Genomic DNA, 138,954 nt, shown 5'->3' with positions numbered 1-138,954 from the left:
AGGCGCTTGGGGGACCATATGGGATGCCGGAAGTCACACCCAGGTCAGCCACAGGTAAGGCAAGTGCCTTACCCGTTACTTGCTGTACTATCATTCCTGCCCCAATATGATGTTTCTTAAGTGACTGACACATGACCAACCAAGATCCAAACAGGAGCTCCTTTGTGTGTGTGTGTGTGTGTGTGTGTGTGTGTGTGTGTGTGTGTGTGGTTTTGCTTTTTGAAACACACCTGGCAGTGCTCGGGGCTTATTCCTGCTCTGTGCTCAGGAATCACTCTTGGAGGGGCTTGGGGGACCCTATAGGGTTCCAGAGATTGATGGCACTTCATGAGTGCAAGCCAAGTGATGTCCCCACTGTGCTATCTTTCTGGCCCAGCAAAAACTTCAGTTAGAAAAGAGAGAGAGAGAGAGAGAGAGAGAGAGAGAGAGAGAGAGAGAGAGAGAGAGTCCACATTGCAGGTGTGACCAATGCAGGCAGCAGGAATTGTACCCCAAGGAGAAGCCACATTCTCAGGGCCACCAGCCACGGGCAGCAGCACTGGGCTTAGTCCTCTGCAGGGGATGAGGGGAAGGGAGAGGCAGGAGCAGCCCGGAGAACTGCCAGGAGCCTCCCCTAGAGGCTAAGCCTAGAGGCCAGAGAGACGGCACAGGGGGGAAGGGCATTTGCCTTGCCTACAGCCAACCCAGGTTTGATCCCCAGCACCCTACCTGGTCCCCACATCCTGCCAACAGTGATTCCAGAGTGCAGAGCCAGGAGGAAGCCCAGAGCACCACCAGGTCTGGCCCCCAAAACACAAACCCAAAGAAGGAGGCTAAGTCTACAGCTGGGCTGAAAGGATTGTGGGGAGCTTTGCTGTGTGTCTTGGGGAAAGGTGCTGCACCTTTCTGTTTCTCCGCCTGAAAGGTGGCTGCCAGCCTGGCGTCGAGCAAGAGCTCCTCTGAGGAACTGAGGAAAGGAAGAGCCTCACAAGAGCAGGTGTGGCCTCACTAGCATTGCAGGGTCATGAATAACCTAGAAGGTGAGAAGCAGCAAGTCTGAGAGCTGACCTTTCCCCCACATTCCCAGCGAGCCAGGAGGGGCTCTTCCGATCTGGGCTGGGCGCCTCTAGGATGCTCCTGTCCACTAGCCCGGAGGCCTACCAAAGGACTCACTTCTGGGTGAGCGTGTGGGGGAGAGTGGGATGGGGGGGAGTGTTTGAGTCACACTTGGCAGTGACTGGGGTCAACTCCTCCTGACCCTGTTCCTGGGGAAGGCTCCTAGCTCTGTGCTCGAGAGAGCCTATATGGTGTTGGGGATCGAACCCGGGTGAGCAGCATGCAAGGCAGGTGCCGTAGCCCTCACGGTTCCCATTTTGCAGATCGGAAAGTGGAGGCTTGGGAAGATAGAAAGGTGGCTTCTGTGCCCAACGGGGGTGGGTAGGACACTGCTTCAGAGGGTCACATCAGGGCCTGGGGGACAGCTCGGTGGCTAAGTTGCTGGCTGGCCTGGCAAGCACAAGGTGGTGAGATCAGACCCCTGGTGCCACCACTGGTGCTGAGGTGATCGGGACTCTCCTGCCGTTTGTCAACCCTGGAGGTGGGAGAGAGAACTGAGGGGACACCTTGGGCCCTGGAGCTAGGTCAAAGGGCTGGACCTCATGCTTTCCATGGGCCCCCAAGCACCCAGAAACGCACCTAGGCACTGCTGGGTGTGGCCCTTTCAGCCCCAAACTGGGGGGGGGGGGGCTACTGTCTTTGTAAAGTGCCTGATTAAACTATGACTCCGCAGGGGGGGGGCACAGAACCCTGACTGAGATGCCTCAGGCCCGCTCTAGCCTGTATGGTCCCCAGGTGCTCCGAGAGAAGCCACATGGACTCACAGTTGGAGCCCTCGGCCCCAGGGCCTCAAGCCTGCCCTTCTCCCAGCCCGCAGCAGGGGCCAGGGTGAGGCACTGCCAATGTGGGAACAAAGGGCAGAGGTGGCTGGAATGTGGGGAGAGCAGCCTGTGCCTGCAGGGCCAGGACCCCAGTTCTCAGCAATCAGGCGCTAAGTGAGAGGCCAGAGATGCCCCCTAGGCAAGGCATTTGCCTTGCACACTGCAGACCAGAGTTTGATCCCTGGCACCCCATAGGGACCCCGGAACATGGCCAGGAGGGATCCCTGAGCAGAGTCAGGAGTAAGCCCTGAGCACAGAGTCAGGAGCAAGCCCTGAGCACAGAGTCAGGAGTAAGCCCTGAGCACAGAGTCAGGAGCAAGCCCTGAGCACAGAGTCAGGAGTAAGTCCTGAGCACAAAGTCACATGTAAGCCCTCAACACAGAGTGAGGCCTAAGTCCTGAGCACAGTGTCAGGAGTAAGCCCTGAGCACAGAATGAGGTCTAAGTCCTGACCACAGAGCCAGGTATAAGCCCTGAGCACTGGGGGAGTGTGTCCCAAACAAAACTAAATACCAAAACCAAAATCAAAATACCACCTTCCAACCACCCCACCCCCACCCTCTCCAAGAAAAAGACAAATACCAAAGCCCAAAACAAAAATGCCAAAAGCCAAAGCAGCATCAGAACCAGACAGATGCCAAGTGGGCGGCAGAGATAGGTCCCAGGCTGGGAGGTCACCTGGGTCTCCACCAGCCCTGGTGCCCGGTGGCCCTGGGAAAGCCGCTCCCGAGTCTGCTCTTGCGGTCACTCCACTCTCCATCCTCCACTTCCTGTCCCTCCGGCCCAGTCCCTTCCTTCCTCCTCAGCGCCAGCTGCTTCCTGATTCGGCCCCCTCTGCCCTCTGACTGGGCAGTCCTGACCTTTGCCATGGAAGAAGTGACCTGGGAGGTTCTGGCCCCTGACCTGCTCTGACCTTGGGTGCCGTTCCCCGATCCTGCTCTTCCACTGCGCACACACACACACACACACACACACACACACACACACACACACCTGTCCCCAGCCCTTTGGCGACCAGGAGCTGTGAGGGACCTGATTTGGGGGGGGGCGGGGGGCAGCGGAACCATCGCAGAGGGGGACAGCCCACCCTCACCCCTCGCTCTGCAGTTACCACCCAGGTGGGTGTCTCTCCATATTTCATGCCACCAGAGTTCCTCCACTCAGTTCTATCTTACTGTTGTTGTTGTTGTTTTGAGGGGGACTATACTTGGAAGTGCTCAGGGTTCACTTACTCCTGTTTTTTTGTATGTTTGTTTATTTTTAGGAAAGCCCGGCAAGCTACCGAGAGTATCTTGCCCACACGGCAGAGCCTGGCAAGCCACCCGTGATGTATTGGATATGCCAAACACAGTAACAACAAAGTCTCCAATGGAGACGTTACTGGGCCTGCTCGAGCAAATCGACGATTGGCCTTTCGAGCAAAAAATTTTTTTTTTATCACTGTGAGGTACAGTTACAGACTTACAAACTTCCGTGCTTGTGTTTCAGTCATACAATGCTCGAGTACCCATCCCTCCACCAGTGCCATTCTCCACCACCAATGATCCCAGTATCCCTCCCTCCCCGTCCCCCATCCCACCTCTGTGGCAGGGGCATTCTCTTTTGTTCAATCACTCCTTTTGAGTATTGTAGTTTGCAGTAGAGGTATTGAGTGGCCATCGTGTTTACTTATTCCTGGTTTTGTGCTCAGAGATCACTCCTGGTGGGGCTCAGGGGTCCATATAGGATGCCAGGGATTGAACCAGGGTCAGCCGTGTGCAAGGCAAGTGCCATATCTGCTATATTATTGCTCCACCCCAGATCGTCTCATCGTGTGTTGTTGGATAACACTGGGTTGTCCTTGCTCCTCCCTCAGGGGGCTTTGGTTTATTGAGTTACTCCCACAACAGTGCTCCCGAGGCACACCCAATTCCATCAGGCACTATAATCCTATGTTGCTTTGCTCTTTCCTTTATGTCATTTGCAATTGTCCTTTTTGTATAGACACAGGAAGACAGTTGATGCTATGCTCTTGTAACATGGGAGTTAATTGACTCCAAAGAATATTTACTCCCGGGCATCCATCATATTTACCTGACTTAAGCCTCAGTTGCCCTTAGTTCCTAGCACTCCAAAAGCAGGGTCCCGACAAGGGACCTGACAGACCCAGGGCAAGCTATAAGCCACCCTGGTGTCGAAAGGGAACAAGCTAAGCACCATAAGTATAATAACTTAAGAGCGTGGTCGTGGGACAAACTCTGTCATGACCCAAAAAGAAGGAACCGAGTAAGGACCCTGCTGGGGTTAGGAAAGACTAACCTGGTCTGAGGACTGCGGTCTGGGGTATATAGCGAGATGCCCCAGGAAGCGCCAACCTTTAGGCTTAATATATCTCTTACTGTGTTCCTAGAAAATGACTAGAAATAGTATAAGAAGTAAATTTACTATGATTGGTTAAATGGATTTCTAGCTGGGGAAAGGAGAAAGCAACACACCCTGGAAGGAATCCTGCCCTTGGGCAGATCCCCTCATAATCTGGAGTGCAGAACCCTCAGATGACATTTTGTCCTTGGGTTAATCTCCCAGAACTTCCCCTGAAGGAGTGGCTTTACCTCTGTTTGTCATTATGACAAACTCAACCCCACCTATGTGTACCCCACCCTTCACGATTTCCATATAACTGTGCTGTCAGGGGAAAGAGGGAACAAGAAAATAGAGGACTCTGAGGTCTACAAGGAGGCGAGGGTGATGGAATTATGATGACCGGGACTACGACCAGAACTATGACTACGATTGTGCAGTAAGGGAGAGACGGGACTGCGCTGGGGAGGAGAGAGAAATAAACTGAAATAAACTGAGCACCAACAAACCTGGGGCCCTGTTCCTCTCTCGGTTCCCTGGGTCCTTCGCCTGTCTGTCACAGGGGAACAGTTGTCAGCCACCCAATGCTTGCACCTGCCCACGCGCCTTTTCTTTTGAAGCTCACAAGAGAAAACTCACAAAAGTATGTGTGCATGTGTGTGTGGTGGGGGGGGGGTTGCTAAAGGCTCAGTGGTTGCCACCAAGGTCATTCCTCCTGCTCCAGGGACAGGGACATCGCCCCTTCCTCAGCAGGTGTCTTAACAGGGGTGGGTCTTTGGTCTGGCATCGACTACATCTGGGTGAGGGCACAGGCTCAGACCCCACCCTGTCCTGTGCAGTACTGGATAAGAACACCCCTGCCGGCCCTGATGCACTAGTCCTGGATGTGTGCTGGGGAGCCTGGGAGAACCATGTACACCCAGGAAAGAACCCAGGCCTCCTGCATGCAAAGCCAGTGCCCGCATTGTTCTCTGAGCTGTCTCCTGGCTCTCTACTATTCCGTTTCATTGCCTCCAGGCCCTGCTCTTTTTTTTTTTTTTTGGTTTTTGGGTCACACCCGGTGATGCACAGGGGTTACTCCTGGCAGTGGTCAGGGGACCATATGGGATGCTGGGAATCGAACCCGGGCCGGCCGCGTGCAAGGCAAACGCCCTACCCGCTGTGCTATCTCTGCAGCCCCACCCAGGCCCTGCTCTTTACTCTTCCATTTCATTTACAAAATTTTGTGTCTGGGGTCTAGAGATACAGTACAAGACAGGACAGCAAGTAATGCAATGGGCCCGGGGGTCGATTCTTGGCATCCCCTCTGATCCCCTGAGCATTGCCAGGAGTAGTGCCTGAGTGCAGGACGAGGAGTAACCCCTGGGCACTGCAGAGTGTGGCCCCCAGACTGACCCACGAAAAAAACACATCGTGGGACACACCTGGCGGTGCTCGGAGCACTTTCTCCTTGCGTTAGTCTTTCTTTCTCCGGGCTCTGCACACGGGGATCACCCCCGGCGGTGCGAGACAGAACGCGGCGGCCAGCCCAGCCGTGTGCCAGGCAAGCGCCCTCCCTCCCGGCTGTGCCCCCTGGCTCTCCCGGAGCCCCCTCCTGCGTCCACGCCACCTCCTCTGAGCCTCTCCACGCACCCGCTACGAGGGAGACTCCGGGCCAAGTTTAAAAAAAGGGAAAAAAAAAAGCCCACGCAGCCCACCGGAGCTCAGCGCGGGCAAGTGCCCGGCCCGCGGGCTGGAAGGCGGCGACGCGCGGGGGCCCGGGGGGCGCGGGCAGCGGCGGGCGCGGGCCGGGCCGGCCCCGGGCCCCCGGGGAGCGCCGGCTCCAGCCGCGCGGCCGCCCCGCCCCCGGCCCGCCCCCGGCCCGCCCCGCCCGGCCGCAGACGGCGCCCGGCGGCGGCGCGAACGGCTGCGGGGCGGGCGGCTCCGGCCTCGGTGCTCCGCGCGCTTCCCCGCCGGGGCGCGGCGGGCGGGACCCGCGGCCAGGGGCCCGCCGGACCATGCGGCCGCGGCTGGACGCGGCGCTCGGGGGTCGGGCGCCCTGCAGGTAGGGGCTGGCGGCGCGGAAACTTGGGCCGAGTTGGCGGACGGCGGGCGCGCTGCCCCCGGGCGCCCCTGCTGGCCGCGGGGGCCGAGGGGCCGGCGCGCGCGTGGACGGCCCGGGCGGGGGGCTGGGCGCGCCCCGCGGCGTCCCCGCCGCGGCCGGACTCGGCCGCTGGCCGCAGCCCGGGCTGGCGGGGTCGCCGCGGGCACTCGGAGGCCCGGCCGCCCCCCGCCTGCGTGTCCACGCGCGCAGACCCGCGAGTGCGTGCCCGGTGCACGTGCGTCGCCGCGCCGCGGGGCAGGGCAGGGCGTGGGCACGCCCGGAAGCCCGCGCCGGGGGCCGGGGCCCGCAGCCCGGTGGGGTGAGCGACTGGCCGGGCCGGTGGGCGCTGCCTCCGCGGGGGGCGGGCTGAGCACGGGGACCCGGGTCCGAGCACACGCCGGCCGCTGCCGGGCACAGGTCGCCCTCTTCCTGGTCCGGCCCGGCCCGGCCCGGGAGGGCTGCGTCCCGTGCCCCACCCGGAGGTGGTCCCAGGACCCGCACCCTGCCCGCATCCGGCCTCTCCGCCCGCTCCCGAAAACCCTCCTGGGGCTCGGGCCCTGCAGCATCTCGGGGTCCCGCTCGGCTCCAAGCACGTGCCGGTCCCTCCTCCCCCCCAGGATGCGCCCTCACCTGGGCCCCTGCCTTGCCCAGCCGAGGGGCCTGGCTGGGGGGAGTCCAGCGCTCCATCACCCGCTGGCCGGGCGTCAGGTCGCCCCATCCCCTTCATAGCCCGCTGCGGGCCCCCCCAGCACCTCCCCCTCCCCACCCCCAGACTCCCGAGGTTCCCAGGTGGCCTCGCCTCCGTGGGCTGAGCTCCTGGGGGAGGGGGTGCCTCGGAAAGTCTCCAGGGCAAAGGGCACGCAATGGGCAGAGCCCAGGAGAGCAGGGCCCCCGGGACCGGGGTGGGGCTGAAGCAGGCCCTGAGGAATGGGGAAAGGGGGGTGACACTGAGCTTGCACTTAATTAATCCAGAACTCCCCAGGGAGGGCAGGGGCCTTGCACCCCCCCCCCCCCAAGCCCTATAACCTTTCCTGGCAGAGTTGCTGGGGCTTTCTGGCTGGCTGCAGGGCCCTGTGGGTGCCCAGTACTCAGCAACTGTTGCCCCGCGCTCCCTCTGGCCTCCATGGGAGCTTCCCTGCCCCAGACTGGCCCCAGCGTCTGTTTCTGGCCAAGAGATTAGTGTCCTGACTTCTTGGAGTCCAGCAGGCTGCCGGCCGTGGTGCAGGGACGCTGAGGTGGCCGGGAGTGGTTCCCATGACTTCCCTTGGTGTTTCCCATCCCCAAGGTGTCCCCGTGGAACTCGGAGCCCCTCGTGTCTGTCGCTGGCCACCAGCCAGAGGGAGGGGAGGACCGGGAGGGGTGTGCTGGTCTTAGCTTGTTGGTGACACCTGGCTTGCCTATTCATAGCAAGATGGAACTGATTCATCTTTCTCAGCCACCTGAGGGTTTCAGGAAGGGGGGAGCAGGGCGCTGGGGGAGGGGAAGCAGGTCAGTGGGTGCCTGGAGGGGAGGCCTCTCTGGGCCTGGGTCCCTGAGCCCCGGGGGCCTCGCCCAGGGACTTTCTCAGCTGTTTCATCAGTATAGCTAGTGCTGGAGCCCCTGGGAACAGGCCTTCCGCACCCCCTGGCTCCCCAGCATCCCACGCTGGTGCTGTGCTGCCCCCGCGCGCCCAGAGCAGACATCTTATCACTCTTGCTCAGGGCTGGGGGTGGACGGCCCTCCTCCCCTGCACTGCCCAGGGGCTCCTTCCTGCTGGCGCCACAGCACCACCTGCTGGACACCCAGGCTCTGCTGGGGGGGCTGATCCCCCAAACCAAGTCCAGATGCTGTGCCTTTGGAGACTTGGAGGGGAAGTTTAGAGGGGATTACAGGGACTGAGTCCATTTGGGCCGTTGGAAATCTCTGGTGTTTGGCATAGGAACTAGCCCGCTGTCTTCCTTCCTTCCTTCCTTCCTTCCTTCCTTCCTTCCTTCCTTCCTTTTTCTGTTTTGTTGTTTTTTTTTGGGGGGGGGGCACATCTGGCGATGCACAGGGATTACTCCTGGCGGTGCTTGGGGGACCATATGGGATGCTGGGAATTGAACCTGGGTCGGCCGCGTGCAAGGCAAAGGCCCTACCCGCTGTGCTATCGCTCCAGCCCCTTTTTTCTCTTTTTCTTTTCTTTCCTTTATTTTTCTTTCTTTCTCCCTTCCCTTCTTACTCTCTCTCTCTCTCTTTGGGACCACACCCTGTGGTGCTCTGGGGCCTGTTTCTGACTTTGTGCTCAAGAGTGACCGCTGAAACAGAAAGATAGTACAGCGGGTAGGGGGTTGGGCGTTTGCCTTGCCCACTGTCAACTCGAATTTGATCCCCACATTCCATATGGTTCTCAGGGACCCCCAGGAGTAATTCCTGAGCGTAGAGCCAGGAGTAAGTCCTGAGCACAACCTCAAAAGCAAGACTGACCCCTGACGGACTCAGAGGATCATATAAGGTGTGGGAGATTTCACTGGGATCACCTTAACCCCTGCACTGTCTGGCCCGTGGCTCTCTTTCATCAGTGTCTGTGACCCTGAATGGGTCCCCTACTGGGGGTGCAGTGGGGGTGGGGGTGCTGACCAAGGAAAATGGTCTTCTCTGCACCCTGCAAAGTCAGACACCAGAGGGGGCTCCTGAAGCGGGCATGGGGGGTTCTGTAAAAATTCAATAAACAAAGGCTCCTGCAGCTTAGAAAATTAAGTCCAAGGTGGGGGTGGGTAGGGAGATAGTTGAAGTGGCAGAGCACATGCATGCCTAGAAGGTGTGAGGTGAGGTTTGTGCTCAGTGCTGGCCTCACCCCCAGCAGGGCTGGCCCTGGACTCCCCAGCATTGCTAGGAACGTCCCTGTTAAAAGAAATTAAAATAGTAGCGGAGAGATCATGGGGCATGTAGCCAGCAGATTCGATCCCTGGTGCTGTGTGTCCAGGAGTAAGCCCTGAGCACGGCTGGGTGTGGCCCCAAAACATTAGAAGACATTAAAATAAACTGGGCTGGGGGGCTGGAGCGATAGCACAGTGGGTAGGGTGTTTGCTTTGCACTCGGCCAATCCAGATTCGACTCCCAGCATCCCGTGTGGTCCCCTGAGCACCGCCAGGGGTGATTCCTGAGTGCGGAGCCAAAAGTAACCCCGGTGCATTGCCAGGTGTGACCCAAAAACCAAAAATAAAGTAAAATGGGCTGGAGAGCTAGCACAGCAGTAAGGCACTTGGCTTGCATGAGCCACCCCAGATTGTAGCTCCCGGGTGCCGCGTTTGGTCCCTCCAGCCTTGTGAGCAGTGATGCCTGAGCACAGAGCCAGGAGTAACCCTTGAGCAGAGCCGGGTATGGCCACAGAATCCAAACAAGACAGAAACAAAAAGGAACTTATTTATTTTTTTGCTTTTTGCGATGCACAGGGGTTAATCCTGGCTCTGCACTCAGGAATTACCCCTGGTGGTGCTCAGGGGACCACATGGGATGCTGGGAATCGAACCCGGGTCGGCTGCATGCAAGGCAAATGCCCTGCCTGCTGTGCTCTATCTCTCCGGCCCTAACAGAAAGGAACTTAAAGTCAGGACTCCGCAGAGTATATCGCTCACACTGGTTCATTCATTCCCGTGTGGTCTTTATTGCACGTCTGCTGTGGTCACTGTGGTGTGACCCTGTGAGCTGGGTGGCGTGACCGCCGACTTGCTGCATATTCTGACCCCCTGCCTCTCTCCCCCCGCTAGGTCAGCAGTGGAGTAGCGGGAGCCCCAGAGGGCTTGAAGCCTTGACCGTGATGGCCGAGAAGCGACCGCTGGGCACCTTGGGGCCCGTGATGTACGGCAAGCTGCCCCGCCTGGAGGCCAGCTCGGGGCCTGGTCACAGCCTGCCCCCCTCGGTTGGGAGCCAGGAGCCCTGCAGCTACAAGGGGGCCTACTTCTCCTGCCCCATGGGGGGGCCGCCCAAGGCTGGGTCGGAGCGCTTAACTTCCTGGACCCCGTATCCACCTTTGTACCCTAACGGTGTGGCTGGACCCCCTCTGCGAACGGACAACCTGCTGACCGGCTGCCTGCTGTACCGCTCGCCCCCAGATGCCTCGGACAAGAGCCAGGATCCGGGCCCCATGGAGCTCCTCCCCTTCGGCCCGCAGCCTTCGTCCTACCCGGGCCCCCAGCTGGCGGCCCCCAAGCCTGTTTACCGCAGCCCCCTCTGTTACGGGCTCTCGACTTGTCTGGGCGAAGGGGCAGCGAAGAGGCCGCTGGATGTTGACTGGACGCTGGTGACGGGGCCCCTGTTGCCCCCCGCCGACCCCCCTTGCTCTCTGACCCCGGCTCCTGGCAAGGGCCAGTCCCTGGATGGCAGCTTCTTGCGGGGACTGCCCACAGGCACACCGGGCAAAGACCCCTCCTCGGTGGGCTTCCCCTCGTGCCAGGCCTTCCTGGACAAGTATCACAGCCTCCAGAGCAGCGCCAGCCTTCTCGCTTCCAAGTGTGCCGCGCCATACCCTGTGGACCCCAAGCAGCTGCTTTCTGAGGGGCCCCCCAGTCCGTGGACCCAGCTGGCCTCACCCCTGGGGCCCGCCTGCCAGGATGTCCTGCCGGCCCACTACCCCCCGCCCCACCCTGCACAGGCCCTCCCGTACCCCACGGCCTGCCGCCACCCCGATCGGGGGAGTGGCTGTAGCCCTGCTCTCCCTCTGCAGCCTCTCGGGGGCCACAAAGGGTCGGGGTACCAGGCCTCTGGGCTGGGCGGCCCCTACCTGAGGCCACAGGCACCTCAGACCCCCTACCTGCCTCCCCTGGGACTGGACTCCTACTCCTACTCCTCCGTCCCCTTCCCCTCCCCGTCCCCAGGACTCAAGCTGGAGCCGCCTCTTGCTCCGCGGTGCTCCCTGGACTTGGCCCCCCAGACGCTGGGCTTTCCCTATGCCCGGGATGACCTCTCTCTCTACAGCGCGTCCCCGGGGCTCGTGGGGACCTCCCCGTCCCAGAACAGTGTACCAGCAGCACCTCAATCCAGCGCCTTCCAGCGGGCGGGCCCGGAGCCCCCGAGGCCGGTGGAGAAGCGGCGCCCTGGAGTAGCACCGGAGCGAGAGACGCCGTGGCTGCCCAGCTGCGGGAGAGAGCCGCGCCCGGCCCCCGCCGATGAACACCCGGGGGCGCCCATCGTCATCCGCGACAGCCCCCTCCCGCGCACCCCGCCAGCCCTTGCGCCCTGCGCGCAGGCCCAGGGGCGCCCGGCCCCGCCACCGCCGCCCCCCAGCTCGCCGCCCATGCCCATCATCGACAACGTCTTCAGCCTGGCTCCCTACCGGGACTACCTGGACGTGCAGGCCCCGGAGGGCCCCGCCGAGCCCGGCCCAGCGCCCAGGGAGGACCAGGCCGGGGACTCTGGGGACTGCCTGACCAGCGACGAGACCCCCTCGCGGCCGGCCTGTGCGCTCAAGGAGGAGGGGGCCCTGGATCTGAGCGTGAAGAAGCCCCCCGTGGAGACGCCGGACCTCAAGGCACCGAGCCCCCACGTGCACGTCAAGCCCCCCGAGGCCATAGACGTGCCCGGCGTGGACAGCATGATGGCACCAGAGCTGCCCGACCTGAAGAAGATAAGCCCAGAGGCCTCCCGGGGGCCAGGGACCTCCGAGGCCACCCCCAGGACCAACTTCCACAGCTCCGTGGCCTTCATGTTCCGAAAATTCAAGATCCTCCGGCCAGCGCCGGGACCGGGAGCCCCGGTGCCAGACCCGTCCGGGTCCACGCAGACCCCTGGGCCCCCGCAGCCCGCCCCACCCGTCACAGCGGCGCCCCTGGGGCTGCCGGTGCTCACCCAGCCCTTGCCGGTGACCTGCTTCAATCTGGCTGTGCCCAGCCCCCCGACCCTGGCAGTGACTGCTCCGGCAGTGATCGCGGCCCCGGCCCCCGCCCCAGCCCCGGCCCCAGCCCCAGCCCCGACCCCCGCGCCACCCCCCTCCACGCCCCCCTCCAGCATCTCCCCCGAGCAGCGCTTCACCGGGCTGCACGCCTCCCTGTGCGATGCCATCTCGGGCTCCGTGGCCCACTCCCCGCCCGAGAAGCTGCGCGAGTGGCTGGACTCGGCGGGGCCCTGGGGCCGGGCGGCGTGGCAGGACGGCCAGGGCGTGCAGGGGCTGCTGGGCAAGCTGCTCTCGCAGCTGCAGAGCTTCCTGTGCACCCAGTGGTGCCCGTTCCCGCACGTGGTGCGCGCCGGGGCGATCTTCGTGCCCATCCACCTGGTGAAGGAGCGCCTGTTCCCGCGCCTGGCGCCCGCCTCCGTGGACCACGTGCTGCAGGAGCACCGCGTGGAGCTGCGGCCCACGACGCTGTCGGAGGAGCGCGCGCTGCGGGAGCGCGCCCTGCACGGCTGCACCTCGCGCATGCTGAAGCTGCTGGCCCTGCGCCAGCTGCCGGACATCTACCCCGACCTGCTGGGCCTGCAGTGGCGGGACTGCGTGCGCCGCCAGCTGGGTGAGCATGGGGCGGCGCCCGTGGCCGCCGCAGCCGTGAGAGCCAGGGACAGGTGTGTGATGCGGGGCGGCCTCCGCGGGGCGGGGGGCGGGGACGGGTCAGCTGGGCTGGAAGCCGCCGTCGCCTGGACTCTCGCCTTCTGCCCTCTGCATCTCGCGCCTGCCTTCTGGGGCCACGCTGGATGGTATCTGGGTGCTTGGGGGGGTGGTTGCAGCCCTGCCCCCCGCTCCCCCAGTCCTGGAGTTCTCCCACCTTCCGGGATCACCCCTCTGGGTGTCCGTCCACTGCTCCCCATAGCCTCCTCCCTCCTTGGGGCCCTGCCTGGACTGGCAGAGGGACTCTGCTGGGCCCGTCTATACACTGGCCTCATTTTGCTTTTGGTTTTTTGTGGTGCTCGGGGCTTCCTCCTGGCTCTGCGCTCAAGGGTCACGCCCGGCGGGGCTCAGGGGGACCGTGTGTGGTGCGGAGGCATAGAACACAGGTTGGCCGCCTGCGAAGCAAACACCCTACTGGCTGTGCTCTGTTGGCCCCGAGTAGGCTTTTGAGCCAGGCCAGCGGGTTTTTTTGGTGGGGAATGTGCCGTGCTCTCCCCCCTCCTCATGCCCATGCTGCTGTTCTTTCCTGTCCATTGTGGGGGTCATGCTGTGACTGGAACCCAGGACCGGGCACTATCCCTTGGACCACACCTGGGCCCTCAGCATTTGGGGGTGCTTGCATTAGGTGGCTTCAGCGGGGAGTAGCGCCCCCTTTTGTCTGCGGGTCTGCCTTCTGACTGTATGCTCTTTCTTTAGGTGACATGGAGCCTGAGACGGGGCCCGTGACCCCGCCAGGGCCCAAAGTGGCCAGAGAGGAGCCAGAGAGCCTGGCTTGGAAGTCACCGGTCCCCAAGGCCAAGAAACCCAGCCGGAAACTACCAACCCCAGTCCCCAAGAAACTGGCAGGGGCTTCCCAAGGCACCTCCCCACCCCCCACCAGCAGCCCACCCGCCCCGACGCTGAAGGCCCGCTTCCGAAGCCTGCTGGAAACCGCCTGGCTCAATGGCCTGGCACTGCCCACGTGGGGCCACAAGACCCAAGGGCCAGACCGGACTGCTCCCCGTGCTCCCCTGCTGGGCAGCCAGGGTCATCCTTTGTAGCCCGGGATGCTGGTGCTGTTCCACAGCTGACTGTCGGAGTCATTGTACCCCACCCTGGCCTGCCCAGCTCTCCCAGGATTGGAGGTGGATCTCCAACTTGCTTGTGTCCACAGCAGAGCTGAAAGTCCCGGAGCTTCGGGCCTGCGGTCCTTGGTGGCTGGGGCTCCATCCTCGTCTTGAAGCAGAACATACGGGCCCAAGAGCACCATGGACGTGGATGCTGGCTCTGTGTCCCGCTGCGTGGCTGGGCCAGTGTCCCATCCCCCCAGCTCAGGCCCTTTTGTAAGATAAGGACAACACAGCCTACCTCAAGGGTGGGGGTGCCGCCCAACACCCCGCTACGGTTTGCTCGCCACACCCGCCCCAGGCCGGCCTGGGTCTCGGCCGGGGCCTGTAGCTTCTAGAAAGTGTGTGCTAGTACTGGTTGGCTTCGTGGGGCTTGGGGTGCAGAGCGTGGCTGGTCCTTGTCAAGGGCCGTGCTTCACATTCCTGGCACTTGGGGCTCTGCCCCACCTGGAGCTCCCTGGAGAAGCCTGCCACGTCGGGATCGCCCCTGTACGGCCCAGAAGGACTTCGTTGTGGCCCTCAGCTGCCTGTCCCCCCACTGCATTCGGCCAAGAGAGCTGCACTTGCAGAAGACCAGCAGGGACGGCAGGGTGGGGCCACAGCCCCATCTTGGAAGACTCTCGGATCTACGGACCAGGGACCCTGGCAGAGCCCGGGACTGAGCCAGAGGCTGCCCAGCTGGGCCCCAGCCGGTTGGAGGCCGTAGCATTAAAGCTTGTAGGTGGTTTTGCATCTGGATCTTTGGTGTCTGTTTGTGGGTGCCAGGGACCCAGGCCCACAGGCTGCTCCCCAAGATCCCAACCAAGAGCGTGTGTGGGCCCCCTTCCCGGCCCAGGAACCGCCCCTCCATTCTAAGGCCCTTTGGTTCTTCCTGTTGATGGCCTAGGTCTCCCCTGCAAGTTGCACCCCCCCCACACTCTTACCTGTACTGTGCTCTCTTGAGCACCCCCCCCCACCCCACCCCCAGTCTGCAGGCCCACCAGGCTCTTTGTATTTGAGTTACGCCTGGCAGTGCTTGGGGTTATTCCTGACTCTGCACTCCCGGGATCACTTCTGGCTGAGTTGTGGGGAGTATGTGGAATGATGTGGATTGAACCCAGGTCAGCCACGTGCAAGGCGAGCACCCTACCCGCTGTGCCGCCTTCTCTCCAGCCTAAAGGGATGAATTACTCTCCTCAGACAAAGGGAAATCAGTCTTTGACCTGTCCGTCTTGGGAGACGAGCCTCAAAGGAGGAAAGTCTTCTTGGGAAGCCAGAGGGGAGGAATCTTCCTGGAGCTCCGGGACAGGCCATGTGGGGAGCTGCCGTGGCCTTGGGTTATTGCACAGGTAGGGGTTGACTGGGCTTTTCCTGGGGCAAGCACTAACTTCTGTTGTCCTTCGTCCTGTAGTTCGCAGAGCCTCGGTCCATGGGGTCCAGACAGTGCTCCTGGGGTTCTGTCTGGCCAGGCTTCCACCTCTGATGAGGCCTGTGTCTCCCAGCCCTCTGAGCCAGGCTTTCTGGTTTCTTCCTGACACGGCGTATTTGTTTCAATACCTGGCCCTGCCTCCCTGCCGGCTTTCCAAGCATCAGCACTTATGACCAGCGGTGCTTTCACACTGACTTTTCTCAAGGGAACGCTCTCGGGTCCTGGCAGAACTGCCACCTGCAGCCCCCCGCCCCAGTCCAGGAGGCTGTGGAGAGCATGGCTCTAAGCCACCTTTGATGCAGAAGCCCAGATCTGGGCCTGCTGGTTCTCCCACAGTTTGGGGAAACCTTGAAGGCATGTGAGTCCCCCTGCCTTCCTGGCTGGGTCCAGAGATCATTCCCTGAGGGGCCAGAGAGAGAGCACAGTGGGTGGAGCACTATGCCTTGCACGTGGTCTAGCCCAGTTCAATCCTTGGCATCTCCCATGACTCCCTGAGCACTGCCCAGGAGTGATTCCAAAGTGCAGAGCCAGGAGTAAGCCCTGAACACTGCCTGGTGTGGCCCCAAAACAAACAAGCCCAGAGAACAAAAAGATCAAAGATCATGTGCTGCCAAAGATTTTTTTTTTTGGGAAGGTGCCAGGGACAGATGCCACCTCTCGGGCCCAAGCCCCTGGCTCTTGCCTCTCAGTGGGTCCAGAAGCTGTTAGAGTTTGGAGCTATCCTCAGGAGAACAGCAAAGCTGTCGAGGGTCTGTCGGGGTCTGCCTGGCTCCCAGGTCTCAGCCTCAAGCTAGTCCCAGTCCTGGTTGGTCTCAGGGGTCCCACACGTTGGCAGAGCCCAGGTGCCCAGGGTCCAGGGTTTGCCTGGTTCAGCCCTCAGGAGGCACATTTCCGTGCCAGAGGCTGGGCCAGAGCCTGGCTCACGCCGAGACCCCCATGCACCCTTGACCTCCTCTTCTGCTTCCACCTGTTCATCCCTGAGCCCCCTCGGATTCTGTTCGGACCCCTTAATTTGGTGATGGTGGAATTGCTTCAGCCTACTCTGTGCAGGCCAGCTCTCCACAGTTCGTCACCTGTGGTCCCCTGGGGTCCGCTGGGGTCTGAAAAAAAGGAGCACGAAGACCAAGACCATGCCCACAGTCCTTTATTCCGGCGGCTGCTGGCCTTGATCCCTCAGCCAAGAGCAAATTCCTCCTGGGGCTGATTTAGGGGAGACTTGATCCCGGGTCAGGACTGGCCCTGTCCACGTCAGGCATGCACGGGGCTCTTAGGAGGAGGGTCCCTTTAGGAGGACGGTGGGGGGACTGTTGTACTGCCTGGGGCGGGGGGAAGGGCAGGGTTTGGAAACAGTTGTTTCTCTTGTGGTGCAAGGCTGCGCTTCCAAGCCACATCCTGGGGGCCCTCAGCAGCGTGTGGCGGACTGCAGCTTGTCACCTGGCTTCCTGTTGCTCCCTCCCTGGGCTTCTGCAGCCCCCCGCCCCCCAGTGCCAGGTTTCCTCTTAAGGTGATGACTCCCCGCCACACCAGGCCAGGAGCGTGATGCTCCTGTCCCCCACAAACCCTAGCCCTGGGCTCCAATGAGGAAACAGAACCAGGTCCCCAGGGAGGCCCCCTTCGAGGTGTGGCTGGCGGTGCTGCTGACCCCCGGGGAGAGGGAGGTGGGGGAGGCGGGCTTCGGTCTCAGGGCCCCCACAGCCCTTCTGGGAGTGGGTGGGGTCGGTGGGCCCCTGCTAGGAGCCACGCACACACACTGGGAATGATCCACTCTGAGCTGGGGCGGGGGCAGACGTTCCGGGGTGGGGGGTGGAGCACGGGGCAGCAAACAGGATGCTGTACCTGTGAGCGTCCCCTTGCTGTCTGTAGCCACTCTGGGGGGTGGCTTCGGGCCCCCCAGGCAGCGGCAGGCTGGGAGGTAGCCCCTCCCCTGCAGGACCTGGGCACAAAAGTGGGGGCTGAGGCCCAGCCCCTCCCAGCCAGCCCCGAGGAGGAGGAGGATGGGGACAGGACACTCACGAGGATGAGGATGATGACACAGAGCAGGAGTCCCAGGACAAGCAGGGCCACGGCGTAGCCAGGGAAGGCAGGGCGGGGCTGGGACGAGGCTCTGGAGGGGCGGGGGCCTGGGCCTGGGGGACGGGTCACAGTCACAGACCACTCGGAGGCCGTGCCGGGCCTGCAAAGAGCTGGCCCAGGAGGCTCCACAGGGAAGGAACAGGGACCCCGGAAGGCCCCCAGGAGGAGGCAGCCTGGGTCCCAGAGGAGGGAGGGTTGCAGGGACCCGAGGCCACTCCTCAGAGGAGGCAACAGGTGGACGGGGGAGCAGGCGGGCACTGACCGGGGCCCAGAGCTGCCATCTCTACCACCAGGCCCCGGGCCTTCTGCAGGGAGCACAGTGCCTGGAGCACGCCTTGTCGCACCAGTGCGGGGGCCGGGGCGGCCCTGAAGAAGGTGACCGTCACCCGCACCCTCAGGGACTCTGACCTGGCAGGAGCAGCAGCACAGATATCAGAGCCCCAGGGATCCCAGGGATCGTTTCCTCCTGTCCCCCAGGGTTCAGCCAGAGTGGGGACCCCCACGCCCCAACCTCCTCACTCACTGGAACTCCTCCACCACCACCTGGGCGAGGTGCTGCAGATGTCTGAGGGCGGCGGTCAACTGGGGGCCGGGAGGGCGCCATGGGGTCACCATGCCTGCTCCCCAGCCCGAGGGCCCCTCCCTCCCGGCACCCCACTGCTTCACCGCACTGCTCAGCGTCCCCTGAAGCTCCTGGGCCTCAGGGCTGGTCTTGTCCTTCAGGGCACCGCGGAAGGCCTGGTCCCGGATCTGCAGCCACACCTCGCAGGGCACCAGTGCAGCCTTCTCCCCTAGGGCCATGGGCACCGTCAAGCCCGCCCCTCTCCCGACGCGCCACCAGCCCCCAGGAGCCCGCTGTCTACCTGCCAGGTGGGGCTGGAGCCGAGACTGGGGGGCTGAGCATGGCAAACATTTGCCTACCAGACATCAATCAGGGTGTAGAGCATACACCCTCCCTAGCACCCCTCCTCCCGCTCCATCTCCATCCCTGCTGGGAGCGGGCCCCCAAACAGTGGGGGTCATTGTGAAGGGCATATGAAGGTCATGGACACGTGATTTTCTGTCCCACTGCGATGGAGCCATCCAGGGGTTGTGACAGAGGCTTAGCGGGCCTGGGGAGTCCCAAGTAGCCCAGGTGACCTCTCTGCAAAGTGCTGACCAGGCGGGGAGAGGGCTGACGGGCTGCTGAGGGTCCTGTGCCCAGCGCCATGCTGTCCCAGAGCCCTGAGTATGACCTCCAAGCTGGAAGCCGCCCCATAACCCCCCTCCAAAAAAAAAGCATGCTATCCTCTGCTCTAACCCCTCGAATGGATACTGTGTACCATGTGTGCTTTGGGGTTCTAGTTTTCCGTTGTGCTGCTGAGCTGGGAGCTGTGTGGTGGGTTGCGGCAGGGGCTTGTGAAGAGAACCACATCCCGCCTTAAGAGAGTGGGGCGGGGGTGGCCTGGGGCCCAGAGTGGACACTGACCCACCTCACAACTGCTGGGGTCAATTTTTTTTCTTTTTGGGTCACTCCCGGCGATGCTCAGGGATAACTCCTGGCTCTGCACTCGGGAATTATTCCTGATGATGCTTGGGGGACCACATGGGATGGTGGGGATTGAACCCAGGTCAGCCGCGTACAAGGCAAAGGCCCGACCCTCTGTGCTATCACTCCAGCCCCAAGTACTGGGGTCAAACCCCATCATAGCATCAGAGAAAAGAAGACGGCAGGTGGGAAGCCCTGGCATCAGCAAGAAGTGGGTGCTAGGCTTTTCGAGGCAGGGCTGAGCCCCTCCAGCGGCTGCAGACCTGGGGTTGGGAGCCAGCAGCCTCAAGGGCACACCTGCTAACTGCAGCAAAACACTCTTTTGGTTTGTTTGTTTATTTGGAGGTCATACCCAGCGATGCTCAGGGTTCCTCCTGGCTCTGCACTCAGGAATCACTCCTGGCGGTGCTTGGGGGACCATATGGGATGCTGGGAATCAAACCCGGGTTGGCTGAGTGCAAGGCAGGGGCCCGACCTGCTGTGCTATCAGTCTGGCTCCCAGCAGCACACTCCTGACTGGGTGCTGAACTTTTGCCCTTTTGGGGTGGCATCGGGGGCCCCCAAGAGAAGACCCTGAGCTTCCTGTGGATCTGGCTCAAGGTGACCCTTTCTGACTCACTGAGGCAGATCTTGGCGCTGATGTGAGTGAGGGGGGCTGCCCCCGACTCCAGCTTCTCTACCCCACTGCCCGTCCAAGTCTTTGCTTCTGCTTCCTGGGGACCCAGGACCTGGAGAGGGGTCCCGGTCTGAACTGGTTGGCCGCCCACGAATGATGCAGATGTCCCCCTTTTTCCTTGGAGAGGGTCTGGGCCACATCTGGCGGCTCTCAGGGGCTACTGCTGGCTCGGTGCTCAGGGATCACTCCCCGTGGGGCGCAGGGGATCCTATGCAGTGCCAGGGATTAAATTAGGATAGGGATGTGCAAGGCGCGTGCCTGGCCCACTGTACTCTCTCTCTGGATCCAATGAGGGGATGTTTCATTTGAAGAGCTCTAGAGGTAGATTTGCTTTGCTTTGGTTTGGTTTGTGGTCACACCCGGTGATGCTCGGGGGTTACTCTCAAGACTCTGCACTCAGCAGTTACTCTTGGCAGAACTCCAGGGACCAGCTGTGATGCTGAGGATTGAATCCGGGTTGGCCTGGTGCATGGCAAGCGTCTTACCCACTGTTCTGTCTCTCCTTCCCCCTAAAGAGCTCTGGAGGGAAAGAGGTTAGATCCTGGGTACTGCTTTTTCTTTCTTCCTTCCTTCCTTCCTTCCTTCCTTCCTTTTTTTTTTTTTTTTTTTGCTTTTTGGGTCACACCTGGCGATGCACAGGGGTTACTCCTGGCTCTGCACTCAGGAGTTACTCCTGGCGGTGCTCAGGGGACCATATGGGATGCTGGGAATCGAACCCAGGTCGGCCGCGTGCAAGGCAAACGCCCTACCCACTCTGCTATCGCTCCAGCTCCTAAAACTTTTTTTTTTTTTGCTTTTATTTGGGTCACACCCGGCGATGCTCAGGGGTTACTCCTGGCTCTGCACTCAGGAATTACTCCTGGCGGTGCTCAGGGGACCATATGGGATGCTGGGGATCGAACCTGGGTCAGCCGCGTGCAAGGCAAACGCCCTACCGCTGTGCTATCGCTCCAGCCCCCCTGCCTTTTCTTTTGTTTTTGTTTTGGGGCCAGACTCACAGGGTTCCCCACTCTCTCGCTTGGGGGGGGGGCTTCCTGGCACCACCAAGGGAGCAAGCAGTGCCAGGTACAGACCAGCTCAGCCCACTGAGCTCTCTTGCCAGCCCATACACAAATTTTTTGTTTTATTTTTCTTCTGGGGCCACGCCCAGCAGTGCTCAGGCCTTAGTCTTGGCTCTGCACTCAGGAGATCGCTCCTAGTGGGGCTCAGATCAGAAGTGCCGGGGACTGAACCTGTCAGTGACATGCAGGACAAGTGCCCTACCTGCTGTGCCATCTCTGATTTTTTAAAAAAGAATCCATGGTTGGAGCTGAAGCGAGTAGGGCGTTTGCCTTGCACGCGGCCGACCCGGGTTCGATTCCCAGCATCCCATATGGTCCCCCGAGCACCGCCAGGAGTAATTCCTGAGTGCAAAACCGGGAGTAACCCCATGTGCATCGCTGAGTGTGCCCAAAAAGCAAAAAATAAATAAAAAAAATTTAAAAAGAAAAAAAAGAATCCATGGTTTTCCCATTTGCCAATTCAACCAGGTTAGAAGGTGAAACGTGGGGCCTGGAGCATCTGTAGATTTTGGTGTCTGCAGAGACTCTGAAACGAAGGCCTGCAGATACCAAGGGGCTAGTCTACATTCGGGGGCGTCCGGTGTGACCAGCATGGGGGTGGGTGCCCTGAAATGTCGGTGGAGCCCATCCATGGGGCAGCAGGTGCCACAGCCATAGGCCACGGCACGCAGACCCTGACTCACCATTTGCCATGATGCTGGATCTCTGCAGGGCGGGGTCCGTTATGTTCCAGGCCAGGTGGTCAGCCAGGCCGGGGAGGCGGGGGAGCCAGGGGGCGTGGAAGCTGTACTCAAGGTGGACGCCCACCCACCGGTCTGCATCACTAGAACAAGCACACGGGAACGGGGTTTCTAGGTACCCAGCCCCTGGCACATGTTCAACGGGGGCTCCCCTAGGATCGAGCCACGCCACCCAAATCCTCCCCTGTGTGTCCTCACTCGGGCTCAGGAGGGACCCTGACCCACCTGAAGAGCAGCAGGGGCTCCCCCAGGGGCTGAAGCTGGTAGAAGGCTGACACCAGGGGCGTGACCTGTGTGGGCGACAGTGGCAAGCGGGCATGAGGATGGGCACCGCTGAGGACAAGAGTCTCCTCACGGGGACTATCTGGTCTAGGGCCTGGCCATGTGTCCCTCAGACAAAGCTCTGACAACCCACTCAGACAGCCCCTCCCTCAGACAGCCCCTCTGTCAGACAATCCCCTCAAGACAAAACCTTCCCTGAGATAGTCGCCTCTACAGCTTCTCCCTTAGACAGCCCCTCCCTCAGAGAGCCCCCTCAGACAGTCCCCTCAGACAGCCCCTCTGTCAGACAACCCCCTCCCTCAGACAGTCGCCTCAGACAACCCTCTCAAGACAAACTCCTCCTTGAGACAGTCCCCTCAGACAGCCCCTACCTCAGACAGCCCCCTCAGACAGTCCCCTCAGACAGCCCTCTGTCAGACAACCCCCTACCTCAGACAGTCCCCTCATACAAACCCCTCAAGACAAACCCCTCCCTGAGACAGTCCCCTCAGACAGTCCCTCTGTCAGACAACCCCCTCCCTCAGACAGTCCCCTCAGACAACCCTCTCAAGACAAACCCCTCCTTGAGACAGTCCCCTCAGACAGCCCCTACCTCAGACAGCCCCCTCAGACAGTCCCCTCAGACAGTCCCTCTGTCAGACAACCCCCTCCCTCAGACAGTCCCCTCAGACAACCCTCTCAAGACAAACCCCTCCTTGAGACAGTCCCCTCAGACAGCCCCTCCCTCAGACAGCCCCCTCAGACAGTCCCCTCAGACAGCCCCTCTGTCAGACAACCCTCTCCCTCAGACAGTCTCCTCAGACAACCCCCTTAGACACCACCCTCCCTCAGACACCCCCACTCAGGCAGTGCGTCCCCCCTCATCTGAGAGGAGCTACAGTGCCTGTCTGTCCAAGGGTCCATCGGCAGCCCCGGTCTTCAGGGTGCAGGCACCACTCACCTGTCGGAGCACCTTCCCCTGCAGCAGCGTGAAGGGGCCCGAGCCAGGCTCGCCCAGCTGGGGCAGGAAGGGCAACATGACTGTGAAGCGGATGTGGATGGTCACCAGGGCCAGGTCGGCCAGGCTGGACCCTGCAGGAGGCGGGTCAGACCTCAGGAGCCCTTCATCTGGGCTGCAGACACTCTCTCCCCACGGCCACCAAGGAAGAGAGGCAGGCCGGGTCCTCACCATCAGAGGCCAGGCTGCTCTTGTCCACGCACAGGAATCCCCACCTCCGGCCTGCGGCCTTCACCTTCCGGTACAGGGCCCAGAGGACTTCCCGTGCAGAGGGGCCTGGGGTAGGACCCCCAAACATCAAGGATGCAGAAACAGTGACGGCGGCCGGCCTGTGGGCAGAGGCCTGTCCTCAGCAGGGTCTGGCTGGGCCAGGGGTGGCCTGAGCGAGGACAGGTACTGGGGAGGTCATATTGAGACCCCCATCCCGGGTGAGTGAGGGATTGTGACCCCTCTGCGACTCTTGACAAAATGGGGTGAGGGTGCTGGAGAGAATGCAGCAGGGCGGGCATTTGCTTTGCACGTGGCCGACCCAAGTTCGATCCCCGGCATCCTGTCTGGTCCCCTGAGCACTGCCAGGAGTGATCCCTGAGTGCAGAGCCCTGAGTCAGCCCTGAGTACTGCGAGGTGTGGCTCAAAACCAAAAATGAAAAATGAAATAAAATGGGGGTGAGGACCCCTTCCCTGTGGGCTGTCAGGACTAACGATACAGCCCTGGAGGGGAGGGACTGGGGGGGGGGGGCGCTGGGAGCAGGCAGGAAGTCAACCTGGGCAGAGCAGGAACATCCCTGACTGTATCTCAAGGAGCAGGCACCGGAGGCAGGAGAGGTGACAGAGCTCTGGTATCTCTGCCAGCCTGAGGAGATGAGCCCGTTGGCCACACCCTGGGGGGACGGCCTGACGGGATTTCTGGGAGGAGACCCGGAAACTAGCAGCATCTGGACCTGGAATCACACTTCGCATCCTGTGCCCGAGTACCTGGCTGGTGCTCTGTGATTCCTGTGTGAGAGACAAAACTTCTCTTCAGATCTAGGGCAAGGAAGAAATAGAGGCCAAAAGGGGAGACTTTCTAACCAACTGGGAGTGGGACCTAGAGAGGATGAGAGTGAGCTCCCCGTCCTGGGAGTAATCAAGTCACTATATTCCTGCACTGGGAGAAACTTACTTACAGGACCCAAGTGTGACTCAGACCTTCTCTACCTTCCTCATGCTCCTGTCTTCTAGGACATCTGGTACCCTGGACCTCCTGCAGCTTGAATTGGGCTCAGAGACAGCAAGGAGGTTACCTAAGGCCACACAGCACTGCCTGTAGCAGAATCAGAGGCTCCTTTTGTCCTCCTCCCTCACTTACTCCTGTATTGGGGGCATGCGTAGCCTGGAGAGACACACTCCTGGCTGAGAAGCGGACAGAGGCCCCCAGGGCTGCGCTCACGCACCTGGAAAGCCGGATGCTGACTCCCCGGAAGCTGGAGAAGGCCTCGTGGAAGGTGCTCTGGAGCTGAGGACAGAGGAGCACTGAGGGCCGTGCTGGCACCCGGCCTTCTGCATCCTCCCCCTGAGCCCTGCTCCTGGATGCCTCGTCGACCTCTGACCTGCCCCTGCCTTCTCCTACCCTGACCTCCCCACCCCACCCAGTCATCCTCGTTGAAACCATGGTCACCCAGGGTCCGAGCAAGTGTCCTGCTGCCCTGCCCCCACCCTCAGGGGCCTCGTCCCTCCCTCTCCTCCCACCCCCGCCCCTCCCTCCCACTACAGCTCCTATATCAGGAGTGTAGCGATGGGCAGTGCCTGTCTCCCCTCCCCCCCACCCCTCTGCCGCATCTCTGATAATTCCTGACCCTGGACTTGGGGCCCTCCCAGGACAGACCCTGGGGTGGTCTTGGTCATCCACAGCCTCACATAGGACAGCCCTGCCCAGCGGGACTCCTCCCGCCGCAGGGGTAATGAAGTGGCTGATTGGAGGGGATTGACGCCAGGCATGAACCGGCGCTCTTAGGCCTGTTCCCCACCGGGGCAGGCGGCTTTGTGGGACAGACTCAGGCCTCATCCAGCTCCCTGGGGTGAGATGCCTGGGAGATGCCCGGATAGGGACAAGGCCTTCCCGGCACCCTCTCCGGGAAGTGTCCCTGGCAGGCTTCTTTCCTGCCGCAGTGACCCAAGGGACAGGCCTCTGCTTTCTGCTTCCAAGTTCCCCCGGCCACCTGCCTCCACTCCCCACACCCAGGGAGAGGACAGGGTGGGTGTCCGTTCATACACGCGCTCACTCACTCACTGACTGATTCTTTCACTCAGTCCTCACCCACTCATTCATTCTCCTGCCCACTTGCCTGTTCATCCCTTCTCTCACTCACACACTCATTCGTTCAGTCTCCGTGTGCCCCAGCGAGCCTGGCCTGTGTCCCTGGTTGGCGTGTCGGCTGGGCAGGACAGGACTGCAGGAAAGCGCCCTGAGGGTGGCCCCCAAAGGAGGCAGAAGGGGCTGCACACGCCAAGCTTGGAGGGAGTGGGCGTGGGTGCCCCAGAGCCGGGGCGGGCATCTGGAGGGGTGCACACCGCACCTGCCATCGGACGTTGTCGCTCAGCAGCTGCTGCCCCCAGGCGGCAGCGGAGAAGGCGTCACTGGTGACGGTGAAGGTCACGGAACGGACGGTGTGGCAGCACGGTCCCTGGGGGGCGGACCCCCAGTCTGGCCAGGACACTGCCAGGCTGGGAGGAGGCCGGGAAGCGGGGGCTGGGGCAGCACCCTCAGACACACTTAGGGGGCCAGAGGGAAGAGGGGGGGTGTGCCTGAGGGTGAGGGTGGTGGACGAGGCCAGGCTGGTGGGCACCCCTGGGCGGGGTGAGGCTGTGGCTGCCGCTACAGGGTGTAGGCTGGACGTGTGGCTGAGCTGGGCTGCGATTGCCAGTGGGGCATCGGACACAGAGGGGTCAGCAGTGGGTATGGCTGCAGGGGTGAAGGAGGCCAGGCCAGGCCAGGGTGCCGGGGAGGAAGGTGCCGAGGATGGAGGCGTGGACCCCGGGGAGCTGGGTGGGGAGTCCGGCGACTGTGGCCAGGAAGGGGGTGCTGCTGAGGGCACTGTCCACACAGAAGCATCACTGCGTGCAGGGTCCAGGCTGGACCCCTTGGCACCACGGGGTGACACAGGGAGGACAAAGGAGACCACGTCCAGCCCTGACTGCGCAGAGGATGCAGGTGGAGGAGACCCTGTGGTGGCTGCCGTGTTTGCCATCGAGAGGGACCCTGCTGGGCCCTGGGGTGCTGAGGACTCAGTCCTCTCTGGAGGCCATGGAGCCCCGGAAAGAGGCCGGGAGGTCCTCAGCCCCCAGTTGCCATCCCCCGAGGCAGACCAGCCCCCTAGGAGGTCCGTGTGCCTGCCTGGAAGTGGCCGTGGGGCTGCAGATGGGGCTGCAGGGGTCACCGAGCCGGGGGATGTTGCGGCTGGCTGCCAGGCTGGCCCTGAGGTGACCAAGGCCCTCGGGACCGCAGGTGCAGTGGTGAGGACTGTCATGCGCCAGCCAGGAGCTTCACTGGTGTTGGGCCCAACCCCGTAAGGATCTGGTCCCAGCGCTGTGTGCACGCCCCCTGCAGGTCTGGGGACCCAGGGCCTGCCTGCCCCCGGGGACCAGGGCTGGACACCTGGGGCCATCCGTGGGGCTGGTACCAGGATGGGCCTCACACTGGCCCCAGAGATTTCCCAGGGAGCAGGCTGGGACTGGTGGGAACCCCTGTGCAAAGGTGAGGTAAGGGAGGCCTCCTGCTCCCCGGGAGCCCTCGGGTCGCTCGGCTGGCCTAGAAGGAGCTCGTCCAGCAGGGAGGTCAGGGGCAGCTTCTGGCCCAGCGGGGCTGCATCTCCAAGGGTAGGCAGAGGACGCCAGGCCGGAGCCCAGAGCAGCAGGCCGGCTGCAGACAGGAAGGGCTAATCTGATCACCTACCCCACGCCCCTCACCCCTCCCTCACCCTCACTCGAGGGGACTGAGGAGGGATTGGCCCCAAACCATGGTCCCAGCCCCGAGGCAGGGTAGCGGGAGGGCAGCCCACAGTCCAAGGGCCCTCTCCCCTCCCATTGCGGGGTCCCGTGGGCCCGGGACAGCCACACCTGCCTGTGCAGGGCGGGCCTGAATACTGAGGGAGCCTGAAACCAGAGGGGAGGTGCCATCCCGGTGGCTGCTGGTGTGGACAGAGCCCCCCCAGGATCCTGCAGGTGGGTCCCCTGGGTACCTCAGAGAGCCCCAGGCTGGAGGCTAAGGAAGGACTCTGGGATCTGTGTCAGAAACCCCCCACTCCAGGGGGCTGAAACTGGATGAGTGGGACTGGGAAAATGGGGTCCAGTGTGGAAGAGGGCCCCAGCCTGCAGGCGAGCGGTGCCCAGATGGCCCCTGTCCTGCCCCTTACCTGCCAGGAGGATCTGAGTCGTGGGCCGCCGCCACCTCGCCATGCTGGAGCCCGGGTCCTGCTGTAGGGGAGCTGCGATTAGTGCCCGCCTCAGCGGCCCCCCTGCCCCTGCCGTCTCCACCAGAACCCCGGGGCCCCTGGCTTGGGTCCTGAGGCTGGATGGGGGGCAGCGGAGCGGCAGTGCTGGCCAAGGGGCTAACATGGGGGCTCTGGGGCCGGAGAGCACAGTGGGGAGGGCGCCTGCCTCGCACACAGCGGCAACCCCAGGTTTGATCCCTGGCACCCCGTATGGTCCCCTGAGTCCTGCCTAGAGTAATCCCTGAGCACAGAGCCAGGAGTCAGCCCTGAGCACTGCTGGGTGTGGCCCCACAAGCCTGGGTGTGGGGAATATCTGTACCCGCGTGGGTGGTGGGATGGGGCTGGGGACCGTGGCAACACCAGTCAGCCCCGCTCCTGCTTCGGGTCCTGCTCCCTTGCTTCTAAGGCCGGGCCTGGGGTCTGCTCCCTGCCTGCCCACCCAGGCCGCCTGCTCAGAAGCCCTGACTCATGGTGCTGCGTGTGGAGTTGCTGGCCCCAGGGTTGCTTCCTGGGTCCCGCCCTGCCAAGAGGGAGCCAAACTGGATGGCGGGGGCTCACTCAGGCCCCCCCTTTCCCATCCACTCCAGCTTTCTGCTCACCCTCCCCCACCCGCCCAGCCCCCAGGCCCAAAAGGGCTGAGTCAGCATTAAGAAGCTTCCAGCACCCCAGGGGTAAAGCACAGGCCTATGGGCCGGACCCTGAGGTGCCCCCACATCCCCGGTTGTGCCCTAGCACTGCCTCTGCCCTGACCACTGTAGAATGGAAGCTTCCAGATGCAGAAGGCAGGCCAGGGCACAGGGTACCGCCTGGACTCTCCAGCTCTGAGCTCCGTCTGGGGCAGGAGTCACCTCTGGGCTCCCAGGCTCCCCCAGCTCCCGATTGCAGGAACTTGCCCCAGGGCAGGGCAGGCTGCAGAAACGCAGAAATGGGACCCCAAAGAGCAGCTGCAGGTGCAGGGGGGTGGGGGGGGGAGGGGGAGGGGGAGGGGGGGAGAAGCAAACTGAAAAAGCACAGCCGGTAGGGAGTTTGCCTTGCACATGGCCGACCCGGGTTTGATTGATCCCCGGCGCCCAGTATGGTCCCCCGAGCACCACCAGGAGTGATTCCTGAGCACAGATCCAGGAGTAACCCCTGAGCACTGCTGGATGAACCCCCTTCCCCCCCCCCAAAAAAACAGCAGCTGCAGGACCCCCACCCTTTATACCCCCTCAGTGTCTATCTGATTTCTGCACCCACCCCCGCTTTCTGTGGGAAGAGCCCTTCTATCCACAGATGTGCCCGGGATGGCGCCCACACACCCAAGCTGCCCTCTTCCCCAGCTGCCCCTCCTGGGTGCTGGGCTCAGGGTCCTGCCAGCCTGGGCAGCCGTGGCGGGTGGGACTCAGCCTTGCCTCCTTCTGCATCCAGTCCCAGTTCACTGTCTGGGTCCTCCCCCAGACCCCCCAACCCCACTGTAGGCTCTGATCTCCCCAGGCTAACCTGCTCTCCCTGGCACCCTGCTGCCAGCCCCTCGTTGGGCCCCCAGGATGCCCAAGGCTCACCTGGCTCACCTGGAGAGGCCGGACAGGCTCTGTCAGCAGCTGGCGGGCTGGTGTCTCACAGTGGAGGGATGAGTCTTGTCAGCCCCTGGCCTGTCCAGCAGGACACTCCCTTTCTGGTGAGTGTGACCTGGCAGAGTCACACTGAGCAGAGCACGTGGGGCTCCTGCCCCCTGCTGCAAGGCTGCGCCCCCGACCCCCTAACCCCGGGCACAGTGGTCAAAGCAGGGTTCCCGGGGCAGAATGCAGGCGGGGGCCAGACTACACCCCCCGGCTGCAGGTTCTGGCTCTAGCTCTCTCCCATTTTCTCCAGGGAACAACGCCACCCAGGGTGGCTGAAGAGCAAGCCCAGCGCTTCAGACGCTGGCCCTGCGTGCAGCTGGTCTGCATGTGACCCCCAGCACCCCCTCTGATCCCCGGAGCTCCACCAAGAGTGACCCCTGTGCACAGAGACAAGAGTAAGCCCTGGCATCACCAGGTGTGACCCCCCTCAAATGAACTAACAGGAAGAACATTGAGCAGGGCAGTTTCCCTGGGGGAACTGGGGGGTTCGGGGACTTTGAGCGGCACTGGCGTCTGACCTGGGGGAGCTGCGGTGCCGCCACCTGGGAGGCCTGGTGGGGAGCGTGGGCTCAGGCCAAGAAGGGCTTCAGCAAAGGAACGCCGGCACTTTCACTGTTGCGGCAGAAGGACCCTGCAGTGGGACCCCCGGGCCGTCCAGGCCTCCTTCCACCCAGCTCCCCAGGGACAGGGGCCGGAGGGGGTGCTGTCCTGGTCTCACTTTGGACTCCTGGATGAACTGGAGGAGAGAGTGTGGGGCCCTGTGCATCCTGGGGGCGGAGACAGAGGACAGATGGCGTGTCCGGTAACCCACAGACATTTGCCTAGACACACAGGCCGGGCCAGCGGATGCTCCTCTTTGCCTAGTGCTGGGACAGGCGTCTCCAGGGCCTGCCCCTCGGGCTCTGCCCTGATGCTGGAGGAAGGTCCCTGGCTCCCTCCTCCTGACCTCAGGCACCAGCCTGGCCCGGTGCTCCCTGAGAGAAACAGGGGGAGGACTCTGAACACTCGACAGGGGTCTGCCCAAAATTGGACAGTTTTTTTTTTTAATTTTCTTTTTGAGCAACACCTGGTGATGCTCAGGAGTTGCTCCTGGCTCCACACTCGGGAATTGCTCCTGGCTGTGCTTGGGGGACCATAGCAGATGCTGGGATCAATCCTGTGTCAGCCATGTGTAAGGCAAACATGCTACCTGCTGTACTCTGGCCTAGAAGAGATTTCAAAACAACACAACTGGAAAGAAAAATAAACCCAACATATTTGAAAAAAATTCTAAATAGATAAGTACAGTAATTAATAGCACCATAGATATCATTCATGATCAATGAAGAGAGAATTGGTGGTGAACTGGAATATAGGTCAGAAGAAAATACTCAAAGTTAAACATAATAAAAGACAAAATCATAAAGTGGCACCAAAGAGAGGGCTCCAGGGCTGGAGTGCTGCCCGCTTCGCCTGTGAGGCCCAGGCTTGATGCCCAGTCCTGCATGGTTCCCAGAGCTCTAAGCTGGCCATCCTCTCAGGCTCCACCAGGCATGGCCCCAAAACCGACATTTAAAAATAAATTAATAAAACATACAGAGGAGAGATTAATAGATACAGAAGATCATGCACCTCATATACCTTTTTGGGAATGCTTATTTTTTTGGAAGGACACACCCAGTAGTGCTGGAGGTAGGGTTTACACCCAGCTCTATGCTTGAGGAGTTCCAGCCCGTAATGCTCAGGGGACCGGTGTGGTGACACAGATGTAACCCAGGCCTCCTGCATGCAAAGCATGTGTTCAGCCTCTGGAGCTATTTCCCCAGCCCCTCAATATATATTTCATTATTTTAAATTGTTATTGTTTTTGGAGGACCATGCTCAAAGATATTCAGGGCTTACTCCTGTCTCTGTGCTCAGAGATCGCTCCTGGCAGGGCTCAGGGGACCATATTACATGGCAGGAATAAACTCAGGTCAGCAAGACTCTATCCACTGTACTATCTTTCTGGCCCCATTTAATTGTTTAAAAATTTTTTTTCCCTAGTCCAAAGTCAGCTGTGCAGGAGTCTTCCTCTTGGCTCTGTGCTCAGGGATCATTCTTTTTTTTTTTTTTTTTTTTGCTTTTTGGGTCACACCCGGCGATGCACAGGGGTTACTCCTGGCTCTGCACTCAGGAGTTACTCCTGGCGGTGCTCAGGGGACCATATGGGATGCTGGGAATCGAACCCGGGAGGCTGCGTGCAAGGCAAACGCCCTACCCACTGTGCTATCTCTCCAGCCCCTCAGGGATCACTCTTGGGTGGTTACACCAGCACTGAGATCAGGAATCTTTTCTCTGTAGCTGGCTGCATGCATATGCTCCATTTTTGTTTTGTTTTGGTTTTGTCTTGGGGCCACACTGCTGATGCTCAAGGGTTACTTCTGACAGTGCTCAGGGGACCACATGCAATACCGGGAATCGAACCTAGGTTGGCCACATTGAAGGTAAGAGCCCCTGCCTACTGTGCTCTCTCTCCAGCTCCAGCTCATGCTCTTAGAAGCTTTCTCCTTGCAGGTAAGCTGCCTACCAGGCTCTGTCAGCCTCCTTGGGGCTGCTCTCACGTTGGCAAGGTTGGCAGGCCAGGCCTGGGCAGCTCCACCTGTGTCCGCCTCTTGTGAGGTGGGCAGGACCAGGAGAAGTGGGTTCTCACCTGTGGGCCTTTGAGCCATGCACCCAATGGGTCTGCTGCCCACCTGGTGCTCCACAGTCCCCTGCATTCCCACATGCTTCTCAGATGTCCCGGATGGAAAATAATAAACAAGCACTGGGGCCAGAGAGATAGTGCAGTGAATAGGGCACTTGCCTTGTACATGCCAACCCAGATTCAATCCCTCTCACCCCATCTGATTCCCCAAGCCCAACCACGAGTGATTCCTGCGGACAGAACCAGGAACAACCTTGGGTATGACCCAAAAACAAGACAAAAGAATAAATTAGTATCTGCAGATGTCGAACAGATGCTAATGACCATCCCAGAACAGTTCCGTTTCTCACCAGCTGCACTGGCTTATCAGCGTTCTGGTTAGATCTGAGCACTGAGATCAGGAATTCTTTGCTACCATGACTGTCCCGGAGTTATAGGATATCAAGAATGACCCGAGGGGGCAGACAGAGGGCACAAGAGCTAAGGCACTTACTTTGTAGCTGCCAGCCTCTGTTCAGTCCCTGGCATGGTCGTGGCCGACCTGGGTTTGATTCTCAGTATCCCATATGGTCCCCCAAGCACTGCCAGGAGTGACCTCTGAGCACAGGGCCAAGCATAAGCCTTGAGCACCACCAGGTATGGCCACCCCCACCCCAACAAAAACCAGGACAAAGCAAACCAAAAAACAGCATTTTGAAGTTTTGCTACAGATAAAACTTAAGAGTTTTGTCGACCATGTGCAAGGCAAATGCCCTACTCACTGTACTATCGCTCTGGCCCAGAAGAGATTTTATTTTATTTTATTTTATTTATTTATTTTGCTTTTTGGGTCACACCCAGCGATGCATCGGGGTTACTCCTGGCTCATGCGCTCAGGAATTACTCCTGGCGGGGCTCGGGGGACCACATGGAATGCCGAGAATTGAACCCAGGTTGGCCACGTGCAAGGCAAACACCCCACCCGCTGTGCTTTCTCTCCAGTCCCTCAGAAGAGATTTTAAAACAGCACAACTGGAAAGAAAAATAAGCCCAACATATTAAAAAATTAATCCTAAATAGAAAAGTACAGTAATTAATAGCACCATAGATATCAAGGTTTGGAGCCACAGCTGAAGTGCGCAGGGGTGACTCCTGGCTCTGTGCTCAAAGGGTAATAATACGATGTTCCGCTTTGCTATAGAACCGATTCGCACAGCTTCTCCAGGCTTTTCCCGTCCTAGAGATCTGCAATCCCCACAAGGGAAGCCCAGGGTCCCTGGGAACTCACTGGTCAGCCCCTCTAATTAGGAATTGGGGGGAGGGGCCCAGCACACTCTCACCAGCCCTGTCAGAGTGATGCACTCTAAACTGCTCTAACTAGCCAAATAATCTCTATTTGTGAAACAAATGCAGAGAGAGGACATCCCCCCACCCACTGGGCCTGTTTCCACAGTTAAATCATTTGTCTGCCTGACCTTAGCTTAGCTTCTAGCTGTTTTGTTTCTCAAATTCACTATCAACAGTTTCCATCATTCAGAATTTTGGGGGCAGGGGCCACACCTGGCAGTGCTCAGGGCTTATTCCCGGATCTTTTGCTCAGGGATCACACCTGGTGGTACTTGGGGGACTACATGGGGTTCTGGGTATTAAACCCAAGTGGGTCTCTCGTAAGGCAAGCCCCTTACCTGCTATACCACCGATGCGGGTGAGGTAGCAGCAGGTCTCTGTTTGAGATTCCCAGGTACTTCAATATTTTCCTTTTTTTAATCTTCAAAGTGTATGCTTATTATTAAAGACAGTCTTAGTTTACAGTGAAGAAAAACCTATGTTTTATAGATTGATATAAAAATTTTTTCAAAATATATATTATTAAAGACAGTCTTATGGGGCTGGAGTGATAGCACAGCGAGTAGGGCGTTTGCCTTGCACGCAGCCAACCCAGGTTCGATTCCCAGCATCCCATGTGGTCCCCTGAGCATCACCAGGAGCAATACCTGAGTGCATGAACTAGGAGAAACCCCTGTGCATCGCTGGGTGTGACCAAAAAGAAAAAAAAAAAGACAGTCTTGGTTTATAATCAAGAAAAACCTATGTTTTATAGATTAACATAAAATTTTCTGTGAAATATATATGATCGAAACAGTCTCAGTTTACAGTGAAAAACCAAGAATATGTTGTATTTGAAACACAAATATTTTATTATAACTTTTTTGTGTGTTTGTCTTTTTTTAATTTTATTTTTGTTCACAATAATGGATTACATTTAATATTTCGACTCCATTCCCACCATCATGACACCTTCCCACCACCTTTATTTTGAATTTTCCCACACCATTCAAACCTGCTGAACAGGTAGATGTTAGATAATTTATTTTGTATTGTTTGTTATGAATAGCATAAGATGCTCCTAGAATTCTAAAATTTTAGATAATTAGGGTCTGGAGAATTATCTGCAGTGAGCTGCTCAGTTCCGAGATTCTTTTGTGTGTCTCTGGATCACAGCTGTTAATGAACTTAAATAGCATCTGGAGGCAGTTTGTGGGTGTTGACATCCAGAGTCCCATAAGGATGGGCAGATGAGGGGGACCAGCCTTCTCCTACCCCTGGAAGTCTGGAGTTTGCAGTCACTGCTCCCGCGTACCTGGGCTATTCATTTGGGTTTCTGAAAGTTGGCGGCTGCCGGGATTCTTAGGGGGCAGGTTGAGGGATGCTTGCCCCCATCTGAGGCACCCTGATGAAATGGGCCTGCAGCGAGCTGCTCCAGTTTCGAGATCCTCTTGTGTGTCTGTGTGTTTGTCTTTGTAGAAGACTCTAAATAGCAAGAATGTCTGATCCATAAAGGGCTTCCAAATAAGCAAAACTAAAAATTCCTAGAGAAAACGCAGCCCTGACCTGTTTTGCACATGTAATCAAACCAAATGTTAACTTCGAAGTGGTGTTTTGTTATACAATCTGAAAACATGCTGAAATAGGTACTACTTTGAATATCTTTTGTCCAAAAACATATTTTTGTTTATTTGACTCTCCTACCTGATCTTCAATATTTTTGAGAATAAAAATATTGAATAATAAAAATACTCAGACTCATAGTTCGAAAGCAGAAAAAAATTTTTTGGAAAGTAGAAGAGAAACTCCCCAAGTGATGAGGAACTTAGTATAAGACTAAATTAAAAGGGAGTTTTGTGTGTGCCTTTGTAAGGGCTCCTTGCATCTCTTATCAGTTGGCAAGTGTTTGCAGAAGATGCCAGAAAAGCAGAAGGATTCTAGCTGGTCTAAATCTTTCTGGGCATTCTTGCCCCTTACTTAGTCTCCCTGACAGCCTAGGCTCCAGAACAGAGTTTTATGGTCCTGGAAATCTCTAGGAATGCTGGGGCAGGACTTTGGGAATGAAATGTGTGTCAGGTTGATGGGGGAAAGTTGTCAGGAGGAAACTGTGGCTTCCTTCTTCATAGGCAAGGGGAAACAATTTTTCCAGGCCTAATTGCCAATTAACTTCGTTTCTCGTCAACCCAGACTCCAGGATTGCCCGTTATCTTAGTTTCCTGTCAGTCTAGACTCCAGGACAGAGTTTTATGTTCCTGGGAAGCCCTAGGAATGCTAAGACAGAACCTTGGGGCTGGAATGTGTGACAGATTGATGGGGGAGAGATGGAACATCTGGACAGAGGAAACTGTGGCTTTCTCTCTCCCTGGCAAGGGGAAACTGAGGCTTCCTTTTTTTTACTATTTCTCTAACCTCCATGATTCATAATTTTAAATTGTTCTCCTTCTTAACCCAAAATTTTCAAAATCTGTCTTCCCTCTCTAACCTATTGATATGAGGCTCTATAGGTGAATTGCTCTTTCTCATTTTTCCTTTGACATTATATTATTATTATTATTATTATTATTATTATTATTGTTTTTGCTTCTAGTTTGCACCCAGAAGTTGTTGGGGTTACTTCTGGCTGGATGTTTGGGGGTCACACTCTTAGACATTCTTAGGGAACATGCAGGAGTCAAATGTGGGGCTCCCGCATGCAAAGTATGTGCTGTTGCCGGCCCTTTGCGCCATCTCCCTGTCCCCTGCGGTATTAAACACAGTGAACTTCAATATGTAGGAATCTATGTTTGTTTTCCTATTTTCCTTTTTTTTTGGGGGGGGGGGTCACACACACAAGAAGGAATGAAGGAAACCATCCATTTGCAACTGCATCCAAAGGACTGAAACATGGACGAATACATTTATCAGAGGGGATGAGGAACAGCGAAAATGACAGGACACTATCAGAAGACAGACCGGCCCGGAGAGATTGCTCCACGAGCTGGGCATAGGCTTTGCTGGCTAGCCCCCCAAGCACTGCCAGGAGTGACCCCTGATGACTGAGTTGAGAGCAGTTCCTCATTATCACTGGGTCCCTCAAAACCAAAACCACAAAACAAAATTGGGCAGAAGCATTGAGTGAATGTGTCTCTGAAGAAGAGGACAGACAGATGGCCAAGAGGCATATAAAAAAACGTTTATCGTCACTGATCATCAGGGAAATGAAAATTAAGACGACTATGAGTTACCACCTCACAACTGTGGGGATATCTGACCTCAACAGCAGATGGGGGGAGTGGGGAGTGTGTGAGAAGAAAGGAGCCCTTGAGAGCTGTTTGGTGAGAATAAAAAATGGCACAACCATTTTGTTTTGGGGGGCCACACCTGAAGTGCTCAGGGGTAACTCCTGGCTCTGTGCTCAGGAATTACTCCTGGCAGGCTGGGGGCACTTTATGGGATACCCGTAAGGACGCCAGGGACCGAACCTGGGTCAGCCATATGCAAGGCAAGCACCCTATCTGCTGTCCTCCTCTTCAGCCTCAGGGCACAACCACTTTGGAAAAGGCTATGGAGTATCTGCAGCACCAAACCCCCAGCTATCCTACTTTTGAATGTCCATCCAAAGTATGAAAACATTAACACAAAAATTTGTATCACTTCAATGTTCAATGCAGAACTATTTATAAGAACTAAGTTATGGAGGCAACCAAAATGTCTGTCCATAGATGGGTAGATAAAGGTGGGATATTCCACTGACAGCAGGGACTACCAACTAGTCAGGTGTTTAAAAAGATACAAGTGGGTAGGGCATTTGCCTTGCACATGGCTGACCCAGGTTTAATTCCCAGCATCCCATGTGGTCCCCTGAGCCATACCAGAATGATCCCTGAGTACTGATCCAGGACTAGCCCCTGAGCATTATTGGGTATGCCCGCTATAAAATAAAAGCCCCACAAAAAGCAAAACAAACTTTAAAATGTGATCTAAAAAGAATTTCTGCGGTAGCCCACAGTCCCAGACTGAAGGTGCCAGCTCAGACCCTAGGCCAGGACTCAGGGAGACCCCTCAAGGGATCTTAGCAGGAACAAATGCCCTGCTAAACTGAAGAACCCCACCAGTTCCACAACACACCCTAGGAATGGACTCTTACCAGCACAGAATGCCAAACTAGGACATTGATAGAAGGTTGGTGAAAACAGCTTTACAAAAGCAGACAGGGGAAAGGGTGCAGTCCATCTTGAGGTCCCCTATACCACTCTACTCTGGGTGTGCCACTTTCCCCTTCATTTAAGACACACATGCCACTGTAGGGTTGCCCACATCCCAATTTGGGTTATATAATTGGGGGGTAGGGATCATACACATCAGTACTCAGGACTCACTCCTGGCTCTATGCTCAGAGGGCAACACTAGGAAGGGGCCTGAGGGACTATAAACAGTGCCAGGATGAGTCGGCTGGGTGCAAGACAAACACTTTACTTGAGGTACTATTTTCCGCCTGTATTTGTCTAATACTTGACAACGTCCTCTTTTCTTACCGGCCTCTTGTTTCCTACATAAAGCTCTTTCATGACATTGTCTGAGGATAGAAAAGGAAACTATGAAGCCAGGTGGAGTCAAATCTTTACTGTCCCAGCCATGTATCAGCCCATGACACGTTCCTGGCACCATGGCCTGTGGTGAGCGGAGCAGGAGTGTGGGCAATGCACACTTTCTTTCGATTTTAGGGGGTGGGAGGTACGTCTGAGGATGCTCAGGAGTTACACCTGGCTTCATGCTCAGGAATTGCTCCTAGTGGAGCTCGGGGGACCGTATGGGACGTGGGGAATCGAACTCGGGTAGCCAAGTGCAAGGCCAGGGCCCCAACCGCAGTACTATGGTTAGGGCCCTGCACATTTTCCAGAAGTCCCTTCCTAGACACGTGGGGCTCCCCAAGCTCTCCACTTGCAACAAAAGCTTGCCATTCTGGGCAGAATGGAAGGGGTCTCAAGGGAATCATGGGCAGCAAAGTAAGTACGCGGAGGGGGGGGGGGGGGGGGAAGGCAGGAATCGGGAGATTTCACCAGTCTGTGCAATCCGAGGATATACAATTGGAGACTCAATAAAATAAGCAGACCCATCGAGGGGCACTGACAGCAGAACTAAGGTGGCCGAGGGGGCGGGGGAAGACAGGTGGGGGCGCTGAGAAACTGGTAGCGGGTTTCATTTGTGCTGCAGAGCTTTTGCACAAGTGCTCAGCTGAAATCAAGGCCCGCTGGAGGAAGGGAGGGAGCACTAGGCGCCTCTTGGAAGGGGATCACTCTCGACGCCAGACGCCCCCGCCGCAGCTCCTGCGGCCTCCCTCGCTCTACGGCTTCGCTCCTCCGCTCTTTTTTTTTCTTTCTGGGTCACACCCGGCGATGCTCAGGGGTTCCTCCTGGCTCTGCACTCAGGAGTTACTCCTGGCGGTGCCCGGGGGACCGTGTGGGATGCTGGGGACCGAACCCGGGCGGACCGGGTGGGATGCTGGGGACCGAACCCGGGCGGACCGTGTGGGATGCTGGGGACCGAACCCGGGCGGACCGTGTGGGATGCTGGGGACCGAACCCGGGCGGACCGTGTGGGATGCTGGGGACCGAACCCGGGCGGACCGTGTGGGATGCTGGGGACCGAACCCGGGCGGACCGTGTGGGATGCTGGGGACCGAACCCGGGCGGACCGTGTGGGATGCTGGGGACCGAACCCGGGCGGACCGTGTGGGATGCTGGGGACCGAACCCGGGCGAGCCGTGTGGGATGCTGGGGACCGAACCCGGGCGAGCCGTGTGGGATGCTGGGGACCGAACCCGGGCGGACCGTGTGGGATGCTGGGGACCGAACCCGGGCGGACCGTGTGGGATGCTGGGGACCGAACCCGGGCGGACCGTGTGGGATGCTGGGGACCGAACCCGGGCGGACCGTGTGGGATGCGGGGGACCGAACCCGGGTGGACCGTGTGGGATGCGGGGGACCGAACCCGGGTGGACCGTGTGGGATGCGGGGGACCGAACCCGGGTGGACCGTGTGGGATGCTGGGGACCGAACCCGGGTGGACCGTGTGGGATGCGGGGGACCGAACCCGGGCGGACCGTGTGGGATGCGGGGGACCGAACCCGGGCGGACCGTGTGGGATGCGGGGGACCGAACCCGGGCGGACCGTGTGGGATGCGGGGGACCGAACCCGGGCGGACCGTGTGGGATGCTGGGGACCGAACCCGGGCGGACCGGGTGGGATGCTGGGGACCGAACCCGGGTGAGCCGTGTGGGATGCTGGGGACCGAACCCGGGCGAGCCGTGTGGGATGCTGGGGACCGAACCCGGGCGGACCGTGTGGGATGCTGGGGACCGAACCCGGGCGGACCGTGTGGGATGCTGGGGACCGAACCCGGGCGGACCGTGTGGGATGCGGGGGACCGAACCCGGGCGGACCGTGTGGGATGCGGGGGACCGAACCCGGGCGGACCGTGTGGGATGCGGGGGACCGAACCCGGGCGGACCGTGTGGGATGCGGGGGACCGAACCCGGGTGGACCGTGTGGGATGCGGGGGACCGAACCCGGGTGGACCGTGTGGGATGCGGGGGACCGAACCCGGGTGGACCGTGTGGGATGCGGGGGACCGAACCCGGGTGGACCGTGTGGGATGCTGGGAATCGAACCCGGGGGACCGTATGGGTTGCTGGGAATCGAACCCGGGTCGGCCAACCCGGGCCGGCCTGGTGCAAGGCAAGCGCCCTAACCGCCGAGCTTCTCGGCCCTTTCGATCAAGGCGCGTCGCAGGCGGCTCCGGGGAGGCTCGGGCTGGACCCAGCAGCGCGTCCCGCCTCTCCCCGGGCCGGAGGCGCCGCGGCGTCACGTGACCGCGCGGTCAGCTGACCCGGCGCGGGCGGAAGACGCGGCTCCCGGCGGCGGCGCCCGGCACAATGGTGAGCGCTGAGCCGGGGCGCGAGGCGGGCGGGCGCGTGGCGGGCCGCGGCCCCGAGACCGCAGTGTCCAGCGCGGCCGGGCAGCTGGGCAGGCCCGCGGCTCGGCGTCTGGCCGCTTCCCGGGCGCGAGGGCAAAGGGCGCCCGAGCCCCGTGGCCGACACCGGGCCTTGATCCCCGGCGCCCCGAGACGACCCCCGCCCCCCCCCCCCCCAGCTGCCCTTTCTCGGCCTCCGGGGCCACTTGGAGACCCGGCCCGGAATTCCACCCAGCTGGCCCTTCGCGGTGCGCCCGGGCCTGGCCGGGAACCGTTTGCCCACTGCCTCTCCCTCCTCCGCTCCAGGGGGTCCCGCGGCCGCACGCGCCACGTGCCCCGGGGGGACTTGAGCTGGCGGGGCGGGGGGGGGGCGGAATCGGGGCACGTGACCTAAGATCGCTGGGAGTGAAGGTGCTTGTCTTGCACCCCCCGCCCGAGTTCAGACCCCCACGTGGCACACAGTGCTCCCGACCCCGCCAGGAGTGAGCCCTGAGCACCACTGGGCGTGGCCCCCAAACAAAAACAACGAGCCCCGCGGGGCCCCCCAGGAGAAAAGGAAAGAATATCGCCTTAGTACGGTTGATTGCACTTCTTTTTTTTTTGGTTTTTGGGTCACACCCGGCGATGCTCAGGGGTTACTCCTGGCTCATGCACGCAGGAATTGCTCCTGGCGGTGCTCGGGGGACCATATGGGGTGCTGGGAATCGAACCTGTGTTGGTCATGTTGGCTGCGTGCAAGGCAAACGCCCTACCCGCTATGCTATCGGTCCAGCCCTGATTGCACTTCTGACTTTGTCAGTAGCAGATACGAGAGGAGCTTGAGCAGCTCAGCTCTGGAGAGATTGCACGACAAGTAGAGGGCTTGCCCTGCCACGGGGCCACCCGGGTTTAATCCCCAGAGCCATAGCACAGCAGTAGGGCGTTCGCCTTGCACAGCTGGCCCTGAGCCGGGTTCGAGTCTTCCGCCCCTCTCCGAGAGCCTGGCAAGCTCCCCTTGTCGTATTCGATATGCCAAACACAGTAACAACGAATCTCACAATGGGGACGTTACTGGGCCCCCTGGAGCAAATCGATGAGCAACGGGAGGGCAGTGCTGCAGTGCTACCACTTGCACCCTTGTGCCCCAGCAGGCGCCATTCTTGAGCACAAGTGTCAGGAGTCTAAACCCTGAGCACTGCCAGTTGTGGCCTCCCAGCAAATGAAGACAAGCGAAGTATCTGGACGATGGTGGGGGCAAGCTCAGCGTATCGCTGCTTTATTGAAATAGAAGTGCACAGTCGATTACATGCAGAGCGTACAGTTGTTTTGGTATGCACAGACTTGCCAAAATAAAATTATGTGCACACCCACTAGCGCCCGAAATGGTAGGAAGGTCACTGTAGAAAGTGGGTTCAGGAGACCCATTGCCAAGGCAGTGTTTGAAAGGCCCAAGCAATAGTACAGTGGGTACAGAGTTTCCCTGGCATGCTACCCACCTGGGTTCAATCCCCAGCATCCCATATGGCCCCTTGCGTACCACCAGGAGTAATTCCTGCATGCGAAGCCGGGAGTAACCCCTGAGCATTGGTGGATGTGGCCCCCAAACCAAAAATAAAATAAAAAGTTAAAACAAAACACCCGAAGGACCTACTTGAGCAGAGACCAGGAGGGAGGGAGTGGCCAGGCTGCACCAAGGGGACAGGAGACCGAGGGGAGGATGGGCCTGGGGTCACAGCAACAGTGGGGCCAGTGTGGCCCGAGCAGGGTGGGGACTTTGGCCTGTGTTCTGGGGTCCGTCACACAAAGTGCTCTCCAGTATTTGTGGGGAAGGTGAAGGCCCATCAGAACAAGGAAGAGCGGCCCAGGGGGTATCCTCATCTTGGACAGGGGAGAAACGAGCCCCCTAAGCCCTCCCACCTGACTGAGCACCTCTCTCTCCCTGTCTCTCAGAGGTTCCGGTTCTGTGGTGACCTGGACTGTCCGGACTGGGTCCTGGCGGAGATCAGCACGCTGGCCAAGATTGTTGAGTGCCTGGGGTCCCGGGATGGGGTGGGGGCGGGGTGAGGCCCTTGGGGTTGGGGCCGTGCGCTGCCCTCCTCCCTCCTTGTGGCAGCCCCTGCTCAGGGGCATGGCCAGTGGGGTGAGGTGAGCCTCCCTGCACCCCCAGTCCTCCGTGAAGCTGCGGCTGCTGTGTGGCCAGGTGCTGAAGGAGCTGCTGGGACAGGGGCTCGACGTGAGTAATGCCAGTGCTCCCTGCCTGGAAGGTGGCCCTGGGAACCACCTTCTGGTGGGCGTGGGGCTGGGGAGATGGGAGCGGCACCCACTGAGCGCCCCCTTTTCCCATAGTACGAGAAGATCCAGAAACTCACTGCTGATGCCAAGTTCGGTGAGTCCCCCCCAACCCCCCGACTTTGGCAACCTCGGGGACTTGAGTCCCAGCTTCTGTGTCCACCCCAGGCCATGCCCTCTGCCAGCTTCCGGTCGGCAGGCCAGTGCTCGTGGCTCAGGGAGCAGTGAGTAAAGGTCACAGGCAGCAGGAGGTGACTGGTGTGCCCACCCACTTCTCCCGGCAGAGTCGGGCGATGTGAAGGCCACGGTGGCCGTTCTCAGCTTCATCCTCTCCAGCGCCGCCAAACACAGTGTGGACGGCGAGTCCCTGTCCAGTGAGCTGCAGCAGCTGGGACTCCCCAAAGGTACCAAGCTGAGGGCCTGGGGGGGCCCTGGGGAGTGTCGGTGTCCGTGTCTCTCACGGAGGGTGGACTGGGTGCTGATACCTGCCACCTCAGCAGCTGTTTGACCCTCAGAGCACGCCACGGGCCTGTGCCGCTGCTACGAGGAGCAGCGAAGCCCCTTGCAGGAGCACCTGCGGACCTGCAGCCTACGCAGTGAGTCGGGGCACAGGGGTGTGGTGGGGGAGTCTTACCTCTGTTCTAGAACATTCTAGAAGGTGCCGCAGCATGCCGGGTGCTGCCCTCAGAGGACATCGAGGGTCAGATGATGACTCTAAGGCTGGAAAGAGAGTACAGCCGGGAGGGCTGTATTTGATGCAGCAGCTAGCCCGGGTGCAACCCCCGGCATCTCATATGGTCCCCTGCACCCGCCAGGAGTGACCCTCGAGCACAGAGCTGCCCTGAGCACTGCCGGGTGGTGTCCCCCAAACAAAGAAATCAAAAGATGACTCAAAGGGCAGCAGTACCTGCTTTGCATCGGGGAGCCTGGCTTCCACCCGTACCCCTGTGTAATCTCCGGAGCCCAGAAAACAAACCTGAGAGAGGAGGCCGAGGACATGGCTCCCCAGGGGCACAGGCTCTGCACGCGGGCATTTGCAGCCATCGTCCAGGGCCCTCAGGGGGAGTACCAGGCTCCCCTGCCCCCCCATTCCCCAGCAGTACAGTTGTGGTCCCCCGACAAACACCGGCCCAGAGAGGAGGGCCGAGTCGCAGTCAGGCCCCCGACGCCAGCCTGCCAGCCACTGGGTAATCTCCCGCCTCGGGTACAGGACGTGCGCTGCTCCTGGGACAGCGTCTGAAGCCTGAGGAGCTAGGGGGTGTGGGCTGAGGCCTCGCAGTCTTTGCCCTGAGACCCTCCTCCCTTCCCCCCACCCCCCCAGTTAACCGGCTGGTGGGTGTGAGCTGGCGCGTGGATTACACCCTCAACTCCAGCCTGCTACAGACCGTGGAGGCGCCCATGCTGCACCTGAGACTGCAGCTGGCAGACGCCCCCGGCGAGCCCGCCCAGCCTGTGACTATGGCCCTCACGGTGAACAAGTTCCAGGTCCTCCTGGCAGGTAAGGAGGACTCGACCCGGCTGCACCTGGAGGGGTGAGGACGCCGACCCCCCAGCTCCTGACCGCGGCCCCCTCTCCCCACGCAGAGCTGAGACAGGCCCACGCCCTGATGGGCTCCCTGGGCTGAGGAGCCTCAGGACCCCAGGCTGAGTCTCTGCCCTCTGGACCCCTCCGCGGGCGCCTGGCAACATGGTTCCCTTTGGAGGGCTGTGAGCCGCGCGGTGGTCATCCTCCTGGACACAGGTTGTCTGCAGAGGTGACATGTGTGCAGGAGACGCCGGGCTTGATCCTGTGTCATTGCACCACACGTGCACACATGACAAGAACACACGCATTCCTCACTCCTCCCCCCAGCTCCTGACAACCAAAGTAAATAAATGCATCCAAGCTACAGCATGTGTGAACCGGCTTCTTGGGTTCTTCGGGTCAGAGGTCTTGGCGGGAGAGACCAGTGACATACACATCTTAGCCCAACGCTCACTTTTTTTGTGTGGGCCGCACTTGGCAGTGCTCAGGGCTCACTCCAGGTGGTCTTGGGGGACCATACAGAGTGCTAAGGATAGAATCCGGGTCAGCCACTTGGAAGGGAAGCACCCTGCACGTATTTCTATTGCTTCACTGCTGTCCCCCCACCCCATATATTTTTAATTTTAGTTTTTAGCTTGGGGGTTGCACCCTCAGGCCTCACTACTGGCTCTGCGCTCAGGAATTACTCTGGGCAGTGCTGGGGATCGAAGCTGGTTGGCCGTGTGCAAGGCAGACACCCTCCCTGCTGTGCTATTGATCTGGCCCGTGGATTTTATTTTTTGAGAAAACCTCCAAAGCAGTGTTCAGGGGGCCAAGGACAGCTGTCTGCTCGGCGAGTAGGGTGCTGTGGTCCACCAGAGCCATCCTCAGAAGAGCTTGGGGGCCATACAGTGCAGCCCCGAGTACCTCCCCACCCCTCCCTGCCCCCCCCCCCCCCCCCCCCCCCCCCCGCCCCCAGTCCTCTTCCCTCTCTTCCCAGTTTTGGCGCTTGTTTCAGAGAGATGCAAGCTCAGTTTAAGGGGGTGTTTTGATGTGCAACGATTTAAAATAGCTCCCCCAAAATAAATGCAGAGAAAAGGAGGGAGGCAAAATTACTGGAAGGGGGCAAGCTGGGGCTTCCGGTTCAGGCCCCTGAGCCGCTCCGCCTGGGTGAGATGCAAACTGCCCCCAGGCCCCCGCCCGGGGCTTTGTCCCAGTCCGCGCGCCTCCCGCTGCGTCCGGCCGTTGCACTGGGCCCCGCCAGGTGACCGGCCCGGGAACTACAGCTCCCAGCAGCCCCAGCTGTCCGGGCTAGCCCCGCCGCCGCGCGGCCGAGGGTGGGACCCTTGGGCTCCCTGGGCTCCCTGGGCTCCCTGGGCTGGCCGCGCCGCCCAGCGCCTGCCGTGCGCCGTTTTGGGTCCCCGAACGAGCCTTTGGGCGCCGCTGCACACACGCAGGTGGGTAAAGGGCCCGGCCGGCCGCTTCCCCCTTTCGGCCCGGCGCGCGGCAGCCCTGGCGCCTCCGCCCGGGCGCGGGGAGTCGCGGGGCAGGGTGAGGGGCTGGCGTGGCCCCCGGACCCCGATCGCGCCCGCAAGCTGCCCACTGCCCTGCACCTCGGCGCCTGGGGACCGCGGGCGCGGCCGGAGCCCCCGCCCCGACCTCACCCGACCCTCCGGGCGGGCGGCCGCTGACGCTCCCGGCCCTGGGGCTGTAACGGGGAGCAGAAGCGTGGGCCCCGGGTGGGCGCGGGGGGCCAGGGGCGCGGAGCCTCAGATCGGGGCAGGGGCGGAGGCCCTGAAGGCGCGTCCGCGCTGGGCTTGGAGCTCCGCGGGAGGACAGTGCGCCTGCAGCCGGCGAGGGAGGGGCGCCTGCGAGGTGGGCTGTGGAGTGGACTCGACCCTCGGAGCACCTGGACGGAGCACCTGGACTGGCTCCGGGGGCGGCCGCTGGGGCGCATCCTCCAGGCCGGCCCCCCGGGGCCTGCGTTTCCCAGCGCAGTGCCCGCGGCCCGCTCCCCGGCTCCCCACCAAGGCGGGCGGCCCCTGCGCAGTGCCCACTGGTGCCCCCTCCCGCAGGATGCCCGAGGGCCCCGAGCTGCACCTGGCCAGCGCCTTTGTGAACCGGGTCTGCAGCGGGCTGGTGTTCGGCGGGCGCGTGGACAAGTCGCCGGTCAGCCGCAACCCCGAGGTGCCCTTCGAGAGCAGCGCGTACCGCATCTCGGCCACGGCGCGGGGCAAGGAGCTGCGCCTGACCCTGCGCCCCCTGCCCGGGGCCCAGCCCCCCCAGGAGCCGCTGGCCCTGGTCTTCCGCTTCGGCATGTCCGGCTCCTTCCAGCTGGCGCCCCGCGACGCGCTGCCCCGTCATGCCCACCTGCGCTTTTACACGGCGCCCCCGGGGCCCCCGCAGGCCCTCTGCTTCGTGGACATCCGTCGCTTCGGCCACTGGGACCTCGGTGGCCAGTGGCAGCCTGGCCGAGGGCCGTGTGTCCTGGCGGAATACGAGCAGTTCAGGTAGGGCCAGGGCTCGGTGGGGGCTCTGGCGGTGCCTCGAGGCCGGGGAGGCGGCAGGGGAGCCCCCCGTGTCTCAGCCCTCTGCCTTTGGTCTTGTGGGGGCTCCCCGGCAGGACTCAGGGGCCCCGGCAGCCACTTCTGGCAACGCTCAACCAACCAGTGAGAACCGCCAGGACTGCCCCAGCAGGGCTGGGGGACACACCGTTATCTGGTGGAGCACTCTCAGGATACATGGGAGACCAGCAGTGGCCCAGAGACTGACTTCCCCAGCACCCTGGTGCTGCTGGGTGCCCCCTCAGGCTTCAGGGCTTTCAGGACGAGAAAAGCGAGCCCCAACAGTTGTTTCAGGCTGCGGGAGAGGACCGCTAATGGCATGGTTTCACAGCCTGGTTTTTGTGGTCTGCCACTATCTGGCTGCCCACTGGTCTGTGTCTCTGGTCTCCCCTGGGACTGTCCCCTCTAACTGCAACCCAGGATGTGATGCAGGCCACAGAAGGTGGCGAGTTGCTAGCCACTTTCTGTCCCTGCAAAGGAAACAGGTCTGGTTCCAGGCCTTCATCAGCTCTAGGGGTACAGTAGAGGCGATGGATGTGCTCCCTGTCCCCAGAGAGACAAACTTGGGGTGGGGTGGGGGAGGAGGGAAGCACAGGGGAACCTGGTTGACAGAGCCTGAAGCTGAGGCGGTAGGGGGGAGGGAGGTGCAAGGGGAGGGGTGCTGCAGGAAAGCCCAGGCTGTCACAGGGGGAGACTCTGACTGCTGAATACTCAGTAGTGCCCAGGGATCATTCCTAAGTGGGGCTTGGGGCACTATATGGGATGCCAGGGTTCAAATATTGGGTGCATGCAAGCCAAGTGCCCTACCTGCTGTGCTACTGCTCCAGCCCCAAGCCTGTGGCACTCACCCTTCCTCAGTGTCACACACCTCACTTAGGAGACGCAGTTGCCCGAGTGGGTGGGGCATCGCTGGACAGAGAGGGCAGCAAAGTCCTGTCCCCAGGTGCCTTCTTGGGGAGGCGTTTGTCTCTGTGGAGCTGAGACCCTCCTAAGGCTTCTCTCCCAAGTCAACTCTACTGCTTCGAAGCCTCGTGCTGAGCCCCCAACAGCTGTTCTTGGGGATCTGCTCCTCTCCAAGGAGGCCGCCGCCCAGGCTGACCCTCTACCCCCATACTGTCTGTTCTCTGTACCGTGCACACCTTCTTCATGCCCTGCCTGTGGCCGAATCAGTACTGTCCTGACCGCCTGCTGATGGTGTCCTCTGGCAGTGAGCCTCAGGGCTGCTCAGTAGCCAGGCTAAGTTCCAGCTGCTCCTATACAGAGCCAGGCCCTGCCTCAACGTTCAGGGGCTCCGGGGCCAGAGCAGTGGCACAGTGGACTTACACGCGACTGACCCGGACTCCATCCCCAGCACCTCATATGGTCCCCCAGTGCCCCACCAGGAGTGGCCCCTGACTGCAGAGCCAGAAGTAAGCCCAGGTGTGGCCCCCAAATGAAACAAAACAGGATGTCACGCGTGCTTTGCATACAGGAGTCTACTTGTCATTCACAGTCCCCTGAGCACTGCCCCCAAAGCACAGCCGCAGTCCCTGAGCACCCACCACAAGATGCGGACCCCAAAGTCTTAGTGTTTTGGCTGGAGACTATGTTCCGTGGGTTCTCAGGAACTTCTGCAGGGTGCTCCTTGAGGACTGCTCCCAGTGGTACACAGACTCCACCCTCTGAGCTGTCTTTGGCTCCTCCCTGACCCTGTTTTCACTTTGTTTACTTAGCTTTGCACTGCCGGGGATTCACACATGCGCACACACACAGAGCCCGGGGAATGGAGGCCTCGTGGTGATCTGCATAGGACAGACACAGACGCGTTTGTATCCCCAAACGTGTTGCTGATTGGCGTTTTTGACTTCTGGTAGCACTGTCCTCCCATAGTTCATCGATCTGCTTGAGCGGGCACCAGTAACGTCTCACAACACATTGTGAGACTTCTTGTTACTGTGTTTGGCATATCGAATACGTCACGGGGAGCTTGCCAGGCTCTGCCGTGCGGGCGAGATACTCTCGGCAGCTTGCCGGGCTCTCCGAGAGGGGCGGAGGAATCGAACTCGGGTCGGCCATGTTGGCTGCGTGCAAGGCAAACGCCCTACCGCTGTGCTATCGCTCCAGCCCTAGGGCTTGGAGAGAGATCGCAGCAGGCTGAGTGCGTGCTTTGCATGCAGGGGGTGCAAGTCTGATCCCCAGGAGCAGCCCAGTGCACAGTGTGACTCCAACACAATGGCTGCTCAGGGCTTACTCCTGGCTCCGTGCTCAGGGATCATGCCAGGTGGGGCTTAGTGGACCATAGGGGTGCCTTGGATTGAACCTGGACCGGCCGTGTGCAAGGCGAGCGCCTTACCCTCCTCACTGTACTCTCGCCCCAGGCCAGACAGTCCTATAAGGTTTCCACTGGACAGACAGGAAAACAGGTGTCTGCTGCCCCCAGCCTGGGGAAAGAGACCTGGTCTCTGTTCCCTCCCTCCAGCCCCTGCCGCCCAGTACCCGGGGAGGGCCAGGGGTGTGAGGTGCCCAGGCTGTGTTCCTCCAGGGACAATGTGTTACGAAACCTGGCGGACAAGGCCTTTGACCGGCCCATCTGCGAGGCCCTCTTGGACCAGAGGTTCTTCAATGGCATTGGCAACTACCTGCGGGCAGAGATCCTGCACCGGTCAGTGGCAGGCCGTGGGCACTGGGGCTGGCGCGGGCCGTGTGCACCCTCGCTGCCCCCTGCAGAGCGTGGCCTCCTCTCTCCCCCTCTGCAGGCTGAGGATCCCCCCTTTTGAGAAGGCCCGCACGGTCCTGGAGGCGCTCCAGCAGCGCAGGCCGGTGAGGGGGGGAGGGGGGCGGGGACGGGCCACAGATGCCGGCAGGCATGGCAGCGGAGGCTCACGCACCTTTGGGCCTCATTCTCCCTTTCTCTCTGGAGGGGTGCTGGATGAACCTTCCAGAGTCCTGCAGAGCTCGGGAAGGGCTCTTTCCCGGAGGGGGGTGGGGCTGCTGCCCACGCTGACCATCCCGCCTCACCCCCGCCCCTCCCCAGAGCCCAGAGCTGACCCTGAGCCAGAAGATCAAGGCCAAGCTGCAGAACCCGGACCTGCTGGAGCTGTGCCACTCAGTGCCCAAGGAGGTGGTGGAGATGGGTGAGCCTGGGGACACAGGCGGCCGCCCAGCTGCCCCGGCTCTGGCCGACTGTAGCCTGGGGCAGTGGCTGTCCCTGCTCAGGAGCGACCCTCCCTCCCGGCCGATGGAAAATGGACAGTGTCTTCCGAGCGGCCCACAGGGCAGACAGGGCAGGAACCTGAGCCCGACTCCTGGATGCAAAGGCCACGACCCAGAGGGGGGGAGACTCCTGCAGCCACACAGCTGGAGGGGGGCTTGCTCCCCGCCGCCACCCCCCGCTCTCCGTCCATCTGCCCATCAGCACCTGCAGCGGCGGTCAGAGCTAGGCCTAGCCGGGCTCCCCACTTCTACCCGAGTCCGCCCCGACCTCCACCTGTCCCTCTGTTCCACAGGGGGCAAGGGGTACGGGCAGGAGCTGGGGGACGAAGACTTCGCCGCCTTCCGCGCCTGGCTGCGCTGCTACGGGGCGTCGGGCATGAGCTCCCTGCGGGACCGGCACGGCCGCACCATCTGGTTCCAGGTTCGCCCTCCGGTGGGGAGCCCACCAGGCTGGGTGTGGGGGGATGCCCAGGGGGCCAGTAAGGCAGCGCTGACGTGCAGGGATGTGGTGCTCAGAAACCCCCAGGGGACAGTGATCTCAAAGGACGGACGCAAGCTTTTTCTTCGGGGGGGAAACTGACTGACTTCCGGCCCAATTCAGGCTGGCACCTCGATTTTCCTCATTCCGTTTTAGGGGGATCCTGGACCCCTGGCACCCAAAGGTAAGCAACTCCTCGGGTGACCGGTGAGGGGCGGAGAGGACAGCTCGCCAGCCGTCCCCACTCCTATTCTCGGTGTGTGTGTGGGGGGGGTGTCTGTGACAAGGGGCCAAGACTACAGAACCCTTAGCCCCAGGATCGATGTCCTGCAGGGGGCAAGTCCCGCAAGAGAAAAACCAAAGGAGCACAGAGGGGGCCCGAGGACAGAGTGGAGGTAGGTGCCCCCCCAAGCTGGACACACTCCCACACAGGCTGCTGGGAGCCGCAGGGGTGCAGGGTCCCAAACCCCCCTTCTCTGCCCTCTGTCTGCCTCAGGGGCCCCCGTCTCCTCCACCGCCTGACGGTCCCACCAAGACCCCTGCCAGGCCACGCAGGCCACGCAGAGGCCGTCCTGAGCGCAGCACAGCGCAGCAGCCCGTGGCGGCCAGCCCCCCGCAGGTGCCTGCAGCCCCCGAGAAAGGGAAAAGGCGGAGGCGGCCTCCCTCTGCGCCGCCCTCGAAGGCCCTCAGTGCAGGTGGGTGGGGGGGTGGATCCCAGGGAGGGGTGCTGTCCTCCCGCTGGGCCCTCACTTGTCCTTCCACAGGGCGACGAAGGCCCCGGAAGATCAAAGTTGACACCTCATCCCCGGAGCCGGAGCCGGAGCCAGAAGGGAGCCCGGCCTCTTAGCAGGTGCTCTCCGGCCCCCGCTGCTGCCTGCACCGCTCAGGAAGCCCCAGCCCTGCGCTCTGTACCTGAACCCCTGCCCTACCCCTCACACCCACGCGGAAAGCGCTTTATTTTTATAAACATAAACTTGGATTTTTGGGCACTTTCTGGCATGGATGCATGGTTGCAGGGCTGGCTGATCTGGGGGTGGGGCCGCCCAGTGCCCAGACCCCCCATCTCTACTGCTCTCCGCCCCTGGGCCGCTCCCCAGCCAGGGCCCACCCCTCACCCCCCAGGGCTGCTCTCAGGACCCCTTGCTGTGGCCCAGGCCCAGGCACCCACCACCTTGGAGCTTCCGCAGGAATCCGGAGCAGGGCTTTATTGTTCCAGAGGAGAGGGAGCCCGCTTCAGGCTGGGGGTGCGGGGCCCTCGCCCAGCCCGCCCGCCTCACTTCAGTGGGGGCTGCAGCAGGAGCAAGAGGGACTGCACTTGGAAGGGAGAGAAGCTGAGCTTCAGGCCGCTGTCCTGCATGGGCAGGTGTCCCTCGGCGTCGTACTGCTCCAGGAGGTCACAGCTGAGGAGAGGAGGGGCTGTGAGGCGGGACCAGGGCAGGTCCTGCACCCTCCCCCGACCCCACAGGAAAGCGGAGGGGGGGCGCACCCGCACCCCCACGCACAGGGACGCCCGGCCCGCCCCCAAGCCAGGGTCCACGCCCCACGCACAGGAAAGCCTTCTGGACCCGCAGCTCCGTGTGCAGCCAGCAGTCCACGTGGCTGCCGTGGGCCTCGTACAGCCGGAGCACCAGCGCGCGGCCGTCGGCCTCCTCGGCCTGCGGAGGGAAGTGGACATGGGCGCCGGGAGTGGGCTGGCCCGGGCTGGGCGCCGCCCTGGGGAGCCCCCCGACCTGCTTGACGGTCTCCAGCACCACGGCGGGCGATGACACCCAGAAGGCGCTCCAGGCGGTGGCGGGCGCCGGCCCTGGCGCGGGCAGCGCCAGCAGCGGGAAGTTGAGGTTGTAGGCGGCCTGGATGACGCCGGCGTCCTGGAAGGTGCCTAGACGGGGACCGGGGACCGGAGCCGGTGTCGTGCAAAACAGGAGCCCGGGGAGGGCGCTCCCGCGACCCCCGAACCCCCGCACTCACCCTTGTGGGGCATCAGCGCGTAGGTGAACTCGTGGCGCCCCATGTCGGCCGTGGTGTCGGGGGCCTTGGGCGCCCGCAAGCTGAGGCGGGGGATGTGGGATGGGCCGGGCTGCAGCAGCCCTGAGCCCCCGCGCCCCTCCACCCCGCGCCCCCCGGGAGGGCAGCACTTACAGAGAGAGGCTCAGCACCCCGCCGTGCACCGAGGCCCCGTATTTGCAGTCGTTGAGCAGCGCCAGCCCGAAGTTGTGCTCGGACAGATCCACCCAGCGGTGCGCCCATCCCTGGGGGGGTGGGGGGGGACAGACAGCGCTCCAGGGGCCGCCATGCAGTGGCCACTGCCTGGCCCACCCGGCCTGTCTACCTGGCCTGCTCCTGGCAGTCCCCAATCCACTACACCCGGCGAGCGAGCTGGGCCAGGAGCGTGTTCCTCCCCCCACACCCCACAGCCATCCCTCGCTGCCTGGCTCGGAGGACCCTGTACCAGCACCCCACACCCTCCCGTGTCAGACCTCAAATCGGGCCCAGTCCCAGGACGTGTTGTAGTGAGTGGGCCGCTGCAGGTGCCCAAACTGGACCTCATAGGTGGCCTGTGGGCTCCGCACCCGGGCCGGGAACTCCACCTTCAGGAACTTGTGGGACTCGTGCCAGTGTACCTGGGGGGGAGGGTGCGGAGCAGAGGGAGAGGGGAGAGGCATGGACCTGGGTGACCCTGCTCATCAGCTGGGGGGAAAGGCTCCCCCCAGCTCCCAGTCCCCCTGGCCCCCCGCTACCTCGGTATGGAAGCGGACGTAGGGGCAGCCGACGTCCAGCACCACCTCCTGGCTGAGCCGACTGTTGGGGCTGAGCTGCAGCATGAACCAGGCGCTGCCCCGCACCCCGCCCTCGGCACCCACTGCCAGGGTCCCCGGCTGGCCCAGCACCGGCTTCCTGTGGACAGCAGGGAGAGCGCAGAGCGCGCTTGGGGGCAGGGGCGCCCGGCAGCCCGTGTCCCCCTGCCCCCGAGCCCCGCACACTCGCACCGTGTCTCCAAGTGGTAATCCATGACATCCCACGCATCCCAGTACAGGGGGACATCGTCGAACAGCACAAACTGGTTCCCCACGGCGCCCTCAGCAATGGCCTCTCTGGAAGGACAAGGCGAGTGAGGCTGTCCAGTGGTCCCGCCCCGCCGTCCGCCACACAGGCAGGCGGTGGATCCAGAGGGCCCCTCTCCCAGCCTGCCCTACTCTGTGTGTGTGTGTGTGTGTGTGCGCGTGCGTGTGCAGTGGGTACAAGGGACCCCTCTCCCAGCCTGCCCTACTCCTGCGTGGGTCCAGTTAAAAGCACTTGGTGTGTGTGTATGTATAGGGGGGTGGTGGCTGTGTACATGTGTGCGTGTCTGTATGAGGGGGTAGCTCTGTATGTGTGTGTGTGTGGTGTGTGCGCACGTGTGTGTGTAATGGGGTGTGGTGGCTGTGGCCAGGGGATGAAGGGAGTGGGGTCCAGCTGCTGAGCCTGGGGTGAAGACAGGGAGGGTTTGGCACCTGCCGGAGGCCACCAGCACCAAGGACATCAGGCAGCCTGTTGGGTCCAGCCTCACCCGGAGGATACCGTTGTCCAGCGTCACGGAACCGTCGGTCTTGGTGGGAGGGTCCTTGAGGCTCAATCTGCAGGGGGCTTCCCCACTCCCCCCAATCCCGCTTCACTCATGCCCCCCCCACCCCCCAAACACACTGGGACAGACCTGCCCTCACCTCTTGCAGCACGAACACAGGTTGCTGGGGTGCTGGGGATGGCAGGGAGGTGAGGGCAGGTGCGGGCGCGTAGCCCATGCTGGGCACTGTCACCAGGGCTGGGGAGGACCTGGGTGTCAGGGCTCTGCTCAGGGGCCAGGGGGGCCTGCCTCTGGCTGGCCTGGCCCTCGGGCGCATACCTAGGCTGGGGGCCCCGCCGGCCCGGGGCAGGGCCAGCACTTCCGTGCGCGTCCAGGGCAGCGTGTTGATGAGAAGGAGTCCCTCGGGGCCCGGCTCCCCGGCACAGAGGGCAGCGGCTGCAGCGCTCAGCAGCTCACTGCCTTGAGCGCGGATGTCTGCAGGGAGACGTGAGGTCCTGGGTCACCAAGGGCGGGGCAGGGGCACCGGCTGGGCCTGGCCTCACCGCCTCACCTTCGTAGTGGCCCATGGCCTCCTCGGCCACCAGCTGGATGCAGCTTCCAGTCACCACGTCATGGAACTGGTTTAAGAGTAGGAGCCTGTGGGGGGCCAGGGCGGGGAGGGATGAGGCTGGGGGAACAGGTGCCCAGGAGGGGTCGGGGGTGAGGCCGGCAGCGGGCTGACCTCCAGAGGCGCTGCAGCTGGGCAGCAGGGTACAGGAACTGGGTGCTGCGGGCCAGGGCCAGGCTGCTGACCAGCTCCACGTCGTGCAGGATGCGCTCGCAGTCCCGGTTCCCCTTCTTGATCTGAGCAGGGGGCAGGGGCTCAGCCGGGTCTGCTTGAGGGTCTCGGCACCCTTCCCAGCTCCCCCCTCCCCCGCCTATTACCCTCCACGGGGCCTGACTGGCTTGCCAGGTGCTCCCCCATCTCAGCACCTGCCTGTGCACCAGCCCCCCCAACTCCCGGACCTGCGCGTGGGTGGTATAGGTGCCATTGTGCAGCTCCAGGAAGAGCTCCCCGACCCAGGTGCACAGCTGCTCCGACTGGCTCTGCAGCGCCGAGAAGAGCCGCTCGGGAGAAGAGAACTGCACCCTGCAGGGAGGCACCGACTGCAGCCCGGCCCCCAGAGCAGAGGGAAGCAGCGGCCCGGGTGGGGGACGCTCCCTGAGAAGCAGAGGCCGCGTGGGGGGAGCGGGCCCAGGCCTGACCTGGGCAGCCCGTCCGTGTTGCTCATCCGCTTCAAGCGGTCCAGCATGGTCTGCGTGGGGCCACCGCCGCCATCGCCAAAGCCAAAGAGGAAGGCGCTGTGATTGGTCCTGCCCTTGTCCCGGTTGTTGGTCACAGTCTTCAGCACCTGCGGGAGTGGCAGGTTGGCGCGGGGTGGCCCAGGCCAGAAGCCAGTCCCTGCCCGCCTCCTCTCCCCGGCCTCACCTCCTCCACGCTGCCCTGCATGCCGTAGGAGTCCCCGGGGGGAAAGTGGGCCAGCACACGGGAGCCGTCCAGGCCTTCCCAGAGGAAGGTGTGGTGCTGTGGAAGAGCAAGCCAAGTTGGGTGGGCCGTGCCTGGGGGTCCTGGGGAGCTCTTCCAGGACCCTGGCCAGCCCGTGTCCCGTCCCTGCCCCCAGCTCACCGGGAAGGCGTTCACGAGGTTCCAGCTGAGTTTCTGGGTCAGGAAGTACTTGATGCCGCAGCCGAGCATGATCTGGGGGAGCTGTGCCGAGTAGCCAAATGTGTCTGGCAGCCAGAACTGGGGAGCGAAAGGGCCTCCGGGGTCAGGAAGCGGGGTCCTGGCAGAGCAGCCCCGCCCCGCGCCTCCAAGGGGGTCGGCACAGTGCGCGTCGCCTACCTCTGAGCACATCTTCCCGAACTCCTGCAGGAAGAACTTCTGGCCCTGCAGAAACTGCCTCACCATGGCCTCTCCGCCGGGCAGGTTCCCATCCTAGAAAACCCATGCAGGGGGCGGGGAGTGCCGGGGGTAGGGGGTCTGGGCCGCTGCCCCAGGCAGGAGAAGTGGGGCCCTCTGACATGCGCCTTCAGTCTCTGGGCGAGAGAGATCACCCGGGGGCCCAGGACAGGTCCCCACAGACGCCCGCCCCAGAGCCTGTGGCCTTGGGGGCTGGAGGAGAAGTGTGACCTTGGGGGTGTGGGGTATGAGCGTCCGCAAACAGTCCCGGCAAAGCCCCGGAGCTGACCGACTTACCATCTCCACCCAGGTGCCCCCCACGGGAACAAACTGGCCCTGGCAGGCAAAGTCCTGGAGGCGGGCATACAGCCCTGGGTACTGGCTCCTCACCCAGTCCAGCTGCTGGGCCTGGGGGACAGGTGGGCAGAGCTGTGGCAGGGGCCAACCATCAGGTCCGAGCAGCCCCCCGGCCCCCTCGCCCACTGCTGCACCTGACCTGAGAGCAGGCAAAGATGAAGTCGGGGTTCCGCTCCATGAGCTGCACGGCTGTCACCCAGCTCCGTGCACATTTGCGCACCGTCTCCTTGAAGGGCCACAGCCAGGCTAGAGTCAGAGGGGACAGCGGGGAGAGAGCGTTTAAGAGCCCCGGTTCGCCCCTTACTGTGCCCCAGCAGGCCCGGGCCTGGCCTCAGGAGGGTGACAGAAGCCTCCTGTCCCAGCTGTCACTCTGAATCACTCTGCTGGTGGAGGGAAGAAGGGGGACTGTTGGATGATTCTCTCAGGGGGGGAAATGCAGGGGGCAGGCAACAGCCTGGCCGTGCCCAGGATCCTGGGAGACAGAGGGCACGGCTCCCCCATCCCGAGTCCTCCTCCGGGGGGTGGCTTCAGTTCCTTCCTCCGAGGGCTCCATGACCCTGCCACATCTGGGCCCAGCAGAGCAAGTCTTTGTCTGTGGTTCAGAAACTGCAGCTGCACCAGAATCCTCACCCTTGGGGAGCTTGTTATAAGCGTGAACATCCCCTAAGACCTTGCATTCACCAGGTTCAGATCTGAACTTCTGATCCTCCCCAGGAAACCTCCCCCGCCACCCCAGGGTGCCAGCCCCCTTCCCCATGACTTTCCCGTCATTCCTCTCCCAGGACCTGGGAACTCTAGTCAAACTCATAACTCATTCCCAGTGTCAAAGGTCTTCTCCTCCAGGAAGCCTCTCTTGAATTCCCCCAACCCAGCGAGGCTTCCCAGTCCCCACAAATCCATCAGGGCACCAACAGTGCTGGATTCTCGCCAGTCCCTGCGATCCTCCCGCCATGGTCCAGCAGGGGTCACAGGAGGCAGCACAGCTACCAGAACCCACACACCAGTCCCCGTGGCTTGGTCTAAAGGTGAGAGGAAGTCAAAGGCCCAAGAGTGGCACAAACTGAGGCCAGAGCGATAGCACAGTGGGTAGGGTGTTTGCCTTGCATGTGCCTGACCCGGATTCGATCCCTGGCATCCCATATGGCCCCCCTGAGCCCCGCCAGAAGTGATCCCTGGGTGCACAGCCCGGAGTAAGCCCCAAGTGTGACCCAAACACCAAACCGGGTGGAGTTCATGCACAATTCAATCAGCCTAATCAGTGGCTGAATAAATCGTAGTACTCCTACATTAAAAAAAAAAAAACAACAAAAACCAAAACCAAAAACCAAACCGAAACGAAAGGGAGTGGAGAAAGCTTGCTGAGGCTCACAGGGCTTCCTGGATGCTCACTGCCCCCTACCTGTGTCAATGTGGCAGTGGCCCATGGCATGGAGGGTGTGCTGACTTTCACCCCCGCATTGGGCAAAGAACCTGGAGGCCAGGGCCTGGGCTTCTGGGAAGGTGTCAGGCTGGGCAGGGTCACACACATTCACGATCTGGTTGGCTGTGTGCAGGGCCTGGAAGCTTCGCTGGTTGTCCTCGCCCAGAGCCTGCAGCAGAGTCTGCCCTCAGAGCCCCGTGGGGTGACCCCCTCCCGCTCAGCCCTGGACCCGTGCCCCCCCGCCACACGCACAGGGACATCCTCTCACACGCAGGCACGGACCCTGTCTTAGATGCCCGGACCCCAGGCTCTCACCCCGGAGACGGCTGTGTCTGTGGAGCTCGAGAGTGTGAGGGAGAGCTGGGGGGTCAGTACCTTGGCGATGCCCAGCAGCAGCTCCAGATCCACCAGGAGCCTGTGGACGTCCTGGCGGAACACGGCCAGCTCTGCTCGGCTCACCTGGAACGTCTTCTCGGGGTCTGGGGCTGCGATCAGGCTGCCCTTCCCGGCCCCCAGGAGCCCGTTGCAGGCGACTTCCACATAGAGGGTGAGGCTACAAAGGAGAGGCAGCCTCAGGCCCGGGGCTCCCAGGAGGCACCAGCAACCCCTCCAGGAGCAAACGGAGCACAGGTGAGCACTGAGGGTCAGGCTGGGGATGGCAGCCAGCAACAGCTCTGCCACCATCTGGGGAGTGGAAGCCAGGCGGGGCCGGACAATCTTAGAACAATCAATCTTTGATTCCAGAATTGTCCTTTTTTTGGGGGTGGGTGGGCCCACAGGGGTTGCTCCTGGCTCTGCACTCAGGAGCTCCTCTTGGCCGTGCTCGGGGGACCATACAGGATGCTGGGGATTGGACTTGGGTTGGCTGTGTGCCAGGCAAATGTCATTCATTCCTGCTGTCCTATCGTCCGGCGCTTTGAGGGCTGTCTTCCCAGAGGCCTGCCCTGCTCCTGGAGCCCTCCCTGCCCACTAAAACCCTGTTCAGAGTTCCGAGGTCTGATCTTTCAAAGTTCCCGCGGCTACCGTGGAGGTAGGCAGGGCGCGGCAGCTGGGCCAGGAGGTTGCTGCTGTCTTCAGAAGGCACGCAGGACGCCCCTGGCAAAGCCCACCCCAGCCCTCCTCCTATCACATTCCCCAGGTCTGGGGTGGAGCTCCTGTTCTGCGTCCCCAGAGCTTTTTCCTGGAGCCCCTGGTCAGGGCAGGTGAAGTGAGCAGGTTTCAGTTCCCCGTTGGGGACCACATCACTCGGGAGCCCCAGTGTCTGGAGACATGGGGCACAGCATCCAATTGAGAGAAGAGACAACGGTAATGTCTAGGAAGAGCTTTTAACGGCACCATAAAATGTCCAAGTGGTATCAGAAAAGACCACACCTGGAAGTGCTACTGAGATGGCCGCAGGGCTGCTAGCAACCGTCACCTGTGTCCTGGGGGGGTGTGGGGGTGTGGGGCTCTGGGCTTTTCTGCACTCGAGAAGGCAAACACTCCTCTTGGAAAAATCCTGCTGTGACCAGCTAGGAGACTTGAAGCTTGTTGTATGGGAGATGGGGGGGTGTTTCCAAGGTCCCTCGGGGCCTTTGACAAAGCCCGCCCTGCCACGCCCCAGCACAGGGGTTCACTCACCTTCGGGGGTCTTCTTCCCTCAGGCTGTCGGTCAGGATGTAACTGGTCTTCTCCCCCTCTTTGGTCAAACCCTGGAGGGAGTGAATCACAGAGAGGATCTGAGGCCTGGGGCCAGCCTGGATGAAGGAGCATGGGTGGGGGCCGGCCCCAGAGGGCTTGCCGGCTCTGGCTCTTCTCTCCAGCGACACAGCTGGAACCCTGCCAGCAAGTGCCCCAGACCAGAGGACTAGTGCCAGGACCATCAAGTGCAGCCAATTCACAGCAGAAAGGCCCTTGGTCTTACGGGAAGCACCCTGGGCAGGGGGCAGGACACATGGCTGCAGCTTCTGGTGGCTCTGAAGGAAAACTGCCGTGTGCAGGACAGGCTTGCTTCAGCCCCACTGGAGCCCCAGAAAGGCACTCAGGAGAGAGGTGTGCTGAACAGGGAGAGGGACAGGGAAGGTGGGGGCTGGCCACGTGTGGGTGGGGGCAGAGAGCCCCAGGAGAACTCCTGGCATGGTGCTTGGAATCACTCCCCTGTGCAAAGCATGCACTCCAGCCTCTACAGCCATTTTCCCCTCCCCTTTGCCTTCTTTCAGTATGGGAAGATTTTTTTTTGTATTTTTTGCTTTTTGGGTCACACCCAGCAATGCTCAGGGGTTCCTCCTGGCTCTGCACTCAGGAATTACTCCTGGCGGTGCTCAGGGGACCATATGGGATGCCGGGGATCGAACCCGGGTCGGCTGCGTGTAAGGCAAACGCCCTACTTGCTGTACTATGGCTCTGGCCCGGGAAGATTTCTTGGGGGGTGGTGGGAGGTCCATACCCAGCTGCGCTCAGGTTTTATTTCAGGTTCTGAGCTCACGGCTCACTCCTGGTAGGGGTTGGGGGAACCATATAGAGTGCTGTACTCTCTCTCCAGCTCCAAGAACAGCCAGGAGCATCACCAGGTAGAGCCTAACCCTACCCTACACTCTGCACCATCGCCATCGCCCCCCCCCCCCCAAAAAAAAACCAAACCCAGCCAAACCAAAACACCAGAATTATTGGAATTGATATGGGTGGAGTATAAAGAAGACACTAGTGTTTACCAGTGGGGGATTGTGAATAGGAGGGAGAGAGTCAGTACTTCAGGAAACTAAAACTTTAATTTTTTTGCTTCTCACTATCAAGAACAATCTGAAAGACTCCCCTCAAAGGCGATATGTGTGTGTATCTGTTTTTCACATATATATGAAAAATATATATTGGTTGGAACCAACAGGTCCATCATATGTATATATATATATATATATATATATATATACACATATATATATGAAAAATCAGGGGCACAGAGGAATAATACTGTAGGTAGGGCACTTTTCTTACATGCAGCCTACCCAGGTTTGATCCCCGGCATCCCCTACGGTTCCCCGAGCACAGCCAGGAATAATGCCTGAGTGCAGAGCCAGGAGTAATTCCTGAGTGTGATCCCCTAAAAAACAAACCAAAAAAAAAACCCACAAAAAAAGACAATTAGTTAAACACTAAAAATTGTGACTGGAGAGGTAGTACAGCAGTACAGCAGGTAAGGTGCTTGCTTTGCCATGAGCCTGACCAGGGTTTGGTCCTGGCACCCATCTCCCAGCACCACCAGGAGTGATCCCTGAGCCAGAAGCAAGCCCCGAGCACTGAGAACAAAAAATAAGGCCCCAAACGAAAAATAAACCTAAAAACTAGGTGACAGGGGTTTGCACTTACCTAGCCACGCAGGGAAGGTGGCTGGTCAGCGGCGGTGAGTGGTAATCATGGGAGGCATGGGAGCTACCCGTTCAACTTCCCAGTGTGTCAGGGACGCTGTCCACACAGCAACCCAGTTCTGAGGTAGGGCTACCTTAGGACAGGGGGGGCTACGGGCTGTGGGGTGGCCCTACCTGTCCCTAGAGCAGGGCTCCTCACCTGGACAGGCTGCCCATCTCGCCACACCAGGCCTTCTCCATCACTCTCCCAGCAAAAGTGAATTTCCTGACCCACCCAGTCTTCTGGGATGGTCAGCTCCACCTGGAACCAACAGGTCCACCATCTGCAAGAGAGCCGTAGGGCGCACCGAGAGGTCAAAGCCCGGTTCCTCTGCCCTGTTTCCTAGGATCAAGGACCGGGAGCAGGGGGCGTGAGACTTTCTTCAAGCATTCACGTGCATGACACGGTACTTCGTTTTCTGCTGGCTTTCGGGTTTTGCTCGGCCCATCACAGCGGGCAATGCTCAGGGCTCACTCCTGGCTCTGAGCCCAGGGACCACGTGGGACGCCGGGGATGGAACCGCGAGGCTGCAGGCCAGGCCAGTGCCGCCTACGTGCGTGGTCCCCGAGGGGCTCCGTTTGTTTGTTTTGGCTGGGGGGGGGTCACACACCCGGCGGCGCTCAGCTCAGGGGGTCCCCCTGGCTCTGCGCGCGGGGATCTCTCCTGGCGGTGCCGGGGGACCCTGCGGGGTGCCGGGACGGCCGGGGGGTGGGGGGGACACGGCCCGCGGGGTCACGCACGTGGGCCCGAAGCGGTCGCCGAGGCGCGCGGGCCGGAAGCGCTGGCGCACGGCGTCTCCGTAGGGCAGGCGCTCGGGGGTCAGGAAGCTGGCCAGGGAGGCGGCGGGCCGGCGGTCCCCGAAGAGCCTGCGGGAGGGACGCGGGACACGGGACGCGGCGGGTGGGCGGCGCCCGGCCTGGCCCCGCCCCCGCCCTGGCCCCGCCCCCATCTTCCCGGCCCCGCCCCACTCGCCCCCGTAGGCCCCGCCCCACCCCGGCCTGGCCCCGCCCCCATCTTCCCGGCCCCGCCCCACCCCGGCCTGGCCCCGCCCCATCTTCCCGGCCCCGCCCCCGCCTTCCCGGCCCCGCCCCACTCGCCCCCGTAGGCCCCGCCCCCATCTTCCCGGCCCCGCCCCACTCGCCCCCATAGGCCCCGCCCCCACCTTCTCGGCCCCGCCCCACTCGCCCCGGCCGGCCCCGCCCCCGCCCCCCGCCCCCCGCCCCGGCCCGGGGCCCCACCGGCCGCGGAGGTTACAGTCGGCGAAGTAGAGCGGCGAGATGAACTTCTCCACGCGCTCCAGCGTGGCGCGCCGGTGCTTGAGGGCCGGGGCCGCCATGGCCGCGCGCCGCTCTCCGGAAGGCCCGCGGCGCCCGGTTCCGGCCGGACGTTGTTCCGGGAGCACCGGGGAGTCCGCCAGGCTGGGGCCCCGACGGCGTGCCGGGTGCGGCCGCAACGGGTTCCGGCCGGACGGCGTTCCGGGGAGCACCGCCGCCCGCCCGGCCCCGGCCCGGCGCCTCTGAGCAACCCGAGCGGGGGCTCGGCTGAACTCGCAGAGGCGGGGGCTGCCGGGACCCGCGTGCACCAACCGCCCGGGGCCTCGCAGCCAGCAGCCGGGTCCTCGCCGCACGCACCGTCCCAGGGCCGCAGGGGGGCGGCGGGCGCAGGCAGCGGCGCTGGGGACCCTCCCCGGGCTCCACTCGCCGGGCCCTGCCCCTCGCCTGCAGGAGTTGGCCGCCGCGGCCAGGCCACCTGCTGCCGGCCCCGTCCGTCGCCCGAGATGCCTGGGGACGTCCGGAGGGCAGGTCGCGGCCAGACTCCGAATCTGAGGTGTCGCAGCAGGCTGGAGCCGTCGCAAGGCCAGAAGGGCCCCTCCTGGCCTCGCCCTTCGGGTCCGCAGGCTCCTTCCTCTGCCCCAGCGTCCTCGCCTACGAACTCACCGGAAGAAAAGTATATGCACACCAGTAGCCCTGATATTTTAATGGAAACACTGACCAAGTTTACAACATTTCAGATCGCAGGGGGAGGTGACTAGCGGGACTACAGAGCATCAGATGGTCCAAACGATCTTGTCATCATCCAGGCTGGGTGCAGAGTCTAGAGCTCGGCTGTCAGCAGGCGGAGCAATGGGAACGCTACTTGCGAGAACCGCGGCTCCAGCTGGAGCTCCCCACCTTTTGCTCGCTCTGGTGGGCTGGGATTCGCCCTTCAAGTGGCTCTGACACCCTATCCTGGCCTTCGGGCAGGTGCCCTGGACAGGACACCAGAGTTGGTCATGACTGGGGGCCAGCCCCCCAGTTTCCGCCAGAATTCCAGGTGCATAATCTTTCTCCCCTGAGGAGAGATGGGGGTGAGTGATTATTGCTGGGAAACGCTGAGGGTCTTTGCATGTGTCTCATCCACCCCAGGTCAGGCACTGTCAGCTTAGTCTTCCAACTCCTCCAAGGCCACTCCGGGGTGTGACTCCAAGTCTCCTGTCCTCTCCCACGGGAAGAGACACTACGAAATCAGAGAAGTCTATCGTGTTTGGAAGTCCAAAGTCGAGAAGCCAAAAAAATGTGTGGCTTTTCAGTGGTGGTCTGGGGATTTTTATTCAAAAGCGAATACTGTTATCTTTCAACTAAGACTAGGGTAAGTAAAGGTTTCTGGGGAAAAAAAAATCCATGTATTAGGAGGGACTCCTCAGAGTCCAGGCTGATCACATACGAAGATCTTAAATCATGTTTATAGGCCCATCAGCTTAAATTTATGTAATTAAAAAATGTATTTCATTTGCAGTTGCTAATGAAATATATCAAATCTTCTTGCTCCCAACCCAAAATCATCCCACATACCTTATACAACACAATTCTCGTTTAAGGTGTTCACATCTACTTCCAATAAAGATTAAGAAAAAAGAGAGTGAAATACAAACTGGGTAATTTACCCAAATATATTTCCAGATAAAACAAAGGAAAAACATGTATTAAAATAATAATATACTCTATTAAAAAATTTGGAGATATTTTGATATAGGGAAGTGCAACTATTTAGAGCAAAATCCTGTTTGTACCGTGGATGAGAAGCCCAGATCCTTGCTTTACAATAGTTCTCTGGTGAGGACAAGGGACTTGGGTTAGCTTTATTCCTTAAGTAAGAACCAAGCTTTATTTATTTACAAAAAAAAAAAAAAAAAGGGGGGGGGAAGAAAGAAAAAAAAGGGGGAAGGTTAGGGCAAGGAGGAAGACAAGTTTTACACAAAAGTACTACAACAGTAACTCCCTTTGGTAAAAAGTGTAATAAATGTCTTGTACATCTGTTCATAGGTACTAAATCTGAAGCCACATAGTACTATGGTACACAAGAAGCTAGAGCAGTTATGCTAGCACATCAAAGCATATTTCTTTTAATAAAAAATTGACAATATGTACATATTTACAAAAAAAAATCCAAGTTAAAACTGTGTGTGTGTGTGTGTGTGTGTGTGTGTCAGAGTAAAGCTGGTGGATGGCACTAGGGTAGACTAGTAAAGAAGCAGGTACAAAACAGTTCCACGGGAGCTAGAAAGGACGACTGATTTGAACTTGTGGAGGCTGAGAACCAGAGAAGAATACAGGGTAGGCAGCAAAGGATTTGTCAGGAATCAAATCCACAAAACGATCAATCCCAAAGCCAAACTGCAGGTCCCGGATAAAACCTAATGGGTGATCTAGATGTGCTCGTGTGACAGGGGAGGGGTCAAATCCAGTTTTTGTCTCTTTGGGGGAGAAGAGAAGAGCAGTGACCGTCAGAGTTTCAATCCATCTGAGAGCGAGTGCTTCCCCAGTCTGTGAACGCACAGCCGTCCAGTCGGAGAGGGAACAGCGCGTGGTTCCCGCCACGGAAGGGCAGGCCCGGAGACTCCAGCCTCAGCCCTGCTGGTGTGCGCAAGCAACCGCGTGTTTCTGTGCTTGCAGAGGCTTCCTTTCCGCTTCGGGGCGAGCTAACACTCAACGCCCTTCGGGGAAAGTTCCAGCTTCAGCTCTGTAAGGTTCCATGTTCCTTGTTTGCAGCCCACTCGGTGCCAGGTTGCGTTAGCCACACGATCGGTGGCCAAGTCCCAGAGAGGCCCAGTGAGGCTTGAGAAGGCATCTTCCTTGTTTCTTCAGTGTGTGAGTGCAAGTGCCCTCACCCCCACCCCGCAACCCCACCCCCCTCCACACACACACACACACACACACACAAACCCACACACCCACACACACACACCCCCCTCAAGTTATCTGCTCTGCTCTTGCAGTTACGGGGCTTTGAATACGGTGCCATATTTGACACGGTACTTGTTAATGCTCACGAAGTGGAGGGTCTCTGTGTCGCAAGTGGTGGTACAGGGCACCAGTCCCTCCAGCCCCTCGCCCATGAGCCACTTGCTGGTCTCCGCGGCCATCTCCCGTGGCACATGCTCCTTGGTCCATTTATCTACCCAGGCTTGGAACCTCTGATGCAGCCGCTTGCTCACGCGCTCATGGGACTGCGGAAGAGAACACAGGAACCGACTGTGAGCTGGGACCGAGCACCCTTCACACACGAAGCCCAGGTCTGTTTTCCTGCTCCCTTTTGCTTTGGGGTCACGCCCAGCGACGCTCGGGGATCACTCCTGGCTCGACACTCAGGAACCACTCATGGCAGTGCTCAGGGGATTGTACGGAATGACGGGAACCGAATCCAGACCGGCTGTGTGCAAAGCAAGCTCTGCTCTACCTGCTCTACTATCTTTCTGGCTCGTTCCTTTATTTTTCCTCTTCTTTCTTTGTACTACGGGGATCAAACCCAGGACCACATGCATACAGAGCTCTACCCGAGTCATTTCACCTGTCCTCAAAGACTATAACAAAACAATAGAAAAGGTGTAGGTTCAAGTTTTCTTCCGTTTTTTTTTTCTCCCTGTTTTTTTTTCTTTTCCCCTTTTTGGGTCACACCCGGCAATGCACAGGGGTTACTCCTGGCTCTGCACTCAGGAGTTACTCCTGGCGGTGCTCGGGGGACCATATGGGATGCTGGGAATCGAACCTGGGATGGCCGCGTGCAAGGCAAACGCCCTACCTGCTGTGCTATCACTCCAGCCCCCAGTTTTCTTCAGTTTAAAGAAGAAAATTTTGGGGCCTTAGCAATAGTACAGTGGGTAGAGCATTTGCCTTGCATGCTGCCGACCCAGGTTCAATTCCTGGCATCCCATATGGTCCCCCAGGCACCGCCAGGAGTAACTCCTGAGCGCAGAGCCAGGAGTAACCCCTGAGCATCGCTGGGTGTGACCCCACACACACCCCGAATAAAATAGAAAAGAAAATTTTATTTTGCTTTTGGGCAATAACCACCAGATAACCACCAGTGCTCACAGCTTCCCTTTGGCTCTGCATTTAGGGGACCATATATGGTGCCAAGAATCAAACCCTGGCCAGGTGCATGCAAGGCCAAGTGTCTTATTTGATGTACTATCTCTTCAGCCACTTCAAAACAATCCACTTCTAAGTTTTGTTTTGAGTCCACCCTGGGCAATCTCAGTGGTTATGCCTGGCTCTATGCTCAGCAATTACTTCTGGTGGTGCTTGTGGAACCATACAGGATGTTGGAGATTGAACCCAGGTCGGCCATATGCAAATAAAATTCCCTATCTGCTGTACGATCTCTCTGGTTCCTACTTCTAAGTTTTTTTTTTTTCTTAAAAGAAAAATAGACCCCACCCAGCCCAGCTGAGCGCAGCAATGATGTCCCCATGTAGGCACCCAGTAAATATTCATGCTGCCAATGAACAGGGCTGAGCAGGGGACACAAAGATGATGGAGGTGCTCCGGATTCTGCTCATGATCCAACCAGAGACATGCAGACATATGACCCAACAGCGTGAGGAGAAAGTCGCACAGTGAGTGGGCTCCCAACGGCCAGGGCTCGGTGCGGCAGTGCCCGTGCCACGTGCGACAGAATCTAGTCCTCAGCTCTACACAACTTAAAATGCCCACGCTTTACAAAATGTTTCAAGTATTCCGAGTTCACAACAGAGTGCTCGATCTGCCTGCAACCTCGCATTAAGTTCTTCATGTGAAGAGTTGGACCCACCCCTAAACTCCCAATTGCTCAGGTGGAGGAAAAAGCCTCCGAATAGAATAAATCCTGACGATGATGCAGGCATTTTACCTCCAACGTTTACAATCGCATCTCTATCACTTCCCTGGTGTTGTATCACCTTAGAGAGGCCTTCTCCAATGAAAGCAGGGCCTGTATGAATGTCAGTTTCCCTAAAAACATGTCTTTGGTTAATGCATATATACAACTTTACATGACCTATTCCATGGCAATAAACCATCAGGTCTGATATAGTATATGGTGTGTGAGACAAAATGTGGGAACAGGTGGGGTGACTTAAAATGTAAATATAGAAATGTTGGGCTGGAGTGACAATACAGTGGATAGGTCATGCAGTCTTACACGTGGCCAATCCAAGTTTGATCCCAACACCCCATAAGGTCCTCCTCTGAGCACTACCAAGAGTGATTCCCGAGGCCAGAGTCAGAAGTAAGCTCTGAACACTGTTGGCGTATCCCCCCCCTCCATTACCATTCCCCCTAAAAAAAAAAAAAAAAGCAAATACTGAAAGTAGCTTCCCTAGAAGATGACATTAGCTATTATGAATGCAGATGCTGAAATTCTGGAGATTATAATCCCGAGAGACTGCAATCAGCTAGTTAGAAATAAAGTTATTGGGACTGGAGTAGTAGCACAGCGGGTAGGGCATTTGTCTTGCACATGGCCGACCCAGGTTTGATCCCTGGCATCCCATATAGTCCCCAAGCACTACCAGGAGTGATTCCTGAGTGCAGAGCCAGGAGTAACCGTGAGTACTGCCAGGCATGACCCAAACATACAAACAAAAAGAAATAGTTATTGAAAATGTCATCAGATGGGTTCTACTGCATTAGGGTGGGCCCATAATCCAGTGTGAGTGGAATCCTTAAGAGGGGAAAATATGAACATATACAGAGATAGTACCAGGTGAACATGAAGATAGAGATCGAGTCAAGAATGAGGACACCAATTACTATCTGTACTGCAAACCCCGGCAAGCTACCGAGAGTATCTCACCCGCACAGCAAAGCCTGGCAAGCTACCCATGGCATTGTCAATATGCCAAACACAGTAACAACAAGCCTCAAAATGGAGATGTTACTGGGCCCGCTCGAGCAAATCGATGAACAACGGAAGGACAGTGCTACGGTGCTACTGCAAACCGTAACACCCAAAAGGAGAGAGAGTAAAAGGGACTATGCTTGCCACAGAGGCGGGGGCGGTGGGAAGGATACTAGGAACATTGGTGCTGGAGAAAGGGCACTGGTGGAGGGACGGGTACTCGATCACTGTATGACTGAAACGTAATCACGGAAGTTTGTGAGTCTGTATCTCGCAGTGATTCATTAAAAAAAAAAAAAAACAAAGAATGAGACCACATCAAGAACGGCAAGGATTACCAGCAAACCCCAAGAGGCCAGGAAAGGCAGCACTGATTCTCCCACACAGCCTTCAGAAGGCTTGAACTAACCCTGTCAACCCTCAGAGGTGAGACTTGGGGCCTCTGGAGTACCTTCCTGACGTTGAAGCCACAATCTCTGGCATTCTGTTTTGGCATCCATAACAAATGAACACTTACTCAATGATTTTCAAACCCATCCGAAGGCTTTCACGAAGGAAGATAAGCAGAGGCCTCTAGGTGGGCCAGGCCCCAAGCAGACGGGGAGACGCTAGTAGGAGACTTCACTCGCACTTCTCACCTGATGAGCTCGGAGCAAGGCGGTTCTCCGATACATGTAGTCTTCCGACTTGATCACGTACACCATCTTGTAAGAGTTGAGTTTGAATCTGCACTCCAGCTTATCTAGGCTCTCCACGTTTTCCATGGTCTTCTTGCTGTTTCCTTCCTTCCCTTCCTTTTCCTGCTGTTCCCGACCACGCTGACACTTTCGGATCCGCCGCAGATTCCTAGAAAGCAAAATGCTCCACAGATCAGAGCTCAGCTTGAACACTTACGAGACTTCCCTTGAAAGGAGTTTTCCTATCTGCTTCACAGTACTTATAATTTTAGTTATATCTATGTAAAAAGAGTTCAGTGGTTTCATAAAAACAAAACAAAAAACTGGGGGGGGGGGTGTGAGTAAAAATTTAAAAATGAAATTGCAGACGTAATAAAAAGCACAACGCTAAACTGGAGGGCCGGAGAGATAGTACAGAGGGTAGGGCACTTGCCTTGCACGTGGCTGACCAGGTTTGATCCTCATTCCCATAAGGTCCCCTGACCCTGCCAGGAGTGATTCCTGAGCACAGAGCCAGAAGTAAGACTGAACATCACCAGGTGTGGCTCCCCAAACAAAAAAGAAATCTGAGCTAGAGAGATAGTTTAATAGGCTGAATGCATGTTTTGTTTGCAAGAGGCCTGGCATGCAAGAGTTTTGTGTGCAGGAGTCCATGACACCACCAAGAACTACCAGGAGCAACTCCCAAGGACTGAGCTTGGAGTAGCCTCAGGAGCACCAGGCATGGTCCAAAATCGAAACACCACAAATCTTCAACCTGCTACCACAATTCTCCAAATCCCACTTACTTTGGCAGAAGTAGGCAAGTATTTTGAATCAACTTTTCTCTCATTTTTGGGCCACTGCTGGTAGTACTTGGGGGGACCATGTGAGTGCCAGGGATCAAACCCAGGTCAGCCATCACGTACATCCCAGGCAAACATGCAACCCACCATATTCTCTGACTCTGGCCCCTGAACCCACTTTCTAGGCCAGGGCTGGAGACAGCATAGGGGTTGAAGTGCCTGCCTGGGTTCAATCCCCAGCACTGCATATGCACCAACAGGAGTGAGCTGTAAGCACAGCCAGCAGTGCCCCCAAACAAAAACAAAATATTTTAGGCCTCTCAAAATTTACATATGTGCAATTATTTGCTTTGTGTTTTAGATTTTTTTTGTTTTTGTGTCTAACTTGGCAGCACTCAAGGATCACTCCCAGGGATGATCGTGGAACTCCAACCCTTTGTACTATCTCCTTGCCTCTGGATAGGAGTAAGAAAAAATTCTAGTGGTGCTTGGGGATCAAACCCAGCGGCTCTCAAATGTAAGGCAGGTCACAGTCACGCTTGGGATTATTCTTTTAAGATACGTGGCGGGGGACGGCCGGGACTGGAGAAATAGCACAGCGGGTTTGCCTTGCACGCGGCCGACCCGGGTTCGATTCCCAGCATCCCATATGGTCCCCTGAGCACCGCCAGGAATGACTCCTGAGTGCACAGCCAGGAGTAACCCCTGAGCATCACAGGTGTGATGCAAAAAAAGAAAAAAAACCGTGGGGGAGGAGTCCAAAAATCTTGAAGGCATGGCCCAAATCCAGAATGCGCAGGTGCTACTCCCAATGCAGTGCTCATAGTACCATGTAGTATGGCGATATCTTGAAAGTATGAAGAGCAAAGCATGGACTCTAGCACCTTGAGCCATATCCCAAAGTAGGGTTACCTTACACACATTTCTTTTCTTTTTCACTTAATGTCATGATGACTTGCCACTTTAGTATTAATTCTCTCTCTCTTTTTTTTTTTGCTTTTTGGGTCACACCTGGCAATGCACAGGAGTTACTCCTGGCTCTGCACTCAGGATCACTCCTGGAGGGGCTTGGGGGGACCATATGGAGTACTGGGGACCGAACCTGTGTGGGCCGCGTGCAAGGCAAACACACTACCTGCTGTACTTCAAGCCCCTGTCTCCTTCTCTTTAAAGGCTGCAGAGAAATGTCTTAATTTAACCATTCCTTAACAGAAATCAAGAGGCTCTCATCCGAACCACAGAACACCGAAAATTATTTGACTGCTTATTGCTTCAATTCTTCCAGAGACAGAACACAGCTAGTCCCATTCCAATTCCAAACGAAAGAAGAGAAACTCACATCAACAAACAACAAAAAATTATCTGGAAGGATATAGAATACTTTTTTTTCGTTAAAAATATTTAAGACCTAAATTCCTTCACATATTTCAATCAAACAACAGTGCAACAAACCCAATGTTGAATCATATGAAATCATTAGGTATTCCCACCAACTGAACCGATACGGCAATTCAATTGCTCCTGCTAATAAAGACATGAAAACCAATCTGAAAACATGGACAATAATAGCACTCTTTTCACTAATTTGTTGTTGCTTATGTGTAATAGGTTTAATGTTTATTAAAGCCGGAGAGATCGCACAGCCACTAGGGTGCTTTCCTTGTATGCAGCCAATCTGGGATCAATCCCCGGCATCCCATATAGTCCCCCAATTCCACCAGGAGTGATTTCTGAGTGCAGATCCAGGAGTCAACCCTAAGCACTGCTGGGTGTGCCCCCGCCCCCACAAACCCCTACCCCCTCCAATTGATTTTTTTAGAATTTGTACTGGGGGGGGGGGATGTGTCAGGCCATACCGACGGTGCTTAGGGGCTACTCCTGAACCCATGCTTGGGATTCCCTTCGCGTGCTGGGGAACCACATGAAATGCTGGGGTTGAACTGAGGCGGGCCGCATGCACCACCAGGTGCCTTAACTCTGTACTATCTGTAGGACCCTCAATTTTAATTCTAACGTGGTATAGATTACTCACATAAACAAAAGTTTTGGGGGTTGATCTAGTGGAATTCAAGAAATTCCCTGAGAGGGAAAGTGAGCATCCTAGGCCACGATCACCTTTTGAAAGACAAGCTTACAAGCTGTTTGTATTATGATCTTCGAACTTTTTCTCCGATACATTTTAACAATGAGAGTGACTGTGTCCAAACTGTTTGAACTAGGGTCAGAGAGACAGTGTATAGTAGGCAGGAGTCTCACCTGGCACAGAGCCAACTTGGGCTGGATCCCTAGTACTGCACATGATGGCCCACCCTGCCAGGAGTGAACCCTGAGCACAGAGCATACCCTGAGCAATGCAGGGTGTGGCCCAAAATTCCAACAATTAAAAAAAAAAAAAAAGACACACAGCAAACAAACAAAAAACCCAAATCAATTATTTATGCAAAAAAAAAAAAAATCTTGGTCAATGCCAGAAATACAGCTATTGAAGAGAGCACCAGCTCTGCATGTGGTCCAAGATCCAGTTCCTGAGACCACCACAACAAAACTGAAGGGCTAGAGAGGTAGTAGCACAGGGGGCACTGAGCTTTCCTCGCGTGCAGTTGACCCCTGACACTACACAGTGCCCCTCCAGCTATAATCCCTGAGCACAGAGTAGGAGTAAACTGCAAAAACCACCAGTGTAACCCCAAAACCAAGCAAACACAAACTGAAGGAAAAAAAGGGGTCTGGAGAGAGAGCACAGCGGGAAGGGTGCTTGCCTTACATATGGCCAACCCAGCTTTGATGCCTGGCATCCCATATGGTTCCCCTAGCACTTCCAGGAGTAATCCCTGGGGGCAGAATAATCCATGAGCATCGTAGGGTGTGGGCTTAAACAAAAATCCTCAAACAAGTACCCCACCCCATCCTACCCCCACAAATGAGGGGAGAGGAACCCCACCAAAAATGATTCATGTTGAAAAACTTGTCCAGAGTTTTTGGTTTATGCTAGGCAAAAGGAACCGAAGTGAACACAACAGAACTACTAGAAGTCAATAACTACTGGTGATAAGTCTAAGGGGCTTCCCTGATGGACAACATCAGATTCGTTATTCTGAAGCGTCCTGTGCCATGTGTGACTCCACTGAAAAGGACTCTTGGGACTCGGGGACTGGCTTCCTTGTTCCTGGTCACAGGCACATTTTTTCTTTGCTGATTTAGCGTCAGATCTTTTCACTGCAATAAGTCATCACTGTGACTGACTGTGAGTCCTGTGAGTCAACCCAGTAAATCATCAAGCCTTGGAAAATCCCTCCCACACGTTCCTACAACAGAGGGAAGGTCCTGCTGATTCTTTACAAGTCGTACCCGCCTACAGCTCTGGCAGGAGCTTCAGGTAAGCCGTGGCACATCCACCACGCAAACCTTCAGGCTGAGAGCACAGAGGAGAAATGAACAGACTAAGTGAAAACCAAGAATCTGAAAGTCACCTACTCTCCATCCTCTATCACGGACAAGGCGTGGGCTGCCAAGGACTCACCTTGGGAGAAATACTGGTTTCCGGGCCAGATGCTCACGAAGCTCAGGAGAGGTAGTATCAGAATTCATGTATCGCTCCACATAATCTGACCAACGCTGGAAATAAAAGCACAGAATAGGACTGAGGAGAGAACACGAAAGCTAACACCGTCCTCGAGAGAGAGTCTGGCAAATGCTGTGAGTAAAATTATATGAGACATTTTAAGATTAAAAGAATCTGATCTTAAAATGTCTTTCTATAATGAATGCTTTGAAACGCTTCTTCAGAAGTCTGTTTCATGACGAAAACTCTAAAATTTCATGAGTGAAGGAGGACCAGAGTGATAGTGCAGCAGGTGGGCATTTGCCTTGCATGTGCTGCAACAGGCTTAATCTGTGGAATCAAATGTGGTCCCCTAAACCCCCCCAGGAGTAATCTCTGAGCAGAGAGCTAGGAATAAACCCTGAGTATCACCAGGTGTGGTTCAAAAAACCAAAATTTAAAGACTAAATAAAATAAATTTCCTGACTAAAAATTTCATTGCGCTGAAGTTCTGATGCAGTTTCTCTAAGACATGTAAAAGTTACGGAAGTCATAAATGGGTTGAAGCTCACTATCAAGTTTTATTCCCCCTGTGAACCTTTGTTGAAGAACCAAATGTATGTGTCAAAAACTACGTGTAGTTTGGAAATCAGGATCTTTCATATTAACAGATTTTTAGCATCAAGAAATACAAAATAGGGGCTGGAGAGATAGCACAGCAGGTAGGGCGTTTGCCTTGCACGCGGCCGACCCGGGTTAGATTCCCAGCATCCCATATGGTCCCCTGAGCACCGCCAGGAGTAACTCCTGAGTGCAGAGCCAGGAGTAACCCCTGTGCATCTCCAGGTGTGACCCAAAAAGAAAAAAAAATACAAAAATTATTTAGCAAGTACAGACAAAGAGGATCACAAAAAAAGCCCACCTCCCATCTCCCGGAATACCATACGTAGCAAACATTTCATTGAAATGACCTGCTAGGGTGCTGGAGTGATAGCACAGCGGGTAGGGTGTTTGCCTTGCACGCGGTTGACCCGGGTTCAATTCCCAGCATCCCATATGGTCCTCCTAACACCACCAGGAGTTAATTCCTGAGTGTAGAGCCAGGAGTAACCCCTGTGCATCGCTGGGTGTGACCCAAAAAGCACCAGCACTATCTTCCTGTTGTTCATCGATTTGCTCGAGCGGGCCCATTAACGCCTTCATTGTAAGACTTGTTACTGTGTTTGGCTTATTGAATACGTCACGGGTAGAATTCCAGGCTTTGCCGTGCGGGTGAGATACTCTTGGTAGCTTGCTGAGCTCTCCGAGAGGTGGAGGAATTGAACCCGGGTCGGCCCCGTGGTTCTGCATGCAAGGCAAATGCCCTACCCGCTGTGCTATCACTCCAGCCCACACAAAAAGCAAAAAAAAAAAAAAAAAGGAAGAAAGAAAGAAATGACCACCTAGATCCTAGATACACCTGTGCTAACCACCTTACATGGTTATGACTATTCTGTGGGGTAAGAACTCCTGGCTTCATCTATTCCAATAAAAAGGAATTATGATACACAGCCAGGATAACACTAGGCAGGGCCAGGGAGATGGCGCAACAGCCTGGAGAATACGCTTTGCACGGAGAAAACGCAACGTTAGATCTCCGGTAACTTCACGGCCCTGCAAACACTGCCAGGAGAACAACTCCCAAAACAAAGCCGGGAGCAGCCCCTCAGAACGCTGGGTGCGATCCAAACAAAACCAAGAGAGGTGGGTGGGAATGACACCACGAGACAGATGGCTCCTCATTTGCTGTTTCTTGTACTTTAGGGGGGAGAAAGGGAAGCTGCCAACCAAATCATCTCTGCGGAAATGGATCTGTTAAAAGCGAGGGAGGTAGATGAGGCTGCCATTAACCCTGCCGACCTGCCTACCTGCCTACACTAGGCAGCTTTCCCCTTCCCTTGAGGAAAAGGCCGGAATGCTCTATGAACCAAGCACCATGTCCGGCCCTTCGGCAGCAGAGGGTGCCCTGGCTTCTCGAAGCCAATCCTGGGCATGCTCTCCGGACACGACAGGCTTCTCGACACTCTCCCTACAGTGCCCCTGGTCCATACCTCTGCTTCCACGGGGTCATCGGAGTTCTCCTCCTCAGTGTCCAGAAGCTCAATGGTCAACTGAACCTGGCCTTGGCTCTGGATGAACATAAGCTGCAAATGAGAAACCTGAACGTGAACGAAAGGCCACAGCCAAGCACATGACCGAGTTCTTCTGCAGGGCGGGGGGGGGGGAGGGTGAAGAGACAATGAAGTCACAAAACTGTACCCCAAGTGAGGAAATGCACACACTCAGAAGTTCAGAAAGTCAGTCATGACAAAGACAAAGTTCCTGTTTTGCTATCAGAGAAAGTAGGCGTTAAAGAAAATCGCACCGTTTTGGGTCTCGTACTCCTTAAAGGAGTAAAACGATAACTGAAGCCGAGGTAGGCTCCATCCCTGGCACCCCGTATGTTGCCGAGCACCTCCAGGAGTAATTCCAGGGTGCAGAATAACAAGTAAGCCTCACGCGAGCCCGCCAGGCACAGAACTCAAGCCACAAAAATAATAAAATTAATACAAACATGGGGCTGGAGGCAGGGGTCTTGCCTCGCACACGGCCTACTTGGGTTCAATTCCCAGTATGCCATATGGTTTCCAGAACCCCACCAGAAGCGATTCCTGAGTGAGAGCCAGGACACACTCTTCTGGGAATGCCCCTTCCAACTTGCACTAGGGATGCAGCTTAGTGGTCGAGCATTTCCCCTGCATGTCTGAGGTGGCCCTGGATTCAATTCCTAGTCGGGGGTGGTAGGCATGTGTCATCACTCGCCAACCATAGGAAAACGCAAACTTTTTGGTCTGGTCTGGCCCTGAAGTTCCTCTACCGTCTGCAGCCCTTCTCTATATGCCACTTCATTCACCCGACAGGCAGCCAAATGCCTATTATTCAAACAGGGCGGCGCTCACGGGCTCCAGTTCGAGGCGGCGCAATTTAATAAAGGGAACAGGCATTTAAACGGCTGTATTCACACAATCACTAAACCAACTATGAAAGTGCTATTCTAGACACACGCAATATGCTGTGGGAATGAACAATTTCTTAGGAGAGCGGAAAAGATTCCACTTCATTCAAGTGATGCCCATGGGCGCTGATGGATACCAATTTCAGAGCAGCGGACTCACTCATCATTTGATTCGGGCCATACCTGGCAGTGTCAGGTGCTACTTCTACTTTGACACTTGGGGAACCTTGACACGGTGCTTGGGATCAAACCAAATCTGGGGTGACACCCAGCAGTTTTCAGAGGTTCACTGCTTGGTGGTGCCAGTATGGACTTAGGGCTCCCAACTGTAGGCAGACATCTGGCCCTTTGAGAGTCACCTCCCAGGATGCAGACTGATTTTTTCTTTTTGTTGGTGGGCGGGGGGAGGGCATCACTAGTAGCATAGTAAACTCAAACTAGTTATACTCTGGGGGCTGGAGCAATAGCACAGCGGACAGGGTGTTTGCCTTACACGCAGCCAACCCAGGTTCGATTCTCAGCATCCCATATGGCTCTCTGAGCACTGCCAGGGCTAAGTCCTGAGTGCAGAGTCAGGAGTAACCCCTGGGTATTGCCAGGTATGACCCAAAAAGCAAAAAACAAGACCAAAAAACAAAACCAGTCGTACTTTTCCGTATTTTTTATACTTTCTCCAATAAGCTCACAGAAGTCTACGGAGTTCCAATGGAGTCCCGGGGTCAAAGTACCCTGAAATGGCTCTGACTTCTGGTGAAGACGATCAACGACTTGCAGTGTCACCAGCACAGTTTCTATGTGATTTTCCGGGTCTCTGGATTGGGGCCACCCCTGGTCCAACGCTCAGGTCTGGTGCCGCGGTTTGCTTGGCCCCGCCCCACCAGGGCCACGCCCAGAGTCGCTCAAGGACTAGCTTGGGTCCCAGCGATGGGAGGAACTCACCTTAAAGCAATTCTCATCTGACATGAGCTGCTCGGCCTTCCTCTGGTACGTTGACTCGAGGAGGCTCCTTGAGGTCTGTGTGTTCAGCTGGCCTCCAGTGGCCCCATTATTGTTTTCGGCCAGGTAGAGGTCGGTCACCTGCACGCAGATCTCGTCACTGACGATGTGCTGCAGCTGCAAGCAAACCACACAGCTGTCAGCGAGCCAACCTCTCCGCTTCTCCCGCACACACGAGCGTGAGGTTTTGGTCCCTCACCTCCAAGTGGGTCTCTGGACTGGTAACTTTAGAACGGTTACCACTCTACACCATTATTTTATTATTTTTGTGAGAGTAGACAAGTCAAAATTTCAATCATATCATTGGTGCATGACTCTTCCCTTTCACACCTATTTAAAAAGCCAAGTTTTACAGGACGGAATAGGGGGAAAAGAGAACACAAACGCATGTTTTGTATGCTGGAGACTCGATTTCAATCTCCTGAGCACCATAAAGCGTGACTCCCAAACAAAAAACCTTACGGTAACTCAGGTGTGTGTGTGGCAGGGGTGGCTGCATGGACGGGACAGAGACCATCATACACACAGCGTTTGCTTTTTGCCTGTGTCAATGTAAATCCCAGGTGTGGAGGTGTGGCGTCAGGGAGAAAGGTCATCGTACAGCATTTGCTTTGCATGTGTAAGGTCCTGAGCCCATCTGGACGCTACAAAGACCAAACACGAAAAAAAAAAGTCCTGGAGGGGTCGGGGTGCACCTCGAGTGGCAGAACACACACCTAGCAGGCTTGAGGTCTCAGGTTTAATCCCAAGTAGCTCCCTACATGTCCTGGCTATCCCTGACCCCTTTCTAACCGAGCTCTATGCAGTGAGACCCTGACAAAAAAGTTGAAAGCTAAATTGTATGAAAGAAAATTTCCATAGCTTTTTTATTTTGACACTTCTTTAGCACTTATGGCTTTCACAGATATTTTCACCTGTTCATACAATTACCATGGGATGAAAGCTTGAAAAGGGTACCTGGTCATACTGAAAAAAATACAAAGGCGGTGAGAAAGTTCACTGTGTGCCAAGGGAGAAGTACTAGGGAAGCAAGATCTATGCCTGTACTCCGAGTTCTAGGACAAACTATGCAACTCATTAGGTACTGAATTAACTGCCCCGGAGGACTCGCTGTAGGAGTGTGTGGGGCTAAATTCAAGTACTAGGGCCAGTACTCTTTCTTCATTCTATTAGCACAAGGCAATCACAAATGAGTCATGACATTTGTCTGCTTTGAGGCTAACTCAGAATCCTGGCCCTGCTCTCAGGGTTCACTCCTGGCACGGCCTGAGAGATCAAATGGGATATTGGGTCTGTATGGGATGGGTTGTGTGCAAGGGAAGTTTACCCGATGTAGTATCTCTTGACTTTTGTCTTTTTTGGTGGTACTGAGATCAGACCCAGGGCCTCACACATGCACTGAGTTCCACCACTGAATCCTAATCCTGGCTTTCTAGCTATGTTACTGAAACTAACCGATGACTAGGAAGCTGAATCTTTCAAAGTCCTCATGCTTGCAGGTCAGAATGATATTACTACTGTGAAATAAAATTTCCTTAAATGAATTAATACCCATCAAAATTCAGAGAATGTGACAAGCAGACCAAGAAAGCAAAACATTAACTGCAACAACAATTTGTCTTTAAAATTGTCATTGCACTATTCTATTTTTAGAAAGATACATTCTTTTCGAAGTGCCAGTAACTATGACAACTAATTATTTCTAACATTAAAAAGTCTTGGGGCCCAGGGATGTGGATCAGTGGCAGAGCACTTGCACTTCCAGGAGGCCTCAAGTTAGACCCCTAGCACACTCATATACTGGGTGCCAGTTCAGCGGCAATCTCTGGCGCATTCAAGGATGTGGAGCTCAAATGTGTGATCCCCAACAAGAACTGCAAGTGTGTGAGAACACAACTGAGTGTAGTGACTGGGCAGTCACTACAATGACAACAAAGTAACAAAGGAAGGTGAAATAAAATTGAAAACCATTTTGTCTTTGGACCATAGCCAGAATTACTCAGGGGACCACGCAGTGCTAGGGATCAAATCTGGGGCTCCCATATGCAAAGTAGCTCCAGCCCTTTGAACTCCCTAGTCCTCAAAATTGAAGTCTTAATGGCAGGTAAATCTTCAGATGTGCACAGGGAGAATAGAGGGTCAGAATATGGAGTGATTTGAGGGTCGCAGGAAGTGAAAAACGTCAGAATATGGAGTGATTTGAGGGTCGCAGGAGTGAAAAAGTAAAAAAATTAAATTACAATTGAGTCTAGAAAAGGGAGTCTATGAGATCATTGTGAGATCATTAAAATAATGCTAAACAGGGGCTGAAGTGATAGCACAGCGGGTAGGGCGGTTGCCTTGCATGCGGCCCGATCGGGTTCGATTCCCAGCATCCCATATGGTTCCCCGAGCACCGCCAGGAATAATTCCTGAGTGCATAAACCTGGAGTAACCCCTGTGCATCGCTGGATGTGACCCAAAAAGCAGAAAAAAAAAAAAAAAAAGCTAAACAGCTGAGAAAGACCAGGAAAAGCAGCAGCATGAAGTATCTCCAAGGTATGATCTCCACCACACAGGAACATTCTGGCGGCGGGAAACCCAATACTGCCTCTTGGCCTCACGTCTCTAAATGTTTTAGAGGAATCTATAGGGTCTTCTATGTACAGCAAGTCACTTGCAAATAGTGATAGTTTAAGTTTTCCCTCAAAACAGAGAGGTCCACATCTGGCAATGCTCAGAAGACCTATGGGTTGCCAGGGATGGATCTGGGTCAGTCATATGCAAAGCAAGCACCTTAGTATCTTGCTGGCCTCTTCTTTTCCAACTGGAATCCCTTTAATTTTCCTTGTCAAGCCGTTGCGGTGAGGCCTCTTAAGACTCTTAAACAACAGCAGACAGTGGACACTTTTTCTTTTTACATGACTTCAGAGGGAGGCTTAATTTTTTGCCATTGAGTATGATGTTGGCTGTGGGTTTGTTGTAGATGTCACTAGGATCTGGAGTAGATTCCTTCTATCCCCATTTGGTTGAGGTTTAGTCTTACCTTGAATGCTCTTACCCATTAAATATTTTAAACACTCTTCAGTTAAAAAAAAAAATCTCAGACCAGAGAGATAGTACAGTGGGCAAGGCGCTTGTCTTGCCCATGGCTGACCCAGATTTAATCTCGGTATCCCAGCTTGGTATTCCCCGAGCACCCACCAGGAGTGATTCCTGAATGAAGAGTAAGGAGAACCCCCTGAGCATTGCCTGGTGTGGTTCAAAATCAAACAAACAAACAAACACAAATTTAAAGGATCTCCAGGCTGAAGAGAACACAGTGGGTAAGGAACCTGCCTTGCAGGCGCTAACCTTGGTTCCGTCCCCAGCACCCAATATGGTCCCAATTCTATCAGAAGCAAACCCTGAGCACAAAGCCAAGATTCAGCCCTGAGCACTGCCAGGTGTGGCCTCTAAACAAATGAAAACAAATCTTTTTCTCTTACTACCTATCGATGATGCCATGTGCTTAATGTCTCCCAGATCACTGATATTTTTGGCTTCTTCCATTCTGCTGAATTTTAGCCCTTTCACATACCTGAATGAATTAATTTCAAAGAAACCAACCATAAAGCCAACCACAAATCTAACTCTGAGGGGCCCCCGAGAGTGAGGTGGGTGGCTATTTAACGAGGTCAGAACACAGAATACCAGCAGCCACAAGGAAGGAAATGTCACCTGCCAAGAGATCACCCTGGCAGACGAGACAAGAGCAAGGGAAGGGAGCTGGGAGCAGAACCAGTGCTCTCTGGCTGCTTTCATGGCAGCCGGCATGAAAGGCGCAACTGAGTCTCCAGTCGACAACAGGCTCACACTATATGGAGCACAGAAGTACATACAAAGGGCAACCAGATTTGGTTACCACGAGAAATCCAAGATGACTTTAACCTCCTCCAGAATCTGATGCTCATAAACACAGTGAAATGAGGAGACAGACCTTCCCTTTCTAACAAGAATCTGAGTGCTTCTTTGCCTGATCTGAGACTTCTTCCCTCTCAGCCTCTCCGGGGCCTCACCTGTCTGACAATGCTCTGGATGAGCTTGTCCATGGTGAAGGCAATGTAGGCGTGAATGGTGAACATCTCCCTCAGCGAGTCTTCGTACTGCGAGGAGTCGATGTTGCCATCCAGCAGGCTGCGCACCATGTCCAGGAAAGCCGGGTAATAATCTTCGACATCCACGTCCACTGTGGGAGAGACAAGCGAAGTGAGGCCTCCTCCCGCCTGAGAGACGACCAGGAGAAGAGGCAGGGCAAAACCCACGGCTAGTCTAGAGCATCAGAAAGAACAAACCGTTTCGGGATTCAAAACAGACCCAGTGCAACCTGCCGCCAACAGAGGCGGAATCTGACAGACGGCACCAGTGCTCCCCAGTTGAGGGGGGTGACTCTGCAACTTTTAATGGTGCTTCCAGCATGGACTGACCATGCCAGGAAGATCTGTCTTTACAGCAGGGCTGGACTCCTCATGAGAGGAAAGCAAGATAGCCCAGGGGGCAAGTCGCTTCACAAAGTGGCTGGGCTCCTCGGCTGCGAGGAACCTGCTCTCCGAGCTAGAGAAGAGCATTCCACGCGCGGGTCACTCGCTCATAAAGCAGCTCAACGAAGCAGAAAGCGCAGAGAGAAGGCAGGCTCCAGCACCAGGAAACCTCTCAGGAACCAAAGAGTGGAAGCACGAATGAAACCTTCTCTGGATAATGAAGTAATGTGCATTTGTCAAAGTTCCCTTGTTTGAAAACGGACTTTCAACACTGTACTCCATGGACGCACTAGATGTTCTGGCTCACTGCACGTGCACCCCAACCACCAGCTGCATACAAACAATCGGCAACTAGAGTGCAGAAGACACGGAGAAAGGACTCTGCTGTCAGCCTCTGAAAACCAGGCCCGCTCACGTGTAGATCCCAAACAGGAAGGCCTGGTTCCCAACTGCTGGAAATGAAGCCCGTGGCATGGGAGAACCACTAGCGACAGGTGGGCTCTGCGCCTCCCCGGGGAACTTGGTAGACAGGCATGTTCACATCAAACAGTCACTGGTTTATACAATTTGGATTCACGTACTTTTCTGCATGTGTTACACTTCAGGGAAAAAGCTGGCCTTTTTTTGGAGGCCAGGGTGCAGTACAGAGGCAGGTCATGTGTTTTCTTTGTACGAGGCCCTACGATAGATCACTGGTATTCTTCCCTGCCCAAGAACACATGTTATGAAAAATAAATTATGAAACAACGGTCTCTGATTGGTTGGTTGCCTTTATATATAAAATTTGCATGGGAGTAAAAGGAAGTGAGAGAAAAGGTGTGAAATACTCATTAAAAGATAGAGCAGAACAATGACTTAAAAGCAACTGACTTGTGCTCCATCACTGGGTTATCACCTTGTTCAAATTTGCAGCATAAGTAAGGGATGTGTTATCACCCCGGAAAATAATTTTATGCCAAAATAAAGCTATGAGTACAGGTAACAAATATATTTCCAGCAAGCTACGTGGCTTGAAGTAACTACTCAGGACCAAACTATATAATTCTCAAGCCAGGGGACACTCCAGTGATCAGGCCAAGATTAGGTAATTTTGTCTTATTTCGACCTAACCAGATGGAATCACCAATTTATGTTCAGCACTTCTCTCCCTCAGCGAGAATCAACACAGATAAAGGTTTCAGAATTAAGAACCAGTATTAGCAGTTCTTCACCAAAAGGAAGGCTGAAACTAGACAAGGACTTTCCCCGTTAGTACAAGCTTTTAAAAAAATAAATAAATAAATAAATACATAATACCACCCTCTGAATCCCAACAGTTCAAGCACTCACTAGGTTCTTTGAGTCGCAGCTGGATGGCAGGGCTGTCACTCTTGTCTCGCTTGATGCCCAGCACCTCCCGTTCCCACTCCCTCTCACGGTTTTCTTCTTCGATTTGCCGTTCAGCTTGCGAACAAATCCGCAGTAGCCTTAGGCACAGAATCTGGTGCAGCCGCATGAAGATGTACCAGTTGTTATTGACGTAGAAGAGGTTGTACACTTCATCCATTCCTCTTAACTTCTGAGCTGCGGTGTTACTGAACAGTAGTTTTGATTTAGGGGGACTACCCCCAACACCATTGTGCTTCTTAGCAGCTCCTGTGGCTTCATCTACATCCATTTCTTCCTCTTCTTCCTCTTCTACGTCTGAGAGATCGCCTCTCTGAGCAAAGAGAAGATCTGGAATGAAATGGTGCATGATTTGCTTGATCTTGTACTTGTCCTCTTTCTGAATCCCCGTCTGCCTCTTCACATGGTGAATTATCAGTGCAGCAGCATCTTCCAGGATCTGTTTATCTTCATAGGCGAGGGAAAGGTGTGGGCCGACAGGTACACCTGCGTTCTCTTCAGTAGCCTGCTCTTGTCTCTGAGAAGAGGGACACGCAAAGCATTACAGAGCTGTTTACAGCAACAACCAACACACCTAGGAGACTGGCCCGTTTTTGTTATTAGAAACAGGTCAAATAAGTTGTGGTTTCTGGGCCATACCCAGCTGCGCTCAGGGACTGTTTCTGGTAGGGACTCAGGAGTGACTGAATGTGGTGATGGGGATGGATCCCGGGGCAGCTGCACAGAAGACCTTTTCTTTGCTGTCCCCACTCTCTGGCCCCACAAGACGATTCAAGCTCCCCGCCACTCTCTTCCCCTCAGTGTTCTCAGCGCTACATATATAATCCCAGTCAATGTGTGGAATAGACAAAGATAAAAGGAAAAAAAATTGGCAGATTAACAAAGTATTCAAATTGTGGAAAGTTCAGACAGTTTATTATCAATATTTCCCAAAGTGGGTGATATTACTCCTTTGGGGTTGTGAGCAAGCTCAGGTGCAATTTGTGGCATGAGGTGTACTTGGTTCCTTAAAAAACACCTAGTGGGGCCAGAGCGATAGTACAGCGGGGAGGGCACTTGCCTTGCACACAGCCGGCCCGATTAATCCCAGCATTCCATAAGTCCCCCAGCACCACCAGGAGTAATTCCTGAGTGCCAAGCCAAGAGTAACCCCTGGGCATCGCTGGATATGACCCAAAAAAGCAAAACAACTAAACAAAAAAACACTAAACCATTTAGCTCCAGTATGGTGCTGAGTTGAATGGTTTTCCTTTCCTGGAAAGGGGGCAGCAGGCCAAACAACTGTAGGAGCTTCTGATCTGCCCACTAGAATGAGGGAAACAGGGTAAGAAACAGAAGAGGTGGGGGTAAGCTAAAACAAGGAAGATATGGGGCTGGAGTGATAGCACAGCGGGCAGGGCTGTTTGTCTTGCAAGTGGCCAACCCGGGTTCGATTCCCAGCACGCCATATGGTCCCCTGAGCACCGCCAGAAATAATTCCTGAGTGCATGAGCCAGGAGTAACAACCCCTGTGCATCACTGAGTGTGACCCAAAAAGAAAAAAAAATAATAATAACAAAACAAGGATGATATTTGGGAAACAAGTATCAGTTTAGGTCTAAAGATAGGCTTAAATTTAAAATGCTCGAAACAGGCATTGCCAAACATGATAGTTTCTAAAGCAAGAATCAACAGACCTTGGAGAGCCGCACTTTCATAGAACAAAGATAATTTCTAAGATCAAAGCTTTTCAACAAAGACTCACCTCATCATAAATACTCTCAATCTCATTGAGTAAGCTCTTAGACCTCAGGACCTTGGTGTCATTCTGCTTGAAGTTGATTCCCTGGTGGTCCAGAGACTTCAAGTAGTACTTCTCATTCTGCTCTCGCCACACCTTGTTAAAGCCTCTCTGAGCTTCTCGCCATTCTTCCTCTTTCATCTTCAACCTAGTGGGTGCATTCAGATGAGAGACTTACATGAAGTAAGGAGTCAAACTCCCTGGAACGCAATTCTGCTCTGCCATATAAACTGTGTAGTCATATAAAACTGTTTCTTAGTAAACTGGGGATATAAAACCTATTTTCATAAGGGTTTAGGAGTAAGAAATATGTCAGGTACACTTTGTTTGTAAAATCAGTATGTGTAATAGGTTTAAAAAAAAGGCACCCTGGGCTGTTGTTATTCAAACTAGTCAAATTCTGTTATGTGAGGGGAGAAAAAAAAAAAAATCACTGGCTGTATACGTATCTAGGGATATTGTGTCCAAACTCATAAATCTTACCTAGAACGGTTTTTGTGAAATACCATTCCAAAAGTTTAACAATATACCACACAATACCCCTGAAGAGGGGGTTCCCATCCTGGCCAACTAAGGCAAGTCCAACCTGTGTCTCCACTGCAGGACTTCTATGAAACCCGCCATACTTCTGCTGAGGTCTCTGCAATGAATGCGCCTAACGACGCAGGGTGGGAAGTTCTGTCAAGAGCTGACAGACAAGAGTGAAAGTAAGCCCAGCACCGGAACCCTACACTACAAGTCCGTAGTCTAAAAAGAACTGAGTTTAATTTGTGGCTGCTCCGGAGGGGAAGGAAGGGTAATACCCACACACCCGTGCCCTGGGCAGCATTCCTCCTCCCCAGGTGGCAGAGAGCAGACCCAGGTCTCAGGCAAGGATTCCTAGTGTGGCCTCCAGACTGTTCTGGTTCTGGCTCCTGCTTGATGCTGAGCCTGCACGGGTGAACAGTCCCACTAGCGAGGTTTCTTTAGAGAAAGACTGTTGCTTCTTGAGCACCTAGCAGTGCTCGGAGGGGAACAGTGGTGGGAGTCTCAGCCATGCTCTACCACTGAGCCACATCCATGGCCCAGAAAGACTTTATTATTATAATAATTATTATTATTTTGGGTGGTGGCGCCCATAACAGGCAGTACTCAGGGCTTACTCTTGGCTCTGTGCTCAGGGATCTCTCCTGGTGGGATTCAGGGGACTGAACCCACTGCATGCAAAGCAAGGCAAGGCAAGCACCCTACCTACGGGACTATTTCTCTAGTCCTCCCAAAAGACATTTTTGGTAGACCAGCAAGCAAAGTTTTAAAAATAGTGAGAAAATAAACAAACACTGTCCTCCCATTGTTCACTGATTTGCTCAAGTGAGCCCAGTAACATCTCCACTTTGAGACTTGTTACTGTGTTTGGTATATCGAATACGTCACGGGTATCTTGTCAGGCTTTGCCGTGCGGGCGAGATACTCTCGGTAGCTTGCCAAGCTCTCTGAGAGGGGCAGAGGAATCGAACCTGGCTCGGCCAGGTTGGCTGCGCGCAAGGCAAATGTCCTACCACTGTGCTACCGCTCCAGCCCAGTGAGAAAATACATTTTATAAATACTTTTTTTCTTTTTTAAAAATTTTTGGATCATGACTGGTAGTGCTCCAGAGACCATGCAGTGCCAGGGGTAGAATCTAGGAGTCCAGCACACAGAGCATGAACACTAGCTCTCCTGAGTTCTCCCTACTGTTTGAAAGACTAATTTTCCTTTTTAAAAAGCAAAAAAAAAAAAAAAGTGTCAGTAAGTAGCAGGAACATAATTTCCTCCTTTGTTCTTTTATCATATAAAATGTGTGTGTGTGTGTGTGTGTGTATGTGTGTATGTGTGTGAGTGTGTGTGTATCATACCTATTGGTGCTCAGGAATCAGTCCTGGAAATCATATGTGGTATTGGTGATTAAACCTCGCATACATGCCAAGTACCTTACCTCTGTGCTATCTATCTCTCCAACCCCCCAAATACTCTTAAACACAAACACATAAGTACTCCATTATGGATTGCAAGTTCATTCTCTACTCTTGTTATACAGAATCTCATCAAGAAACCCTATTTCTAACAAACAGGGCTGGAGAAAAGTGAGGGTCTTCAGGGCTAATGAGCGCCTTATTTTCAGGGACACGAAATCGTAAAGCACAAAGGGCACTTCCACTCAGGTACCTCTTAAGGACAATTGGGACGGCGATGGAGGGGTTCTTCCTTAATCCGTCAATGATGTCCGCTGCTTTGTCGGCATATATCCTTTGGAGTGCTTTTCGATGGATGACTTCAGACGTGCCCCCAAGGGTGTTATCCAAGCGAAACTTGGCTTGCTCTTCAGCAGATAGCCGAGAAAGCTTCTTTTGTATTGCTTCCAAAACCCGGATTGTTGCCAGATTGGTTTCTAAAACTACATCGAGCTGTAGAAAAAAGGTAGCATATTTAGTCCTACACAAGAACAGAACTGAAACCGAGAAGGCTGAAACACTAGCCTCGGTCCTATTAGCCATATAAAACTGTTTCCTTCTCCATAAAATAGGGATAAAATCTGTCTCTCCCATAAGGTTAATGTTCTAGATCAAGCAGTAAATAATTCACACAGAAAAACAAACTCCCCTCCCCCCTACATAAAACAAAAAACGCCCTATTCAAAAAGAGAAAAAGAGTTGGGTGCTCGAGCGATAGTATAGCACGTAGCGCACCTGCCTTGCATGTGGCTGACCCACGTTCAATCCCCAGCATCCTATATAGTCTTCAGAACCCCACCAGGAGTGGTTCCTGAGTGCAGAGTCGGGAATAAGCCCCGGGCACTGCCGGGTGTGGCCCAAAAAGAAGGGAAAAGAAAAAGTGCTAACCTCTACTTTCTAACTTATAGTCTAAATTTACTCAATAATGGTAATAAAAAAATGCTGTCTTTGAGACTGATAAAAATTTCCCAAAGGGGCTGGAGTGATAGCACAGCGGGTAGGATGTTTGCCTTGCACGCGGCCACCTGGGTTCGATCCCCGGCATCCCACATGGTCCCCCAAGCACCACCAGGACTAATTCCTGAGTGCAGAGCCAGGAGTAACCCCTGAGCATTGCTGGGTGTGACCCAAAAAAGAAGAGAATAAAATTAATTGGCTTCTTAAAAAAAATTTTTTTTTCCAAAGAAGATAACATGTCACAATTTAGTTTTATGCAAATGGTTAAAACTCAGGAGCACTGTGGAAGAGATGTTCAATTACAGCATTGAGTAGACAAGCAACAGGTGATGTATCATTCAAAAACCTGTCAGCAACAGCTGAAGCTAGGTGTGAAGCGCCATCAATGGGCACAGAGCTGAACTAGTAAAGATTTTTGTTTGTTTGTTTTTGGGTCACACCTGGTGATACACAGGGGTTATTCCTGCCTCATGCACTCAGGAATTACTCCTGGCGCTGCTGGAGGACCATATGGGAGGCTGGGAACTGAACCCGGGTCGGTCGTGTGCAAGGCAAACACCCTACCCGCTGTGCTATCACTCCAGCCCCATAAACTAATAAAGATTTTTTTTTAAAAGATTACTTCCCTATCCATAGACTTGAGCACAACAGGTCAATTTTATATAATGCCACATTAAATAAAATGTAATTTTATCCTTTGTATCACTTAACATCCTTTCCATCTTTTTTTGGGTAAACTGTTGGGAACAGGGTGGTACCGAGAGTCGGTCATGGTCACTCCAGGTGGTACAGGTGCTGGGGATCAAATCCAGGTTCACAGGCCAGGCTTACACAGAGCAAATCCAACCCCTTCACATGGTCTTTGTTCTTATCGGCGAACTAACCAGGTAACTAAATGGATCAGGGACCCAGAACCCACCATGACTTCCCCCGAGATTCTCTACCAGCCCCTTTCTTCACTTCAGATTTTCCCTTCTCATCTACTTGAAAGTTCGTAATTTAGGGGGAAGAAAAGGTAGGGACTGAGGAGATGAACCAGAAGTAACTGAAGAATACTTTGGGCACAAGGGTAGTGGTAACTGTATATATCAGAATCAACAATGTTATATCCCTCACCTACCATAAACCCTCAGATCTTGGCCAGCAGATCATTCCCAGCTATTACCGTCATACTAGTAACCTTTCAGTATCAATATTGCAAACCACAATGCCCAGAGGAGAGGAGGGAGGGGAAGGGGGAGAGGGCGGAAAAGCGCCTGCCATAGAGGCTGGCAGGAGGTGGACGGAACCTGGGGACACTGGTGCAGGGGTGGGTGCTGAATACTGTATCACTGAAATCGATCATGAACAGCTTTGTAAGTGTCTATCTCACAGTAATTCAATAAAAAAGCTTAAAAAATAAAATAAAAATAAAAAGCAATCTGGGGCTGGAGAGTGCAAACGAGGAAGGCCTTGCCTCACACATCACTGACACGGGTTCATCCCTAGTACCACATATGATACCCAAGAAACACCAGGAGTCGGTCCCTTAACACAACGACAGAAGAGTAACTTGGATGTTCAGCCCTGTGCTTGCTGTGAACTTGGCTGTCTTCTCTTAGACAAACCAGACTGTAGCAGGAGGCAGAACTCGACTTCCAGCAAAGGAGGATTCTCTGGGTGGGACTCTGAAAAGAGACTGCGTGTCCACATCCAAGCTGCTCTGGCCTCCTGAGGGAACTGGTTCCTCAGTGACAGGTCTGGAGTCTCCTCTGTCCCTCCCCACCCAGGTTCTGCATTTCGAATGAAGACACGGGTCTTATGAAGGCTGACTCTTCCTCTACAAACCACCTGTGCCAGGGGACACATTCCCCGCATTAAAGACACATATTAAAGATCACCTCTTTTCAACAGATAACTCAAAACGAAAAAATAAATGGATGGGGGAGGGGCAGGGAAAGCCCTGGACACTGATGGATTTATTTTTAAAAATAAATTTCAATCATGTGGTAGTTTGTTTTGGGATCATACCCAGCGGTGTCCAGGACTTCCTCCTAGTGAAGCTCAGGGGAACTTACGTGGTTCATGGGATCAAACCTGGGATAAAACACGTGTGCATGGTCAAGTGCACTTGAACTATCTTTCTGGCCCCTAAAAATCCATTAAAAAAAGTTAACAGTTTCTAATCTAGGGTTGGTCGTTTGTAGCTCAGTGATAAAGCACTTGTCTGGTATGAGGCCACTGTTGGTCACATAAAGCTTCGTATGGGGCCCACACACACTCCTTCCTACCATAAAGTTCTTACTTTAACGTCTCTCAAGAGTCAGATCACGACCAGATATAAGAAAATCCCAGCTTTCACAGTTCATCTGATTTGCTAACAATGTCATGATACATCCTAAGAATAACAATTTTTTTTGGGGGGGGGAGGGTAGGAGTTGTCCTGGACTACACCTGGCAGTGCTCAGCTCATTCCCGAGGGAGACTGGGTGACCTTTAGTGGTGTGGGGATCAAACTGGTGTCAGTAACACAAAAATGAGTGCCCGACCCCCTGTACTATCCCTCTCACCACAATATCTATCTTAACATAAATTTAAATGACTTCAAGAAAGCCAAGTGATCCTTAAGATACAGCTTTATAGGATATGTAATACAAAGCAGCCCTTTTATGCCATTAAAAATTTACTACATAACCATCAATGGATATTCAGTTAAAAGTGATAAAGCAGCTTAGAGAGTAAAGCTTAGAGAGTAAGTCTCACCTGTCATACAAATATTATTAATACACTCAATAAACTCTTAAAACATGGTTAAGTCTGACAAGTATTTGCCACAGAAGAGTGTGAGTGAGCCCCTGGCTTTCCTGATTTTGCTTTTTGGGTCACACCCAGGGATGCTCGGGGTTACTCCTGCTGGTGCTTGCAGTACCATATGGGATGCTGGGGATTGAACCTGGGTCATCCACATGCAAGGCAAACAAATGCCCTACCCGCTATCCATCTCTGGTTTTCAACCTTGAAAAAGTCAACCTTTAGGGAGCTCAGGGTAACGGGTCATGCTTTACCTGGGGGAGGCATGGGTCCTCTCAACCCCACACCTTAGAACCCAAGGGCATCCCTGTTGCCTTTAGTGTGGCCTGTATTTAAAACAACAACAGTGCTCATAGATAGGGAGATAGGGTTCAAACTTTCTAAGCATTTCCCCAAACTTCAAGTAAAGGAGCTTGCACCTCAAAGCGTTCATCTTCACAGCGATAGATGTGTTCTTCATACTGTGTCTTCTTGGAACTAACAAAAGTCGAGTCCTCAGACCAAGAAGGGAAGGAAACCCAGGTATCATTTAAAACCTTAAGAGTAAAGGAGAGATTGAACAAAAGTCAAACAAAGCTTTCTCAATAAGCAGTCTCAATAGAAAGACAGTTCCCAGGGAGAGAAGGTTAACACAAGTTTCAGCTTTAGCAGAAGAGCTATTAGTAATAAAAGATTCTAATCCCAAGATTGAAAAGACACTCCATCTCCTCATTCATATCAATTCTTACTCCCTGGTATCACTTCTTTCTGGAGCAAGTTGCGTTTTTAGGGTTGATCCTTCCAACGGAGCTCTTACCTCTTTACAGAGAGGAGTTCGCCCTGTACACTTGGGCTGCTGGTAACTCTTTGGCAGGGCCCGATAGCTGGAGCCCAACCGCTTACAAGAGGCATAGTCTATCTCCATGGCAATGCCTTCTGTGGCGCGCTCCTTTGGAAAGGTTTCCAGATGCACAGACTCCTTATAGCCCAGAAAGTTTTTAAACCAATTAAACAATTCAGGGAATTTCCTGGAGAATCAAAGCAAAAACCGGTAAGCAATTAGAAGCAAGCTGCAGTTATTTTGAATTATGACAACCACCATTTGGTATTGGATCAGTTCTGTGTAACTAGGAGCAAACTCCACTAGCAATTATTGTTGCCTGTCTAAAAAGCACTGCTTCCAACATCTCGCCTCAACTTTTCTTGCAGAATGTTCGAAGAAGTGACGGAAGAGTTACACTGACACTCAGCAATAACCAGTCATTTTTCTTATTAAAAATACTGCCTCAGGGTCAGAGTGATAATGTAGTGGAGAAGGCGTGTGTCCTGCACACGCCTGACCCAGATACAATCCTTGGCCCCCATTTAGTCCCCTGAGCACCCGCCACATGTGGCCTCAAGACCAAAACAATGAATACTGCCTCAATGTCAAATAGTTCTCAGGTAGTCAATCATAGTTAATATTCTAGAATCTGGAAGAGATCGGTTTCGACATCTCTAAGACTGATCAGGGAATCAGGAGACCACCCAGTAATGGCCTATTCCTTTCCTTGTCTGTTTTCTCAGCTCTACAGCTGAATCGCAGGACTTCCCAGAGCACTCTTTGACACTGACATTATGAGCCAACTGAGCAGACACAACTAAATCGAACACCCTCACAAACTTAGTGGATCACTTCACCTTTACAGCATGCCGAAAGGGTAAACTCTACTTACCCCAGGAAAGGAGAAACTAGCTGCACAAGTTCAGCCCGAGATATCACTTCTTGGTTAAAGATAACAAGACAGCGCAGAAAATTTTCATAGGCCTCTGTACTCCGCAGAGCCTTTCGGACCTTGGGGATAACCAAAACAGAAACAGTTCAATGGGGACTCAACCGGGACTGCTTTGAAAAGATACGGAAGAAATCAATGTTAGTATCTTAGATGTGATAGTCTGAGTTAAATATATTTATACACACACACACACACATATAAAGAATGAAACATTTATAAATAATTTGTCTGGGATTTATTTTCAAATAATCTAGGGCAAATGAGAGTATCTATGCAAAAAGCACATTGGCAAGTGGCTGGGAACTATAAAGATGGTAAGGGATACATCACCTCAGATTTTTGTCTGTTTTGGGGGAGACGGCTGGTGCTCAGGCTTATTCCTGGGTCAGCACTCAGGAATTACTGGTGGTGGTACTCAGGGGACCAAATGGGATGCAAGGGATTGACCTGGGTTGGCTGTGTATGCAACTGCAAGCACCGTACCTTCGAATTATCTCTCTGGCCCCTTCTCTTTAATTTCATGGTGTTTTTTTCCTTTTTTCTTTTTGGGTCACATCCGGCAACGCTCAGGGGTTACTCCTGGTTCATGCACTCAGGAATTACTCCTGGTGGCGCTTGGGTAACCATATGGGATGCTGGGAATCGAATCCAGGTCAGCCTTGTGCAAGGCAAGTGCCCTACCTGATGTGCTATCACTCCAGCCCCTTTCATGTTGTTTTTTTTAAACTTTCCTATAATAAATTCTTTAAAAATGTAAGATCCTCAGTGGTGGTGGAGAATGGGCACTGGTGGAGGGATGGGTATTCAATCACTGTATAACTGAAACCCAAGCACAAAAATTTGTAAATCTTTGTAAGTCTACAACTGCACCTCATGGTGTTTCACTAATAAAAATTAAATTTGTAAATCTACAACTGCACCTCATGGTGTTTCACTCACTAATAAAAATCTAAATAAAATAAATAAGTACAAAAAAAATGTAAGATCCTAAAATAAATAACACGTTTTCTTTTTCATATGCTTGATTCTCAGGGCATACCATAATTACCCAAGGTTTTGCTGCTTCTTTTAACAGATGTTTATAGCAATAATCTTTGTCAATACTCATTTCAAATTCTGATTTTCTTGAATAATGCTCTTTTGACACTTCTGTCATCTGACCTGGTCCTTTTCCTTAATTTATAATATTGAACATTTTTTTTTTGGCTTTTTGAGTCACACCTGGCAATGCACAGGGGTTACTCCTGGCTCTGTGCTCAGGAATTACCCCTGGCAGTGCTCAGGGGACCTTTTGGGATGCTGGGAATCGAACCCGGGTTCGCTGCGTGCAAGGCAAACGCCCTACCCACTGTGCTATTGCTCCAGCCCCAATATTGAACATTTTTAATATCCAAATACTAGAAATGTTGAATGGCCCAGACAAAGCAAAACTAACCTGGCTAGACTAGATGAGAAATCTGAACTTCCAGTTTCAAAAGTATTTGGCATTGTGGTCCTTCAGTGGAAACTGCAGACAGTCCCCAAACTGTTTTTTTTTTTAAACAAACAAACAAACAATTTTGGGGCCAGAGAGATCGCTCAAAGGCTAACCTCACTCGGCAGGCAGCTCAGCTTCCATCCCAGCACAGCACAGTCCCCTCACACAAAGCACCGAAGCAGGAACAGCCCCTGAGCACAAACGGGCGTGGAAGGGAAAAACGAACCGACAAAAGAACCAAAGCGACCCTTCCCCAGGCTCATACACTTTCCTTAACAACATATCCGCCGTCGAGAAGACTTTCAGAGTCAAACATAAAAGACACTGAATTTTTTTGTAGCATAAACCATGTGCACTTTTTAGCTTTTAAACAGAAACAAAAGCAAACAGAAGTTTAATGAACCCTAAGGACTCAGCTTGATCATATAAAGTCTATGCCATTTCCTTTAAACCACTCAATTTTAAAGCAACTTTTCCAGACATTTCATCTTAACATAGTTCGTATTTCAAAGATAGGGAGAGGCGGGGGAGGAGAGACAGAGAGAGAGAAGAGAGAGCGGCCCATCACTCTTAAAACAACTTCGGAACTGGAGAGACCCAGCAGGGTTTCAGGCACTTGCCAGATATGTAGCCATCCTGCTTCAATCCCTGGCACCACAAACGGTTCCCTGAGCAGAGCCGGAGCGGCCCCCGAGCACCACTTGGTGTGGTCCAACCACCCCCAGCCCCATTTTAGAAGAACCAAATGCCAAGCAGCCCTCAGAAACAGTTCAGATCAGAGCCCCGAGCCTGGTTATTTTGCAGGAGCACTCACAGAGCACAGCAGGCTCCAGAGAGAGCAGGAGGCAGCAACACCGAGATTCTAAATCATTTGCCCTTTTTAGCAAGAACCAAGAGGCGCAAGGCAGGGTACATCGCCGCACCAATCTAGGTTGGCTCCTGCCACTGAGAGGTTCAACAGCTGACCAGTTACTCCAATGAAAGAAACATTCATCAAGTTGACCTCAAGGAGGAAGTAAGACACAGGTGGAGAGTGAAACTCAAGTACCACAGAACGGAGTTTACGCCAGCAGGCTCAACTGACTGCTCATTACAATCATCTGGAAGCTCGGCCAGCAAATCAATCCCCACAAACCTTTCTATGTGACGGCACAAGTAAGTATCACAGCCGATCGGAATATCCTACATTCTACCAAGTCTCAACAATTCAGTGTGGGGATTAACAATCAGCCCTGTACAAACCTGGGGATTGACTAGAGGGAGCTCCAAAACCAGAGCCATAGCCCCAGCCATCACACGTTTTGAAAATACGGCCTTCCACCATCGAAAGCGAAGTACTCTGCAGCAAACCACTGCACAAGACTGAAGCAGATCTTGCTATTATTTCTCTCTAACTGTGGTAAGAGATGCAACATATTGAAAGGACTCAGAAATCAGAAAATACGTCTAAAAACAGAAGTCCTAATAACCCTGACACCTTTCAAACAAAATTTTACTGATGAAATCTTCAGGGTGGTGGTTTTTTTTTTCCTTTGGGCATTTACAGTCCATATAAAATCCAGTTCATTTATTACTTACCTTATCAAAAAATAATGATTCCGTTCCTACACCATGCTTGCTGGCATCGGCCATGGAAGAATCCTTTAGGCCGATCAATTTGGGTTTCTTCTGTGAAAAAGGGGAAAAAAAAAAGATAAATTCAAAGAATGTATTTCCTGGAATTTATTTTCATCTGTGCTCAACCACTGATATGCTAATTAAAAATTTGCACAAACGAGAGGCCTTGCAAGTGTCCAACCTGGGTTTGATCCCTGGCACTCATATAGTCCTCCAAGCCCCACTGGGAGTGATCCCTAAGCATAGATCCAGAAGTAGGTCCTGAGTGCTGCCAAATATGGCCCAAAAACCAAAAGAGAAAAAGTAATTTGCACAAATGAGAATCAAGTTATAAGTCACAAAACTTACTTTGCAAGTTACTTTGCATGAATCTTTTCTATTTCAATTTGCCTTCTAATTTTTTCTACTAGAGTTGCACAGATCGTTCTATTCCCAAAAGTCTCTCTATAAATGGTCATTATAAACAGCATTAGTATATTAGAATATGCCCAGCATTTTTCTGTGGGTCAGAAAGTTTATTTGAAACCTAAGTTTTCTGCCTTATCTCACTTGCACTTAGCTGTGAAGGTATAAGATATCAGAGCACAAAGTGGCTAAAAAACCGACCTCTTAAAAACATTTTGGGGGGATACACCCTGTAGTGAGTGGAGGCTATTCCCAGCAGTGACTGTACAGAGGATGTGGTGCTGGAGAATCAAACCCAAGTCTCCTGCATGCAAAGCATTTGCTCGGCCTGCTAAACTACCTTTCTCGGCCCTAAACCCCATTTTTGACTCAAGGGTTTAAGAAATATACATTTATGTATATATGTGTATCACTGTCACTGTCACCCCGTTGTTCATCGATTTGCTCGAGCGGGCCCAGTAACGTCTTCATTGTGAGACTTTTTGTTACTTTTTTTTGGCATATAGAATACATCACGGGTAGCTTGCCAGGCTTTGCCGTACGGGCGAGATGCTCTCGGTAGCTTGCCGGGCTTTCTGAGAGGGGCGGAGGAACTGAAATATATGTATATGTCTATATATATATATATATATATATATAGAGAGAGAGAGAGAGAGAGAGAGAGAGAGAGAGAAAGACAACTTAATTCTCCTAACAAAAGATCAAACGATCTTGAGAGCAACTGCCACTCAGACAATCTAAGAACGCTCTTTCCAAGAGAATAAATAGGCTAGAGCATAAGGCAAGAAGTTACTTTTTTATAAAGTCATTTCTCAACTACCTATGAAAAAAATACACGAACCTTGGGAGACGCAGCACAATTTGCCTTTGCCACCTCAGAGTACACTCTCTCGGGAGCCATCGCCTCTGCTCACACGCACCACCGCGGGAGGTGGGGAGGAAATAGGAAGGGTACACTACTCCCCCAACAGTGTTTCCACCTGTGGGCCATCAGTGTGGGAGGAGAACACTTCAAAAGTGGGGCCTATTTGATCTGATTCTGGTTATCCGTGCAATTAACTGAGCAATGCAGCTGAGTTCATGCCAGCTTGGCTGAGGTGCAGCAGAATATGTGGGGGTGTGGCTCTGGCACTCTTTACCAGTACTCAGGCCCGGGGGGCAGTCTTGGACATGGATGCTCAAGGCCTCACCAGCCCAAGGCTTGCAAGGCAAGCCCTTTTCCCGCTGAGCTCGCTGTGGGTCTCTAGATTTAATTTTCAAGAGGTGATCTCGCCACTTGAGAGTTAAGCCGAAAGACTGGAAAGCGAGTACTTGGGCATTTACACACAACAGACCCAGGTTCAATTGCAGGCACCATACATGATCCCTGAGCCCCACACAAAGTTGAGCATGGAGTGCTGAGCCAAGTTAGCCCTGAGCACAACCACGTGTGGCCCAGGACGACCCCACCCCTGCCCCGCAAAGAAAATTAAACCTATTACGAACATTAAAACACAGTCCTTGAAAAATAACACCAAATCTGGCATTCCTGGTAGTTAGTTGTTCACCAGTCACCTCTTACTATTAGAAATTTCACTAGCATTTGTTATTCCTTTAATCTCTGCCAACACTTCTGTTCCTTCCGCTGGTATAGTACTTCAGGATGCACTGGAGAGCTTCGTAACACACTGAGCCTGTGCCCAGCACAGTTTCGCTACAGCAGGAGACAGGGCTTAGAGTTCTCTGCAGGTATAGCACCAGGACTTACTCTAACACGCAGCATTATGTGACAAGTCATCAACTACAATAAAAAATTTCCCTGTTATGCCTCAAAAGGTCCTACTTTGGAGACTGATTTTTGTTTTTGTTTGTTTTTGGATCACACCCGGCAATGCACAGGGGTTACTCCTGACTTTTTTGCTCAGGAATTACTCCTGGTGGTGTTCGGGGGACCATGGGATGCTGGGAATCAAACCCGGGTTGGCCGCGTGCAAGGCAAACGCCCTCCCCGCTGTACTATTACTCCAGCCCCGAGACTGATTTGTTGTTTTTTAAAGCATGATGCGCTGTTTTCATTTTATAAGAGAAAGGAAAAACACTTAATTGGATTTATTATTAAAAAGTTAGGGCTGGAGCGATAGCACAGCGGGCAGGGCGTCTGCCTTGCACGCAGCCAGCATGGCCGACCCGAGTTCGATTCCTCTGCCCCTCTCGGAGAGCCCGGCAAGCTCCCCCTGACGTATTCGATATGCCAAACACAGTAACAAGTCTCACAACGTTACTGGGCCCGCTCGAGCAAATCGATGAACAACCGGAGGACCGTGACTGTGATCTCTTAAAAGAAAAAAGGCAACAAAGAACCTTAGGCAGGACAGGTATCTAAACCACAGGCCTTGCACTTTATTCACAGGAGAGACTCAGAGACCACTAACTTACTTTTGAAATAATTTTAAACACACTATTAGCACGTGGGTAGGGAATGTGCCTTGCACGCAGCCAACCCAGGTTCGAATCCCAGCAACCCATATGGTCCCCCGAGCACTGCCAGGAGTAATTCCTGAGTGCAGAGCCAGGGAGCCAGAAGTAACCCCTTAGCAACACTGGGTGTGGCCCCCCCCCAAAAAAAAAACATAGAATTCAGTTAAGTCTTTGTTGAGTTGCTGGTCAGAGCCCGAAAGGGCAGCCTCTACTCCGCTCACCTTCACTGGGGGGGTGGTCCCCGTTCCCGAGTGTCTGCGGATCTGGCAGCCATTCTGGCTCGGCCTCTGTGGCTTGTTGTTCAGCTGGGGCTTCTTCACAGTGCCTCCATGGTCATTTCTTACAGAATCAACCTTCTCAGCAGTTGTCTTGCTTAAAAGCTAATTAAGACACATGAAAGAGATCAAATCTCTTAACAAAGCAATGGAGTATTTAGAAAAAGTCCCCCTCTGATCCCAGCTTCCTAAGTTAACAAAATTTTGAATAGCAGAGTCCTTCTAAGTTCAACTTACCACAGAACTGTTGGCATCTGGTAGAAACTGCCCAAACTCTGACAACAAATCTTCCTGATTTTTAAAAAGACGAGCCACCTGGGCGTACACCTCCTGCTCAGTCAATGCCGGAGTATAATTTCCTCCGGCTTCCTTGGCATTCCGCTGTTCTTTCTGATAGGAAAAGGAAATTATAAATGCAAGAGTTCAGAGTAGAAGGTCTCTTCCTGAATAGTCACTTTACACTGTTTGGGTGATAATGAGGGCTAAGCTCTATCTGAACTACTCTTCAAGAAGGAGGTCTATGTTCTTTGCACCGATTTGACTGTAAGCTTAAGTCATGAAAGTAGAGACTGGAGAGAAAGTACAGGGGTTAGGGCGCATGCCCTACATGTAGTGGACCCTAGGTCCACTCTGATGTCACATGGTACTCCAAGCATCCCATGTGCAGCCCTGGAGACCTTCGAGCACTGCCAGAGTGGCCTGGCTAATCCCTGGTATTGCAAGCCCAAGCAGGACAACCTCGGGGCCCCTGACTGAACTGCTGGCCCCACTGGCCCAGGCCCCCTGAGCACTGCTTGGTACACACCCAATACCCCAGAATCCTCCAAAAATGAAATGAAACAAAGAAATCACTGAATTGATAAAGGAGTAGAAGATGGTAGCTAATAATTCCTTTAAGAAAATAAATAGGTAAGACTGTACTTTCAGGGATCAATTCTATAGTATGTTACTAGAGAAGTTTCTCTGATCATGTAGAGAACCTGAAAAAAAAAATAGGCTTGCTCTTCAAGCCCGTGTTTGTGGAACACGTATTTCACTTGCTTGTCTGTTTCTTTGCTTGCCTGTGTGTTTTCTCTTGGACATATTCTTCTCCCTTTTTCTCCCCTCACGTCTTTCTAAATAAGTTCCAATAAAGACTTTCATGCATCACTAAAAGTAATAAAACCGGGACAGAATATGTGAACGCTCAGGGGACTATTACCAACTGATAAAACATTAAACTTCTTCCTTTAGACCATATACGCTTCATGAATCATCCTCTAATTATCCCAGATGAACAAGCACTCCTTTCACAAGTCAGTAACGAAACATCCAGTCTGGCTGCTACAGTCAGGCAAACCAAACTGGCTTTAACATTGTAGGCTAGCTTCAAAAATGGATAGGTCCAGTTAGAATTTCAAGTTGTTCTTGGGAGAACATCTCAGAGGGGAGATGAACTAGTTAAGATGGATTAAAAAAGCAACTTTCTCACCTGATAGGTGTGCAAAATCTCCAGGAATGCTTTGTAGATGTCTGGTTGGCCCTGGAACCTGTTCTTAATTTTATTAACATAGTTGATGGCATGATTAAACTCCACAGGCTGATTGTTCTGCAAGGATGGGGCCGTTCCCAATGAGATTGTCACTGGAGTATGAGGCTGGACAGGTGGAGAACGAGGGGATGCGTATGGCGGGAGTGGGGGCGTCTGCTGACTGGCTGGAGTATGTGCTTGTAGCTGGGAAGGCTATAAAGGAAAAAAGTCTTTATTCTCTAGAAGAACACAGATGGTTTGATATAGGAAAGAAAACCCAAACTAAAGAGAAAAAAGCATTCTAATGGACAGAAATCCTTAATCCCTCTGAGCAGACCATTTTATTAGCCCAAGTGTCATCACATTGAGTATGGTTAAGAAAATCAAAGAAATCACATGTTCAAAAACAAACATTTCAGTCTTAAATTTTCCAAACATATCTGAAAAGTGGAGACATGTTCAATTTTAGGCTAAATCTTTTTTTTTTTTTTTTGGGTGGGGGAAGAGTGGGACGCACTCAGAGCTTATTCCTGGCCCTATGTTCAGGGATCATTCCTAGAGACTGGGGATCTGAGGTCAGCCACATGCACAGAAGTCACCTTAACCCGTGCACTGTTCTTTCTGGCCTTGTAGGCAAAACTTTAATTTTTAAGCTCATTAGCTCAACAGGTAGAAATGGGGGATGGTGTGGGGGGGGTGGAGTTCTTTCTGAATGGATCTCTAGTACAAAAAAAGATAGATCAGTTGTTGCAGAAACTTCACGTATAAGTTTATGAAAGCCAAGAGATAGTTCACGTTGTAGGGACACACTTCCCACGGGAGCTCCCAAGTTCAATTCCTCCCACCCTCAGGCCCCAAAGTCAGCAGCAGCAAGAGCAGCCCTGAGGCGCCTCCTCCCACAGCACCTCTGAGCAGGGCCCCTTTGATAAAAGAATTTTTTTTTTTAAAGATTTTATGGTACGGGCATGGTATTTTAAAAAAATTTTGGCATCTAGGACTGTGTATCTGAATACTAATGATGGAAATGTAACTGAATACTCTCTAATGATGGAAATGTTCTTTATTTGCTATGGTTCTATACAAAAGTCACTAGCCATGTAAGGATATTAAAACACCTGAAAAACTAAATTTATTATAAAATTAAACTAAATAGCTAGAGGCAACTCTATGGGACTACAGTTCTAGCTCAACAACACCCAACCACCATCACTACCACCACCAACAGGATCTTCCGCTTAATTTAGTATGATCCACCCTGATAACTGAGCAGCTTTTGTAAAATGATGTTCGTGTCTGGTCAGTAGCATTCTCTTTAATAGCAAGACGATTTCTCCCTGTGCCATCAAAGTATTATACTATAAAATCACCAAATGTTGGAATGCTTGTGGGTTTATTATCAAGTAGAACTTTGGAGACAAAGTGATCTCTGTAGGCTGCTGATGTGTTCACTGAAACAGGCATGAAAAGATGCAATGAAGGAGGACCAAAGAGACAGCACACCAGTTAAGGCACCTTCCTTGGCCCTGCACAGGGTCCCAGAGCAACGTCAGGAGTGACTCCTCGGAGCACCACCAGCTGTGGCCCAAACACTCCCGATCCCTTCTCAGAGAGAGAAGAGACATGCATGAGAGTCGTTCTGTGACACAAGTATGGTGACTGTCTGTTCTCTAATCACTATCGCCTGCTTGATCTAAGCATACTGCTAAAGAGAAATGTCAACAGAGGATGATTTCGAAGGCTCCATTTTATGTCCTGCGATTTTCGCAAATGCTCACCTTGCTGGCTTTGGCAGGTGGGGGCTGAGGAGCTGGCTGGGCAGGAGCTGGGGCGGACTGGGCTGAAGGCTGCGAAGGATGCTGAGGTGGGGGCTGAGGCTGGGGCTGGATGCCATGGGGGGGGATCTGGTGGACCTGGCCAGGAGTCGTCACATTCACCATGTCATTCGTCTGCACCTCAATCTTGTAGCCAGGGGGCAGGAAGGTGTTGAAGCCCATAATCAGGTCAGGATGGCCTTTAAACAGCTGAGATACACGACTAATCACTCCTGGAGTGTCAATGCTGATTTAGAAAGAAAAGAGAGGGGCAAGCTTGATAAAAACAGCCTAGGAAAAAATGTGATTCACATTCCACTAGGTTTTTTAAAAACAAGAGACCAGATAAAAACTAATACTGTGTATATTACAAAACTAACACGTGAGCTGGAGCAACAGCACAGTGGGTAGGGCGTTTGCCTTGCACGCAGCCGACCTGGGTTCGATTCCTCCCTCTCGGGAAGCCCGGCAAGCTACCAAGAGTATCCTGCCCTCACGGCAGAGCCTAGCAAAGTCTCCGTGGCTATTAGATTTGCCAAAAACAGTAACAAGTCTCACAATGGAGACATAACTGGTGCTGGCCAGAGCAAATCGATGAACAATGGGAGGACAGTGCTACAGTGTCTATACTGTGTATATTACTGTGTATTATACTGTGTATATACTCTGTATAAAAAAACTAAAACTGTGTCTATTACAAAACTAATACATAAACCTCAGGCCATCTAGCTTGATCGTAATTTTGGACAGATTATACATTTAACAAGTAGAGACTCAAGATAGTAAATTAAAACTAAAATTCCCAAGCAAGACACAATGCATATATATATATACATAGAGAAAAGGTGTTTAAGGCCAGTAAATTTCATCAGTTGCAGCAACACAATAAAAGCTTGACCCTAACAATTAAATGCCTAACAGAGATATCCTTTGTTGCTCAGTGGTTAAGAATAAGCTACATCCTACCTCCAAAAATCAACATCCCAAGCAAAAAACTTGAGGTCAGTCACATTTAACTTTACCTCTGGGATTTGAATTCTTTCATGATGTCAAGGAAATCATTGTAGACCTGAGGTTGACTACCAAACTGCAGCTTCACCTGGTCCAGATAGGACAGTGCATCCTCCACCTGAGGCAGAGATAAATCTCAAGGTTATAATGATAAAATGAACCAATAAATAAAAATCGATACTGAAGTAAAACTTACACAGTCAATAGAAAAATGTAGTAAATACACATGGACCGATTAAAAACTAGGAAGAATGAATTCAAGCTTAAAATAAAAACCAATTCATAAAATCTGTAGCCTTACCTTGAGTAAGTTAGAAGAAAATGATACATAAAGAAGAGATTATACGTCATTTGCTTCTCTGTTCACATATTAGACCTCCTAATCTAGATCACGTGACACCATGCCCAAAGTGAGGAACTAAGGCTTCGATAAAGCTACATTTCCCTTTCACAGTTTGCTTACCCTGAGCTGGAAATCATAACCACAATAACATTGTGAGTGAAATGAGTTATCACTGAATGCCCAGAGAACACGTGGGAAGGGTACTATTCATGACCTCCCTCATAATCCTGGGGGTAGCAGGGGACAGACAACATATGTGAACAGAAAGGGAAGAACTCCTTAAAAAGTGCTGTCTGAACCAAGCCCTAAGGATGAGTACAAAAGTTAGCCCAGTGAAAATTCATGAAGACAGAGAAAGCAGCACGGGCAAAATCGCAGACAGGACACCATCCGGTTATCTGGAAAATGCTGGAAGAGAAACAAGAGATGAAGTGGAAATATAAGCAGAAACAGCCTTGTAAATCCTGTTAAAAAGCTATTTAGAAGAAACTGCACAGTGAGAATGGAGCTTGCCCTGAATGTGACCAATGCATATTTGATCCCTGGCACTTATATGCTCCCCTTAATCAGCTAAGAGTGATCCCTGAGCAGTCAAGAGTAAGCTCTAAGCATCCCTGGGGGTGGCCCACAAATAAACAAAAACAAACCATAACCCAATCTGGTACAGGCATACAAGAACAGCAGAGACTGAAAAATGACTGGAAGACCATTTAAGCTATAAGGCCACTTTGTACAAATAACAGGGGTTTGAGTTAGTGGTCACCATAGTAAGAATATCGAATAGGTTTTAGGAAAAAGAATTTGGGGACCTAGTAGGTATGGGAGATAAGGAAGAGGATGTATTCACTAAATTGGAAAATTGAGTACTCACAAGGATAAAGTTTTAAAGAGATAGGAAGTTATGAGTCTGATATAAACAACTTGAGTTTTATTCACGAGACATCCAAGGAAACTCCTAGAATTTTCCTCTATACTTAGACATGTGGGTAAGGCCAAAAATTCAATATGCCAAAAACAGTAACAAATCTCACAATGGAGACGTTAATGGTGCCCCCTCAAGCAAATCGATGAACAACAGGAGGACAGTGCAGTGGTATTATGTTCAAATAAGCCATTAAGTACAATTTCAAGAGTTCCACAAACTTCTATTGGTTGTTAATCAGAATACTTCCGGCTCACCAGAGCACAGATGTAAACAGGTTTCCTTGCTTTTCAAAAGTATTCTGTGCTAGAGATAGTAAATAGGCTGAGATGGGTTAGATCCCTGGCACCACACATGGTATCTTGAATGACTCCCGAGCAGAGAGCCAGGAATAAGACCTGAACACTACCAGGTATGGACCAGTAAAAAAGTAGAGTACCCCACCCTCCATCCAATATTAAAGTAATATATTCCAGGTCAGAGAGATAGTACAGGAGGTAAGGTGCATGTCTTGCTTGCACCAAACCCAGTTTTGACTTCTGGTGCTACGTATGGTACCCCTTTTTGCCATTAGGAGTGATCCCTGAGCCAGGAGTAAGCCCTGAGCACATCTGGGTGTGGCCCCCAACCCAAAAATAAATACACTATTCCTGCTTAAAATTATTTGATGGAGGGGGGGCTGGAGTGATAGCACAGCGGGTAGGGTGTTTGCCTTGCACGCAGCCAACCCGGGTTCGATTCCCAGCATCCCATATGGTCTCCCGAACACCGCCAGGAGTGATTCCTGAGGGCATGAGCCAGGAGTAACCCCTGTGCACCGCCGGGTGTGACCCCCCCCCCAAAAAATTGGTGGGTTAAGTTGGGGAAGACTCATTAATTATTCCATATATATTAACAGTAACAAAGATTTGAAACGAGTCCTTCAGAAGCTGCAGTTTAAGGAAGGGCTTGGGACGATCCTAGAATCAATTTCAATTTTCCCAGTCACTTCAACAAGCATTTATTTATTTGGCATTTATTTATTAACAGATTCACACCCAGAGGTAGGGGAGGAGTTCAAAAGACATTTATTACTAAGGACCCAAACCTCCCAACATTTACAATGTTGTAGGGGAGATAACTGTAAAAAGAACCTTATAAGTAAGTGCCAAATATCTGTTTTCCTGGCATTAAATAAGTACATCACACCAAATATGCTCCAAATAACTCAAATCTTGTCATCAATCTGCCAGGGACAAAAAGAAAGCACATCGACAATGCTGATATTAAAATAACCTGGGCATTCTCACTGAACATATAAATGATTTACCGAAATTGACTGAAATGCTTAGAAAATCATCTTAAGACTGATCCAAAAATGGCAATGTGTGAATACTGGATTGAATTACGTGGAGGAACAAGAACGTATTTTATCTTTCCTAGTTAGAAGAAAATTCGACAAGTTACTGTGTTCAAGAATCAGAAGAGCTCATAATTAAAGAGAACAGAGAAAGAAGTCCTGGTTCTACCTGTGACTCACTCCAGAACCAACTCCAAAACCCTCTCCTGCTTCCCTGGCAGCTTCTATAAAACAAAGAACAATCCATACACTTAAACCCAGGAGTGCCATGAGCAATCAGAATAAAACGGGTGCTGTGCTTTTGATAGGGTAGTTGAATAAAGCTCAAAACACAAGGTTCTTCTTGTTAGTTTTAGAGAAAATTTATCATTTCTTGCAAAATTACAGCACTAAGAGCTATAGTATTAATATGAATAAAAGTCACAATTAAAAAATAGCTTCAGAGCTTGGTGAAGTGCTAAGTTTATAGAAATAATGTATTTTGTTAACAGCCGCCGCTACAAGCAGAGTAAAAATGCTGTGAGGAAACAAATGAAAAGCTTATACAAATTTTCCAAAAGACAGAGCCTAGAGTGATGTTTCAGACCTAAGTAATTTATTCTATCTTTTAATTTTTTTTGTTTTGAAGCCATCCTTAGCTAACTCCTGGCTCTGCACTCAGGGATCATTCCCGGCAGACGTGGGGGACCACAAAGGGTACCCAAGATTGAACCTGGGACTTGGCTGGGTGCAAGGCAAGCGCTCTACCCACCGCTGTACCATCTCTCAGGCCCCAGTCTGTGATTCTCTCTAAAGATTATGCTTCATGGAGTAAATTCTTAATTACTTAAGGCTAACATACAGTAAATTTTACAACAATCCTCTCTACAGCTATCTTTATCTTTGGTATGCTTTACAGTTTATGGAGCACTGAATTTCCTTAGGTCAGCATCAAACGAGTTCCTGAGAACTCCTATCAATGAAAGCAAAGGGAGTCTGCCCTTAAGAGTGTAGTGTGAATAACTGCAAGCTAGTTCATAGAATTAGGGTGGCTTGACCGAAGAAAGATCTTTTTTAGAGCTTTTTTTAATTTCCCATACTTGACTTTCAATTTTATATGGGGGTAAAATTAGAAAAATGGAAACTTGGACCACATACATTGGAAATTAACACTCAAGTGAGCAGAGGTGTTAGCTGGGAACACAAGCTCCAACACGCCATAGATGCCTGAATCTCAACCCTATAGCCCATCCTCAGACATAAACATTAGCCTTCATTCACAATTACAGCCTTCCCCAACTTTATAAAGGTTCCCCCAAAAGAAGCCACAGTGTCCTAAGAATGAGGGACCTGAAAATGCAGGCCAATTCAGTTACAGGAACATAAACAGGAATAAAGGGACTGGAGGGGTAGTACGGCAGGTAGGGTGTTTGTTTTTTATGCAGCAGACCCAGTTCATCCCCAGAATCCCGTATGGTCCGACCCGAGTGCAGAGCCAGGAGTAAACCCTCAGTAAGTCCTGAGTGAGGCCCAAAAGACAAACAAAAAAAGCAATTAATTAGGAAGTTGGGCTAGGGCCAAGCATAAAGTACAGTGGGTAATGCACTTGTCTCTGAAAAAATAAAGTTCTGAAATGTGGCCCTGAAAGACGAAAAATCATCTTCTCCCCAGGTCCCTCAATCCACCTCATAACACCCAGCACTGCTCAGGGAACCACACACGTGCCAGATCTAACCTACATAGGCTGTGTGCAAGGCAACTGCCTTAACCCCTAGACTACCACTCAGGCTTTGCAGTAATCTTACTTTTTTGGTTTTTGGGCCACATCAGGCTGTGCTCAGGGATTACTCTGGCTCTGCACTGGATCATACAGGATGCCAGGGATCGGTCTGACCACATGCAAATCAAGTGCCCTATCTGCTGTACTATCTCTCTACCCCCAAACTTTTATTTGTAATTGAAATACAACCTGAGTTTTCACTTGGTAGGAATTCTGTGTCACTTTAAAAGTGACAGTATGAGGGACCTGGGAGATGATAGTACAGCAAGCAGGGCACTTGCCTTGCATGTGGCTAATCCAGGTTCAATCCCTTAATCTGTCCCCTGAGCCCCATCAGGAGTGGTCCCTGAGCTCAGAGTCAGGAATAAGTCCTGAACATCGCTGGTATGGAACATGATATGTGAATTAGGGAAAAAGAGAGGTGTCCTATCATTCCAGTAATGTATACCAGAACAGGCCTGACAGAGTGACACTGAGCAAAGTCTGCATGCTGAGCATGTCTGAATGATCCCCCATGAAAACCATATAGAATGACTATCTACGCTCATCATGACACAACCAGAATGCATCTGTCTGCAGAGGAAAATGCACTGCCAGGCAACGAGGCAAATACACCAACCCAATGGTCACATAAGGAACAAAAGCAAAACACGAGAGAGAAAAAACAGGTTATAGTTTGGCAAAAATAATGCAACCCCATCCATATAATGCCATTATCTTTCAACCATTTAGATGTGATGCCTCAAAAGGACAGGCTGTATATGTCAATTATGGAATTCTGCGAATGGAAGGAAGAGCACGAGGTAAACCAGGAGTCAACTGCAGGGTGACACTGTCGACAGAATGGATTTTAGTGAACTTAATGCAGCACATCATACGTACTGAGATTAATGATACATACCTCATATTCTTATGTCCACTAGAAAATAAAATTTTGTAGCTAACAAAAAACAAACACCAAAAACCTTAACAACTATGTGTTCCAAAGGAGGCATCCCCTAATAGACATTATTTCATATCAAAGTAACAGTCCCCCGGGGATGGAGCAACTATGCAGCAGGTAGGGTATTTGCCTTGTGTACAGCTAACTTGGGTTCTATTCCCAGCGCCCATGTGGTCTCCCAAGCCCACCAGGAGTAATCCACGAGGGCAGTCATGAGTAAGCCCTGGTCACAGCCAAATATGGCCTAAAAACAAACAAACAAACAAGTAACAGTCCCTTGGAGTGTGAGTCATAGAACAGCCACAGGGCAGTGGGGCATTTGGGTAGGGTGTTTGCCTGGGGTTCAATCTGGATCCCCCATCTCCAGCATCCCACCTAGTAAGTCAGGAGTATTTCCTGAGTGCAAAGCCAGGAGTAACCCCTGAGCAATGCCAGGTGTGGTCCAAAAGCAGAAACAAAAATATCCAGTCCCTCAACCATGACATGTTACTGAATTCCACAAACACGTCATCAACTATTCTTCGGATCAGGCACTGGCGCTGAGAAGAGAAATCTAAGTTTCAAAACTTAAACAAAGTAAGACTTCCTGTGATTCAAGAAGTAAAACCCCTCGTTTGTTAAAAGTTGCAATACCACTACCCACAGGCTGCCACCAATGTTTCCTGCTCAGAGAGCAGCTTCATGATGGAAGAAAAGAAAAGAAACACCACCTTGAGTCTCTGAAACTGCTGCTGTCCCTGCACTGGTGCCACCGGTGGGGCAGGATGAGCGTGACCCTGGACCACCTGGCCTCCATGGGGCTGCACGGCTGTCGGGTGGTGATGGCTGCTATGCACCGCGGCGATGGTGGGCCCGTGACTGCCAGAGCTCTGTGGCACAGCTGAAACCTGCAGTGGGCAAAATACAGACAAAAAACCCTCACGGTTATGCATTCTGTCCAAACAGGTCTAAAGCCGTGCATGCCTATCGCTGAACACACACAAAGATAGACAGAAAACCCAACTTCCTGGGAACTGGAGACATTCCAACAGGCAGCATATTTGTCCTGCACACAGCCATCCGAGGTTCCATCCTGTCATCCCGTGAGGTCCCCTGAGCATCGCCAGGAGTGTGAGTTCGGAGTGCAGAGCAAGAAATAAGCACTGCGCAGAGCAGGATAAAGCCCTCCTCACCCCTAAAAAAAAACACCCAAAAAACAAAACCAGAGAGACTCCAACTCCCCCCGCCCCCTCCCCAAAAAACCTCTAATAAGAGGGTGAGGAACCCAGAGGAAAAGTGACTAAGAATCACCGTTTCATTTGTTTCTGTTTTGGGGCCATACCTGGCAGCGCTCAGGGCTTCCTCCCGCGTCTGAACTCAGGGATCACTCCTGGCAGGTTTGGGGGCACTGCATAGATGCTGGGGTTTGAAACCAGGTTGGCTGCTCACGTGCAAAGCAAGAGCCCTACCCGCTGTACCACAGCTCTGGCTAGAGTCACCATTTCGTACTTCATCTGGATTTCCCTCTTCTCCTATTCTCATTTTCACTCTTGTTTGGGCTTGGGGGTGGGAGACATACCTGGTGGGGCTCAGGGGCTACTCCTGACTCTGTGCTTGTTGGCCGCTTCCAGCAGTGCTCCAATTATCATGTGGTACCAGGGTACAAATCCAGGCCCCAGCATGTAAAGAACACTCAGCTCTTGAGCAATCGCTACAGACCCTTGATGGAATCACGAACAACTAAAGAACTTTACACGAGCAGTCAAACTGCTCAAAAGTACACCAATTTATATTTCCAGTACCAGCCATACTTTCTTCAATGTCACTGTAAGTTAAACTGACCAAGGCCTTTCCAATCCAGTTAAATAAATGGTTCAGACCGACCAATAGTTATTTTGATTGTTTAAGAGGTACCAGGGATCAAGCCCAGCCCCTCCCAGGTAAGAGCAAGTGTTGCGCTGTGAGCCACACACAGCCCTAACTCTAGTGCAGTTAAGTCAGGAGAGGAAGAGAGGCGTCTTAAGTCACGCCCAGGAGGCCTACTAACTGGACAGGCCAGAAGTTCAATGTCAGGGTCAAGGATGCCATGCTGGTCACGCCACACTGTGCTGGTGACGACCCATGCCGCCCCCGCAGTATCTGGGGCTTCTGGAGGTGTTCAGGAGACCATGTGGTGTTACGGGTTGAATTTGGAGTTTCCACATGCAATGTTTATGCTCCAGCCCTTGAACCATCTCCCTGGTACCATCATATCATCAGTAAAAGACAATGAAGATGCTTTCTTATGAAAAAGAGCAAAAGAAATTACATTTCTTCCACATTTACAAAACAGAGTAAACAGAGGAGTGATCATTCTTGGTCAGAATGTGTAATAACGGGAGCATCTAGTGTTAGTAAGAATATAAACTGGTGCATTTTTGGAAACCAATTTGATACTGCCTGCTAAAGCGGAAGAGGTACACATCCTATAACCCAGCAATCTGATTCCGAGATTCTCAAGAAACTACCCTAAACGCTCTCAAATCTGCTAATCTGTAACAGTGAGTTTGCTCTAGAATAGAAACCAGCTACTTACTTCACTAGTAAGCACAGTTTAATTCAGCTCCTTCCTATGTTCACCACAGCAAAACTCTCTTAGATCCAAAAAACCAAAGTTGATTTAAACTTAGTCTGACACAGACTGCCGTGTGAGTGACAACTGCGCTAGTGAAACACCTCAGAACACCTACAACAGCTTCTGTATAACAGCAGAACGCTGGGAAGAGTCGAGAGCCCCTTAATGGAAGTATGGAGAAATAAAGACCAAACTGAGTAATTTTATTGTTTAGAGAGATAAACAAAATTGATTCAAAAGTCAAGGGAATGATAACCACCAAGTTCAGGTTAGTGGCCACCTCTCAAAGGACAGCAAAGGAAAAGGGGTGAAAAGAGGGTCGAGTGACCTCAAAGGTAACAGCAACATTTAAAAAAAGAAAAAAAAAACCACCTCCATGGGACTGGGAAAATAGCTGACCAGCTGGAGCACAGGCCCTGCATTCAAGGGGGCTGGGTCTGGTCCTCAGCACCACATGGTCCTGGGCTGGAACGAGCCCCAAACATCAAAAGAGCCCCTGAGCAGCTCCACTAGGTGTTAACGCCCTAATTCAATCAAAAATACTCAAGTAAAAGTGTGTATAGTAAATATACAAGTGTCGGGGCTGGAGAGAGTACAGTGGGGAAGGCACCTGCCTGTATGTGGCCAAACCAGGCTCAATCCCTGGCACCTACAAGGTCCCCAAGCAGGGCCAAGGATGATTCCTGAGCACAGAGAGGTGTGGCTCAAAAACCAAACAGACAAAATATTTAAGTGTCCACTGGTACACATACCCCTTATAATTCTCTTTATTTGGGGGGTGGGGTATGCCACTTCTTGTAAGCTCATGGTACCACATGGGAGCTGGGGATCAAACGCAGCAGGTGGCAAGGCAAGCGTCTTCCTACTGTACTAACTCTCCCACCCGCCATGTTCCTCTTTATATTCAAACGAACGCTTAGCAACAACTGCTTTTAACCAGACTGTATCAGGGCTGGAGACATAGCACAGCGGGTAGGGCGTTTGCCTTGCACGTGGCTGACCCGGGTTCGATTCCCAACATCCCATATGGTCCCCTGAGCACCGCCAGGAGTAATTCCTGAGTGCATGAGCCAGGAGTAACCCCTGTGCATTGCCAGGTGGGACCCAAAAAGCAAAAGAGAAAAAAGGTCTCCATATAGAATGAAAATTCCCTTCAACCATCCTTTAGAGAAAATACATAGTTCCAGGAAGTTTGAGTTTATTCCTGAAAGAACCTTAGAAATTATTTCAATGGGGCTGGAGCGATAGCACAGCGGGTAGGGTGTTTGCTTTGCACGCGGCCAAGCCGGGTTCGATTCCCAGCATCCCATATGGTCCCCTGAGCACCGCCAGGAGTGATTCCTGAGTGCATGAGCCAGGAGTAACCCCTGTGCATCGCCGGGTGTGACCCAACAAGAAAAAAAAAAAAAAAGAATAACCAGACTGTATCTCTTATGTCCCGCCTTGTCCCTGGTAGGCCCTGGCTCACCTGATAGCTGGGGGTCACCGAGTACTGAATGCCTGTGGCTGACTGCATGGTCTCAGATACTGCTTCATATACAGGAGGGGCGGGGGCGAGCACCCGATGCTGGTGAGGGAAAGTCTCAGTGCTGCCAGGAATCCGACGCTGCTGGGCTGCATACACCGGTGACTCCTGGTCATCCAAACGGCGCTTCATTCTGCGTTCATGCTCAGAGATACACTATAAAACCTGCAAAACCCAAAGCAATGACATGTAAACCCATCCTCATTCCAGTATGGCGTGTACGACTGAAGACTGGTTACCCAAATCTGTGTAAGACCAAGTCCAGAACTGGCAGAAGACCTACTCATTGAAAGAGATGGTCACTCTGCTGTTCATTCAAGCAGCTGATGCGGGGCATATGCATCCTCAGTGAACAAGATACCAAACTCGCAGACAAATTTCAGTTTTAATTAATTTGAAATTACAGAGCCTCAAAATTACTTCAATTACAAAAACAAACGAGGGAGAGAGAGCGGGAGGGACTAGAGAGAGAGAGAGAGGAGAGAGCGAGAACGCGAGAGAGAACAGCCGGTAAGGCATCTGTATTACACACTGCTGACCCAGGTTAAATCCCAGCACCACATAAGATCCCTGAAGTCCCACAGAGTAATGCCTGAGCACAGCTAGATGTTGTCCAAAAAAACAAAATCCATCACAAACACATCTTTCTTTTCTTCATTTACTAGTATTCTTAAAAAGTCACCATTCTAATATTATTTACATATTCACATGCTACAAAAATATTCTGGTGTTTCTTATTCTTCTCAAAACCTGTAACTAGAAAAAAAAAGCCTATAACTGTAGTCTCTCCCCACAGGGCAGAGTCTGGCAAACTCCCCGTGGCGCACCAAATATGCCAAATACCAGTAACAATGATGGGTCTCATTCTCCTAAATAGCTTTGAATATAGTCTCAGGGCTAGGATGAAAGAGACGTTACTGGGGCCTGCTCGAGGCAATCGACGAATAACAGGATGATGAAAAATGAAAAAATAACTGTAGTCTTAGTGTTTTTTTTTTGGGGTTGTGTTGGAAACTAATAGAAAACCTCACACATGCTTGCAAGTCAAGTGCTCTACCACTGAGCCACATCCTCTGCTATAGTCTAAATATTAAGTAACAATTACTTCAACAATTAAAAAGTTATCAAGGAAAGAACACCGGGGCAGGAGACTTTGCAATTTGTGGAGCTACGTAGATAACAACAAATTCCTCACGTTTCTCCAGTTATAAAAAAAGTTTGGAACATACCCGAAAGCTTTTTTTCCTGGACTCTAGCATTCCAGAATCCATTAGCTTCATAATCCCTCCATAAGTGAAACTTTCTTGCAGAACACAGAAAGTCAATTAATACTAGGTGAGAAATCCAATCCCAACACTGGTATCACTAACACATGCTTATCGTTGAAAAAAGCATGCTTCAAGGGCAGAGAAATGGTACTGAGGTTAAGGCACTTGCCTTGCATGCAGTTGACCCCAGTTTGATTCCAGGTACCACATATGGTCCCAGTCACACTGCCAGAAGTGACCCAGGAACCCTGAGCCAGGAGTATTCCTTGAGTAAAATATATAAAAATAATAATCACTTCTGGGGCCAAGGAGACGACTCCAAGGGGCTAGAGTGCATGTTCTGTGTGCACGATCCCTGGGTACCGCAATCCCCTGAGCATCACGTGTAGTCTGAGGAGGGGGGAAAAAAAGGACATCGTTCCCCATGATAATAATTAAAGCCAAAAAACAGAACAGGGACATAGCTCAGAATGGAGAATGTGCTGCACATAAGGCCCTGTGTTCCATATCCGGTACTAAAAATCACATAAACACTCACTGTCCTCCCGTTGTTCATCAACTTGACCGAGCGGGCCCAGTAACATTGTGAGACTTGTTACTGTGTTTGGCATATCGAATACGTCACGGGGAGCTTGTCAGGCTTTGCTGTGTGGGCGAGGTACTCTTGGTAGCTTGCTTCTCCAAGAGGGGCGAAGGAATCAAACTCAGGTCGGCCAGCCACGTGCAAGGCAAATGCCCTACCCACCAGTGTCTCTACAATAACATATAGTATCAAAAACACTAATAGGGCCAGAGAGATGGTACAGTAGGTAGGGCACTTGCTTGCATGAAGCTGACCCAGCTTTGGCCCCTGGCACCAAAGTCTCTTAGCACTGCCAGGAATGACCTTTAAGCACAGAACGAGCCTTGAACCCATGTTGGCCCCATTACAAACCAACAAAATACCCTAGCAGTAGACGTCACCTACTATGTCAAGTTAAGATGAAGACTACATACCAGAGGCAGAAACTTTTTTGACCATGGTCATGGGACTATTTCTGAGACCATTTGTGGGACATACAATACAGGCAGAAGGGCCTGGGGACCTGTTGAGAAGCACAGGTGTCTGTCTGGCATTTACCAGGGTCAGACCACAGGATTTCAGGGGCCTTATATAGTTCCTGTGCTGATCTTCCCCACCCTTGTAAACTGGGGAAAAAAGGTGAAGTCTTCCCCTTATTTCTAAGTCCAGCCATCCCTGTCTTTCTTTCCTGGGGGCATACACATCCTCAGGGACACGCAGTTCTCATAAGGCATCCCCAAGGCTGCTTCACCTCCTCTCTGTTCACGGTCATCCTTAACCTGCTTGGCCTTTTTTTTTTCCTTTTTCTTTCTGGGTCACACCTGGCCATGCACAGGGGTTACTCCTGGCGGTGCTCAGGGGACCATACGGGATATGCTGGGAATCGAACCTGGGTCAGCCGTGCAAGGCAAACGTCATACCCACTGTGCTCTCACTACAGCCCCCTGCTTGGTATTTTAACCCTCAGCCACAAAATCATGTTGTGGGTTTTTCCTCACACCCCACAAGCTAAGATACATTCTGACAAATAGCACAATGTCACCTGCAAGCCAACCATTTCTTTTAGTAAATCTAAGACCATAAATGTTCTTTTTTTTTTTTTGGACCATACCCTACAAGTACTTGGGGTTTACTCCTAATGGGTCTCAGGTACCACGTGTGGTTCTGGGGATTGAACCCGGGTTAGCTGTGTACAAAGCAAAGACCTTAGCCCCTGTGCTATCATTCCTGCCTTCAAGCAACAAATATTGCTGGCTGTAACTTTAGATCAAAAGATTATGTTTCTCAAATTTACATTGATATGCGTTGCTCAGTTAACTGAAGTTGAACACAAACTCTGACAGATGCCGAATGAAGGAATTTAAAGTGTCGCGACTGGCTTTTCTAAACTTTTCTATCATAAAGTAGCATATTTAACCCAATACTTCCAAACTTTTAAGACTTAGTGAGAGACGAGAAATAAAGATCTACACCTGCTACTTGATACTTAAGAGCCATCGGAAGTGACTGAACTCAACCTCCACCTATCTGGGATAAGAAAATGGGACTGAAAAGTGAACCAAGAGGCTGGAGTTATGATAGTATAGCAGGTAGGGCACCTGCCTTGCCCTAGGCCCATTCGAGTTTGATCCCCAGCAGCACCAAGGGTGACCCCAAAAGCCAAAAACAAACAAAGAAAACCCCAAAAGAATGAACTGAGTTAAAGTGGTAAGGATTTTTGTGCTGCTAGGTATACCCATGACCAAAACCAAGGTTGGTTTGGATTCTACTGATTTAAAACTTATGGTTGCTTAAACTCACTTGAGATTGATCTCTGTAACCAAAAGCCAAATTAGTAACTCAGAAACAGAAAACCACGGCATGCCAGGTACTTAGGTGAAAATGTAAATTCTGCAATTCACTTTGACATATGTCAAGGAATTGGTCTAGATTAATAGGTAGAGGGATGGGCACATTTAAATTAAGATATGATTAAACAAGATACAATTAACATGCAATTTAACAAGACTACAAAAAAAGGGTGAAATTTAGACAGCAAATATGTGACCTATCAACTTTATTGTGTATTTGAAAATTTAAAATCTTGAGAGGGAAAACTAACAATTCAAACTAGTCCAACAAGTGGTACAAATAATATAAATTTGGAAAGAAATAAAGGAATTTGTGCACTTGGAAAGACACCACAGAGAAGGTAAATATTTCAGTTGAAAGTTCGGGATGAATTTGGACACAGAGAATATCGAGTTGCTCAAGCGGGCACCAGTAACATCTCCATTGTGAGACTTGTTACTGTTTTTGGCATACCAAATACGTCACGGGGAGCTTGCCAGGCTCTGCCGTGCAGGCGGGATACTCTCGGAAGCTGGTGGGGCTCTCCGAGAGGGGCGAAGGAATCGAACCCGGGTCGGCAGAGTGCAAGGCAAACGCCCTACCCTCTATGCTATCGCTCTGGCCCCATAGAGAATAAGTAAAGGTAAAGGCCCTCCCGTTGATCGTCGATTTGCTCGAGCGGGCCCAGTAACATCTCCATTGGAGACTTTGTTGTTACTGTGTCTGGCATATCGAATACTCGGGCCCATAGAGAATATACCGCATGAAATTTAAATGGTACAGTACTAGACATACAGGCAATAAACAGCTATTGACAAAATTTGCCCCTTCAGCCCACACATAATTCTTAAGTGTTATGCCTCCACAGGGAACATGACTGCCAAAATTTCCAGTCTCACAGTAACCAAGAATTCTACATATGTCTGTTATCAGTCATCTAGTGTTCCTCTGAGTCCTGGTCCGATGCAGAGACCCAAGGCCCCCTCTTTAGAGGGAAGCTGATACTCAAAGATATTCAGTGTTTTGTTCAAGGTCACACAATTAGCTAAAGGACCACTGGCTAGATTCTCTCCTACAGGACCTATACACAGTAAAACTCTGGACAAAGTATTCTGCCAACAGAGAAGTAGTTCAGAACATGAAGTATCATCACAGTCCAAGAGTCAGGCACAAAGCTACTTTCAAGTCCTGTTTTGAGCTGACATGTTCATCTGCCACCACAGTGTCAACCTACTGCAGATGTGGCAGGTTTCAGAATTTTTACAGTTTAAGGAGAACTGGAAGAGGAGGAGAAGAACAAGAAAAGGAGGAAGAAGAGAAAGCAGCACCATCACTTCAAGGGATAGGAAGTCCTCCAGAGGGCCAGAAATGTGGTTCCAGGGTAAAAACAATTTGCCTTACATATATGAGGCTTGGGTTTGATCCCCAGCAGAATGGGGGGCAAATACCTGGCCATAGTTTTCATAAAAAGATGAACACAGTTTCAAAACTTTATGCAAATGATAAATTCCCAAACAAAACAAGCTGAGTAAGGCAATTCTGATATTTCAGGAGTCTTCTAGAGTAGGATAGACATGCAGAGCAAATTTAATACTAAAAAGGCAAAACAAAGGCTTTCTTATTCTGTTTAGAACAAGAAAAATAAAAATCAATTTCCTAGTTCCCTAGTGGGCCTTCGAGCAGTGCTGAGGGCTTACTCCTAGAAGGTATTGGGGAACCATATCACTTAACATTAATTCACACACTAGATTAAATGTAGAGAACAAAGTAATTTCATTCAACATAAGCTCAAATATTTGAGACAAACTGCCCTACTCTGAAAGCCTTTAAGATAGGAAAGCAACAAGGTCGGAGTGATTGTACAGTGAGCGGAGTGGTTGCTTGCCTTGTATGAAAGAAGGCCTGGGTTCTATCCCCGAAACTCCGTAAGATCCTCTGAGCCCACGTAACCCCTGAGCACAGTCAGGACTAATCCCTGAGCATTTCTGAGTGGGGCCCCAAAAAGAAACAAACAGAAACAAACAAACAAGATAAGCACTGATACTTCTTGAAATTTAGTTAACATTCAGTGGCTCCTGATTTTCTATTGATAGAGACTTTGGTTGCTGAGGCTATGGTTGTCTGGGGATGGGGAGTGTGGGGGTGGGGAAGGAGGGAGCCATGCTGGGGACTGAACCCAGGACTTCCCATATATAAGATACTCGCTCTACTAAAGTTTCAGTCAGAACACAGGCCTTGACATAATCTTCAGTTAGACAAAATTTTAACTTTCTTTATTGATTTTTTTTTTTTAACATCCTCTGCGGGTAGGGCGTTTGCCTTGCACGCGGCCGCATGGGCATGGGCCTACTGGGTTTGATTCCTCCGCCCCTCTCGGAGAGCCGGGCAAGCTACCCGTGACGTATTCAACATGCCAAACACAGTAACAACAAGTCTCATGATGGAGACGTTACTGGGCCCGCCCGAGCAAATCGATGAACAACGGGAGGACAGTGCTCCAGTGCTACATCCTCTGGAGCTATTCTCTCATTGGTACTTAGCATGCCACAAAAAATCATTAGTTATTCAGTTTACTTCAATGAATATTCTTTTTTTTGCTTTCTGGGTCACACCCTGCGATGTACAGGGGTTACTCCTGGCTCTGCACTCAGGAGTCACTCCTGGCGGTGCTCAGGGGACCATATGGGATGCTGGGAATTGAACCCGGGTCGGCCGTGTGCAAGGCGAATGCCCTACCCGCTGTGCTATCGCTCCAGCCTCTCAATGAATATTCTTTTAAAAATATAAAAATTCAAAGACAAAATAATTTTTTTTATGAAAACATCTGGTAAATATAATTAAAACCACTTCAACCCAGTACAACTGTCCACCACAGTCCACTTCAAAACCTGTCCAAAACTCCACCCCTGGAGTAAAATCAGCTAAAAATCAAAACTATTTCAGAATAAATGAAAAAGATAATCTATTCAGATTTCTACTACTAGAATTATAGCTTAACAAAATTAACAACCCAGTCTTCCAAAAACACACAAATCTAATATCAAAGCTCCTCTCAACTTTGGAGTTTTACATTCTTCCAGGGAGGTGGTCTCTAACCTGGGGAAGAGTGACTCTGGCATCTTTAGGAACAGAGGTCAACATTACTACCAACAGCGAACAACATAGACAGGACAGCCTCTGCAAACAAAGCATTGTTTGTCCCCAACCTATTAATGATAATCCCATCTGGTCTGTTATTTTTGTGAGTTTGGGTGGAATTATGTCGTATCACAGTACAATTATTATTTTTCCCAAAGAGGTTCAGGGCCGTCATCTTGGCGGTATGAAAGATAACAATGCTTTATAACATGATTCAAATACCCAGGGGGGGAGGGGGGAGGGGACTGGACCACACCCAGCAGTGTTCAGGGCTTACTCCTGGCTCTGTGTCAAGGTTCACTCCTGGTGGCTTGGGAGACCATACTGGGGCCAGTGACTGAGCCCGGGCTAGCCATGTGTAAGGCAAATACCCTACCCACTAGACTGTCTCCTAAAATGATCGAATTAAAAAAAAAAAAACAAACTAGGGATGTTTTTGGGCCACATCCAGAATAGAGTCAGGAAAAAGCAAGCCCCAAGCACTGCTAGGTATGCCCCAAACAAAAAAAACACTCATCTCTGGGTCTGCACTCAGGAATCACTCCTGGCAGTGCTTAGGGGACAAAATGGGATTGCCAGGGATTGACCCAAACCCGGGGCCAGCTGCATGAAAGGCAAGGCTTGTACCCGTTAAACTATCTCTCTGGCCCCAACAATTCAACTTTAATCTTCAAAATGCCAGGAAAATATCATTAAATAGTTTTGAAGATAAAAGTATAATCTTTCTGGGTTTCAAGACACACATATTCCAAATAGTCAATATACTTTAAAACTCAACTCTGGGGCCAGAAAAATAGTACTTGCCTTGTATGCAGCAGACCAGATTTGAGCCCTCACAACACATATGGTCGCAGAGCCCCCCAGAAATGACCCCTAAAAGAAGAGCAAGGAGTAAGCTCTGAGCACCGCTTTGGTGTGTGGCCCAAACACCAATTAAAACGTAAACAAAACTCAATTCACTAGCTGTCATATAGGAACTTGGAACAAAATCACTGAAATGAAATAATATCAGGTTTCAGGAATGTCTCGTATAATAACAGTTTAACATCACTTTTGACTTTTTTCCTTTCCCTGAATCATTAAATATAGTACTATGAAAGTTTCATCCATTTTTTTTTTGGTGTGTGTGGAGGACTTTTTGGGTCACACCCAGAGTTGCTCAGGGGTCACCCCTGGCTGGTGCTCGGGGGCCCATACGGGATGCTGGGGATGGAACCCAAGTCGTCCATCTGCAAGATAAACACCCTACTTGCTTTACTATCACTGAGCCCCACAAAAGTTTAATTCTTAATTTGAATATTGAGGGGAAGCTTCTGTCTGTACTGTCCTCTAAGTGTTCGCATTCTGAGTCTTAGACTATTACCAATCAGAACAGTCACTCCAACAACAGTTATTGCTACCCTGTTTCCTTCCGATCACACATCCACTGCAGCACCCATCTACTTAACAGTCCATATCAGGTTTTGGTACACAGATACCCTAAAATGTATTAAGAATATTACTGTATACTCTTTTAGCGAATTCAAAGAGTTTGGACTCTTCTGGAAAGGACTAAAGACCTGGTGCAGGGAGGCAGTACAGAGGGTGCTCCTGCCTTGCATGCAGCTGATCCATGGCCATCCCCTCGCATCCCAAACGGTCTCCAGAGCTCGCTCTCCCAAACGAGCCAGTGATCCCTCAGCATAAAGCCAGAAATAAACAAGCCCAGAGACTACTGGGTGTGGCCCCAAAACAAAACCAAAACCACCTGAAGACCTTCCTGCTGAATGGCTACCTGGACGAGAACGCTAATCTTCTGTCACCTCCTCCTTCAGAAATAGATCATGCATTTGGAAATCTTTCAGTTTAAGACTCTTCTAGGATATTGTCCTCTGAAGACTTACAGTCTGAGATTACAGTCAATTTTACCATCATTACAATCTGCAGCGCTATCTACTATACAGCACTCATCAACTACTTTCTCTGATGGCTGTGAAGTGTCTTGCTCTGGTAGTTTTCATCTCTTTACTATTATAGGAAGAAAACAAAAAATTATGAATTACCAAATATTTCAACAAAAGCTTTAAAAAAAACCCCCTGAAAACCTGAAGTGAGAGTACAGTGGGTAAGGCACTTGCCTTGCACCTGGCTGACCTGGGATTGATTCCTGGAGCCACATATGGTCCCCCCAGCACTGCCAGGAGAATCCCTGAGCAGATGGCTATGACCACCCCCCCCAAAAAAAAATAAACCCTTGAAAGCTAGAATTCAATCTAACCGAAATTCAGACAACTTTTACTGTTATAGGCAGAAAATGAGTAAGAAACTAGTGAGCTCAATATAAAAAGCATAATATATATAACATATATAGTTTTATCTGCAATAATTTTACTGGACTATGGTTCTGTAAACTGCACTGCGGAATCTGGGTGAAAGCTCTGACAGTCCAGTAGGGAGGGCATCTGCCTTGTACGCGACTGACCTGGGTTCAATCCCCAGCATGCTATATGGTCCCCTGAGCAAAGGCAGCATCATTCCTGAGTGCAGAGCCAGGAGTAATCCCTGAGCATCTCCGGGTGTGACCCAAAAACCAAAAAAAGAAAGGTCTATGACAATTTTTTGTACTAATTTTTCTGAAATTTAAAATTACTTCAAAGTGACAAGTTAAAAAGCATTAACGATAAGGGAATATAAAAGAACAATATCATCATGTATACCCCTCAAACTCTGGTTTTATTCTTTTGTTTCCGGGTCACACCTGTAGCTACTTTGGGCTGGATGCTCACTCCCCAAAATGCTTAGGCACCACGCAGTGCTGGGGGTCAAACTCGGACTTCCTTGCACTCCAGTCCGTTGCACATGCTTACTCTTGCACACTCTCTGAGAGAGGAGAGGGATGAAAGGGGAGAACAGGAGCCAAGCAGGTTCTTAAGAGACGAAGTAGATGTGTCACTCCCCTTACAGTGTCTTTATCCAATCAGCTGTATTTCTGACTCCATACAAACACTGGCACAACATTTGAATCATAACCTACACTGTGCTTAAGACTCTGGTGGATATCAAATCATTCATGCATTCAAGCATTCTTTTAATATGTACTAAGTTCGCTTGTACTTGTTTTGGGAGTTGAAGGCAGAGACAGCAGTAAACAACAGAATAATCTCTCATTAAATTTACACTTTGGTAGGAAAAAGTTAGGACAAGAAACAAAATGGTTACATTACATTTTCTAACAGAAACACAAAGTAGTGACATGTGTTACCAGAAGAAAGTAGAGATGGGTTTTTGATGTTAAACGTGACCAAGATTCAGACCTCACCGAGAAGGTCACTTTTGAGAAAGGAGGCAGGGAGCATTACAGAGCAGATGCTTCAGGATATACAAAGACCCTGTGACACTTCACATGCTTAGGTGTAGCTGGAACAGAAGGAAGAAAAGACTAGAAGAAAATGAAGTCAGAAATCGCAGGACGGGGTAATACAGAGAGAGTGCGTATTTATCCTTTTGGTCATTCAGACTTAATGCTGGCTCTGAAATGGGAAAGCTTCGGGTTTAAGCTAAGAAGTGGTAGAGTTTGAGTTATGCTTTAAAAAAGAATCACTTGAGGGCCTGAGAGTAAGGTACTTGCCAACTTGAGCTGGATCCCTGAGCCCTGCCAGGAGTAAACCTTGAGCACAGTGGAGTGTAGCCCACCACTCCATCTAAACAAATAAACAGCTTGGATTGCTGTTAAGAAACGACTGGCTCGGGACCAGGGCGATGGCCCATAGGGCTAGAGCACAGGCTTTCCTATGGCAGTCCCAAACTCAATCTTCAGCACACCACTCCCCCAAGCACCACTGCTACTGCCACACTGACACACACCGACAAAACCAAAACGACGAAGCAAGGGATGGAGGTCTGGCACTCTGGGTTCCACATGAGAATGAGAACTGCAGTCGGTAGTTCTGGGACCTCCGATACTTCTGTTGGGTCTACAAAGCCTGACATCAGAAGACTGAAAGAATTCAAAGACAGCAGAAGCCACCTTTTCGAAACACTGACCATAATAAATGGGTTCATTGAAGCAACAAAATGAAATTAGCCAAACTAAGAGAGTGGAACTGACATCTACAGGTGGGGTGGGGGGTGGTATGAAGTGGCCAGATCTTCCTTGTTACACTACAGACCAGAGAAGCCATACGTGGAGAGAAACTGAGGGCGCTACTAGAGACCTGAAAGGAAATATTAAGTATCATTGACTGAAAGAGGTGGGTAGAGATCCCCAGCTAAGAGACAGAAATTTCTTGAGTACTATTTGTGTTTTAGAACGATAATACAGAGCACAAGGTAGCGTTTCATAATCAAGCACACTCATATTCCTGTATCAAGTCAAAAGGCCTAGATTAGTTTGTGCCCCTAAATTAGGTGTGGAATTAAAAAGCAAAATTTCTTGCAGATAAAGATCTGACGTCCATGTCCTTTAAGAACTTGCTAGTTAGCAAGCAATGTTAAATATAAGAATGTACAGATGTACAGGCATTAAAGACAGAAAGACAGCAAGAAAGCAAAAAAAAAAAAAAGGCACAGGCAGAAGACAGAAACTGCCACCAAACTCATGCCTAACTTTGAAGTCAACTGCAACTTCCATGCACTTATTAAAGTAGCAGAAACAGGGAGACATAGAAGAAGAACATTAGAATCAGTGGATTTTTATTAGTGATCTTGAATGCGACAGAATGATAACAAGAAGCAGAAAAAGTAAAGGAAAATCTTGCTGTTTTAAGAAAAAATTATGCCCAGTTTCTTCACTGCAGCCTTTTGCTTGTGCTTAGGTCACATCCAGAGGTACTAGGGGACCATGCAATGCTGCTGATTAACAAACCCAGAACCTCCGGTATGTAAAGCAAACACTCAGCCCCTTGAGTTATCTCTCTGGCCCTTTTCTGTTATTCTTAAACATTTCACAAGGCGTAAGAAATAATCAGGGAAGGGACCAGAAAGACAGAACAGCAGGACACTCTTGCCTCGCACACAGCTAACCAGGTTTCAATCCCCCGCACCACAAATGATACCGTGACCAACACTAGGAGTGACAGCTGAGCAGTGAGCCAGGGTTAAGCCCTGCGCACAGCTGGGTGTGTCACCTCAACAAAACGCGTTGAAAGAAAGAATCATGGGTCTAGTGAAACAGTAAGGGCACATTCTTCTTGCAGTGCTCACCAGGTGTTACACTTAATAGCTTCAGCGTTCAAATATCATTTCAGTTGAGGTGCTCAGTGGGGACGCTGGGGCTGCGCCCTTCAGTTGTGGTTCCTGAGCCAGGGATCACTGACAGAGTTGCCAAGGGCTGGGAGCACGCACAGCACCAGGGACCAAACTCTTGGCCTCACACTCGCAAGGCAGAGGCTTTGGCTACTTGGTCATCTCTTGGCATCTTCTGAAAGTCTTACAGCCCTTCGTACTTGTCTCTATGGCACTCAATCTAAAAGGACACGTTGTAAAATGATCATGTATGTACTATCTTTTCTTCTAAGAATGTGAAACTTAGGGACAAAGTCATTTCCTGTCTGAGCACAGAGCTATTTAGGAAGACGGTCAATAAATGTACATTGACTCCATGCACCTGTAGAATCTGCATACCGAACTATTGCTCATCTGCTTTCAAAAGCACACTGCCGGTTCCTAAAAATATTAAACACAGAATTACCCTATGATACGGCAATTCCATTTCTGCATGTACACTCCAAAAAATGTAAGCAGGTAACTGGGGAGACATTTGTTAACTCATGTTCATAATAACTAACATTATTCATAATATGGCCAGAGAAATAGTACAGCTGGTAAGGCACTTGCCTTGCACATTGCTGACAGGGTTCAAGCCCCAGCACCGCACCTGAAGTGATCCGTGATCTCAGGGCCAGGGATAGGCTCTGAGCACTGCCAGGTGTGGCCCCAAAATTGCAACAAAAAAAGGAAAAGCCAGATGCAAGGACAAATACTGAAATACTGAAGGATTCTACTAACATAATTGAAACTCAATGAATAAGTTCTCATCACTACTACTATTCAAGGAGGAGTGTAGTTTGAAGAAGCATATGCTACCATTTTCCCAAGGAACTACAGGGGGCTGGAGAGAGCTCAATGGACTGACACCCTTCGCAAGCAGGTGGTGAGGCTTACATCCCTAGCACCACCAGGAGCGACTCCTGGGCACCACTAGGTATGGCACAAAGAAAAGAAAAAATAATCTACAGAATGTCTTAACAAACTCTTAGAAGTACCTAAGAGTGACCAAGTCTTTTAAACACTCTGCTGGATTAACATCTGCCTGCACCGCTCTACAGTTATCTTGTCTGTTTTCACACAAGATGTAAAAAGGCTAAGCTTTGCCAGGAATATTAATCCAACTACTATACATCTACCTTCTAAAAGGATAAAGGGGCTGGAGTGATCACACAGGGGTTTAGGCCCTAGTCTTGCATGCGGCTGACCTAGGCTTGATCCCTGGCATGCCCCATGATTGCCCTGAACGCTGCCAGCAGTTACCCCTCAGTACAGAGCCAGCAGTAAGTCCTGAGCACTGGCGGGTATGCCCCCCCCCACCCAAAAGAAAACCACCTCCCCCCAAAAGGACCCCTGGTATACAATGCTGTTATGTGAGTAGGTAAACATTTATGGAAAGTACTAATGTGGCAGAACTAGATTCTTCCTTGAATCCCTAAAAGTCTATCCACCACTGGCCCACCTGCAGACCACACTCCTCAAGTGTGGAACAGGTCTTCGGCGTTCCCAAGCACCCAGCACTGAGGAACAGCCGCAGCTAGGAACTTTCCTCAGTCGAATTCTCTCCTTTCTCAGTTTGGGGTACCGGGAAGAACACCTAGTCCTTCAGTCTTCACACCAATTCTATTACAGCCACCGTGAATCAAAAGCTACTGTTGCTACTGCTACCTGGGCTTGAGAAGCTGGGGCTTTCTTCACACTAGCAGGGCCCCAACCGGGCAAAGCACAGATCTAGAAATCACCTTCGGTTCAGGTGGCCTGAGAGTTTGCTCAGGTGTAAGCGTATACATACATTCCTCCCATGTTTATTTTTCTCATGAAAAATAGCAGGAGCACGTAGGTGATTTCTATTAACAGGAGAGAGGGACCAGGGTGAGACTTAAGGCGCTTGCCTGGCACGCAGCCACCAGATGCAATCCTGGGGACCCCTCCATGATCCCTGGAGCCTACCAGGAGTTATCCCTCAGCACAGCTGGATGTGGTCCAAAGTGAGAGAGAGAGAGACAGAAGAGAGTGTCATCAAGTCCAAGCAAAAACCTCAATTAAAATGGTTCATTAAATTTCCTACAGTAACTCGCACAACAGACTGGAAGGTGAGGGCACATAAATCACAAACACAAAATTGCACAAGTCCTCAACCTCATGTTACTCTTTACAACGGACAGGACAAGAGCACTCTATTTCATAGAGTATAAATAGAAAGTGGCCGAGACGTTGTACAAGAATTGCAGGTACCCAGAAGGCTGCTCCAGAGCACTTGCAGTGACCTACGCTGCGGTCTGTTTTTGTGTGTGCGTGAAATGAAGCCGACACGGAGAGCAGAACCTCCCGGACAAGTATCCCAGAACGAATCAACTGGAGTCCTTTATCCAGGATCCTTGAAAGGCATCCTTTTCCGAAGGGGACCACGTGAGCCTCCCTTCTCCCCGCAGACCCGAGCCTTGCGCAGAGCAAGCGCTCCGACAGCGCGCTCCTGGCCGCCCGGTTTGAAGTCCGAGGCTCGGGCAGCGGCGGCCCCGGCCCAGGACCCCCGCCCCGCTGGCCCGGAGGAGGCCCCGCCCAGGGCAGGAGCCCCGAGGGAACTCCGCAGAGGTGGTCCCCCGCCCCTCCCCCGCCGTGGCGCGGCGCTCGCGCGCGGACTCCGCCGCAGGGACCTTGGGCACCTCGCCCCCAGGACCCGGGCACGAGGGGCGCGCTGCACGGCTGCACGGTTGCACGGTTGCACGGCTGCACGGGGCGCGGCGCGCCGCTCCGAGGAGCCCCGACACCCCCGGCCGCGCGCCAGCGGCCCCTCCCACCCCACCGAGACCTTGGGCGGGGCCCCGCGGGCGCCCGGACGCCGGCCCGGCCGGACAGCGGGTTCCCCGGCCCCGCCTCGCTCGCCCAGGAGGCGGAAACCGGGGAGGGGGCGGGCAGGGGGAGGGGCATGGCCGCGCCGGGCGGCCCCTCCGGCCAACCGGAGCCCCGGAAGGCGGCCCGAGGCCGACCCCCACGCCCACTCCCCGCCGCGCCCCGCCGCCGCACGCGGGAGGCCCCCCGCCGGCCCCCACGCCCCCGCAGGCCGGGCGCCGAGGCCCCGCCCCTCCCCGCCGCCGCACGCGCGCGCCGGCCCCGCCCCTGAGCGGCGGCGCGAGCCCGCCCCCTCCGCGCGCACCGGGACTACGCGCGCTCCCCCGCCCGCGGGGCGCCGCTCCGCCCCCCGCCCCCCGCGCGCCGCCACACGCCTCCCGCCCGCCGGCGCTACGGGAAGCCACGGAGGTCAGCCCCCCAAATACACACCCTCGGCTCCGCGCTGCCGCCGCCCGGCTCCCCGCCCCGGCCGCGGCCCGGCGTGCGCTCACCGCGAAGCCGCCTCGGCCGCTCCTCGCGGCGCGTCCCCCTCGGCCTGAGCCCGGGGCTCGGCGCGGAGGCCCCGGGAGCGGCACGGGGCGCAGGCCCGCCGAGGCGGACTGGCAGCCGCCTCTGCGCTCACGAGGCGGCCACAGGCCCCGGGGCCCCGACCGGGAAGGAGGGAGGGTGGGAGGGAGGGAAACTCCGAGGGGGAAGGGGAGGGGGAAGATGGAGAAACCGTCCCCGCCGCCTCTACCGCCGCGGCCGCTTCTCTGTTACCCGGGAAATCCCGCCCACTCCCTCGGCCCGCCCCGCAGAGGGAAGACTCCACTCCGCTGCGCCACTGGCTGCGCCGCCCGCCCGTCTGCGGCCCGGCCAATCGCCGGCCCCAGGCGGCCGACAGCCCGCCCCTTCCCCCTCGGCTGGAGGGGCGGGGGAGCCGCTCACCTTCTCCACGCCCCTATTGGCGGGGAGCGTCCCCAACTCAACCCCGCCTATTGGAGACCGACGGCGGGATCCCACCCCCAAGCCGCTCCACTATTGGAGGAGGAGGGGGAGCTCTTCGCGGCTCATTGGAGGACTCTCCCCATCCCGCCCCATTCGGGCTCAGCTACAGGCCCAACAAGTCGGTTCCCGCCCTCGCCGGTCACTGCACTGGAAGGGACTCCGGCTCTCTCCGTGCCCCAGGAAGGTAAGCGAGAGAGTGGGGTAAAATGTCCGTAAGTGCAGCAGGCCCCTCCTACCGCACTGCCGGGACAGACCCCGCCCCCCGGCCACGGGATTGGAGCGCTCGACGCCGGCTGGCCGCCCATTGGCCGGGACGCCCGTCTCGGAAGGAGCTGGCTCCGCCCCGCGCGAGGAGGCTGGACCCTCGCAGTCCTTTTGTGGAATGTTTACACTAGAGACTAAGCGCCGAGTTCCAGGGCCCGACGCTGGAGGTGGCGCGGAGCGGCGACACGATGCCCCGGGACTGGAAGGGACGATGCAGCAGCATCACCACCTTAGAGGAGCCGGTGCAAAAAAAAAAAGGTTACAGAACCTCCTCCTCATCCAGCTTACACTCCCGCGCGCTGCCTCCGTGTAAAAACAAACATCCGGAGGAGCAGACAGCTCCCGCCAGTGAGTATTTCACGGAGGGCTGGAGACCGAGGCCGACATCCTCGGGTGAGCCGGACCGAGGTTGGGGTGGCCAGACAGCTAACACGCTCCCCAGCTGGACCTAAAGATGCAGTCCCAAGAGGGCGGAGGTGACGAGCGAAGGCTGGGCCTTAACCGCCGCCGCCCGGACGAGACACCGGAAGGCGGGGAGGGAGCCCTAAGGTGCTCGCGATCGCCGGGGCCCAGCTGCAGCACCCGCAGACCCGAAGAAAGGTCAAGAAAGAGACCGGGACAGGCCGTGGCTTTAAGTGACTGTTCGTTCTACACCCCGGTGAAGAGCTAAGAACTCCAAGCGGCTGCCCAGACAATGAAAAAGAAGAAAACCAGGGTCCTCTCCCTCCGAAACCACAAGAGTGTTGATGGCTAAGCCCAGGCGCTCTCGGCATGCGTAATAGCGCGTGTAATACACATCGTGCTTGCAAAAACCGACTAGCAGGGCGGAGAACTGACGCCGGCCTCGCTTTGGGGGGCGCTCGCGGAGCGCAAGGGGAGGAGGGGGCGGGACTAGAGTTTTCCCGCTCTCAGCAGCCAAAAAAAAAAAAAAAAACCCACCTAGTCCGGTAGTGAGCCCAGGCAGTAGCCAGGTGGCGGACCCGAGGAAGCCCAGACCTAGGTGTGCGCCTTCCCCCACGACCCGCGGCAGACGCTAGCAGGGCGTGCTGGCAACAGGTGGGTCTGATGCCAACGAGGGCTTCCGGCAGCAAGAGCAAGGCAGCGATTTAGGAACCCCCCCCACCCCCGGGTAGCAGGCAGGTGGGCGCAGCCTCATGCCCCCGCCGCGAGCTCACGAAAATCAAATCACACGGTCAAAAGCGACTTCGGGCCAAGTTCGGAGGAGCTCATAAAACAGCATTTCTGCAGAACTGACAGAAGGCCGGCCACCCTTAACTCTGGCCTTCTGCTGTTCCCTGGACTCGGTGCCACGCCACGATCGGGCTCCCCCTAGGTGTCCCCCCACCCACCCCCCCCCCCGCCAGCCCACCCGCTTCTCTGTCAACAGAACGAGCTGCTCTAGATTTTGCCTAATTCACCAATGTCAATCCCGTGTTGCTCAGTCTGGGGTCGAGCCAACTAAGAGCGTCCACTGCCTTGTGCTAAACCACCCCCGGCGTCCCTAGCGACCTCGAGATCAAGCTAGGTCGCGCGGCGAGTGAATAGCCAGGCCAGAGCGCCGCAGAATGTTCTACCTGGCCCGAGATAAAACACCCCACCCCACCCCCCTCCCCTTGCAACTCCTGCGAGAGCCTTCGAAGCCAAGTTCGTTCCACGCCTCGCTGCGGCCACTCCCAGGCTGCTCACGGGCCACCAGCCCCGCTCCGGGGCGGGCCTCGGTCGCGCTCTCCGCCCTCTGCACCCCGCCCCTGCCCAGGGCTCCAGCCGAGGACTTCCGGGCGGGAGGACGGTCCCGAGGAGCGGGGCGGGCCCCGCACATGTGCGGAGCGGGCACCCCGGGTACGGGAAGGGGCGGGGCGGCGGGGGGGACTTCCCTTCCGCGGCGCGCTCCCGGAGGGGGCGGGGCTCCGGGCCCGCCAATCCGGGGCAGGGGCGTGACGGCGCGCCGCGCGTCAGCCGCAGGCATCCTCCCTCCGCCCTTCACGGAAAAAAAATCCCGGCAACTTAAACTCCAGCCGAGCCCGGGATAGGCGGCGCCCGGGAGGACGCCGGCCAATCAGCAGCCGAGGAGGGAGAGGGTGTCGCGCCCAGCCAGTGGAAGACAAGAGGAGGCGGGCCCTGCGCGGGAGCCCGCGGTGGGTGGAGGAGCCGCGGAGGCCCCGCCCCCCGGCTCCCCTCCCGGCCGGTTGCACAAGCCGGCGCCGGAATCGATAGTAAACAGGCCGGGCCGCGGGGTGGAGGCCAGGGCGGCCCGGGCCGCTGCAGCCCGCGCGCCCGCGCCCCTCGCCCGCTGCCGGCCAGGCCAGGCCAGGCCAGGCCAGGCGCGCCGCCGCCCCGCCTCCCGGCCCGCGGCCGCCATCCCGGCTGACAGTCGCGCCCCTCGCGCCCCTCCCCGCCCGCTGATGCATTTCCTTTTCCCGACGCCGAGCGTGGAGACTGTTTTCCCAGTTTCCGACCTTCACTGCCCCTCTCGGGCCACCTCCTGGCGGGCGCGCCGGTCGCCGAGCGCGCCCGCCCCCGCGCCCGCGCCCGCCCCGCGCCCGCCCCGTCCGCGGCAGAGCGGCCCGGCCGCGGGAGGGGGAAGAGCCGCCGCCGCCGCCGCCGCCGCCTCGGGGTGGGCGGGGAAGGGGCAGCTCCGCGTCGGCCAGGGGATCAGCTGGCGCCGCGGGGCCGGGCTGCGAGTTCCGCGCCGAGTTGCGCGCGGGATCGCGGCCTGGCGGGTTCGGGCGCCGGGGCTGCAGAGGCGCGGGCTGGCCGAGCGGCGGGGCTGCTTCCCGGGGGCTCCCCGCCCCCCGCCGGCCCTCCCGCGAGTCCCGCGTCGCCCCCGCCCCCGAGTCCGTAACGACCGCGGCCCAGCGCGCCCCCCGCCCGCTCCGCCAAGTTTGCGAGGGACAAAACCCGCGCGGCCGGCGGGCAGAGCCCGGCCCGGCGCCCTCGCCAACTCCGGCTCGCCGGTCCCGCCGCCCCCCGCCGGGCCCGCGCGCCGCAGTCCGGCCCCCGCCCCGCCCCCGCGCCCCTCTCCCCTCCACTATCTTCCTCTCTCGGGGGCGTCCAGGGGCGGGAGGGAGGAGCGGCCGCCTCCTGCCCGCCCTGTCCCCGGCCCGCCGCCGCCGCCACCTACCGGAGCCGGCCACTCGGCGAACGAGACTAGGCGGCACGACCCGCGCGCGGGAGCCCCCGGCCGGGCCGGCCCCTGCCCGGCGGTCCGGCGGGCTGGGGGACACACACGGCGGGCGGGCGGGCGGGCGGCGCCCAGGGCGCCCCTTCCCGGCCTGCTCGCGCCTCCCGCGGCCGCCCGGCTCCGGCCCGGGGCCTGCGGCGCCCGCACCGCGGCGGGCCGGCCGGAGCGCACGAGCCCCCCGAGCGCCCCGAGACCCCGGAGCCAAATTGAAAGCAGCTGTTCCAACATACCTTCCGAGGCAGGCGCGGAGTCCTGAATGGGGGGAACGCCCCCCGCGGCCCATTGGGCCCCCGGCGCGCGCGTCACCGCCGCGGCCCGCCCCCTCGCGCGCCCCGCCCCGGCCCCGCCCGTGCGCGCCCCCCGCAAGACGCAGATCGGCTCCATCGGCCAGACCCGTCGCGAGCGGGAGGGTCCTCGGGGGACCCGGGACCCCGGCGGGGACGCATCCGCAGAGCGTCGCCCAGGAGCAGCTGGCGGGGCTGCCCGGCCCCCGCTGCCTCCCGCCCCGCACGCGGAACCAGGCAGAGGTGGGTAGCGGCCGGCCGGGTGTCCAGGCTCCCCCGGCAGCGCGGTGACCTAGCCGCGGCCGGCCCCTGGCCGAGAGGCGCGAAAAGCGCGCCGCCAGCGCGGGCGGCTCTGCAGTCCTGCGTCCAGGGGTCCCGGGCGACGGGCAGGGCTCGCGCACCCACTTGGAGGCGGACGTTTGTTCCTATCGCACCTGCTGCTGGGCGCGCTGACCCAGACCGGGTCAGACGCTCACCCAGCGCTCCATCTCCGGAGGGTCCAGACTGCAGGAGAGGGGCGACAGAAAAGGCGCAAGGCACAGCCGGAACGTAGGTCAGAGGCATCCCCAGTAGTCAGAGGAGCGAGCGAGCTTGCTAGGGAGGAAGGGGCTTCTTGGAGGAGGCGTCACCGAAGGGACGGGTCATCCTCTACCGAGGGCGCAAAGGGGTAGAGGCAGAGCCTGCGAAGGGCCTCTGAGTGTGGCTGTAGGAATGAAGAACCCGGGTTGTAAAGACGAAACCATGATGACATCTTAAGACTCGGTGAGAAGCCTTTGCTTTGCACAGCCAGCCACGTGTGCAGGAAGCGTAAATCACAGGATGAGAGTCGCCTAGAACGTTGATTCTCCCTATCCCAGAGCTGGAAGGTCACCGTGAGTGCCTCCAATGAGAGGTGCCCACCAGGCGGCAGGCGCAGCGATGGTCAAACCCTGAAGACTAGAGGTACACCCTGTTGAGGGCGGGGATGCCAGAAGGTTTCTTTTCCGTCAGTCAGACTTTCAATCCAGAAAGCCGTTCCAATGCTTTAATAGACAGGTTAAAGCTCTGAATCATTTGCAGTATGTCACAAATTCCCATCTAAAAGGAGTTTCCGGGGGACGGGAGGCAGAGACCCAAATGCCAACGCGACAAAGAACTGAGCATGGAACCAGGGCACACAATGGGAGAGTGAGAGGAAACTGCTGATGGAAGCCTCCAGAAAAGGGAGTTCACTATGGATGCAGCGGGTATGTAGAGTTCACAGGGGCTTAAGTCTTCAGGAAAAATGAGGCCTGCTGCCCGAGAGGCTCCCAGCAAGTCCCAGGAGATGTAATGAGGACCTCAGGAAAGCAGTGACAACGGGGAATAAAAAACCACCGGGGCTGTGGCTCAGCATTACAACAGTTGCCTTGCATGGGTGAGGCCCTGGGTTTGATTCTCAACAGAAGGAAAAAATGACAATTTAAAAAGGGAGATAAGGGGCTGGAGTGATAGCACAGCGGGTAGGGCATTTGCCTTGCACGCGGCTGATCCAGGTTCAATCCCCGGCATCCCATATGGTCCCAAGCACCACCAGGGGTAATTCCTGAGCGCAGAACCAGGAGTAACCCCTGAGCATCACCAGGTGTGACCCTCCTCTCCCCAAAAAGGAGACAAGGAGCTGGAGTGATAGTACAGCTGTCCAGGCTCTTGCCTTGCTATGTTGCCAACCCAGGTTCAATACCCTGGCACCCCAAATGGTTACTCCAAGGACTGCCAGGAGTAATTTCTGAGTGCCTCCCCCCGCCAAAAAAAAATGTGTGGAGTAATAGAGCAGGTAGGTGCTATCTTGCACCTGGCTCAGCCGGGTTTGATTGCTGGTACCCCTATGATCCCCTGAGCCTCCAGGAGTGATCCCTAAGCACAAAGCCAGGAGTAAGCCCTGAGTACTGCCACTGCTGCCCAATGTGGCCCCAACTAAAAGCAAGCAAACACAAAGGAGATAAAAGAGTTAGAGAGATAGTACAGGGCCTTGCATATGGCCAAACCCCGCTTAATCCCAAGCACCAATATATGGTCCCTTGAGCAGCACTAAGCATGATCCACGAGCACATAGCCAGGAAGAAGGAGTAAGCCCTAAACCCTAAGTACTGTTAGGAGAGTACAAGCAGGGAGCAATGGATTTGGGAGGTGTTCATGGGTGACCCTAGGCAGAGCAGGGACTAGAATGTGAGTTGTGGTTATATCGCTTTGCATGCTGGGGTTTAAACCAGGGCCTCACACATGAATCGCAAGTGCTCTATGGCTGAGTCACATAACCAGTCCAGGAAGCAGCCGTGCTGACGGGGTCATTGAGAGAAGGGGCGGAGTCAGGAAAAACCAAGAATTGAGCACTGTATGTGCAGTGGGACACCCAGAAACCGACGTGGGCCATAGAAGTCAAGGTTGCCTCAGACTAGGGACTCACCAGGGTGAAAACATGTTTTTCTATGTAACAGTAGCGTCCTGGTATCTGAACCCTGGTCTCAAGCTCTGCCCTATCTCCCAAGGGAAACTGCCTTAGATCAAAGCCAGATACTGTGTGAATGTGGATGAGGTGCGTGGTAGGGCAAGAAGAACATTAGCCTGGAAGTTGAGTTCCAAGACATCCACATAATGGCTTCTGATTTGTGGATCGGCCCCCATCCCCTATCTGAGGGAATGTGCTTGAATGCACCCATTGAGATCCCAAGCTGCTGAGACCAGAGGCTCAAGCACTGGAATGTCAACCTGAGAAGTGAGTGGTATAATGTAGATGAAGTCGATTATAAAGCATTCGCAGCCAGAACCATTATTCCTGCTCAGAGGACAAGACTTCGGTGATACATTCTACTTGCAGATTTCCCTTGTGGAAATCCTGTCCCAAACTGCCTCTGGACTGAGCTCCTGGGAAACAGTCTGATTCCCCTTGGAGCCCCCATGGTCCACAGCAGGACATGGGCTCTGGAGGCCTCTCGGAGAAGGTCCAGTGCTTCCTTCTGACTCTATACACAGACACTGGTCTAAACAGCGAGTCCCGGACTCCGGGAAAGTGAGTTTTTAATCTGATGACAGTTGCCAGTCAGGTCCCCTGAGGGCTGTGTCCACCCCACCTCTCCCCTACCTCACCAGTGAGGACAAAATCTGCAAAAAGCCACTTTGGGAGGTCACATTTGGATTCCTGGAGGCCTCGTGTGTGTTCGGGATTAATCATCCTCATTTGTCCGTAAACGAACTGAGGCTCAGAGCTGTGGAGTGACTTGTCCGAGTCATTCGGGGCAAGTCTGTCTGGGTCCACGGCCTGAACATTTGTGGCTCTATGCTTGATCCAAAGCCGTGATCCAGTTTGTGCTTTTGAATAAAAACAGCCCCAGCCCTCCCCCCCACTTCACTACCTGGCTTGGCTCCCTACCTCCGAGAACATTTTGTCCTCAGCCAGTTCCAAATGATTTCCAGCCCTTTCCAACAAAATATCCTCGAAGATTTGTGTCACAACTATATACACATACTCAACTCAAAACACACAGACCCCCAAACGGTCTTAACTTCCGCCACTGTCCCACTAGCATCAGTCACGAGAAAACTCACCCGGTGCTTTTGAGGGGGACATTGTGGCTGAAAAGAAACTTGGAGCCTGCATTTCGGCGGCTTTGCCAAACCTCACTGCCAACCCTCCTGATCTGGGCTCAGAACTTTCCAGGCTTACTCTTCCCCACAAGCAGGACCCCATGGGTTCCAGGGGAGGCACTCAAACTTCTGGTCAGATACCATCCCAGTTTGTCACTCTACTGCTGTATGTCTTAGGCAAATCACTTATCTTTTTAATCTCCTTTCTCATAAACTAAGAATACCTCCATCAGTGAGCTATTGTGAGATCAAAAATAAAACTATGCCTAGCATTTAATCAAGGGTTCTCAGAACTTTCTCTGATTTGTTACTCCTTCCTCTCCTGGCCATTCAAGAACCAGGTTCCTGGAGGACAGACCTAGAAGATCCAAAACCCATCCCACTGTGTAAAGAAACCATTTCTTTGGCAACCAGCTGGCTTAGATTGTACATGTTCCCTATTCCTGCTTCATGTGTGGCTTTGGAGAGTTCAGTTTATGTACTTATTTGCAACTTTATTACTTGTAAATTTGGGGCCACACCTGGCTCAGCTTAGGGGATCCTGTGTGGTGCTGGGGATTGGTTCTGAGTCAGCTACCTGCAAGGCGGGTGTCTTACGCACGGTTCTGTCTCTCTGTGTGTTTGGAGATCGCCACTCGCTGTCTTGAAACATCTTGCCCTCTCGGAACATTCATTTATCCTCTGGGTGCGAATCTAGAAATTAAATAAGCAATATGTTCCCCAGTTTACAAGCTTTGATTCCCAAGAGCTTTTTTTTTTTTCTTTTTGGGTCACACCCGGCGATGCACAGGGGTTACTCCTGGCTCTGCACTCAGAAATTACTCCTGGCGGTGCTCGGGGGACTATATGGGAGGTTGGGAATTGAACACAGGCTGTCTGCATGCAAGGCAAACACCCTACCCTCTGTGCTATCACTCCAGCAACCCCCCAAAGAGGTTTTTAAAAAAATGTTATTTTATTTGGGAGGGGACGACACACATGTTTATTCTCAGGGGTGACTCCTTGTAAGGCTCGAAAGACCATGTGTGGTACCAGGATCAAACCTGGATTGGCAAAGAGCCTTAACCACTGTACTATCTCTCTAGCCCCCTGCTTCCCCCCTCCCCCCTTGAAGCAGCCGTTCCCTTGGTTCAAACGGGGTCTTATTCAGAGGCCAAAAGGCAGATGGGCTTCACTGTGGTTAAGTGGAGAGAGCTCAAGAGCACTACAGCCCCTTCCTCCCCCTCCCACTCACTCGCTCTCTCCCGTCAGTCCCTGCCCTACTGGTGACCCCCCAATTCCAAATCCTATTCATTCACGGAAGGAGAGCGGCTTGGAACGCCTTCAAGAGCGTCGTCGAAGAAATAGCTAAGAGGACGAAGAACCTCCGGCTCCGGGCACATCTCTGATTCCACTGTTCTTCCTGCATTAACATATGCCTCCGAGACCTGGGCCCTACGCGAACAGGATGAGAACGCCATTCAGGTCTCCCAAAGAAGAATAGAAAGAGCTATGCTTGGAATATCACGTTTCACTCAAATGAGAGAACGAATCCGGAGTTCTGACATCCTTCGACAATCAAGGATCAGGGACGCTGTCTCATTTGCCAAGGTGTCGAAAATCAGATGGGCTGGTCACATAATGAGATTTAAAGATGACCGTTGGACTAGAGCTGTTACTGATTGGATTCCACGGGATGTCAAAAGACCGCGTGGCCGCCCACCTACCAGATGGTCAGACTTCTTCGTCAAGATCATGAACGATCGGTTTGAGGCCCTTCATGTTCCCGGAGCGAACAGATGCCATTGGGCTACACTAGCACGCGACAGGGACATATGGAGATGTTACTGGCGCCCGCTCGAGCAAATCGACGACTAACGGGAAGTTAAGTGATTAAGTGAAGTGATTCATTCATGGTAGTCATGCCCTACCTCTCACTGGTGAGAACTCAGCCTAGCCTCCTTGGTTCCTCTACAGAGCAACAAGGAACCTTCAGATTTCCCTTCCTCTGTTCCTTCACACAAATTCCCCACACTCTGCTTTTTCTCAGTGCCAGGGATTGAATCCTGAGCCCGGCATCAACCTTCTCTACTGTGCAGCTCTGGCCGTGGCGCAACCTCTCTTAACTGCGGCCTCCTCTCTTCTGGCTCTCCTTTCTTCTGTCTCATGCTTTAAAGGCTCCTAGCTTCCATCTCAGTTAAGTTCCAAATGACTATCTCCAGTCCAATGGGCATTAGACACTGCATACTTCCATCAGCTGGTGGATTCGGAATACTTATTAAGAAGTAAACAGAACCAACACCCACCGCTGCCACCACGCATCCCTCCCACGCAGGCGAAAAAGACTTGACTTCAGGCCAGAGTGATGACAACGCACACAGCCAACCCAGGTTGGATTCCTGGCACCCCATACGTCCCCTGAGTCCCACCAGAAGTGACTCCTGAGCACAGGGCTAGAAGTCAGTCCTGAGCACCACCAGGTGTGGCCCCCAAATTAAAAAAGGAATCAAAACAGGCTGACCTTGGCTTAGCTGCAAATCTGGCCAGTCTTGAGGCTGAAGCCAAATACACCGCCCTGTAGTCAGAAGTAGTCAGGTTCGGGCCAGAGAAACAGTACCGTGAGTAGGGTGCTTGCCTTGCACACAGCTGACCCGGGTTCATCTCCAGGTACCACAAAGACCCCCCAGAGCCTTACCAGAAGTGATCCCTGAGCACAGATCCAGGTGCTGAGCCCTGAGATCTGTCAAGTGTGACCCCCAAAATAAAATTTAAAATAAAAAAAGGTTGACAGAGAGAGGGGGAAGAAAGTGAGCCTGTGTGGGGGTGCTGTGTCTTTTTCCCCACTACCATCATCTGCACTCCATGTTTTTTTCCTACCCTCACCTACTTATAGTCTTAACAACTATCAAATACTCCAGGGCCAGAGAGACAGCTCAAAGGGCTGAGCACATGCTTGGCATGTAGGAGGTTAGTGTTCGGTCCCTGGCACAGCATGGTACCCTGACTCCAGAAGCAAACCCACCCCCATCCCCCAAGCAAGGGCTACTTCTGAGTACCATTGGCCCCAAAAGCAAAATAATAAATAAATAAGACATTAAGCTGTTGAAAAAGGCATCATGGCTCCCAACATCCATCTGGAATTCTGGTAGCTAGTAATGTCTGACCTGGCCATAAGCAGAAACATTCGGGTACTAGAGTCTGCAGCATGCCAGGTTGACGCTGAACAGTAGCAAGGGCTTTGTAGAAGCCATGATGAGTGGAGGGAGATGAAACACTGCAGCAGATTTTTCAGATTTTTGCTAGATTTCTACTTGCAGGGAAGACCCATCATCCCCCAGTCTCTGTTGTCAACAAAAGTAGTGCTGTCCTAAGTACTTGATATTCATACTTAGTGTATGGTGATAATCACAGCTACCGTGAGTATCCTGCCTGCATGGCAGAGCCTGGCAAGCTACTGTGGCATATTCAATATGCCAAAACCAGTAACAAGTCTCACAATGGAGATGTTACTGGTGCCCGCTCGAGCAAATCGATGAACAATGGGAGCATGGTGCTACAGTGCTACCCCCAAGAAGTCTGGTTCCCAAGCCAGTGGGAGCTGTAATTTCAGCCCCTCATCTCCCTGCAGTGGTCTCTGGGTCTCAGCCACAATTAGAGAGTCCAAGGCCTTAGCCAGCCCATTCACTGGCTCTAAATCACCCTGCCGTCCCCCCCAAAGAGCAGCATGTGGAGATGAAGATCTTGAGCACTGCAGGGATGAAAGCCCGCGTTGCATGTTGGGGGTCGAATGGGAAGGAGGCTGAGGGACTATAAAGGGAAGTGGCAGCCTCCTGGAGAAACTGGGAATCAAGCTGCAACTGGGTGAGCAAGGAGCTGGCCCAGCTTGAGAAGCGGAGTCCTTGTGTTCCAAGGTGTTGGCACCGAGCGACAAAGAACTGGACTCGCAGCCATAGTTTGTCCCAGGATCATCCGACACATCCTTTCTTTCACAAAAGGAATCCGGAACTCCGTTTGGTTGAGCGAAGGGACATCGAAGCTACCAAGAGTCG

General features: G+C 53.9%; 5 protein-coding genes and 1 pseudogene across 8 annotated transcripts; 4 read left to right on the top strand and 2 right to left on the bottom strand.

Moving 5' to 3' along the window:
- Nucleotides 1–6,199: 6,199 nt before the first annotated feature.
- CUNH15orf39 (chromosome unknown C15orf39 homolog) lies at nucleotides 6,200–14,661 on the top strand. The gene is made up of 3 exons (XM_056128725.1): nucleotides 6,200–6,299; nucleotides 10,067–12,799; nucleotides 13,591–14,661. Exons 2-3 carry the CDS (start codon nucleotides 10,117–10,119, stop codon nucleotides 13,932–13,934), a joined length of 3,027 nt encoding a protein of 1,008 aa, XP_055984700.1. The 5' UTR covers nucleotides 6,200–6,299; nucleotides 10,067–10,116; the 3' UTR covers nucleotides 13,935–14,661.
- Nucleotides 14,662–39,690: 25,029 nt separating this feature from the next.
- COMMD4 (COMM domain containing 4) lies at nucleotides 39,691–43,726 on the top strand. 2 transcript variants are annotated; one of them, XM_056128772.1, is made up of 8 exons: nucleotides 39,691–39,722; nucleotides 41,687–41,758; nucleotides 41,904–41,969; nucleotides 42,083–42,122; nucleotides 42,310–42,429; nucleotides 42,541–42,621; nucleotides 43,347–43,523; nucleotides 43,610–43,725. In XM_056128772.1, exons 1-8 carry the CDS (start codon nucleotides 39,720–39,722, stop codon nucleotides 43,648–43,650), a joined length of 600 nt encoding a protein of 199 aa, XP_055984747.1. In that variant the 5' UTR covers nucleotides 39,691–39,719; the 3' UTR covers nucleotides 43,651–43,725. The 2 variants fall into 2 exon arrangements, with proteins under 2 accessions (XP_055984747.1, XP_055984746.1); XM_056128771.1 differs by lacking the exon at nucleotides 39,691–39,722 and adding an exon at nucleotides 40,978–41,065 and having other exon boundaries at nucleotides 43,610–43,726.
- A 1,207-nt stretch (nucleotides 43,727–44,933) lies between these two features.
- Nucleotides 44,934–50,683, top strand: NEIL1 (nei like DNA glycosylase 1). The gene is made up of 10 exons (XM_056128763.1): nucleotides 44,934–44,986; nucleotides 45,605–46,039; nucleotides 48,615–48,734; nucleotides 48,829–48,892; nucleotides 49,107–49,206; nucleotides 49,579–49,706; nucleotides 49,920–49,947; nucleotides 50,097–50,158; nucleotides 50,260–50,458; nucleotides 50,528–50,683. Exons 2-10 carry the CDS (start codon nucleotides 45,606–45,608, stop codon nucleotides 50,608–50,610), a joined length of 1,218 nt encoding a protein of 405 aa, XP_055984738.1. The 5' UTR covers nucleotides 44,934–44,986; nucleotide 45,605; the 3' UTR covers nucleotides 50,611–50,683.
- Nucleotides 50,684–51,011: 328 nt separating this feature from the next.
- MAN2C1 (mannosidase alpha class 2C member 1) lies at nucleotides 51,012–61,790 on the bottom strand. Of its 3 annotated transcripts, none has more exons than XM_056128762.1 (26): nucleotides 61,661–61,790; nucleotides 61,163–61,288; nucleotides 60,582–60,705; nucleotides 58,662–58,732; nucleotides 57,417–57,594; nucleotides 57,021–57,210; nucleotides 55,761–55,867; nucleotides 55,562–55,672; nucleotides 55,208–55,300; nucleotides 54,992–55,108; nucleotides 54,794–54,889; nucleotides 54,571–54,716; nucleotides 54,331–54,454; nucleotides 54,047–54,168; nucleotides 53,876–53,961; nucleotides 53,625–53,799; nucleotides 53,465–53,562; nucleotides 53,255–53,387; nucleotides 52,751–52,855; nucleotides 52,502–52,658; nucleotides 52,241–52,384; nucleotides 51,903–52,012; nucleotides 51,732–51,811; nucleotides 51,494–51,642; nucleotides 51,312–51,418; nucleotides 51,012–51,163 (listed from the first exon to the last, which is right to left on the bottom strand). In XM_056128762.1, exons 1-26 carry the CDS (start codon nucleotides 61,756–61,758, stop codon nucleotides 51,037–51,039), a joined length of 3,174 nt encoding a protein of 1,057 aa, XP_055984737.1. In that variant the 5' UTR covers nucleotides 61,759–61,790; the 3' UTR covers nucleotides 51,012–51,036. The 3 variants fall into 3 exon arrangements, with proteins under 3 accessions (XP_055984737.1, XP_055984736.1, XP_055984735.1); XM_056128761.1 differs by having other exon boundaries at nucleotides 53,255–53,349; nucleotides 53,644–53,799; XM_056128760.1 differs by having other exon boundaries at nucleotides 53,255–53,349; nucleotides 53,465–53,799.
- A 1,536-nt stretch (nucleotides 61,791–63,326) lies between these two features.
- SIN3A (SIN3 transcription regulator family member A) lies at nucleotides 63,327–127,142 on the bottom strand. The gene is made up of 21 exons (XM_056128722.1): nucleotides 127,099–127,142; nucleotides 111,659–111,880; nucleotides 108,308–108,484; nucleotides 102,303–102,409; nucleotides 101,245–101,527; nucleotides 99,431–99,682; nucleotides 98,197–98,349; nucleotides 97,906–98,064; nucleotides 94,784–94,873; nucleotides 91,669–91,787; nucleotides 90,771–90,981; nucleotides 90,394–90,510; nucleotides 86,442–86,680; nucleotides 84,222–84,405; nucleotides 82,421–82,994; nucleotides 80,630–80,799; nucleotides 76,536–76,709; nucleotides 74,653–74,745; nucleotides 72,542–72,636; nucleotides 68,198–68,405; nucleotides 63,327–64,908 (listed from the first exon to the last, which is right to left on the bottom strand). Exons 2-21 carry the CDS (start codon nucleotides 111,845–111,847, stop codon nucleotides 64,678–64,680), a joined length of 3,825 nt encoding a protein of 1,274 aa, XP_055984697.1. The 5' UTR covers nucleotides 111,848–111,880; nucleotides 127,099–127,142; the 3' UTR covers nucleotides 63,327–64,677.
- LOC130036896 (uncharacterized) lies at nucleotides 98,871–98,953 on the top strand (annotated as a pseudogene).
- Nucleotides 127,143–138,954: the final 11,812 nt, after the last annotated feature.

The sequence above is a fragment of the Sorex fumeus genome, unplaced genomic scaffold, assembly GCF_029834395.1.
Source record: "Sorex fumeus unplaced genomic scaffold, SorFum_2.1 ptg000067l, whole genome shotgun sequence".
Lineage (NCBI taxonomy): Eukaryota > Metazoa > Chordata > Mammalia > Eulipotyphla > Soricidae > Sorex > Sorex fumeus.
This window is presented reverse-complemented; position numbering and strand designations above follow the sequence as displayed.

Excerpts from the sequence above, each read along its gene's own strand:
- COMMD4 (XM_056128771.1), top strand. The coding sequence starts at position 40,982 with ATGGTGGGGGCAAGCTCAGCGTATCGCTGCTTTATTGAAATAGAAGTG. Across the intron at positions 41,970-42,082 it reads TGCTGGGACAGGGGCTCGAC|TACGAGAAGATCCAGAAACT; the intron begins GTGAGTAATGCC and ends CTTTTCCCATAG. Across the intron at positions 42,123-42,309 it reads CACTGCTGATGCCAAGTTCG|AGTCGGGCGATGTGAAGGCC; the intron begins GTGAGTCCCCCC and ends TTCTCCCGGCAG.
- CUNH15orf39 (XM_056128725.1), top strand. The coding sequence starts at position 10,117 with ATGGCCGAGAAGCGACCGCTGGGCACCTTGGGGCCCGTGATGTACGGC. Across the intron at positions 12,800-13,590 it reads CTGCGTGCGCCGCCAGCTGG|GTGACATGGAGCCTGAGACG; the intron begins GTGAGCATGGGG and ends CTCTTTCTTTAG.
- NEIL1 (XM_056128763.1), top strand. The coding sequence starts at position 45,606 with ATGCCCGAGGGCCCCGAGCTGCACCTGGCCAGCGCCTTTGTGAACCGG. Across the intron at positions 50,159-50,259 it reads GGCCCGAGGACAGAGTGGAG|GGGCCCCCGTCTCCTCCACC; the intron begins GTAGGTGCCCCC and ends TGTCTGCCTCAG. Across the intron at positions 50,459-50,527 it reads CTCGAAGGCCCTCAGTGCAG|GGCGACGAAGGCCCCGGAAG; the intron begins GTGGGTGGGGGG and ends GTCCTTCCACAG.
- MAN2C1 (XM_056128760.1), bottom strand. The coding sequence starts at position 61,758 with ATGGCGGCCCCGGCCCTCAAGCACCGGCGCGCCACGCTGGAGCGCGTG. Across the intron at positions 60,706-61,162 it reads GGCGACCGCTTCGGGCCCAC|ATGGTGGACCTGTTGGTTCC; the intron begins GTGCGTGACCCC and ends GCTCTCTTGCAG. Across the intron at positions 51,419-51,493 it reads TGCTGGAGACCGTCAAGCAG|GCCGAGGAGGCCGACGGCCG; the intron begins GTCGGGGGGCTC and ends TTCCCTCCGCAG.
- SIN3A (XM_056128722.1), bottom strand. The coding sequence starts at position 111,847 with ATGAAGCGCCGTTTGGATGACCAGGAGTCACCGGTGTATGCAGCCCAG. Across the intron at positions 98,065-98,196 it reads CAGATGCCAACAGTTCTGTG|CTTTTAAGCAAGACAACTGC; the intron begins GTAAGTTGAACT and ends TGTCTTAATTAG. Across the intron at positions 74,746-76,535 it reads CAGATGAGAATTGCTTTAAG|CTTATGTTCATCCAGAGCCA; the intron begins GTGAGTTCCTCC and ends TCTCATTTGCAG.